Source organism: Neofelis nebulosa, chromosome 1 (assembly GCF_028018385.1).
Source record: "Neofelis nebulosa isolate mNeoNeb1 chromosome 1, mNeoNeb1.pri, whole genome shotgun sequence".
Lineage (NCBI taxonomy): Eukaryota > Metazoa > Chordata > Mammalia > Carnivora > Felidae > Neofelis > Neofelis nebulosa.
The window spans coordinates 160,542,831-160,684,586 of record NC_080782.1 but is presented as its reverse complement, the minus strand read 5'-3'; the positions used below and the strand labels follow the sequence as shown (position 1 = coordinate 160,684,586).

Here is a 141,756-nt window from a genome sequence, read left to right as displayed (position 1 = left end):
CTGGGGCAGTTCCCCTCCCCCCACCCCACCCCACCCCTGTCCCCAGCCTGGGGCACATGGTCACTTAGGCAGCACAGATACTGCTGGAGTTTGCATTTCAAGGTGAATGCCCCACGGGAGGGTCCACACCCCTACAAGGAAGAGTGAAAGTGATCAGCAGCTTAAAGGTTATCACCTAGAAGCATGCTGTTAGTTTTTGTTCTCAAAAATACTTACTGACTTTGTCAAGTGAGTCAAAAAGGACACTGAAGCATCTGGGGAGGATCAGGACAAATGACCTCAGGGACCATCTAGTCCCTGGCGTCCAAGATTCTCAGAGATTTAATAGAAAAAAAAGGAGAAATGTAATAAAAGAGCTGAAGAATGTTTGCGCCATCTTGGAAAGAAGAAAGATAGTGCTAAGCTCTTCTTGTCTCTGTCCCCTGGGACGCAGCTGCTTCTGGAGCCTGTGTGCCCCCGGGGTTTGTGGGCTGGGATTTGTGACTTTCAGGAGTCAGCCCCACCTAGAGCCTCACAGCAGTGAAGCCAGGGGTGGGGGGGTGGGGGGAGGGGGCTTTCTGAAGAGTCACATGTCTGGGGTCGTAGTGGGGTATATCCAGCGTCGTGATGGGTGTCCAGGCTTGCCCTGAGACCCCGCCCCCACCCCAGACTCTGCCTTCCCAAGGGCACCCCCTTGGCTGTGCATCCTGGACACAGGCCCATCATGTGTGTGTGTGTGTGTGTGTGTGCGCGCGCGCGCATCCTCAACACTGTCTTCCATCAGACCTCAGAGCCTGCATCCAAGGTCCCACCCCAGGACTACCAGAGGGCACGCGTTCCAAGAACGGTTACAGAATAAACGCAACTCAGGGACCAGACTGGGATGCAGGTGCATGTTTGAGATATTTAACCGTGGTTCTTGAGCACAGGCCATTCACAAAGGGCCAGCTGTGGGTCTCTGCTGCAGGGGTTAATTCTGAATCATGGGAATGTCCTGGGTCCCCGGGGGAGGGACGCCTGGTGGGGGGGGGGGGGGGCTTGAGGCAGCTGCTGTTTATCCAATGATATGCTAGCATTTCCAGCTGCTGCTCTGGAATATAAGGCCTGCCCTGGGGACCAGGACCTTCAGGACAGTAGATGAACTTGTGCTCAGAAGTCCAGGTGGAGACAGCGTCTGGAAACACAGCTGTGGGTGTGCCCTGAGGCTCACACCAGGCAAAACAATCAGATGATGAAAAGAACCTTGGGAATGTGAGGAGGACAGTCCCCGACTGTGCCTGGCTCTAGAAAGGTTTGGGGTCCGGTGTTAGGGAGGCTACATGTCTAAGCTGGTAAATGAGGAGAACAAAGAGTAGAAACAGGGTGAACCAGAGCAGGGGTGTCATGGCAGGGCGCTGGGCGGAGGGGCATCGGTTTGCTGAGGATGCTTCTGGGCGCTGGGGCACGGTGGAGAAGGGCCCAGAAACGTCCCCTCAGGGCCCAGCCCAAGAGGTGTTTTGCTTCTAGATGGGCTGTCCGGGGACAGAAGATGCAGCCCTGGGCACTGGAGGCCTGAGATGGGGAGAGCCTAGGAAACTGCCTGAGTCCAAAGTGTGCAACCTGTCCCAGTTGCCAGCTCAGGCGGTCAGGGTAGGTGGAGCTCTGTGCCCTTGGGCAGTTTCAGAACTGGCTCTCAGGGACAGCCAAGGGCAGAAGGGAACCTCAATGAAAGGGGCCGGGGGTTAGCAGAAAGGTGAGGAGCGTGGAAATTGACTTATAGGAGCAAGACCAGGCCTCAAGGTGGGCTGCCTGCTAAGGGATGGGGACAGCTACAACCTGGCTCGTGTCTCCGGCATTTGGGGGCTGGATGGGGGATGCAGACAGGGCCGTGGTCAGCCCTCTGCTTTGAGCCCTGCTGCCTGGTATCCTGACCTCCTGGGAGGGTGGTGTTGCTGTCCAGAGAGCCAGCTTTTCCAGTTTGACATGCAGCTGTTTGGGCTCGGGCTTCTCTGATGCTCCAACCGCCCGCTCGAGGCGTGAGGACGCAGGGTCCCTCGGATACTTCCAACAGGAAGAACTACCAAATCCCACTAAGGGTGCCCGAAAGAGAGACTCGACGTCGCCTCTGTGGGCTGTTGTGCCACCCTTTCCCGCTCCAGGGAGTCCCCCAGGCTGCACAGCTCCCTGGCCATGTGACCTGGGTCACAGCTGACCTGGCCGTGCCAGCTTGCATCTCGGAGCGTGAACAACAGCGGTCCCTCTGCTAGGGCTGCCGAAGGGGCCCAGTGTGTCTGGCACTGTGCTGGCCCCCCAGGGTGCTCTCAGTGCCTGGTGCCTGGGATTTGCTCTGGGGAACCTGGGCCTTTCTGGGGGCTTGTTGCCATTCATGTAACTCTCAGGGAGCCCTGGGCAGCCCGGGAGGAGCTGAGAGTCAGAAGCTGTGAGCCAGGCTGCTGGGCCAGGTGCATCTGCCCTGGGGGGGGGGGGGTGCACTCACCAACCAGGGCGGCCTCTCCTTATACTGCTGCAGCAGGCTCAGAGTGGGCCATGTGTTCATTCAGCAGACATTTATTAAGCGCTGACTGTTTATATTACCGATGCTGGGATAAGGCAGTGAACAGGGCACATAAGGTTCCTGTCCTTGGGGGCTGGCATTCCAGCTGGAGACGGTGAGACAGTCCTTGGTGCACAAATTAAGAAAGTCATTTCCAACAGCGCAGGCACCATGAGGAACGTGGGCCAGAATCCAGTGGAGGGTGGCTGGGTGCCCATCTTCTGAGGAGCGGCCTTGGAGCTGAGAGCTAGGTGGGAGGGCACATGGCAAGAGCATTGTAGGACGGACAGCAGGGCAAAGGTGTCCAGGAGGGCAAAGGGTGGGCGCTGCTGGGACTCGTGTGAGCACATGCCAGAAGACGGGGCTGTGGCACAGCCTGTCCTCTGAGCCTTGTGCAGTTTGCTGTGCTTGCCACTGGGTTCAGGGAGAGCCTCGGGGTGTGCCCCGAGGGGTCTCTGGAGGACTTGTTATGGGAAAGGAGAAGGAAGCAGGGAGGGATGGAGTCTGGAGAAGGGTCCAGACTCGGTGGAGCAGAGAGGGGGAAGGCCTTCAGATGTCTCCAGACCAGGGTATTTGGGAAGGAGGCCGGTGTGGGCCCATTGGCCTGGAGCAGGACTCCAGGCAGTGTCTGGGGGGCAGGGAAGGGGGCCCGCTCTAGGGCAGTAGCTACCAGCATCCCCAAACCCAGGGGGATGCTGTAGGGCTGTAAGGGAGACTGAGGCAGAAGTTAATTAGCCCAGTGGGAATCGATATCATGGGGCAGAGGCAGGGAGGTTGCAGTGTGGAGAGCTTATGGGCTCTAGGGGTCCCCAGTTAGCAATTTTGAGCCCAACAGCCCAGCTCCCCACAGCCTACCCCGGGAAGGGGTGGGACCGCTGCAGGGTGGGCTTAGTCCTGGACAGGCTGGGCTAAGAGATGGAAGGAGCCGGGGATGCAGGTGAGAGAGACAAGGCAGAAGCCAGCATGCGAAATCTAAATTCCTCATGAGGGGATGGCCTCAGGTTTGGGTCTCAGGCTTGAAGCAAGTGGAAGTGATCTAGCTTATCAGTCTGAGCAGAAACCAAACTCCAAATGCCAGGAAAGGAATTGGGGCCCATGAACATTAAAATTCCCAATGGCCTCAGGCGTTGATGGATCCAGGGGCGCAGAGGCCGGCCCTGCGTCGCTTTCCCGCTCTCAACTTCCATTTGCCTCTAGTTGGTTTCTTCCTCTGGAGCCTCTTTCTTTGTCAGTCTGAGAGCATCAGGCTTGCAGTGAGGAGAGGACACCTGTCAGTAGATGGAGCCCAAGTCCAGGGACCGAGTCTCTATTGTATGCGTTTGGCATTTGCTCAAAAGACATGGTAGTTTAGAGGCGCTGGGTGGCTCCGTCAGTTAAGCATCCAACTCTTAATCTTGGCTCAGGTCATGATCTCACGGTTTGTGGGATCCGGCCCCGTGTCAGGCTCTGTGCTGATCGTGTGAAGCCTGCTTGGGATTCTCTCTCTCCCTCCTTCTCTGCCCCTCCCCTGCTCATGTGCACGGTCACACTTACACACACCAGTCTCTCTAAACAAACAAACAAACAAACTTAAAATAAAAAAAAAAAGACATGGTAGTTTGGAGTTTGAACTTTGGAGCCAGACAGCAGGGATAAAGGTCCTGGCTTTGCTACTTTAGGGCTGTGTGACCTTGGGCAGGTCACTTAAACTTTCTGGGTCTCAGTTTCCTCATTTGTGAAATGAGGATAATAATAGCACGTTTACCTTAGAGTGTTTCTGTTATAAGGATGGAGAGAGACAGCAAATGAAAATTTCTTCAAACAGTACCTTGTCTCTGAACTAGTCCCGGTGATCAGGAAGGCAGGGATCTGATTACCTGGACTGGCATGGAAGGAGGGAGAACCACAGGATTCCAATTCCAGGCCCTACAAAACCTCTAAAAGGCAGATCTGCAGACCAAGAGTGGTTGACATACTCCAAGGCAAAAAGAATGGCTGAAAATAGGAGACAAAGTTCGGGTCAGGAAGCAGAAAGGATGTTTCTTTAGCATATAAATGTTTCTTGAGTACCTACTATGTGCCAGCCATCAGTCTGAGTCCCGAGGTTTAGCAGTAAACAAGATAGGAGCAGTCCCTGCTCTCCTGAAGCCACATTCTGATGGTGGGGGGGGAGGGGGGGGCAGGGTGGTGGATGGACAATGAACGAGATAACAAATAAAATATATTCATAATTTAAAAATATGTTTCATAATATGCTTCATATTAAAATCATTATTCAAGACACATTCAAGATCAATAAAACAAATTCATTCATCAGGCATTTACTGAGGGCTTTTGCTGGGGCTAGGTGCTGGGTATATGAGCTTCACGCCCCTCTCCCCCCTCCGTGGTCCTGCTGTTCCATTTGCTTCCGTCTGTCTCATGACACCACCCGTGACACAGGAGGAGTGATCTATCTACAGGTCTGTCTACCTGGCTGGACTGTAAACTCCCTGAGGGGCTTGATGCATCTCTGCTTAGTATAGTGCCTCACCCATGATAGATGCCCAGTATGGGTTTGTGCAATGGTTAAATGGGTGGGTGGATCAGTGGATGGACGGATGGATGGATGGATGGATGGTTGGGTGAGAGTATAAATGATGGTGGATGGATGGATAGATGGGTAGGTGGATGGGTGGGTAAAGGGTGGAAGTTATGGATAAATTAGTGCATGGGGTAGATGGATAGGTGGATATAGGGATAGTGGGTAGGAGGACAGATAGAAGGAAGGAAGGAAGGAAGGAAGGAAGGAAGGAAGGATAGATGGATGAAGGAACTTGTCCACCTACTCCATTTCCCAAACTCTTCCAACCTATATATTTAGACTTAAGGGACAGCAAGTCCAGAGCATCTTGGTATAAAAGATTTTTATAGTATCTGAATGTGCTTACCCCTTATCAGATGACTTCGGGGTATTTGGATTCTATTCTTGGCTGTTAGATGTCTCCTTTGGGGTTTGGGGTAGGGGGTGTGTTATAGGAAAGGCTGGATTCCAGCTAAAACTTAAATCCCCAGTGGAGTTTGGGCCTGTCAAAGGGTTCAAGTCCTTCCTGGGTGCCCAGGTCACTGTGCCATAGATAAGGAAACACCATTCGACCATGTGCAGAGTGGTGGGGCCAGCACTTCCTTGCTGGGATCAACCACGGTGGCTTAAAAAAAATTTTTTTTAATGTTTATTATTTTTGAGAGAGAGAGAGAGGGACAGAGAGAGAGCAATCAGGGAAGGGGCAGAGAGAGGGAGACACAGAATCGGAAGCAGAGAGCTCTCTCAGCACAGAGCCCGATGTGGGGCTCGAACTCACAGACCGCGAGATCATGACCTGAGCCGTAGTCGGCCGCCCAACCAACTGAGCCATCCAGACGCCCCAACCATGGTGGCTTTTTAGGTCACCTCTGCCACATCCTTGGATCATCAGGGAACTGGCAGGCCATTCTGCAGACACTCACTCTGCATGGAAATGCCTGAGACATTTCAGCCAGGCTGACAAGTGGGTCCTCTCAGGGTGCCGGACCCTCCAACCCAAACTAGGGATTCTTTTTTTCAAGTAAGGAAAGTAGGCAAGTCTTTAAAATGTAAAAGAGCCCAATTTTCCAGCTTTTCCCACCCCCAAATGACTTCTTTCCAGGTGTGGGGTATTTTAAGCAGTTGTAAACACCATTTTTGTCAGACTTTTCATTTCTGGTAATGATCGTATTTATTATACAAATTCTGTCACTGTTCCTTCCTTGATCACAATTCATGGTCTAAGAAAAGATCTTTTCCAAACTCAAGTTTTAGGATATTTTTAGAGCTTCCATTTAGAGGCAGGCACAGTGCTGGGCCCAATGGGGTCGAGATGGGCCTGGCCTCCTCATCATGGCCCTACCATTTCAGTGGGTGGCAGGTAATCTACAAGTAAACAGGACATCATTTCAGGTAGTGCTAAGTGTAATGAAGGAAAACAAGCCAGAGGCAGGAGTAAGAGTTATGGGCATTGAGAGGTTCTCTAGGACCCACTGGCTAGGAGTGGATTTCTTGATGAGATGATATTTGATCAAATCTGATGTGAAGAAAGAGAGCAGGACACATGGAAGTCTGGCAAAGGCCCTGGGCAAAGAATGTGCTTTGTGCATTCAAGGCCCTGCGCCAGGAACAGCCAACAGTAGCATTAGAAACCAGGAAAGGACTCCCCAGGGGGCAGGGGTGGGAAGACAGAAGGAAGGTTCAGGGAGAAAGAACATGATGCAGGAGGATGAAGGGATTATGTTCTCAACTGGAACCAGAGTCCAGAAAGAAGACACATAGGTGAGGGATGCCTGGGTGGCTCAGTTGGTTAAGTGTCCAACTCTTGGTTTCAGCTCAGGTCATGATCTCACACTTTGTGAGTTTGGGCCCCTGTCAAGCTCAGCACTGACAGCACGGAGCCTGCTTGGGATTATCTGTCTCCCTCTCTGTCTGTCTCGCCCCACTTGCTCTCTATCTCTCTCTCCAAAAAATTAAATAAATAAAATAAACTTTAAAAAAAAAAAAAAAGAAAATACATGGGCCAGCTGTACACAGGTGGATGTAAGAACTCTGTTGCAAGTGAAAGGCCAACTGAAACAGACTTAAACAAAAAAAGCTGGGGAGGGGAGTAGCTTAATGTACCAGTTCATGGAACTGAGAATTCAGGACAAGGTCTGGTTTCACTTATGGCTTGATCCAGGTTAGGGGCGCCTGGGTGGCTCAGTCGGTTAAGCGGCTGACTTCGGCTCAGGTCACGATCTCGCGGTCCGTGAGTTCGAGCCCCGCGTCGGGCTCTGGGCTGATGGCTCAGAGCCTGGAGCCTGCTTCCGATTCTGTGTCTCCCTCTCTCTCTGCCCCTCCCCCGTTCATGCTCTGTCTCTCTCTGTCTCAAAAATAAATAAAACGTTAAAAAAATTAAAAAAAAATAAAATAAAATAAAAATAAAAAAATAAATACGTACACCTTTGTGTAGGTCAGTTACACCTCAGTAGAGAGGTTAAAGAAAGAAGTCGACGGAGGGGACTCTGATTCGGTCCAGGTTGCTAAAAGCCTCAGGAACAGGGTCACTGGGGTACATTTCTAATCCACATTAAGTGAGCAAAGCTGGCATAGAACAGTACAAACTGTCTTTTGACTGTATAAAAAGATTAAAAAAAAAAAAAAGCCTGGAGATAAACCTGCAAAAATGTTATAGTCATTACCTCCAGGTGGTGGGATTGCAGATGATTTATACTTGTTTTTCTTTAGCTTTTCTGTATTTCTTCCACACGAGAAAACACAGTAGAGGTGATTTCAGAATCTGAATTTGTATCCAGTCGCAGTGATTAGCTGCAGACACCAGAATCCACTCTTTCTGGTTTGAGCAGAGTGGAATTTATTCCTGGGTGTTCGGATTGAGATTCCAGAACTACCAGGGGAATAAACTTTGATGCGCCATGGCCAGGGACAGCATAGCCCGGACAGTCAGCTAACCCTGCCTGAGACTGTTGCCACGGAAACACCACTGTCTGTGATGCTCAGGCCCAAACACTGGAGCCAGCTGCTGTGGGAGAACCAGACCTTTCTGTTGCCTGCCAGCCGGGGCGTCCCATCTGTCCAGCGCTCTGTGTTGCTCACTTCCACCTTGTATACCTTGGACAGGCATCTATCTAGAGCAGCTGAGACCACCCACAGAAACCTAGCTGCAAGGGTGTCTGGGAAATGTAGATTTCAGTTTTTTGCAGAGACCAACTACCACAGGGCATGGAAGGAGGGGCTTGGCACCCTTGTTTAATGACTCAGTCCGCAAGGTCCACCACAGAATCAAAACAAGAGTGACCAGAATGGTTCCTTACACCCTTGACTTTCTGAAAGGCACATGAAGGCTTAATCATCCACTGTGTTGTCATAAGGACAACGGGAGGCTTTCTCTCAGTCCAGAGAGCGCTGGCCACCAGCGTCCCTTGCCCTAGCCTCCTCAGTACACACTGGCCTGACTTCTAACTGCCAGCACCTCCTTGCTGCTGGAGACCCCTTGGCCACTTGGGCGGTAGGCCGAAGTGTGGAGACGGCGTTCCCGGGGCACTTCAGCCAGTACCCCAGCTGCCTTGCCTCTTGGCTGGGAGAGCTCTGCACACGGTTTCCTGGTGGCCCGGTTCCTGTTTTCCACAGTAGTGGGCTCCTGCACGGTGGGTGGCTTGATAGCCTTGATCCGCTGCCTTCCCTTCCTTTTCTCACTTCGCTTCCCCCCTCGCCTTCACCTCCCAAATAAACAACTTGTGCCACAATCCTTGTCTCCAGGCATGTCTGGGGCCACTCAGACTAACGCGTCCGTGGCCTATGCGTGCACACATGTGACGCCTCATGCTGGCTCCGGGTGTTGATTGAACACGTGTGAGGCTGCGTTTGTGACCTTGCATCTGTTCGTGCCAGTTTGGAAAGGCGCCCTATTCCTGGTTCTCACCCCCTTCGGCAGGGAACCAGTATGCTCCCCGCCGCCTGCCACCTCACCCACGCTGACGCCACGGCCAAGCGTGCACGTGTAGGTGTCACCCTCGCCAGAGTTCTGCCCAGCAGCTCTCTGCCCCTTCTTCCCACAGCATTTATTACTCCTTCTGCCCTAAGACCGTGCTGCTATGCCTTGAGGTTCAAACATGAGCATGACCATCCTCGGTTTAAACAGGGACCGCTGTGCGCCGCTCTTAGCGTGTGAGGTGGCAGCCAGCTCCGTTACGGGCTCACGTAACAAACATCCCCCCACCCCCTGCAGCCCGCTGGATGCCAGGCCCCACGCTGGGCTCTGGCACTTGGGGACACATCATCTACTACAGAATCACCCCTCCCTCCTTCCCTCCTGCGCTGCAGGTCTGCCCATGAGCGACCACCCAGCAGCCTAGCGGCAGGGAGCCCGCGTTCTCAAGTGACGCCTCAGGCAGGTGGCAAGAGAAGCGGCTTTATCAATCAGCTGCTGTGTGTCATACTCGAGCCTTGTCTCCTTACAGCACTCGTGGGGGTCGTTATCATCCCCGATCCACAGATGAGGAAACTGAGGCTCATAGAGGTTGAGTGACATTCTGAGGCCACTGGGCAGCAGTAAGTGGCAGTGCTGGGGCTGGGACCAGGAAGCTCTGACTAAGGGTCTGTTCTTGTTTCCCTGGCACGTCCTGGCTTCTCAGACACGGGACATCCCAGAATGATGGGCTCCTGGCGTTGCCGCGTCACTGTAACTCAGCCACTAACCAGCAGCCTCTACATTGTCTTAGCACTGGAGATGCCACAGTGAACCTAACAAAGCCCTTGTCTCCTTGGAGCACCCCCTTACTGAGGAATAGATACAGTAAACAAGTAAGATCACTTCAAATGGGGCGGAGTGAAGGCTACCCCGTGGGGTGATGCGAGGGAGATGCGTTGAGGAGCATTTTCTACTGCTGTGTAACAAACGACCCCAACACTTAGTGGTTTACAGAGGCGACTTTTTCTTGTCTTGGTGCGCGTGGGTCAGGAGCCCAGGAGCAGGGTAGCTGGGTGGTTCTGACTCACGGTCTCTGAGATCGCCAGCAAGGTGTCGGTTGGGGCTGCATCAGCCGGGGGGCTGGGAAATGTACCTGTAAGCTACCAACACACGGTTGGTGGCCGGGGCGTCAGGACCTTACCACATGGGTCTCTCCGGGGCTGCTCACAGGACAGTTCAGCTGGCTTCCCGCAGGGCGAGGTCAAGGTGGACATTAAGAGTGAGATGCGCACATGCACGTGTGCTCGTGGGCGTGCACACACAGGCTCTGCTTGCTTGCTTTTCTGCCACAGCTCTGAGGAAATGGAGAACAAAAACAAAACAAGAACCTTCTATAGCTGCTCCTAAGGATGGCGCCTCCTGTGGCTCCAGGCCCCCGGAGGACGGCTTTGGAGCGTCTTCCATCTAATGGAGGCCTCATCGGCTCCTTGCTGCGTCCCCCGGGGTGAGGAAGCATCACACGCTTCTGTTGGCCCTTCTGGTCATCCATCACCTGCCACAGTGGGGGGCAGTGTGGCCTGTGTTGGCTTGCGCTGATGCCACTTGGAATTGCCAGGCAGGAGTCCGTGGCCCTTCTAGAATGAGGGTTCAGGCAACTAGAACACACGTGGCTGGGGGACACCTGCTTTTCACCTTACTTGCTACCGGCCAGGGCGCAGGGGCGTCTGGGTGTGGCCAGAGGAACCCACCTGTGACAGTGGGCCCGGATGTTTGAGGAACAGAGTGGGGGCTCTGGCCCTCTTTTGAAAATAACTCGTCACCTTGCCGAACAGTCTGTTCCTGTTTTTCCATTTTAAAATTGCGGCTTCTATGTACGGAGGACATACGAAGTGTCCATGTACATATGTAGGGGTGTGTGTGTGTGTGTGTGTGTGTGTGTGTGCAGGTCACAGATTCACTATGGTACAGACACCTTCCCTCACCACCCAAGTCCACAAGGGGGGGGCCCCCAGCAGCCCGGCGACCACGTACTGTTCCCCCGACAGCAACGTCTCTCTGGGGGAGGACTGGTGGCCCGACTTTTGTGGCTTCATGGTTTAACTCCCAGGTGGGCCCCTCGCAGCTGAGGCACCGAGTTTTGGCTGCTTTGCTTCATTCAGGTGGATTGTGACATGTGCCTTCTCTGGCTGCCTCGGCCACTCCCCCCCTGCTGGGGGTGGCCAGGGTTTGTGTGTTCTCCTGGGGGCTTAGCATCCCTTGTTTGGTGTGGATGGCACACCCATTTTCCTGCCGAGACACAGGAGGCCTCTTGCAGCTCAGGGCTCAGGGAGCACATCACTCGGGCCAAATCGGTGCGGGATTATTTATTACCTCAGTACCCGGGGTTTGTTGTCTCACCACTTCGAAGAATGAAGAAGGAGACACAAAAGGAGCAGCAGGCCAGTTGATTAGAGTAGAGGATCAGAAAGGAAGGGCAGTAGCAAAGGTCTCTTTGCAGAGAGGGGGCGTTCAAAAGTGAATGCCCAAGGCCTCTAGGTGAGGGTCTCTGTTTTAAAAGGTTCCAGTCAGCCCTCTCTTCCCTTCCCCCTCGTTCCTTCTCAGGTCCCACCCTTATTGACTTGATCACTCTAGGTGCTGGGTTGTCCATTCCCGATCGTCTCGACCCCCTTGTGTGTGGGGTGGTCTGTGGCCGTATCGATCCCTTGTGGGTCATACGTTTAATGGCCTGCTACTTAGTTTTAGCCAGGTCTTTTGTCACATTCCTGAGGGGGACCTGACGGGGAGGAGGTTGGTGCGTGGTACATGCTTGAGGGGAACCACACACCTGAAGGGGTTCGCTATGGTCAGACCCTCCCAGCATTGTTCCCAAATGCGTGTTTTTCCCCACCCAGGGACCTCAGGTCCTAAACGTCCCCTCTCTGCCCACTGAATCCGGTCTTTTCCTACCACAAAGTCATGTGTTTCACTGGGGCCTGTACCTAGGAGCAGAACTTGTGGGTCCGAGGGTGTCCTGACCTTCCCGGGGGAACACCGTCCGTCCTATGAGGGAGCACTTCCGTGGGCCCCGTGAAGAGCCAGGGAGGCAGGGAGCAGTACTGAGGGAACCATGACTCAAAGACATCTGAGCAGTAGACTGGGCCCTGCTGTGCAGGACGGCAGTCTGCTTGAGAGGCCCGAGCAGGTAGGGAGGCCTGGCCGAGTTCCCAGAGGGTGGTGAGAGCCGCCCTCCCCGCCCCCCCACCCCCCGCCCCGCCCCCCGCCCTGAGGGACCCAGCTGCGGAAAGGGACCGGTAGTCGGGGTGCAGACTACGCAGAGCGCCGCAGGCAGGAGGAAGAGTGTGTGTGGAGGCTCGGAGGCCGCAGACGGTGATGACCCTGGCCGCCCTGACACGGCACCTTGGACGGCATGGCTTGCACAACAGACGTGGACTCCCTCACCGTTTCTGGAGGCCAGAAACCCCTGATGGAGGTCTGGCAGGGTTGGTTTCTATCGAGGCCTCTCCTCCTGGCTTGCAGCGGGCCTCCTTCTCAGGGCCCCACCCTCAGGACCCCACCGAACTTTCAGCTCCTGCCCACAGGCCCATCTCCAAGTAGGGCCGCACTGGGGGAGGGGCGGTAGGGCTTCGGCGTATGAATTTGGGGGACACAAACATTTGGTCCGCAGCAGGGGTGAGGGGGATATGAGGGGCCGGAACGTTCATGGGGCAAGAGGTGAGGCAGGGCTTGGGGTTTCCCCAAACCCTGCCCAAGCTGAGTGATTGGAAACAGTGGTCATCATGTGTGTTTGCGTGGGGTTTCCCGCTTTGGGCGGGGCCCGTGGGGACAGCCGCTCTGTGCTGTGTGTGTGACATCAGCTGAGGCTTTGCTTACCATGGCTGACAGCCGGAAGCTCAGCGGGGCTGAGGGCCGGGAGCCTTCCTCTTCCCCCGTGTGGTGGTGAGGGCTTCCTCTCGGCATCTTCTTTCTTCTATCTTTCTAACAGCAAGACAGCAGAAGTTGCCAGTCCTTTCAAAGGTTAGGCCTGAACCTGGCAAGGGGGTCATTTCTGCCATCACAGATGTCACAGAGTCCAGGTGCAGCCACTGACCACTCATGTCACAGACCTTGCCCTTTTTCTTTTTTTTAAATAAAAATGGTGTCTATTTAAGGGGTATAGTGTGTTGTATTGTAACATGATCTCTATAGGCAGGCTAGTTAACGTGTTTGTCTCCTCACATAATTGTCTTTGTTTCTTATGGTGCAAGCACCTGAAATCTGTTCTTAGCACATTCCAGTACACCATACGGCCTTGTTAACGACGGTCACCATGCTGGACATTGGACCTCCAGACTTCCTCATCCCACGTAAACGGCAACCTTGCACCCTCTGACCGACCTCTGGCCGTTTCCCCCGCCTCCCAGCCCCTGGTGAGCATATGGACCCTTCTTCCTTCAGCCATGCACTTGTAAACGCTGTAGAAATGCCGTGTTTGCCGTCACCTCCCAGGTCACGCATCCTCTTGCCTTTGAAGCACAGGCTGGCCAGGTCTCTCCTCAAGCCAGTGCAGCCCCAGAGAGTGAGGTCACGGGGCTGGGGCACACCAGAGCTGTGGAAGTTGGAGCTGGCCGTCCCAGATGCCACTGTCTGGGGCTGGTGTCTTGGCGGGCAGTGCACAGGAACCCCACGACTGGAGTTGTAGGGGCGTGTGTGGGTTTTCCTGGAGTGAGGTCCGTGGCTGGGACCAGATTCTCTGATGGGTATCTCCCCCAGAGAAGGGTGCCAAGGTCGTGACAATACATCTGATTTAAATCTGTCTCTGTGACATGGGTGTGAGAGGCAGTTGTTGGTCTGGCCCCTCCGAGGCCACCTCAGCGAAGCCATGGTTTATCATGGGCCCAACTCCCCACCTGCCACTTGCCAGGAGTCCAGTGACGCGGGCACCCACATTCACTTAACCCTCGTGTGTTGTTTGTTTCAGCTTCTTCTCGTGGAAAACTTCAAACGTGTACCAAAGTAGGCAAAGCAGCGTAAGACCCTCCCACCCCTCATATCCCACTTCAACAATGGTCAGCTCACAGCTAACCTTATCCCCCCTCCTTATCCCTGTCATATTGTATATTTTCCAAGTTTTTTAAACGTTTAGTCATTTGTGAGAGACAGGGAGACACAACGTGAGTGGGCGAGGGGCAGAGAGAGAGGGAGACTCAGAACCCGAAGCCAGCTCCAGGCTCCGAGCCGTCAGCACAGAGCCCGACGGGGGAGCTCGAACCCACGAACCCCAAGATCATGACCTGAGCTGATGTTGGACGCTTAGCTGGCTCGGACCCACCCAGGCGCCCCTATTCTTCCCCATTTTTTAAAATAAAACCGCGCTATTTCTGAACATGTTTGTGTCGTGAGCCTGTGGCAGCCTGGGTTTTCACACTTGTTTCCCCCCCTCCCCCCGCTGGTAGAGATTCTGGTACCCAGTTCCAAAACATACATGCCGGGGAGTGAGTTCCCACACCACCAGGCCGTTCTCAAGACACAGCCTCGTGTCCTACAGTTCCACCAGTTCTGATACCCTCTAACTGGAGATGGCCTCAGATGCCACAGGTGGAGGGCTCAGTCCTACAAGACTGCCCCCACCCACTGCACATGCCAGTCGCAAGCCTAACTTGTGAACCTGCGCTTCTGACTGACCGGCTGGAAATCAGAGGTTCCTGTGACTCCTCCCCACCGGCCCCCAACCCTTGAGGTCAATCAGTTTGTTAGAGTGGCTCACAGAACTCAGGAAAGCAGTTTACTCACCGGAGTACTGACTTACTCTCAAAGGATGTAACTCAGGAAGAGCCAAGTAGGAGAGATGCGTAGGGCACGGCATGGGGAAGGGACTCAGAGCTTCCACGCCCTCTGGACACGCCACGCTCTCTGAATCTCCGCTGTACCTAGGAGCAGAACTTGTGGGTCCGAGGGTGCCCTGACCTTCCCGGGGAAACACTGTCCGTCCCAACCGGAAGCAATCTGAACCCCGTCCTTTCGGGTTTTTTACGGAGGCTTCATTACCTAGACCCGACTGATCGAATCATTGGCTTTTGGTGATTGATTTCAGGGGGCGGGACCATGAGTTCTCATCCTTAGGTGCTCTCCGAGAGTCACCGCATTGACACGATCCCGGGTGTGGTGGAACATTTCCTGCCCCCGTCGTGGCTCTGAAGTGATTTCAGGGGCGGAGGATATGCAACCAAATATGATAACAGAAGATGTTCCCGTTGCTCTTTTTTGCTCAGAAAATCCCAAGGGTTCGGGGTGCTGTGTGCGCCAGGAACTGTGGACAAAGACCAAATGGATAGGAGGAATACATTTTGGAATCTGAATGGCCAAATCTGCCCTTTGTATTAATCACGATCTTGCACCTGGGTAACCAGGACCTGGATCGGGAACTAAACGTGAGCAGCACCTGCAAGCCCCCAGGGCCCCCTTCTGTCACTCGCCCAAGTGACCTCCATCCTGACTGGATGGGGTCTGGTTTGCTCTCTGGCTGCCGAGGTGTGGCAGGAGAGCACCTCGATGCTGGCCGCTCATGCGACCGTGTGCGGACACAGCCTCCGGGAGCCTTGGTCCCTCTTGGGCACAGCGAGGGCCATGCTGGGCCTGCCAGGTTGCTGTGAAAATCATCAATAGCCTGTGTCAGGGCCCGGCTCTGGGCTTGGCACCTAGTAAAGGCTGAGAAAGGGGCGTCTCTCATCATCATCATCATCGTTGACCTTTATTTCCGGTTTTGCACTGGCTGAGCCCGGAAGTGGCCAATGGCACTGGCCTGCGTTGTGTAGCTGCCGTGAGAGCTGGGGACAACGGGAGCCTTCCAGACAGCGGACAGTTGGTGTTTAAGATCCTGTAGGGCATCCTGGAGAAACTTTCCTGGGCTGGGCTGTCAATTAGCTTGAAAGACAACCGGGGTAAAATCTGTCATTGACACAGCGGACATAGGAAAGGGCACGGGGTGCTCTCCTAAGACCAGCGAGGGTGGCTCTGTGGGAGGAGCTGTCCCCTGGGCTTGAGTGCTCATGGGGCGATGCAGTTAGTCTGCACAGTTACTGAAAAAGGCAATTTGCAGAAGAAAAAAAAAAAGTACAAAAAAGACTTTGAGTTAAGTGTGTTTTTATTTCTGTAGCTCGCTGGCAATAAAATCCAATTGGGGACGTCCAGGGATTAGCTTCCCAAATGTGCTTGCTCACAGTCCTTTGCTCCTTCAGACTCAGGAAGCCCAGCTGTGGCTTTAAGCCCTTAGCTGCATGCATTTTAATCCCCAAGCCCCTTTCCTTTGGTTTACAGAGCGGCAAGACATCGCTGTCTTGTATTTGGCTGCCGGGTATTTCACAGTCTCCATTGAAAGTTCAAGTGTGTGCGATAGGATCTAATTGTCCAGTTTCTTGACATTCAGGCTTGTCTCCTTCGTAAAGTGGTGTAATTGATTTCTGGGTCCTTGAAAATAGAGCCGGCAGTGGGGAGAGATGCTGGAAATACCAAGTAGAGGATGCAGTGAGGCCAGCTACACCATCCCCACTCACTCTTTCCTTCCGTTGCTGCCTCACAGGGCCCAGGGCACAGAGTTCTGGAACCCCCCTCTGGGGTTGCTGCCCAACTTCTGGGAGGACGTGGCTTTCAGGGTGGGATTCCAGGTCAGAAGACCAGCAATGTGACACCTTGGGGGCTGGGCCTGGGGACAGTCTGCCGAGACTGCAGAAGGGATCCCAGGGGAGCTGGGGACCTCACATGTCCCCACAGCTCATGTGCTCCAGTGGATCTCCCATAGTGGAAGGTACTTGCATCCTAAGTTTGTGTTCTCTATCGTTGCAGGTCTGAAGGTGAGAGCTCCCGGAATGTCAGGTATGTGTGTCATCGGCCTCTGTTTGTGCGTCTGGGTCCTGGGAGCGGGTGGCTTCAATGAAACTTTGCGCTTTGGTGTCTCTGTGATGAGGTCGCACCAGGTCAGAGCCCTGCTCCCTTGCTGCTCCTGGCCCTGGCCCGCCACCTGGGGACCGTGGCCCTGCCGTCTGCTGGCTTGGTGTCCTGGAGAGAGAGCACCGGTTTACTGTGCGGGCTTACTCGGTTCTAGAGTGACCTTCGTGGGGGGTCACCTGGCTTGGTGGTAGTTCCATCCCCTCAAGGGCAGCGGCGGTGTCCTAGGCTGTGACATATCTACGACCAGAAGCTTCTCAGCTCAGGCAGTCCCTGGGGCCAGATGGGGCAAATCTCTGGGCTGTTTGGTGGAGGGGCGGGCTCCTAGCAGCCTTGAATGATGCGGTGTCTCCGTGGCCCGTGGAGAACACGATGCCTGCAGTTGAGACCCCTGCCTCTCCTCACCCCCACCAGTGGAGGGGAGGGGTTCGGCATGGAGTTGAGTCACAGCTGGGGCTCCTGACTGGATGAAGGGAGGGGCAGCTAGGAACCAGAATCCCAGGGTGCTAGTGCCTCAGCCCAGGGGGCTGGGGCCAGGCAGGTCTCAAGGTTTGAGTTGGGGGACCAGGACGGCCATGAGGGATGGGAGACAGCGGGCTGGTGATGAGGGTGGGAGAGAAGAGGAGGAGCATGGAAGCACTTTAAGGGCCACAGGGACGCCCAGCCCCACTGGCAGCAGATTTCAGATTTCTGAAATCGCTCCGTGACTGGGCACAACACAAATTGTGCATCCTGAGCCTGGAGCTGGGAGTTTCGGGCTTGGGTGGGGTCCTCTGGGCAGCCGACAGAGAGAGAAGTGCAGATGGGTGACAGGTAGGCTGCATCGTGGGGAGGCTCCAGGAATCAGCGTGGCGAGGCCCTAGTGTATACCCGCGCACTCGGCTTGGGCGCAACCCGGGACACGTGAGTGGTGGTCCCAAGCCAGGAAGGCAGAATAGGGGGCACTGGGAGGGCTGGGTCTATAGACCCTGAGTCCGGCAGGGTCCCAGCAGGAAGCAGAGGCACATGCGGGGTGAGGGGATGGAGGAGTGTCCTACAGGGGCTACGGATGGCGTGAGGGCCAGGTGGCCCCCCGGGCCTGAGAGGGGAGAGGAGATGCCCTGAGAGACGGAGAATGGCCCAGGCCAGGAGATGCGGGAGGAGGGGCAGCTGCGCATTCTGGAGCCATGGCCCCTCTGAATATGTGCAGCCGTGAAGGCAAAGTGAAGGTGCCCTCCATGGACTGATGGGGAAAGGCCCCAGGTGCGCCGTTTCCTGAGCAAGGCAAGGTGCGGGAGAGCATGTATCTCACGTTACATTTGGGGTAAGAAAAGTTGCATGGAAGAATGTGGTTTCTTGCTTATAACGTTTGCATGCATAAGCAATGGCAGGAGACCCGAACAGCTGTTCAAATGATCCCTTGGGAGGTAAGGAGCCGGGCAGGCAGAGATAAGAGTGGCCGTGAGCCTCCTCGTAGTGTGCACTAAGCTGTCGCTTGAGCTCGGAACCATGCAACATGTATTACCTGTCCAGAAAACTTGTTAAAAATGAAGATTTACCGGGGCGCCTGGGTGGCTCAGTCAGTTGAGCATCTGACTTCGGCTCAGGTCATGATCTTGCAGTTGTGAGTTTGATCCCCGCGTCCGGCTCTGTGCTGACGGCTCGGAGCCTGGAGCCTGCTTCGGGTTCTGTGTCCCTCTCTCGCTTGCCCCTCCCTCACTCATGTTCTTTCTCTCTCTCAAGATTAAATTAAAAAAAAAAAACATTTAAAAAAAAATGAAGAGCTATCTGAGGACAGGGAGGGTTGCTGAGGGGTAGTGAGCATCCCGTTCCTGGGGTATGCACAGACATTGGAAGGGGATTCATAGGGGGAATAGGAAAGAGAGGTGCCTTCAGCCCCAGGATCTGAGCCCTCCCTGCTCTGATACACTCCCCCAGAAGGTGTTCCTGGCTGATGACGGGGCGCCCTTCACCGAGATCTCCTGAGACCAGTGGGCTTTCACCTGTAAGTGCCGGGAGATGTGTGTAGGGTGGCTGTTTGGCCCTGCCCAACCCCACCCACCCCCTGCCTCAGGGGTCCCTGCTGTGGGCTGTCAGGAACCTGATTTTGCAGACCAGGTGAAGCAGGAGGGCAGTTCTCTGCTCTGAGGAAGGGTGGGAAAGACATTTCAGTGGTGGGGACAGGAACACCAAGGACCTGCTTGGTGAGAGAATAAGGAATGGCCTCGGAATGGGGCCCGGGGCTGGCGTGGGGGTGGGGACCGTGTGGAGACTGGAACCTGTGTCCCCAGCTGGAGCCAACTGGTTGTCAGCAGGACTCCTAGAGGTGAGGAGCCAGGCAGGGAAGAAAACTGATGTGAGTCCAGGCAGAGAAGGCTGCATCTGAGATTTTTCTGAGGCTCAAAAACCCAACCCCATAACGACTTCTACTCTGCTGTGCTGACTCTCGGGGACAGCCCCAGACACCTATAGGAGTCGTGGTAGAAGACCTTGCTGGGACTTTAGGATGCTGGGGTCAGGCGTTGACTGAGTCTCTATCCTGTGCCAGGCACGTGTTTTGCCCTCAGGGAACTGTCACGGTGGGGGTCAGACCTTGGTCACATGTCACACCCTCTGGTCAACACAGGTAGGCACAGGGGCACAGGCCAGGAAGCCCTCCGGACGGTTCAGATCTGACCCACTCTTCACGATTCAGGTCACTATCCCCAGACAGCTGCAAAATCTGTTTCCCAGGGAAGAAGGACCATGAGGTCCCTTCCTAAAGGGAGCCTGATCTTCTGCTGAGTGTTCCCCCAGGGGCCCGCCCACCAGAAGGACTGGTCTAAAAGTCAAGTCTGACTGTGACCCTCCCTGCTTTGCCCTCCATGGAGCCCCTTTGCCCAACACTCTCTAGCTGTGGTTCTCACTGAGGCCCCGTGAGCCGGCCGCCTCTCTCGTGTGCGGCCCAGTTTCCTGCTCCTGTCCCCCCGGGGCACCTTGCGCGGCTGCCCAGCAGTGCTTCCCTCTGGTTCCAGGTGCGTCCATGGGTTCCCTGCCTGTCTTCCAGCTTGTCTGTGGGACTAGTGCTGTTTCCTGTGCCCCCTGTGTTCAGCAGACCCACACCTCTGTGAGAACCTCAAGCCGTGGCCCCACTGAAGCTTTGAGGGGGGTCATGGCTGAAGTGCCCTGGCCCTGCTTGCCCTCTTTGGCTTCTTGTGCTTGCTTCTGATATCCATGTTCACTTTGATTTCTGTCCTAGTGACTTGAACACTTAGCCCCAGGCAGAGTAAGGAGCCTGCATGAAGCCCCGGGTTGTCTCCCGACACAGAGCACAGAGCACAGGGCAGGCCCCAACAGGCCGGGCCATAGTGGAATGAGTTCACCTTGGTCTCGCCGGGCACCCTGGGCACAATGCCTTGCCCACAGAACTGGCGCAAATTAATGTTTGCTTAATTGGATTCGGAACTCATAAATATTTTCAGGCTGTGAACTGGAAGGGAAAAATAAGTGGACCATCTGCCCTGCTCAGTGGAGACCCCTTCCTCTCCCCTGCTTCATCTCCCTTCCACAACAAACACCAAACACAGGGGGCAGAAGGGACCATGTCTGAACTCAGAAAAGGTGACATCTGGCTTTCATTATACTGGCCAAGGTCTGGATGGACACCAAGAGCGGATGATCTTTGCTAAATGTTAAGGAAATTAACCCTGAGAGACCCTCCTTACCCCACCCCTACCCTGGGGTCCCTGCTTGGTGAGGGTTTTTTTCTTTCCACTCAGAGGATGTGAGCTACAGCCTTTCTGGCAGTCTGAGCCTCCCCGAGCAGCAGGGAACGGGTTTTGCCGGGAGACGCCCGTTTGCGATGGCGCGCGCGCTACTTTTCCCCCGGGCGAGACAGGTGCAAAGTCACATGTATTCATTTTCCACAAACGAAACGACTCGGTTTTGACCATGTTGCAGACCTAGGACTTGGCTCCCTTGTTCCCGGGGGGTGTGTGTCTGGTTTTCACTCCATTCCCAAGGAGCCTGTGGAGTCTCCCAACTTTGAACCTTCTAATGATAATGATTTACTGGTTTCAGGGGGTTCGGGGTGGGGGTGGCGGGGGGAGGTGGGACAAGAAGAGTGATGCAGAGTTTGGAGTCTGAAGGAATGATTAGCTGCGTGGAGGGCCCGGGGCCAGTGCTGATGCTGTAGTTAAGGCACAAGGACTTTCCGCAGCACCAAAGCATCACCTTTTGCTTCTCATCAACCCCTTGAAACGAACTCAGTCATGTTCACTGATAGGAATCAGTACCAAGTAATGAGTGTCCGCCATGAGTCGGGGCCTCACCGCACCTGTACAACCAACCCCACCCGTTCAAGAGGGTTATGGTGCGCCCCAGTGTTTGAGCTCTGGGAGACTGGGGTAGAGAAATGCTGAACAGCTTCCCTAGATAACACGGCTTTCAAATGCAGATCTGAGACTTCCCACCCAAAGCCTTTCCAGTTCCTGTCCTTGGTGCCTGTGGAAGGTACAGATTTCCAGGCCCTGTCCTTGACCTGTCTGACTCGGTAGGGTCGGGGGAGGGGGTGGGGGCCGAGACTCTGAATTTTGCCCCCTTCCTGCGTGATTCCAGCAGGCAGCCTGGACACCCAGCCTCTGTCCAAGCAGGCCAGGGTCCAGTATTCGGCTGTGCCCAGCTCACCAGTGTGAGCTCAGAAACACTGAACCAAGCAGTTCCCATAGGTCCCCCCACCCCCCACCCCCCACCCCTGGCAAAAGAATCCTAAAACCCTGACTGGCATTTTCCAAAGGTCCCAGCAAGCTTCTCGGGACCCTGAGCAGCCAGCCAGTGAAACCTGAGGACTGCTTGTTTGGGGAGTGTGGGGGCTGCTTCTGGAGAAGGTGGGCTTGGTTACAAGGGTTGTCTTAATTGGCACGAGGACGTGGAAGGGAAAGCAATGAGTCGAAATTAATCCGTTTTCCTGTGAACATCTCCCACCACTCCGTGCCAAGGCGAGGCAGCCTTTGTAATTAACTGACTGGGCCTTTTCTCCCCCCAAACCCAAAATGGGAGCGTGGAATTTATTTTGTGTGTGAGGTGATATGAAAATTGCCAAGGTTGGCAGATGAGGCTGGGATGTTGGTGGAGCTGGGTAAACAGGGCTGAGCTGTCTGTCACCTCCAGGTCGGAATGGGGAGCTGGCTCCAAAGCAGGGACAGGGGCTGGGGCCACGGAGGTGCTGTGCCGAGGGCTGAGCAGGTGGCCTTGGGAGGAGAGCAGAAACTTCTTAGCACTGTGGATGGGAGTAGAGGCACTACAGTTCTGAAATCAAAGCCTTCTCCTCGTCCTACCCTGTGTCACCACGCACCAGACACTTAACTCTCCAAGCGTCAGAGTCCACGTGGGTTCAGCGGTCTTTACTGAGTGCCTGCCGTGTGTAGTGAACCCAAGTTCATCTGCCTGATGCGCATAAAGACCATCACTGAGACATGGAGTATAAAGCAAAGCAAGAGTTTATTCCAGAGGCAGGAGGGCGAGCCTCACATCCACCTCCCTAGAGGAGGAGAGTCAGGGGTACTTAGTGGCAAAGGAAAAAGGTCAGGGTACAAAGTTGCGGCTGCTAACCCTTTGGTTACCCTTTTCAGTCCCCAGGGTCTTTTGATCCGTCCTCATTCTTGTGGGTATTGGGACCACGAACCGGCCGCGGCCGTTACTTCCTGCTGAGGTGGGGTGAAGACTGGGGTTAGACAAGTGGAAACTTTGGGGTGGAAAGGAATGTTCTGCATTACCGGGATTTTTGTACTTTGGTCAATAGTTCCTGGACCATGTTGTGTCTAGGGTTTTAGGGGTACTAGAGAACAACAGGTAGCATGTTGTACTCATGGCTTGATTCCCTTGGACCAGTTACCCCGAGTCGGAGGTTCAGGTCCGGCAGAGGCTCACTGGTCTGAGCCGGGTCCCTTTCGACTTCCTCCCTGCTGACAGGGTGTAGGGAACCTGTGGATTCTTGTCATTCAAGTGTGAATCCACGGCTCAATTCCCTGTAGTTTCGGAGGAGTGAGGGGTCAACAGCACCTCACAGGGTCTGACCTGTCCAGTGAGGCTGGAGCTGGTCCTCTGGGCTCCTGCTCTTCAGGTCTTTACTGACATCTTTAGTGACACCTTTGGATGTCACTAAGGGATTCAGGCAGCGTGAAGACACATCTGAGAGGTACATCAGCCTGCCGGAAGCAAACTCAGGCACTGGATGTACCTGATAGTATCCAAATCGCTGGTGGCAGCCCCGCCAGCAACTCCTAGGTCACGAAAAGGACATAGAAAGTCTTCCATATAACATTCCACAGGGGCTTAAACCAAGCCCTCTTCTAGGGACCACTCTTTCCCAAAGCAGGGCAGATGGCACGGGTTGTTCCCAAGTGAAGTGGGTTTCTTGGCAGAGCTTTGCCAAAGTTCATTTTTTTCCCTTTTTCCACTCTCTCGGTGTCTCCAGGAAGCGTGTGATTTCCACTGAATGCCCAAGGCCTTGGACGCTGTGGTAGTCACTCCATTGTCACTCTGAATTATTAGCGGCAGTCCAAACCTAGAAATGATCTCGCTTAAAAGCATTTTGACAACTCCCAAGGCCTTCTCTGAACAGCAGGGAGGAACCTCAACCCCATTGATAAAGGTGTCTGCAGATACAAGCAAACCCCGAGAATTTCCCATTGTTCTTTGCATTCCGGGAAAGGCTGCCTGCCGGTCTTCCCCAGGTTTGGGGCCTCTCAGTTGTATACCCTTAAGAACTTGTGGGCACCCAGTCTTAGGATTGTTTTTAGCACAAGCGTTGCCTTTTGTAGCATTTCGCTGAAATCGGAGCCCGCAGTATACTTCTGGATCCACTGGAGAGTGGCATCTTTCCCATAAAGGGTGCTTCGAAGAATGTGGCTAATTATTTCTTTCATCAGATGCTCTAGGGTAAGGATTCATTCTATTTCCAGCCGGTGTCAATGCCAGCACGGTGTCCAAACCCCCACTCCTTACTTAACTCCTCTTTGGTCCTCCAAGGGACGTTGGGGTTGATATGTAGTTAAGTCTATCTTTGGCACTAAAGCTCTTCCAGAGGGTCTTGGAGTCTTCGACGGGCTGCCAGCATGGTTCCCTTGGGCAGTCGGTCCACTTTGTGGCATCTTCCGCAGCAGACGATAGCTGATGGGTCACCACTGCACCCAGCTCTTCCTTGTCTTTGACCCGTGAAACTGTCCCCATCCGTGAACACGTCCATGTCTGGGTGATCCGATGGCAGCTTGTCCAGTCGGGAAGGCTGCGATCAGCTTGTTCAGCTATCCGTGTGTCTCTGGTGATCTTTCTGAGTGGTCCTTAGATCACCGGGGCACTTTTCTGTCACGTGTACCTCGGGTGGTCTGGCTTCGGTTTGCGGGGCTTCAGGGAAAAGCAGTTTTCGTTCTCAGTGCTTCCAGTCAACACAGTGGGAGAAAACTGGAAACCTTAGTTTGGAGAGTCAGGGTCAGACATTCAAGGAAACCAGAAGAATTCAGGACCCAGCCCAGGTGTATAGACAACCAACAAACCCTCAAAGACGGTTCATCGGAACTATGATCTTACATTTTCACAGGTGTGTTACTGGAACAATCTCTCTCTCTGAAACCACCCTCATCTCCACCAAAGATCGCCAAATTAGGACACATTTGTTTGTAAAACTGTCCAGTTGGAGCTGGGCCTGTTTACACAAGCGCCATCACAACGGTGATTGGTCATATAGGTGTTTGGTTTTTTCAATCTGCTTCGCTGGAACTTTTCGTAAGGAATGTCAGATTGAACTTTGAACAGCCTTGTCAGGCTCAAGAAGCCACTGGCCACCAGCCTTTGCCTGCCATACCTATAGATGTGGGTGGCTCCCTGTCTTCTCGAGATCCCCCAAATACCCTGAGGTTCCTGCACCTGCCAGGAAGTGACAACCTTCCTTATTCACCTGGTAGGGCTGCTGGAAACTTTGTAAGCAAGGTACGAGGCAAGTTTTCCAAGGGGCTTCATTGGCTCGGCAAAGTCAACCTTAATTAGTTCCTTAAAGCTCTCTGATTGTAGCTGAGACTAGGCATATCTCCCTCAACTGTGACATTCCAGTCAAAGCCTTGGCAACATGACCAATGTTTCCAGTGGCGTCCTGTTGCAAGGAGAACGGATTTGTATCGAACTTCTGCAAATAAATTCACTGCCATGAAAATACGAGAATACTCCCTGAGAGTTTTGAATTCTGGTGGTACCAGGTAGGGAGAAAGGGATAAATGTTTCCTATCTGTTTATGAAGAAATTATTTACCAAATGTCTACCAAATGTCATAGGCAGATTAAATTTAGAAGAGCAAACATTAGAGGACCAGCAATGTTTACACAAGTGTCTGTTTGAAAGCAGTTTCCCCATTAGTTCTGGGAATTCTTACTAAGCTTAGCTTTATGATCCTGAAGGGATCAGAGAGCTGTATTTGTCAATGCAGTGCAGCTGGCAAGGAGATACTGTGACACACGATACTTCAGTAGTTCGTATTACAAGCGATGACGCTATACCAGGACATATCAAAACCTTAGGAATCTTATAAAATCTCTAGGACACTTAGAGCAATCACCCATACAACAAACCCTAAGAAGGTTCCTCATCGCTTATTTGATGATGCCTCCCATGTCCTTTGACACACCAGGGAATAAGCCTAATTCGTCAAAAAGACTTCCATTCACAAGCTGGGTTTTTGCAAGTTGGTGAAATACCAGAAGGTTTCAAAACACGTGCCTAAATAGGATTACAGATCGTTACAAAACGGGATACTTATTTAGCCAGGATGGCAAGAAGAGATTCTCAAGGTAAATGCAGACAGCAAGGTAAATGGAGCTGTGAGCAAACCTTAGCTCTCTTAACACTGAGCAGATTCAACTTTCTTAAGTAAGCAAAGACCTAACAAAGACAAGACATAGAAACTTTGTTTTTGTAGGCAGATTAAAGGTAAAGAAAAACCTCTGTTGATAATTTAGACCCATCATCTAAGAAGCCTCTGTCACATTAAAAGCGAGAAAACCCAAATTCCAGTCTTATACTGCTGTAATTTGGATATTAAAACTCATTCGTTGCAACAAGATGAATTTTTATTTTTATTTATTTATTTTTTTAATTTTTTTTCAACGTTTTTTTATTTATTTTTGGGACAGAGAGAGACAGAGCATGAACAGGGGAGGGGCAGAGAGAGAAGGAGACACAGAATCGGAAACAGGCTCCAGGCTCCGAGCCATCAGCCCAGAGCCCGACGCGGGGCTCGAACTCAGGGACCGCAAGATCGTGACCTGGCTGAAGTCGGATGCTTAACTGACTGCGCCACGCAGGCGCCCCAAGATGAATTTTTAAAAAGACATGCAGTCCCTTCTTTCTTCCTCCGTGTCACCTCCCACGTTGATACATACTTATTTGGACAAGGACATCCAGGGCACTGCATGGGTCTGAGTTCTTGTGACGGGTGTTGGGATGTGCTGACCAGAATCTCTGGCAGGAACCAAGGTCTCCCAGCCATAGCAATGCTGCCTACAGCCTTCGACGCTCAGACATCATCAGGGATTGCCGTGACTGTACACAGCGGCCTTGCCAAGGGCATTACCCGCTGCCCAGGTGGTCACATCCAAAGACGCTTACGAAGAGCCAGCCCCTTTCGCCTAAGGTTGGATGCTTCCGAAGGGCAGTCCAACTTTCGGGACTGCTCAGAGAGTCGGCTAAGGCTTCCGTTGAAGTGTCACTGCTCAGCTTCTGCCTGACATCGTTCTCTGCCTCCCCCTTCTCTTCCCCGGGGGTCGATCGCTGCCCTCATAAACTTGTTTCTTACATGCGAAGCTCCAGAATCTCGTTCCCAACCATGCATAGCATTTCTTTCGAAAGATTCCCTTCTTGCAAACCTTCTGCAATTTTCCCTTTCACATTCCTTCAGATTTTGTCCTACGTTTTCCCCTCTTTATTTTTTTTTAAATTTTGTTTGAGAGAGAGCACAAGCAGGGGAGGGGGGGAGAGAGAGAGACACAGAGAGACACTCAGAGAGAGAATCTCAAGCAGGCTCCACTTGGAGCCTGACACGGGGCTCAATCCCACAACTCTGGGATTATGACTTACGTAGAGGTCAGGAGTGGGATGCTCAACAGACTGAGCCACCCAGGTACCCCAAGTTTTCCCTCTTTGAATAACCAGTCTCACTTTCATTAAATACAGAATTTTTTCGCTTATTTTTTCAAGTAGGCTTAATTACATTTATTAAAATTATTTACATCTGTCTGTCTGTCCTTCGCTTGCCCATAAAGCTTCAGAAGCCATTGGACAGGGCTCTAACGTCTTTTTCTTTTCCATCACATTTTGTGACAGTCACAACGCCAACAGCTGGTTTGACTTACGGTAAACACAAGCAGAGTGAAACTATCATATTTAATGTTGGCAATTCTAAAGACTTATGTCCATTTGAACTGAAACGAACAACGTTACATTAGCTTTCATACCAAATATTATCCAAGATCACTTGAACTTGAAAGACACCTGGGGTTAGTTTCTATCTTTCTGAGTTTTAGAACGCCCAGTTCTTTGTTTTCTTTTAATTGTTTTAATGTTTATTTACTTTTGAGAGAGAGAGAGAGAGAGACAGAGCGTGAATGGGGGAGGATTAGAGAGAGAGGGAGACACAAATCTCAAGCAGGCTCCAGGCTCTGAGCCCTCAGCACAGAGCCCTATGTGGGGCACGAACCCACAGACCACAAGATCATGACCTGAGCTGAAGTCAGACGCTTAACCGACCGAGCCACCCAGGCGCCCCTAGAACACCCAGTTCTTACAAGCACTTGCCTTCAAACCAGCTAAGTAGAGCACTTTTACAAATTAATTTTCACAACCACCACCCGGAGGTAGAGAAACTATCTCACATTTACAACATACATAGACACACGTACCATTCCACAAACAGGGTGCAAGCAAAACCTTAAAGGCCCAGTTGCCTAATATCTCCCTTTTCCAAAACACAGCTAAGTGCAAGATGGTCTTACCATTTATGGATCCCTTCATTGGTCGTCTTTCTCAGGAGTCTGATGAATATTGTGGTGGAGCAGAGTTGCCAAAAACAAACGATGGCCTCGTTTGGGAGACTCCAGCCCATAGGGCTGGATGTGCAGATAGATTGTCCTTTCCCAGCGTCCAACGAGGACATGGCTTGTTGTATTCACAGATGCCCAAAGCAGTCAAAGCAGCTGACAGACCAGTTGAAGCCCAGGTTACCTCCGTGAATTTTCCCCTCCCCACCCCACCCCCTGCCCCGCTTCAGCTGTGTCCAGTCTGCGGTGTGGCCCATCCGTTGTGGACGGAGGCTCTCAGAAGAGGTCCATAGATGTTCAGCCTGATTCTGGAGACACTACTGGTCCTGGTCCTCTCTTTCCACAGACAAGAGAAAGGTCTCTTTTGTCGTTGAGAAAATAACTCATGTGGCTGGATATTTTAGAAAACTCCTCTGGTGACTGTCTGGAAGGTGGCCCAGAGATATTTAGGGTGCATCAAAGCAATGCCGGCCTGATAGAATTAGTTAGGAAGTGTTCTTTCTCCTGAAGTTTTTGGAAGAGTTTGAGAAGATTGGTGTCAATTCTTCCAATGTTTGGTAGAACTCACCAGTGAGGCTGTCAGATCCGGGGCTTTTTTTTGTCAGGTGGTCTTCGATTACAGCCTCAATCTCCTCCCTAGTTATGTACGAATCTCTTCCGATTTTCTCTTTCTTTGTGATTTAGTCTTGGTAGGTTTCCTAGGTCTAGAGATTTGTCCATTGTATCTGGATTCTCCAATGAGCTGGAATACACTTGTTGATAGCACTCTAACCCTTTCTACGTCTGTAAGGAGTAGAAAGACCCTCTGTTTCATGTATCTCTGCTCTAATCTTTATTATTTCCTTCCCTTTGCTACCTTTGGCTTTTTCTAGTTTCTTAAGTTGCACGTCTATGGTGTTGATTTAAGATCTGTCTTGATGTTTACTGTGAGCGTTTACAGCTATAAATTTCCCCCTCACCACTGCTTTGTTGTTTTCCAGGAGTTTTGACGCGTCGTGTTTCATTTCCCTTCACCTCTACGTATTTTCGCATTCCACTGTGATTTCTTCTTGGACACATTGGTTCTTTGAGAGTGTGTTTTCAGTTTTCACAGCTTTTTAAATTTTCCACTCTTCCTTCTGTTACCGATTTCTGACTTCATCTTCTTGTGGTTGGAAAAGATACTTTGTGTGATAGCTATCTTGTAAAATCTACTGAGACTTAACTCGTGACCTAATGCAAAGTCTGTCTCAGAGAAGGTCCCTCGTGCCGTTATTGTTGGGTGGGGTCCCATGCCCGTCTGTTAGATCTGGCTGGGCTATCGTGTTCTTCAAATCCTCTGTGTCCTTACTTACCTTCTGTCTGGTTGTTCTGTCCATTATCGACAGTGGGATATTGAAGGCTCCAATGATTATTATAGAACTATTTTTCCCTTCAGTTCTGTCGATAATGGCCTCTCATTATGTGTGTAAATGTTTATCATTTTTTCTTCTTGCTGTACTGAACCTCTTAATTCATATAAAATGTCCTTCTTTGTCTCTTGTAACATTTTCTGATTTAACGTCTGTTTTGTCTGGTATTATTACAGCCACTCCACCCTTTCTTTTGGTTACTATTTGCATGGATTATCTTTTTCCTTCCTTTCATGTTCAACTTTTTTGTGTCTTTGGATCTGAGTCCCTTGTAGGTAACACATAGTTGGATCCTATGTTTTTATCCATTTCACTAATCTGTTTAATCTGCTTACATTTAAAGTCATCACTGATAAGGAAGGAATTCCTTCTGTGGTTTGCTCTTTGTTTTCTATATGCCTTAATTGCTTTCGGTCTCAAATTTTCTGCATGACTATCTTCTTTTGCATTTAGTTGATTTTTTTTGTAGTGAAACATTTTAATTCCCTTCTCATTTCCTTTTGTGTATGTTCTGTGGCGTGTGTGTGTGTGTGTGTGTGTGTGGTTGTGTGTGGTTACCGTGGGATTGCTTTTAACATCGTAAAGTTACAACATTGTAATGTCAATTTATACCAGCTTAACCTCAATAACACATGAAAACTCAGCTACTTTACAGCCCTGACCCCACCTTCTTTCAGTTGTTAATGTCACAAAATTACATCTTTATGCATCTTGTGTCCAAAAGCATAGATGAATAATTAGGTTTTTAAATATATCAGTCTCTTAACATAGAGAACCAAAAGTAGAGCTACAGACCAAAGTCATAACAGTACTAGCGTTCATAATTGTCTGTCTGCTTACTTTTACCGGAGATTATTTCTTCAGAAGGCTTTGAGTTACTTGTTCAGTGCCCTTTCATCTCAACCTGAAGGACCCCCTTCACTGCAGGGCCGGTCTAGTCATCAGGGCAAGGCTTTCAGCTTTGGTTGATCTGGGAATGTCTTCATTTCTTCCTCATTTTTGAAGGACAGTTTTCCCAAATGTAGGATTCTTGGTTCACAGCTTTTTTCCTTCAATGCTTTCAACACATCAACCCATGCCTTCTAGCCTCCAAGGTTTCTGATGAGAAATCTCCTCACAACCTTATCAGTGAAAATATGATGAAAAGCAATGTTCCTCTGAGCTTTATAGATGTTAATAATGAGCCTTATCGTGTTTTACACAACACAACGTTTCCTTATACGTTGTAGCACCATTTTGAGACCAGGAACTGAGTGTTTTAAGTGTAGACATTACGAGGTCTATACAAGCCAAAATTACAGTTTTCTAAACTTGAAGTGAAAAGGCCACTGAACCATCTTATAGATTTTGATTTCTAACAAAGTAAATATCAATCTTGAAAAGCCCACACAAACAAACAAAAAGCCCATTGGGGGTCTTTTTTTTTTTTATTGAGTAAAGGGGTTTTGGGAGTAAAAAGTGAGGAAACCACTGTGGTCTCAGACATCCCCAGCCATGATTGCATAATTGGACCCTTTCTTGCTGTGCCCTCACAAAGCCCCATGGTGAAGTCATGGCAAGACCTGTCTATATAAGACCCTGGCTCGGCTGGGTGTTTGGTCTTTACAGCCCAGGAAGCTTTGGTGACCTGTCGGCCTTTGACCCTAGCTAGTTTGATTTCGACTTCTCTTTTTTTCATTTTGTTTATTGTTTTTTTATTTTCATTTTTCTTTTTTCTCTACTCCTTTTCTCTCCCAATTTTTTTTGCCTTTTTCTGTTTTTACTTTTTTCTTTTTTTTTCTCCTTTTTTAGTTTTTCTTTTTCTCAATTTTTCTTCGTTTCCTCCCTTCATTTTCTTTGTGTGTGTGTGTGTGTGTGTGAGTGTGTGTGTGCACATGTGTGTGTGCGCGTGTGTGTTTTTCATTTGTTTTTTTTTTGTGTTAGCGTTTTAGTACAGTTAGTATAGTTCATATTGTTAGTATAGTTCATATTGTTAGTATAGTTCATGTTGTTAGTATAGTTCATAAGCATAGTATTGTTAGTATTGTTAGTATTTTGTAGGTTGGTATTGTTGGTTAGCATAGTCCGTGTAATTAGCATTATTTAGCGTTAGTATAGTTAGTTGGTCACCATGCTTCAGGGGCGTAAGGCCATTACCACTGGTGAGGAGGACTTCTGTATTTACGAGATCCCCGAGATCACCAGTGAGGGCAGCGTCCCCCCCAGGAAGCAGTCTGATGTGACGTTCATCAAGAAAACCCAGAAGGACCCCGCTGGCCTCCAGGGACTTTGTCGTGAAGCCCAGAATATGAAGACCTCAAGTCACCCAAGTGTTGTCAAGTCACTTGAGGTGATCAACACCAAGGAAACGTTGGTTCTCCTTTCAGAATACGTAAGCAGAGACAACCTGCGTGACGATTTTACGCACCATGGCCAAGTGACGGAGGAGGTTCCAGACACATTCTGCCGGCTGTTATCGGTGGTGGAGTACTGCCACCAACAAGGTATGATAGGCGGGTATCTGAAGCTGGAGACACTGCTTTTTGGCAAGAAGCTGAAGGTAAAACGCACGGGGGTTGGACTGAGCATCCAGTTTGCTGGCTACAAACTCCACACTTTCTGGGACAGCCCCCCTTATTCTGCCCCGCGACTCTTCCTGCAGCAAAGGGAGGACACCCCTTCTGCAAATGCTTGGAACCTGGGGGTGGTTTGGTACTGCTTGGCCACCGGGTTGGAGCCGTTTGAGGGGCAAGTCTTCTGGGACGCGGAACGAAATATCGAAAACAGGGAGCACAGTGCTCTGGTTTTCATGTCCCTGGAGAGTGAAAACATGTGGTACACGTTGACAACTATCCAGCCCACGATCAGCACACCAACCACAGTCCGCTGCTGGAGCTCCCTCGCAACCTGTTCCAGCACAGGCCTGTCCTCAGAGCGGAGTAGTCTGACCTCCGAAGGGACCAGCATAGGGACCACGATTAGCGGGCCCAGATGCAACTTGCCAGCCACAAACTCCGACACCAGCAGTGAATACAGGCAGCCAGGGAGGATGTCCCTAGAGCCAAAAAATCAGGTTCTCAAACCTCTCAATAAATTAAAAAATGTATTTAAAAAAAATAACAAAATACAACCCCAAAAAAATGCCAATAAATGAGAGCCATGAGAGCCACGTGTCCGTGCCTTTATTTTATTTTGTTTTTTAACTTTAAAGGAACTTAAATGTTTGTTCTGAAAGAGAAGGGACAGTGCGAGTGGGGGAGGGACAGAGAGAGAATCCCAAGTCTACTCTGTGCTATAAGCTCGGAGCCCGAGACGTGCGGCTCCAGCTCACAAAACTGTGAGATGGCGACCTGAGCAAGACCAAGAGTGGGACGCTTGAGCCACTGAGGCCCACCCAGGAGCCCTGTCCCTGCGTTTTAAGTGCAGGGAACGATGCTGAGCTCCAGGAAGCCCGGGGACATGGCACAGGAGATTGGCCAGGGCGACGGGTGGGACCAGATCCAGAACAGCTTCACAGGCTGGAGGAGTGTCGGTGGGCTAGTGACCTGCTGGATGTGGAGTTGTAGGAAGCACAAGGTGGAGGTGGTGAAGTTTTGGAGTGATGGGGGGTTCGTGGGTCTGGAGCCGATGGCCAAGGAAGAATTCGTGAAGAAGTCTTTGGTGCAAAAAGGTGATTGTATTAAAGCACGGGGACAGGTCCATGGGCAGGGAGAGCTGCACTGGCGTCGTGACGGGTAGCTCATTATATACCCTCAGGTTGGGAGGGGGTTAGGGAGAGAGCCAGACTTACTCTAGGACTCAAGGTTCCAGGACCTTGAGGGGCTAGCTGTTGCCAGGAAAACGCCATTTCTTGCCGTTTAATGAAACCTCAGCCATGAGACCCTTTAGATGGATCTGGGCAGGCCATAAGCGTGGAGGATGATTGCCAGCATATATGTTGCGGGGGTTGAGATGAAGTAGATTTGCAGGGTCCTCGAGGTTGGGATCATGTGAAGCTAAGGTTCTCTTTTGCCCCCACCAAAATGTCATACTGTCAGGCAGCTGAGCTCCTAGAGGGAGGTCACTCTGCCTGATTCATGGACTTGTGAATGGGCTGCAGGCAGTAAGGGAATTTAAGTTTTCATTTGCCTTAGTTTCCCACATGACCACGGCAAGCATTTAAACCCCTTTCTTTTGTTCTTGGGGAGCCAGGAGTGTCCAAGGACTAACACACACATTCCACCTGGGAGGGACGGTGCCAGCCTGGATTTAGCCCTGAGCCTGCCTTATGCTCCCTCCTCATATCCCCCTGCCCCCTGAGCAGTTTTGACCCTGGAATCTTTAGGGTTGCTGCAGGCGGAAGGTCTCATCTTCTGTAGCTTCTTTCTGCTGAGCAAGGGCATAGAGTTGTCCCCACCTATCTCGGTCAATATGGGTCAGTCAGGGAACATAGAGGGGAGTTATAAAAGGCAGAGGCAGCTGAATCCACCGTGGGCAATGTGTATGAACCTCCTTGAGTAAAAAGGATCGTGTGTTGGCTTGAAGTGATTGCAGTGATGGAGTCTTGGTACCAGGCAGAGAGACATGGGAGAAAAAGCAGAACAGAATGAGAACCACTAGAAAGATCAGCCCAAGTGGAAGTCCTTTGGTAGCTGACGCACCTCCTCCAGTCCAGTTTAACCAATCATTACAGGAAAGGGATTGTTTAAAGTGCCAAGTTGGAGTACTCATGTCAGTGAGAAATCCAGAAATGTTTCTGTGGTCATCTGGAATGTACACACTGCATTTTGTTTTGATGAGAGTACAAGTTACACCTTGTGCAGCAGTTAGCACATAGGCCGTTCTATTTTGTAGAACTGTTTTCTGCATTCGAGTTATGTTCATATTTAACAGTATAATGGTATGTTGAGAGTCATTTAAGTCCTTAACTGTGTAACAGGTGATGTATGTACAGCCATCCTGTAGACTCTGTTTGGTTCAGTAAGCAATCAGCTAATTAATCAGAGGTACTCTTCTGGAACCGAGAAAAACAGGGGTGACTGGTTAGAGCAAATCACAAACTTAGTGTTTCCCAGTGCTGCCAGTGAGATGTTAGATGTCGGGCGGGAAGCATCCTCAGAGGAGAGTGGGAAGAGGCAGCAGGAATGAGGTTGGTCTTTCTGGTTTGTACCTCAAATATCTGTGGTGGTCCTTTTGAATGGCCCATTGTAAGAAGGACTTGTTAGTAGAACTTGGGGAAAGAGAATGAAAAAGAAAGAATGAAAAAGAAAGTTGCCATCATCATAAGAGGTGTGAACAAGTGTTCCACAGGTTCACAGGAAGAAGAAGGCACATTCGTGTGCTCATGGATTTCCTGCGAAAGGGGGTACAGGTTTCATTTAGATACGGGAGCCCGTGAAAAATGCCCCTGTAACTTGACTGCAGCCCTTTTATTTTGGAGTCAAATCCCCTGTTGTATTCGACTTTCCATCCTTTGAATAAACCAGGTCTTTTTGGGTTTCTATGGGGTAGGTTTCTAGTAACTGTCAGATCAGGTTTAGGAGGGACATGTTTGCATGCTTAGAGATTTATGAATTAACCCAGCCTCAAGTGAAGGATGAATAAACCACTAGCCTCTTTGTCTATTGATAGGTGAATCCATCCCATCTTCCAGTCATTTAAATCATATACCCATGGGGTTATTATTCCCGCAGAATAACAAGCAAGAAGATTGTCCATACCTGTGCTACTGTGACAAAGTTTACCTCGAGTTGTCTAGCTTAGGCAAACAACAAACTTTTAAAGACAATCATAACTAGGATTTACCATCCCTAACGATGCGTTCTTGAAACATAGTTTGTCTCTGTAAAAACCCTCATTTCCAGAGATGGCCAAATCGAGACTAATTCGCTCGTAGGACAAGTCCAGCTTTAACAACCTTGGCCCAATTGTTTCCATAAGTTCAGCAAGAATAGCGATGGATCATAAGGATCTTTTCAAGTCTGCTCTGCCAGAACCTTTTATCAGGAATCTCCAGACTGAACTTTTTGTAGCCTCTCCGGGCCAGAGGCCACAGTTACTTGCCACAGTTACTTGTGTCAGACAGGCCTGCAGTATCTGTGGAATTGGGCGAATTCCTCTTCACGAAGTCCCCGAGATATCCTGAGGTTCCTGCACCTGCCAGGAAGTGACATTCTTGACTCACCTGGGGAGGCTACTGGGAACTCTGGAAGCAAGGTATCGGGTCAACATTTCCAAGGGGCTGTATGGCTCCATGTTTCCCAAAGTCAACCTTGGTCCCTTGGAGCTACACGCTCACACCTCTGAGTCTGTGCATGGCTCTCAAATAGGACGTCCCAGTCAAAGCCTTGGTAAAAATAACCAGTATTTCCAATGGTGTCCCATTCCAAGGACTTAACGCAAATGAGTACGATTGTCACGAGAGAAAGGATACTCACTGGGAGTGTGTGAATGTCAGAGGGTTTAGGTAGAGAGAAAAGATAAACGCTTCCGCTCACAAAGGAATGCTTGATGACATTTCTGTAGATCATAGCTATCTTAAGAGGAAGTTTCCTTCACCAGAAAGAGCAAACATCGGAAAACCAGCAGTGTCTCTGACAAGAGTCCCAAAACTCTGATCTTCCTCAGTTCGTTCAGTCCCACGTTCCCAACTCTTGTTCAGTTTGATTGCGTCTTTTTCATTCTGAACTCTGGACATTCTTACCCGTTTTCATGTTCATCTTAAAGACATCAAATACCCGTGTTTGTCCACAGAGCCCTTTTTCCGAATTGAGAGGTCCTTAAGGATGCAGCTGACGAGGAAACTCAGTTATTTCTGCGACACATAACACTTCAATAATCGGACTATCAACTGACGACCTTATGCCAAAACACTGAAAACTTTAGGAATCGCGTGTAGAGTGGGGGTAGTTGCAACATTTACCCGTGAAGTACAGCCCAAGGTTTACCATCATTTGATAGAGCTTTTCTGAGTAACTTAACATACCAAATGAAAAGGCCTACCTGGTCAGAAAGGCTTCATTTACAATTGAAATCTTGGGAAAGTCTGCTAAAACCTTAGAAGGTTATGAAGCCTGTCCCAAATAGGATTGCAGGTCATTACAAACCTTACAACTTTATTTATTCAACCAAGGTTGAAGGTGGCAATGAGAGATCCTACAGGCAAACGTGTAGCATCATAGAGCTGTTAGCAAAGCCTAGCTCCTTTACCAAGGACACATTTTCACTTGAGGTCATCAGAGACCTGATCTTTAGAAAGCTTTGGTTCTCCTGGCAGACAACTGAGAAAATGAACCTTGTTTCCCAAGCAGACAAACCTTATGTTTAGGAATCAATGCTTGAGCACTTGGTCCTATTTGGAAAAAAAAAAACACCTAGATGTCCAATGAACTTCATCTCCTTTGTCATGCAGACTTGAAAGAAAACTTTAAAGTTTCAGGTTACTGAGGCGCCTGGGTGGCTCAGTGGGTTGAGCTTCGGACTTGGGCTCAGGGCATGACCTCCCGGTCCGTGAGTTCGAGCCTCATGTCAGGCTCTGCGCTGACAGCTCGGAGCCCGGAGCCTGCTTCGGACTCTGTGCCTCCCTCTCTCTCTAGCCCTCCCCCGTTTGCTCTCTTTCAAAAGTGCATAAATGTTAAAAAAAAACAAAAACAAAAAAACAGCAACAACGAAACCTTAAAGTTTCATGTTACCAAAGACTTTGAAAGCTATCTTAACCTGTGACAACTTTGAACCAGGCACAACTAACCATTATTTTAAGTCATCTTTGTGCTAACAAATTGCAACCGAGATAAAATGAGCTTCTCTGACGTTTGGTAAACCTTGGTAGAAAAAACATTTTCTATTTAATGCTGATAAGTCTAAAGACAGGTCCGCCAAACTTAGGTGAGTTTCAACACTGAATTGTTTCACCTGCGTCCACTTAAAAAAAGAAAATCCGTTTGTTCTCCCGGGATGCCAGTGGGGAGGGATCTGGGGCGGGTGGTCCCAGGGGTGCTCTGGGCTCCTTGACCTGGAGGGTAGGAGAAGGAGCCGGCGGGGCCCGAGGCACTGAGGATGGGATAGGAACCAGGTACTCAGGCCACACCCAAGGTGGTGCAGAAACAGGAGGAGGGGGAGGGGAAGGCAGAAGAGGTGAGGTGCCAGCAGAAGGCAGACAAGGACAATTTCCTGGTTCCAACCTCATCAGCTCTGTCAGAGGCACAGATGCCATGTTTTCTGTTCCCCCAAAGTGGAAATGGGCGATCTGGGTCAGGCCAGAGAAGAGGGGAAAACAAATGGAGTTTTAGCAGCTGCTCGGGAATATTCCTTCAAGTCCCCGTCCCAAGGAAGACTAAGCACACGTGGCTCTAATCATAGCTGTGAAGCCGGGAAATAAATGAGGGAGAAGCCCTCACATCTAGTAGGAGGAGGAACAGAGAGAAAGGGTCCGCGTCCCCTTTGTCAGGGATGGCCTGTGTTTCCTCCCTTAACCTGGGTTCTCTTAGGAGGAAGGAGGCCTGTTGAGACAATTATCATCCGGTATATCAGGAGGGAGTTTCCTGACCTGGTTCCTGAGCACGTTCCCCAAGGGGCCCCAGGGTCCGGGTAGCCATGAAGGCCTGGAGGTGGGTACCTCTGTCCGTTTACTAAGGCCACACAGTGTTATAGGATCAGTCCTTTCTGCATTTTGCAAGCCCAGTTGTTGCCAGTGGGTTACAAAGGCATCCCAAGGGAGAATCTTTGGAGACTGAGGAGAAGCCCCCATGCTCCTCCCAGAGAGAAAAGTCGAAAGAAAAGAGAGAGAGGCTCCGTTGCCGCTGACCGTGCCCCCGACTCCTGGGTGGCACCCCATGCACACGGTATGTCAGAGCTTCCTGGTGCCCCAGGCGTCCCTCGAATAAAATCTCCATGGCCACCAACTGGCCGGCTAAGGGCTCCTGAAGGAGGGATGCTAGCATCCCCCCACTTCCCCATTGCATTCTAGACTGCAGACGGGAGCCTGGCGAATGGACCGAAATACCTTACCCCGAAGGCCGTGCCTGAAAAGGGCCCTGATGGTCATGTCCTGATTCCCTGGTCTTTGAAGAGCGTTCCACAGAGGCCAGGCTCCAGGTTCTTGAAGAACCTGCTGTTTGTAACCCACGGAAAACACTAGAAAAGTTTCACAAGGGGGAATCAATTGCCCAGTTTTGTAATTTCAGTAGTAGTTAGTAGAGGACATTGACAGAAAGCAGCACAGGTGGAAATCCATCATGGTCCAAGTGACAGTCCCACCCATAGAGTCTTCACAAGCAACTCCCCTAGGGAACGGTCCCCAGTTGGGTTTTAATTCACTCAGGTACTGGTTCCTGCCGTCTCCCAGTGGAGCTGTTGCGGCCAGAGGTGGCTAGTCCAGAGTGGTGGAGGGGATCGCATTAGACCCCTGACGAGGAAACCTCACTTGGCAGTGTTAGGCTTCGTGGCTTAGGTGGCTGTCCCGTGCCCTACGCAGACAACGTTGTCTAAGGACAGGAGTGAAGACAGGACATCAAGTTTCTGGATCTCATTACCACCCCGGCCAGGGTCCCAACTTGCAGCCAAAGGGCAGGCGCTCTCCTCCCCACAGAGTGGCCGGGGCTAGAGGGTGGCAGCCTGCTCAATCGACAGGAGAGTGTTCCAGTAAGACCACACTCCCCGAAAAGCCCCTGAAATGAGAGTAAAGGAGGAAAAGAGAAAAGTAGAAGCTTGCAGGATGATTGCCAGCTTCTATCTTGGGGGACTTGAGAGAAAGGAAGCAGACTTCCTCGAAGGAAGGATCCTCGAGGATCCTCGAGGTTGGGATCATGTGAAGCTAAGGTTCTCTTTTGTCCCCCACCAAAATGTCATTCTCGGGGCAGCTGAGCTCCCCCAGGGAGGCTGCTCTGCCTGTTTCAAGGACTTGTCAATGGGCTGTAGGCAGTAAGGGGATTTATTTTCCACTGGCCTTACTTTCCACACATCACCATGGCAAGCCCATAAACCCCTTTCCTTTCTTCTTGGGTAGCCAGGACTGTCTGGGGTTATCAAACATATTCCAACCAGGGGGGCGGGAGGGGTGCAGTACCGGCCTGTATTTTGCCCTCAGCCTTCCTTATGCTCCCTCATCACAGGGCACACCATCATGGTAAGGCCCTCCCGTTTTGCCGACTCCCACAGCCACAGTCCTTCCCCAAACCAGGAGGTACAACAGGTCAGTGGCAGGACAAAAGACTGCCGGTGAGCCCGCTATACCTGCCGAACCCTTCAAAGAGAAACCGAGGCCCGAAGGGCACCAGGAGACAGAGCACAAGGAAAAAGTGCCAGGCAGTCTCCCAGCCAGCCTAGAGTCCAGGATCCCCAAAGGGAGCCCAGCCCCCTAGCGGAGCCCTGGAGCCTTCTCCTCCAGCTCCAGTTCAGCCCCGCCCCCCCCCCCCCCACTGGAGCTCGGGCACATCATCTGGCAGCAACACCCCCAGCACTAAGCTGAGCCCCAGAGGGAACCGACGGGACCCAGCCTCTGTCATGGGGAACAAGGTCCACCACCAGTAGTGAATACCGGGACCCATGGACAATGACCCCAGGATCCCGATTTGGTAACACGAGCCAAAAGGGACCGGTACGAAGGTTATTCAGATTCTTAGTAACAGCGTTTTGCTATGTGACACCTAAAAAAGGGAATAAAATCGTACCCCTTTGACCTTTATAAATATCATCAAATAACACCATTTGAAACCTACACTGAAGGAAGACAGGAAGCTGCACCGAAGGAAGCAGCTGAGCCACAGTCCATGTCTTTATTTTGTTCTTTCACTTTACCTGGGTTTTATTGTATTTGATTATTCTTTTTATCTGTTTATATTGGTTTAATCCATGCCCATTGTACTTTACAAAGTGAAAAGACAAGTACCTTTGTATACCATATACAGACACAGCGTCGCACAGTGGGGCCCAGGGGTGGGGCAGAGGAGACCACTTTCCCTGGGAACAGAAGTTCTAATGCCAGGAATGGATCTGGGTAGAAGGCTGGGCAGCCAGCCATGCCAGCCCCTGCTTAGGTCAATTCCCATTTCCTGGGTCTCCCCTCTCCCCCCAACTCCTAAAAAAGAGCCCCAGAGATAAGACCAAGGACGGGATCCTGTCCCATTGGGCGAGTGCCCACGTCAAGAGAAGAAATATACACCCCTGAACACATAGCACGTGGGAAGGGATACCGTTTCAAAAAACTTAAATGAATATTTACTTAGAGAGGGACAGTGCGAGTAGGGGAGGGACAGAGGGAGAATCCCAAGTCTACTCTGTGCTATCAGCTCAGAGCCCGACGCGGGGCTCCAGCTCACAAAACTGTGAGATGGCGACCTGAGCAAGACCAAGAGTGGGACGCTTGAGCCACTGAGGCCCACCCGGGAGCCCCGACCCTGCGTTTTAAGTGCAGGGAACGATGCTGAGCTCCAGGAAGCCCGGGGACATGGCACAGGAGATTGGTCAGGGCGATGGGTGGGACCAGATCCAGAACAGCTTCACAGGCTGGAGGAGTGTCGGTGGGATAGTGACCTGCTGGATGTGGAGTTGTAGGAAGCACAAGGTGGAGGGCCACACCATCATGGTGAGGCCCTTCCTTTTTGCTGACTCCATGAGCCACAGCCCTTCCCCAATCCAAGTTCCAGCCATCTGGGGCGTGGGGGGGGGGTCTTTTGGGAGGCGCCAGGACAAATACCGAGCAGGGAATGCAACTATATTCTAGTATTTGTGACCCTCAAATGAGAAAACCTTTGGAGGAAATTGATGAGCGTCCACCCAAGCAAGAGAGCAGAGTTCAAAGCCGTTATGAAGGACCGATGGGAAAATATAGGGCAGGAGGAAGGACTCAGTCCTTATGTGGAGCCAGGCCATGACACCGAGGACCCCCGGCTGCCTCAGGTAATGACAGAGCAGAAGGCAAAATGTCCAGGCAGTCTCCCACCAGCCTAGAGCCCAGCCCTCTCCCGGAGCCTCATTCCAGCCTTCTGCAGCTCCAGCATATTCTCAAAGCAGAGCCTTTTGACTTCTGTAGGAACCAGCATCATGAGAACCATTAGCCCGGCCAGGTGTGACCCATTCACCACAGACTCAGACACGCACGGCGAACGCTGGGAGCCAGGGAGCACATCCCTAGAGCCAGAAAACCGCTGTGTAGAAACTGCATACAGATTGAAAAAAAAGATTTTTCAAAACAGTAAAGTAAAATAAAACCCAAATGAGAGAGCCACGGCTCCATGCCTCCATTTTATTTTGTTTTGTTTTGTTTCATTTTCGAAGTTTAAAGCAACTTCAATAAATACCTGTTTTGAAGGAGAGGGACAGGACGAGTGCTGGAGGGGCAGAGAGAGAACCCAAGCAGCCTCTGTGCTATCAGCTCAGAGCCCGATGTGGGGCTCCAACTCACAAAACTGTGAGATCACGACCTGAGCAAAACCACGTGTGGGATGCCGAGGGACTGAGGCCCACCCAGGTTCCCCGTCCCTGCATTTTAAGTGCAGCGAAAGATGCTGAGCTCCAGGAAGCCCCGGGACAGGTGCAGGACACTGGCCAGGAATCGGACCCAAACCCACGCAGGTGTGTGTGATGCAACGTGCGTGCACCGTGTGGACACAGTGGCCTGGGCAAGCAGATACGGTCCCGTGGACAACGGGAATGTGCACACCCCTCAGAGTTCTCTGCAGTGGATTCCCATCAAGAGGGTATCTCGTGTCCGCGGCCTACAAGAGGAGAGGCCACCCTAGCTGCGGGTCTGTCCTTCTGTCCCCAGCTGGGTGAAGCTTTAGAGACTGGGCTGCTTTTCCTGAGGCATCTCTCTCCTCCCCTGCTCTTGTGTTTTTTGTGTGGGGAGGAGGGAGGCCGTTATTCCAAATCTTGTAATGAAGTTGATGCCGCAGAAAGGTGTATCACAGATACTCTGTTTGCATCCTCGCCGCACAGAATTGGGGCCGCGCATGTCCCGGTCGGAGGAGTGTGGAGTGATGCAGTCCTAGGGAATTCACCAGAACAACTAAATGGAAAAATCACCTAAGGGACTTGTCGTGGGAGTATTGCAGGGCAGAAATGCAGACCTTGGAGGCGCCTGGGTGGCTCAGTCGGTGAATGGCCGACTTCGGCTCAGGTCACGATCTTGCAGTTCCTGGGTCCGAGTTCCTCATCAGGCCCTGTGCTGACGGCTTGGAGCCCGGAGCCTGCTTCAGATCCTGTGTCTCCCTCTCTCTCTGCCCCTCCCCAGCTCTCACTCTGTCTCTGTCTCTCTCAAAAATAAAGAAATGTTATAACAAAATTTTTTTTTTACAGAAATGTAGAGATTGTGGGGCGCCTGGGTGGCTCAGTTGTTTAGGTGTCCCAATTTAGCTCAGGTCGTGACTTGCAGTTTGTGGGTTTGAGCCCCGCGTCGGGCTCTGTGCTGACAGCTCGGACCCTGGAGCCTGCTTCGGATTCTGTCTCTTCCCCCTCTCTCTGTCCCTCCCGTGCTCATGCTCTGTCTCTCTCTGTCTCTCAGAAATAAATAAACACTAAAAATTAAAAAAAAAAAAAAAAAAAAAGAAAGCAATGTAGAGATTGTATCCTACCTTCCTACACTAACATTGCCCCACATTTTCAGAAGGGCCAAGGGGAACATTTAGGTCCTGTGGCCTATGTTGCTTATGACCAAGAGTTCACAACAGGGTAACAAAGTCCTGAGAACCAGCCTGTGTGGGAGTGGAAATGGCGTGGGGTGGGCCCCCAAAGTAGCTTAGGGGTCCCAAACGTTGCAGCTGAGTCTCCACTGTAATGCAGGAGTCTAGCTTTTCCATGTCCCGCATGGGGAGGGATCCCCCCCGCCCCCCACCACAGGAACCTGGAGGGTTTTCACACCAAAGGAAGCTGTGCACATACAGGACAGAGGTGGGGGAGGCAGGCAAGGGTGGGCGTTTGGAGCAGCACCCCTTATTTCCAGGACCACGCCCACTAGTGCATTTTGCTCTGCATCCCCAGACTTGAATGTCCCCTAGCTCAGGGCCTGGGAAGCAGTCTGCTGGGAGCATGGGATGCTCCACCAATGAGACTTTCTCCTGTGAGCTCAGGGCCCCTGGCTGCCTCTGGTCTCCTTAGTCCAAGCGGGTTTTCGGGGACAGTCTTCATGTTCTAAAGAGTGGGGACCAACGTGACCACTTCCGCGACTCAAGACACCTTTGGCTGCAGGTGCACAGTGGGCTCTGGCTGGGGAGCTTCAGAGACAGTCATTGCGTCCCTCAGCGATTTGACACCCCTGGTGGGTTCTCACCTGCTTCCTGAATTATGAAATTACTTCATGCAGCTTGTGTGATGAACAGTCTCTCGTAAAACATGAACTCAGGGTAGAGAGTGGTCAGTGCCGAGAGAGGACATTAAAGGGGATGTGGCAGACGTGTCCATGTGGCTCCCGGTGGCATTATCCACTACTCGGAGTAACCAGACACCGGACTTTGAACTGCGCGTGTGGCCGCCCAAGACCCTAGGGTTCCCGGCATCGTCTGCGGCAGGGCCGGTTGAGTGACCAGACTCTCCCCACTGGATGGGACGGGAAGCGATTTGTCCTTCTGGGGTGTCTCCTAGCAGAGAACCAGGCCCTTTCTGCTTCTCTCCCTGTCCTGCTGCTGGGAACGCAAACTCCCACCCTGGCCCCAGGGCGGCTCCTCTGGGATGACAGGGCTTTGGGGAGAGGAGCTTCCTGGGGCAGCCCTGCCAGGCCAGCCCTGGACCGTCTGCCTGTAGACCGAGCCGGAGAGAGATGCAAACTCATGCGGGGCACCTCCGTGACAGCAGCTGAAGCTTGTCGTAACCAGGACAGCAGTCTTGGGGCAGACTTTTCCGTGTGCTTCCTTTGGGGCAGGCTGCTCCCAGAACCAAAGCCCTCCGAAATTCTCGGCCCTTCCTTCCGTGGGGTGAACAGCCAAGCTCGGCTCTAGCCCTCCCCTCTTCAGGGGCTTCCCTGGAAATACAAGAGGCTCCACGCTCCCAACGTAAGGAGTCCACCTCGTATCTTCAGGGACTTCATCCTCTTCCCTCCCACACGGTGCATTCCCACCCTCCGCCAGAGAGGTAGCTGGCTTTGAAATAGGCTGTGCTGACTCTCGCCCCGCTAATAGCTGCGGATTCTAATTAAATAACTCCGGGAACAGGCCATCTCGCGCACGGTGTGACTTGATTATTGCTCGAAAGATGAGTTTGGAGCTGACAAGTTCCCTGCGAAGCTGACAAGCCTAAAAGCTGAATTTGACGAACCGACCAAACAGCAAGCACGGTAGGAAGGTGGAGTCCAGGACTTGAGGACGACTGGGCCTGAGCTCTCAGTCTGGGGAGACAGATACCGAGGACTTCACAGGTGCCTGGTCTGCTCAGGGTCATTTCCTATATGCCCTCCGCTCTTACGGAACCTGCATCTTATGGGGGGGAAGGACTTCTAATAACATTAACTTTGCTGAAGATGTCATGACAACGTATACAGTCCATTTGTTTGTTACTCTTAATTGTCTGCAAAGGGTCTGGTAGTGCCACTTTAAAATAAAGTGTATCTAGAGAAAATCTGAGGTTCAGTAAGGCCTACAGATCAGGAGACGATGCCTTTGAGAAGAGTTTGTTACTCACGGTTCCCAGGAGGAAGGGGCACGCCACACCGTGCAGGGCCACGTGAAGAAACCCCAGGAGGAGGGACAATTGTGACAGGCGCCTTCCTTGTGGTTTCTGCAGGAGGCAACAAGCAAGGCAGGTGACACGCTTAGGATTGGCTAGTGTGGATAATTTCAGGACCCTGGGGCCTGGGTGGGGGCTGTCCCGAATGATCTGGTACCTGGCCCGGGGGTGATGACGCCAGGTAGACAGTGGCCCGGGGTCGGAGAGTCTGACAGCCTGAAAGGAGGTGGGGGGGTGTGGGCTCTGCGTTGGTCGTTTCTATTTGGCGAGTGGGCCCCTAGAAGGAGGATTCTTCCTGGGGGTGGGAGGGGGTGGTGACAAGCCAGAGAGGTCAAGTCAAAGTGACTCAGCACGCGACCTGTCAGGCAGACAGATGCACGCACACCGGCCTCATCTTACGTGTCACCTTCTCGGAGGAACCATCCCCGCCTACCCAACCCCCAGTCACAGCGTCCCCCACCCCTAGTCTCCCTTGCCATTACCAACTTCATCCCTTCGGGGCATTCAGGGCTCCACCCCTGCTCGAGCACCCAGGCACGGCTCCCCCATCTGGAGAAAGAGTCCTCATGCACAAGGGCACCAGGTCCTGTGCAATCTCTTCTCCCATGATTGTTCCCCCACGCCCCAGCCGTGGCTGGCCCCCAGCCTCCTCCAGCCCCACCCTGGCGCTTCTGAGCCTCCTGACTCCTGCCTTTCCTCTGACACGCATGCCCCTTCTAACACAGTGTGCTCACTGTCTGCCCTCCACAGTGTCTTTGCCTCAGGAGCAGGGCACAGAGGTATCTGGGGGTTGTTGTTTGTTTGTTTGTTTTGTCTCATTCATTGCTGTGTCTACACCTAGGTCGGTGCCAGGCACACGTAGGGGGTCAAAGGGTGAATAAACAGCCCTCAGCACTACCCAGGACATTCTGGTTTGTGGTCTACAGCATTCACTCACCTGGGGCACATTCACTGAGGCCCTCGCATGCCAGGCTGGTTCCAGACACCAGGGCACAGTGGCGGCTCAAGCCAGCAGGGGTCTCCATTCTCATGTAGCCAACGGTCTAGTGGGAGAGACGAAAAAAACAGAAGTGACGTGTACGCAAAGTCAGGTGGCGGCATATAGAGTGGAGAAAAATAAAATCAGGGAGGATGTTGGACGCAGTTCCTAAAGGTGTTTCGGGAGCAAGTGATGCACTGGGCAGAGTTCCAGGTTGCGAGAAGAGCAAGTGCAAAGGCCCTGAGGCTGCAGCGGGATGCCCGTGTCTTAATTATTAGTGTGGAATCTTAGCTTTGTCTCGAGTCTGTATTTTGTGCGTTCGGTACTCCTTGGTTTCACCTTTCTAGCTAATTAACCCGAGTCTGCGTTATCAATCTGTTGAACTCAGCCAACCCCAGGGGGCAGGTACAAGTACACGTGGGGATACTGAGACCACCCTGGGGGATGTTGCTAGGAATGATGAGCAGTGTCCCGGAGCAGAAGACAGAGCAGGGCTCCCATGCAGCCAGCTCAGGCTAGGTGTGGCAGCGAGAGGGCCATAAGGACAGGTGTGTGGCAGTTATCACACTACAGCTCTCCCACTCAGGGTGCCTTGCGTTTCCACCCGGGCCTGGGCTGGCTGCTCCTTCTTGCTCTCTGTTGGATGGGCACCCATTTGTTCATTCGTTCATTCATTCATTCACTTACTCATTCATCATGTATTCCCATTGCTTCCCTGTGGCCAGATGATGGCTCATCCTGGGAGACCCTCCTCCTCGAAGCCCTTCTTGATTCCCACCGCCTTCCACAGCCCCCTCTGGCCTCACCGAGACCCCTCCGGCACAGGGCTGTGATCACCCTGGTTCCTCTCCAGTCCGTGAGCTCTCTAAGGGCTCTGGGCCAGGTGCAGAAACGGGCTGAGAAAAATGTGACGATAGATAGAATACTGAATAGACACAGGCCACCTGTGGGTCAAGCCCACCTCCTCCCTCTCTCTAGGACCAGAAGGGCTCCATCATTAATAGGAGCCGAGGGACCTTCTCTTACTCCCGTGCTCATTTACACCATTAAGAGTCTGGATTTTTTTTTCCAATTTTAATTTATTTTAAACTTTGAGGACATGTCAGAATGGTACCTCTCGGTAATGAGAAACTAATTATCACTTCAAGGGCGGGAATCCATCTGTTGTGTCTGAGCCAAGACAGGACAGTGTGGAAGCTCAGGACGCTGAGGAGACGGCTAGGGGGCCGGGCCTCAGGGCAGGAGACAGATGGAGACGTGGAGACAGGGCTGCCAGGACGTGGGTGGAGCCGGGAGGAGGGGGGAATCTGGGGGCTTCCACACATGGGGGCGAGTGCGCCCAGCGTCACCTTCTGTCCCACCCCGCTGCTCCTGCCTTAGCATGCGAGCCCTGTCGCCCCCATTGCATCCCACCCCTGGGCCTTTGCACAAGCTGGGTCCTCAGCACCTAGCAAAGCCCCTCCCCCTTCAGGACTCTGCTCTTCCGACCCTGCCTGCCCACTGCCCACCCCCCGCCCTGACACACTCACCCCATCTATACTCAAATCACCTGATTGTAACTGCCTGATGACCAGTCTCCTGGGGACATGGTCTGCTTTTTGAGGGGCAGCTTTATAGACTGGCAGACTGAGGTTCTAACCCCTATTAGTGTGCATGACCTCGGGCAAGCCCCTTGTCTCCCTGCAAGTGGGCCTGGCCACAGCCACCTCACAGGATGCTGTGCTATACATGAGCACATGTGCCATACATGAGCTATACATGCCAGAACTGGAGCGCTGGGCCGGGCGTCTGCTGCTGTGTGCCCTCAGTGTTGACCTTGGGACCACAGACACCCTCTGGCTGGGGTCTGCAAATGACTGATGGAGGGCCGTATGAGGGACTGTTAGGGTGGATCTTGGGAAGTCAGAAGCCGTGGCATACCTTGGGGACACTTCCCAGAGCCCTTGTTCCCAACTCCTGGCCCACCTCCTCCCCTTCTCAGCTGCTTCTGCAGGGCCGGCCTTGAGGGCTACCTTCTCAGCCCATTGAGACCCCTGGCCAGGGACTGGGGCAGGCTGACATGGCTGTGGTTCATGCCCAGATGAGGAAGTGAAGCTCCATGAGGCAGCAGGGAGGACAGCAGACTCAGATGACTCCAGGGGCCGAGTCTGGAGAGGCAGGGGGAGCTTAGGGAGCAGTGGGGACTGTGGAGGGGGACAAGCTCTGTCCACAGGATGGCTCCAGCTCAGCCCCAGAAGAGAGAGGTCCGGAGGGAATGTCCCCCAAGCGTCTGGATCTTCTTTTTCTGTTTATATTTATTTTTTTGACTTTATATGCAAGTTAGTTAGCATATAGTGCAACAATATAGATTCCTTAATGCCCCTTACACATTTAGCCCATCCCCCCTCCCACAACCCCTCCAGTAACCCTCTGTTTGTTCTCCAGGTGTAAGAGTCTCTTATGTTTTGTCTCTCTTCCTGTATTTATATTATTTTTGCTTCCCTTCCCTCTGTTTTGTATCTGAAAGTCCTCATAGGAGTGAAGTTATAGGAATTTGTCTTTCTCTGACTGACTAACTTCACTTAGCATAATACCCTCTAGTTCCATCCACGTAGTTGCAAATGGCAAGATTTCATTCTTTTTGATTGCCGAGTAATACTCCATTGTATATATATACCACATCTTTATCCATTCATCCAGAGATGGACATTTGGGCTCTTTCCATACTTTGGCTATTGTCGGCAGTGCTGCTGTAAACATTGGCGTGCATGTGTCCCTTCAGAACAGCATACCTGTATCCCTTGGATAAATATCTAGTAGTGCAATGGCTGGGTCGTAGGGTAGTTCTATTTTTAATTTTTTGAGGAAACTCCATACTGTTTTCCAGAGTGGCTGCAGCAACTTGCATTGCCACCAACAATGCAAAAGAGATCCTCTTTCTCCGCATCCTCGCCAACATCTGTTGTTGCCTGAGTTGTTAAGGTTAGCCATTCTGACAGGTATATACAAGGTGTTCTCTCATTGTGGTTTTGATTTGTATTCCCCTGATGATGAGTGATGTTGAGCATTTTATCATGTTTCTGTTGGCCATCTGGATGTCTTCTTTGGAGAAGTGTCTATTCATGTCTTTTGCCCATTTCTTCACTGGATTGTTTGATTTTTGGGTGTTGAGTTGGATAAGTTCTTTATAGGTTTTGGATACTAACCCTTTATGTGATACGTAATGACGTATTTATATTTGCAAATATCTTCTCCGATTCTGTTGGTTGCCTTTAAGTCTTGCCGATTGTTTCCTTCGCTGTGCAGAATTTTCCTTTTGATGAGGCCCCAGTAGTTCATTTTTGCTTTTTGTTTCCTTGCCTCCGGAGACGTGCTGAGTACGAAGTTGCTGTGGCCAAGATCAAAGAGATTTTTGCCTGCTTGCTCCTGGAGGATTTTGATGGCTTCCTGTCTTAAGTTTAGGTCTTTCATCCATTTTGAGTTTAATTTTGTGTATGGTGTAAGAAAGTGGGCCAGGTTCATTTTTCTGCATGTCGCTGTCCAGTTTTCCCAGCACCAATTGCTGAAGGGACCGTCTTTATTCCATTGGGTATTCTTTCCTGCTTTGTCAAAGATTAGTTGGCCATACATTTGTGGCTCCATTTCTGGGTTCTCTATTGTGTTCCGTTGATCTGAGGGTCTGTTTTTGTGCCAGTACCATACTGTCTTGATGATTACAGCTTTGTAATAAAGTTTGAAGTCTGGGATTGTGATGCCTCCCGCTTTGGTTTTCTTTTTCAAGATTGCTTTGGCTCTTCGGGGTCTTTTGTGGTTCCATACAAATTTTAAGATTCTTTGTCCTAGCTCTAGGAAGAATGCTGGTGTTATTTTGATAGGGAATGCATTGACTATGTAGATTGCTTTGGATAGCATTGACATTTTAGCAATATTTGTTCTTCCTATCCAGGACTATGGAATATTTTTCCATTTCTTTGTGTCTTCTTCAAATTCTTTCATAAGCTTTCTATAGTTTTCAGTGTATAGATTTTTCACCTCTTTGGTTAGATTTATCCCTAGGTGTTTCATGGTTTTTGGTGCAGTTGTAAATGGGATCGATTCCTTGATTTCTCTTTCTGTTGCTTCATTGTTGGTGTATAGGAATGCAACTGATTTCTGTGCATTCATTTTATATCCTGTGACTTTGCTGAACTCATGGGTCAGTTCTAGCAGTTTTTTGTTGGAATCTTTTGGGTTTTCCATATGGAGTATCATGTCATCTGCAAGGAGTGAAAGTTTGACCTCCTCCTGGCTGATTTGGATACCTTTTATTTCTTTGTGTGGTCTGATTGCTGAGGCTAAGACTCTGAATACTATGTTGAATAAAAATGGTGAGAGTGGACATCCCTGCCCTGTTCCTGACCTTAGGGGGAAAGCTCTCAGTTTTTCCCCATTGAGGATGATATTAGCATTGTGTCTTTCATATATGGCTTTTATGATCTCAAGGTGATCCTTCTATCCCTACTCTCTTGATGGTTTTTATCAAGAAAGGATGCTGTCAAATGCTTTCTCTGCATCTATTGAGAGGATCATGTGGTTCTTGTCCTTTCTTTTATTGAGGTGATGAATCCTATCTATTGTTTGCAGATATTGAACCAGCCCTGCATCCCCGGTATAAATGCCACCTGGTCGTGGTGAATAATTTTTTTAATGTATTGTTGGGTCCTGTTGGCTAATACCTTGTTGAGGACTTTTGCATCCATGTTCAGCAGGGAAATTGGTCTATAGTTCTCCTTTTTAGTGGGGTCTCTATCTGGTTTTGGAATCCAGGTAATGCTGGCCTCATAGAAAGGAAGTTTTCCTTCCACTCCTCTATTTTTTTGGAACAGCTTCAAGAGAATAAGTGTTAACTCTTCCTTAAATGTTTGGTAGAATTCCTCTGGAAAGCCATCTGGCCCTGGACTCTTGTTTTGGGGGAGATTTTTGATTACTATTTAGATTTCTTTACTGGTTATGGGTCTGTTCAAATTTTCCATTTCTTCCTGTTTCAGATTTGGTATTTATATGTTTCTGGGAATTTGTCCGTTTCTTCGAGAGTGCCCATTTTATTGGTGTATAATTGTTCATAATAATCTCTTATTGTTTTTATTTCTGCTGTGTTGGTTGTGATCTCTCCTGTTTCATTCCTGATTTTATTTATTTGCGTCCTTTCCTTTTTCTTTTTGGTCAAACTGGCTAGTGGTTTATCAATTGTGTTAATGCTTTCAAAGAACCAGCTTCTGGTTTCATTGATCTGTTCTACTGGGTTTTTGTTTTGTTTTGTTTTGTTTTTTGGTTTCCATGGCATTGATTTCTGCTCTAATCTTTATTATTTCCTGTCTTCTGCTGGTGTTGGGTTTTCCTTGCTGTCCTTTTTCCAGCTCTTCAAGGTGTAAGGTTAGGTTGTGTATCTGATACCTTTCCTCCTTCTGTCAGAAGGCCTGGATTGCTATATCCTTCCCTCTTATGACCGCCTTTGCAGTGTCCCAGAGGTTTTGGGCTGTGGTGTTATTTTCATTGGCTTCCATGTACTTTTAAATTTCCTCTTCAGCTTCTTGGTTGGCCCATTCATTCTTTAGTAGGATGTTCTTTAGTCCCCAAGTATTTGTTATCTTTCCACATTTTTTTCTTGTGATTGATTTTGAGTTTCCCAGCATTGTGGTCTGAAACTATCCATGATATGATCTCGATCTTTTTGTGTTTGTTGAGGGTTTATTTGTGTTCCAGTACATGATCTCTTCTGGAGCAAATTCTGAGCGCACTGGAGAAGAATGTATATTCCGTTGCTTTAGGATTTAAATTTTTTTAACGTTTCTTTATTTTTGAGACAGAGAGAGGCAGAGCATGAATGGGGGAGGATTAGAGAGAGAGGGAGACACAGAATCTGAAGCAGGCTCCAGGCTCTGAGCTGTCAGCACAGAGCCCGACGTGGGGCTCGAACTCTCGGACCACGAGATCATGACCTGAGCCGAAGTCGGACGCATAACTGACTGAGCCACCCAGGCACCCCGTGTTGCTTTAAGATTTAATTTTCTGAAGATATCTGTTAAGTCCATCTGGTCCAGTGTGTCATTCAAAGCCATTGTTTACTTCTTGGTTTTCTGTTTAGATGATCTGTCCATTGTTGTAAGTGGGGTGTTGAAGTCCCCTACTATGATGGTATTATTATCAATGAGTTTCTTTCTGTTTGTGATTAATTGACTTATATATTTGGGTCCTCCTACATTTGGAGCATAAATCTTTACAACTGTTAGGTCTTCTTGGTGGATAGACCCTTCATTATGATATAATGCTCTTCTTCATCTCTTGTTACAGTCTTTATTTTAAAGTCTAGATGGTCTGATATACGTATGGCTACTCTGGCTTTCTTTTGTCAGCCATTAGCATGATAGATGGTACTCCATCCCCTTACTGTGAATCTGAAGATATCTTTAGTTCTAAAGTGGATCTCTTGTAAACAGCATATACATGGATCTTGTCTTCTTATCCATTCTGTTACCCTATGTCTTTTGGTTGGAGCATTTAGTCCATTGACATTTAGAGTGAGTACTGAAAGATATAAATTTATTGCCATTATGTTTCTTGTGGAGTTGGAGTTTCTGGTGGTGTTCTCTTGTCCTTTCTAGTCTTTGTTGCTTTTGGTCTCTCTCTCTCTCTCTTTTTTTTTTTTCCATCCTTTCCCCCCTCAAGAGAGTCCCCCTTAAACTTCCTTGCAGGACTGGTTTAGCAGTCACAAACTCCTTTAATTTTTGTTTGTCTAAGAAACTTTTAATCTTTCCTTCTATTTTGAATGGCAGCCTTGCTGGATAAAGAATTTGGGGCTGCATATTTTTCCAATTCAGCACATTGAATATATTCTGCCACTCCTTTCTGACCTGCCAAGTTTCTGGTGATAGGTCTGCTGAAAACCTGACCTGTCTTCCCTTGTAGGTTAAGGACTTGTTTCCCTTGCTGCTTTCATGATTCTTTCCTCGCCTGAGTATTTTGTGAATTTGACTATGAGATGCCTTGTTGATGGTCAGTTTTTGTTGAATCTAATGGGAGTCCTCTGTACCTCCTGGATTTTGATGTCTGTGTCTTTCTCCAGATTAGGACACTTTTCTTCTGTGATTTGCTCACTTAAACCTTCTACCCCTTTCTCTCTCTCTTCATCTCCTGAGACCCCTATGATTCTGATGTTGTTCCTTTTTAATGAGTCACTGATTTCTCTAATTCTTAAATCGTGCTCTTTTGCCTTGGTCTCCCTCTATTTTTCTGCTTCATTATTCTCCATAAGTTTGTCCTCTGTATCCCTGAATCACTTCTCTGCCTCATCCATCCTTGCCACCATGGCACCTTTCAAGATTGCAGCTCAGTATAGCATTTTTCATTTCATCCTGACTAGATTTAACTTCTGTTATCTGTGCAGAAAGGGGTTCTAATCTCTTTTCGACTCCAGGTAGTATTCTTATTATCGTGATTCTAAATTCTGATTCAGACATCTTGATTGGGTCTGTGTCGGTTAAAGTCCCTGGCTGTCGTTTCTTCCTGCTCTTTCTTTTGGGGTGAATAACTTCGTCTTGTCATTTTCAAGGAAGAAGAGGAATTAATCATGTAAAAAATATAAAATTAAAAATTAAACACACACACACACACAAATCAAATAAATGATGCTAGATCCTAGGTGTGTTTTGTTCTGTTTCTTGAAATGAGATTGATAGATTGGAGGGAAAAAAAGGGGGGGGGGAAACATTGGAAAATTTGAAAAAAATGAATATAGAATGAAAAAAATATAGAATAAAATAAAATGATGGAAGTAAAATAGAATTTGAAAACTTACAAAAAAGTAAAAAGTATAGTAGAAAGAAAAATTAAAGAAAAATATTTTTAATAAAAATTGAAAATAAAAAGAAATTTTTTCTCTTCCTGTAGTCAAGAAAAAGAAAAGAAACAAAAAAAAAAAGAAAATGGAATAGATGGACCAGCAAACAGCCTGAAATATGGTTGAAATTACATCCTTTTTCCCTAGAAGTCAAACTATGAAGCACTTTATAGTCCATAAACTAAGCAAGCAGAGACTTGTGGTGTTCCTGAAGAGCGAGGTTGGCCCAGTTGGGCGGGGCTTAGTGTAACGGCTCCATTCTCCACTAGATGGCGCTGCTTAGCTTACTGGGGTGGATTGTTGTGGCGCTTGTAGGTATGTATGCTCATGAGCGGGAGGGGTGAAAATGGCAACTCCCGGCTACCCAGTCTCTAGTATGGGAACTCTGCTCTCCCCAACCAGCAGTCGCACACCTGTCCTTTGTCTCCGGCTTCCATTCACTGCCTGCTTTTACACTGTCTGTGACCAAGCCGTCAGGTTGCCAGGCGGCACCTCCCTCCTGAGTTTTATCTCAGATGCAGCGGTGTTTCCCGACCCCTCACTTCTGAGGGTCTGTGGCTTTGACCCGCTGAGACTTTCCTCAGGAGAGTCTCACTGAGCAATGGCCAGGTGCCAACCGCACCCAGGAACGTTCACAGGACCGTGCTGCTGCTGATGCGCAGAGACTGCGACCGGGTGCCAGCCCGCCCCAGAAAAAGTTCACGCAATCATATAGCGGCAGCATTTCAGGGATTATGCAAAATCACGACACAATTCTGGCACCAGGCTTCACCCTTGACAACCTTGTTCCAGCACCGGCGAATATGGTTGTTCTCCAGGGTCTGATGGTACCTCTTTGCCTCTGTGGGGGCCGCACCGCCTCTACCAGATGTCCTCCCAGCAGGGGAACCGCCTCTCCCCTGTGGCTCGAAGACCCTCTGGACTTCACTCTCCTCCTGGGGATTTGCCCTTCCCACCAGAGCACTGCCAGGTATTGAGCTGCGGACTTCCAGGCTCTGTGTTCCACCTGTTTATAGCATCTTAATGGAATTTAAGCCCTCTCCTTTCTCCTTTCTCCCTTTTTAGTTCAGTCACTGTGGCTGTTTCCACTTTTTCACTTTCTCTCCAAATGCTTTTGGGGGGGGGAGTGCTTTTCCCGTACCTCACCCCCCCACCCGCGTCTCCATCCTCTCTCTACATGCAAAAACAGCTCCCTGCCCTCCGCGGCTTCTCTCTCCCCCAGTTCGCCTCTCCGTGTCGTGTACCTGCTGAGTTCTGTGGTTCAGGTTGTGCATGTTGTTGTGTTAATACTCAAATCAGTTTTCTAGGTGTGCAGGATGGTTTGGAGTTGATCTGGCTGTATTTCATGGATGCAAGATGCAAAAACAACTTGCACGCTCTCCCTCCCTGTTGGCTCCTCCCCAGCTAGACCTTCTCATGTCAGATCACACAGCCACCACTAAAATCGCCACACCTGGGTTTCCATCTGAACTCTCCCAATGTTGAATGTGAAAATTAATTCTTTCAAAGTCTGGATTTGGCCCCTGCGGCCTAGTTCCTGGCCCTTGGTTAAAGTCGCTTGACTAGAGATGGGCTGAGGGCGAGGAGCCCCGAGACAGGGTCCAGATTCAGGATATGCGCAGCCCCTGTGCCCCCACCTGGTGGCCTCCTTGTGGAAATGCAGGGGCACCCCTTCACCACCACCACCACCCCAAAATCAGCCTCCTGGGCAGGGTGCAGTGGCCTGCAGGCCGCTAGGTCTCCGCCTCACTCGCAGAGCCGCCTCACTGCCTGGAGCTGGCTTCGGATTCCGTGTCTCCCTCTCTCTCTGGCCCTTCCCTCGCTCACGCTCTGTCTCTCTCTCTCTCTCTCTCTCTCTCTCTCAAAACTAAATAAAAAAACGTTAATTAGAAAAATTTTTTTAAAAAGTAGTTGCTGATTTCAGCACCATGGGGACAGGAGGACTTGGCGACTCACCCGGAGACAGAGCCAGGATTCAAACCCAGCCTGGCACCCAGGAGACGTCCCTGTCCTTCCCCCCTTTTATGACTGCCTGGTTGTTGGGCAGGGATGGCTCCCGGGGCTGATAGCTGGTACCTCTCCGAGGGACACTGGCATGTGTCATGATGGCTCCTGGGGAAGTAGAGAGTGTGGGCCTGGGCATCAGGTCTGCATCAGACCCCAGCTCTGCCCCTACCTGCTGTGTGACCTGGAAACTGCCCTGACCTCTCTGTGCCCGGCTTTCCCAACCTGACTCGTAGGGTTGCTGTGCTTGGCACGCAGTCGGCTCTCCATCGAAGGACAGAAGCCAGTGCTTCCAAAGGGACCTTCTCTTATGAGCTGAAAGGTGACACACGTGGGCCATGTGTCACCCAGAGCTGCTCCTTGACAGGCGGGGCTAGCGTGACCCAACAGGTCCTCCTGCCCACACACCCCTCCCACCTGAGGCCTTTCCCTTGTCACTGACAGTGATGAAGAGCAGATCACAGTGCCCCAGGAAGTCTGAACTGAGTTTGTGTGACCTGGGCAAATCCCCCGTCTCCCACGACTGGGTTTCCTGGTAGTTTGAATAAGGGACAGAGCGCCACTCACTCGGGTCTTAGCTGCAAGGCCCCCAGGGGCACGATTTACTAATTGCCCCACTGCTTGGGGGCCGGGAGGTATGGATTCCAGGGCACATGAGCCTCTGCCCGGGGACTTTAGGGGACTCCAGGGGACTCATGCCCAGCCAGCCTCCTAGAACAGGGTTAGCGATCCAAGGCCAAGTGCAACTTGTTGGGAAAACAGCCCTGCCCACTGCTTAAAATGCGACTGTGACACATGGCGGGTCCCAGGTGCCTGAACCCCCATCACCCAGAAAGCAGAGCTGGAGAGTGCAGACTACCTATGGCTAAGGTTTGTTTTGCACCAGAACAGCAGAGCTGAGGAGTTGTGGCAGACACAAAGGCAGAGTAAAATGGTTTATGGAGAAAGCATTCCGACCCTGCCCTGGAAGACAGGGATCATGACAATAATGATAGCGTGTCTGGGAGCACACTCAGCCCCAACCAGCTTCCGAGCTAACCCGGTGTTACCTCGCTTAATCCCCCCCCACCCCACCCTAAGAGGGAGGTCTTTCAAGAGTCCCAGTTTACAGAGAAGAAAACTGAGGCTCGTTTTCCTTTTGATGACTAAGTGATGGAGCCAGCTTTGAATGCCAGTGTTCCTATTTCAAAGCCGTGTCTCGCCACCTGGTTTGGAGAAGGGGCGGGTCCAGGCGGCTGGGACACTCCATCTTTCACACATACAGCCCCCCTCTGGGGCCTGCCGTCCCGGAGGCAGCTGGACGAATCCACTTAATCGATTTCCTCTAAACCCACTCAATCCCTGGCGGCAGCTCTCCTGGCGGCCTGACACTTTGCTGGCTGAGGTTTTCTGGGTGAATCCTTGGTGCCCACCCACCCGCCCTGCTTGGTCAGACAGGCCCCTCCCAGCCTTATGATTCTAAACCCTCAGCTCAACGTTTTACAGAACTGCATGAAAAGAGGCCTGCTGGCCTGTGTGCGAGGGGGAGTTTATTGGGGTGGCCTCTTAACACTAAAGTCAATGCAGGAAGGGATCAAAATTGATGTGCATAATGGGACTCAACTTGAAGCCCAGAAGCTGTGGCCCCAGAAGAAATCAAAGCTGAGGCTGAGGGCTACAAGAGAGCAGGATTGGGGCTTGACTAGTGGGTTCTCAATGTGCCATTTAATTAAAAAAAAAAAATCAGCCCCCTGGATGATACCAGCTTGCCCTTTAAGGCCAGAATTGGCTGACCTGGCAACCCAGACACCTGTCCATCCCAGGATGTGATTTCCTGGAACAGAGGGCCTTCATTAGGGCTGCTGCCCTCTCAGACACGGGCTGGACTGTGAGGGCCTCCCCCGCGGTGCACCTGCCCACCTGGGCACCCCCGGACCGTGTGGTCCCTGCAAGAGCAGGGCATTCTTCACACTCGGCTCGGAGGGCCCCAGGGCATAACGGATGGATGACACGTTTATGGGGTCACATGTGTGCCCCTCTGCATGGGTGAGCATGGCACAGAGCAGAGCCCTCCTCCCTCCCCTCCCCATGTCCTCTCCCTTCCCATCCTCTGCACCCCCCTGGTGGAGCGCTGGAGTGAGCAGGAGTTCTGAGCCCCCCTTGGGTTTGTTTAGCCAATAAGCAAACTTCCTGAAGTCCTGAAGTCATACATAGCATGGTGGACGGGGAAAGGCAGAGGCTCTGGGGTCACACCCTACCCCACACCTCACAGCAAACCCCCACTCACTTCCAGCCTCTGCTGTCTTTTCTGGAGAGTGGGACACAGTCAGCCCCACCCTCGAGCTGGGGGCATCCTGTGTACATGACAACACTGGGCACAGAGTCATTTCAGGGCCCCTGGAGCCTCCGGCTGGAAGCCAGGCTGAGGGCAGGTAGGACCGGTGGGGGCCACAGGGTCGCGGATGTGACACAGTAGCTGTCTAAAGGACCAGGCTGAGGGTGTGTGTTCTAATATCCAGAAACAGGTAGCTGCCACTACCAAATGTATGAGTTAAGGTCATGTTTGCTCTCTCTTGTCAATTATAATCATCCGTTTGAATAGAGGCCACCAGAGTTTATTAGCGACATTATTGGCTGTCACAGAATGGCTCTACTCCGTTCCTAAAGTGCCCGTACAAAACTGCGATTTCCGCTCTGCTCCCGCACTCACTCTCATGCTCAGCGTCTCCTAGGAGCTCCCCATAGCCTAAGGCCTGCCCCACTCCAGGCCTAAACTGGAAAATGAGGGCCTGCCCACCTTTCCCACCTGTGCTGTGTTCCCACGGTAACGAACCAGCAGTAATCCCGAGCACCCAAACTGTCCCCACACCTCTGCACCTCTGTGCCATTCCTTCGGCTCTCCATTCCCTGTGCTTTGAGCCCTCGGCTCCCTTATCCACTTGTCCCTTAGAGCTGGATGGTGTCAGATGCTCACATAGTAGCCTTTGTCCAGCCCGCCCTGCCTTCTTCCTGTGGATGCTCCACTTGGAGGAATCAGGGTTGGTCCAAGCCAGTCACGGCAACCACTTTTCCTGCAGCTGGTGACTGGCTGGGGAAGGGGCTCGGGACCCAGTTCTGGCCAATGAGGTATTAGAGGAAGTCTTTGGGGGCTTCTGTGAGAGATTCTCCTTCCTGAGTAGAGGTGGGCAGGGTTCAAGAAGGTGCCCCCTTGCTTCCGACTTGAGTGCTAACTATGCAGATGTGATGGCCGGAGTGGAGGCAGCCACATGGCAACCGTGAACCAGTGACACCAATATTCTGTTAACAGTAGAACGGAGAGGCAGGTGGCACCTGGGTCACTGATGACATTGTGAGCCACCAGACCACCTCTGGACCTCCTATCTCTCACATCGTCATTAAACATTCAATGTTAGATGCCTTCAGAGTTTAAGCCACTCTTGGTAGGGTTTTCTGTCACTTCAGCCAAACACATCCAACTGATACAGCCTTCTAGTGTCGGTTAAAATTTCTCTGTTCTTAACTAGTTCCCCAGGAGACTTGGATCTCTGCCCCTGTCCCTGTACTCTACACCCATGAGCTACGGTGCTCTGTCTGTCTGGTTGGCCCATTCATGTTTGGTCTGTGAACACCTCTGGGACAAGCCTCTGCCTTTTCCTCTTTGGCCAACCTGAGCCTGCATGCAGTGGGCCTTCGGGTCACCCCAGGGACCTCACCACATCCTCTCCTCCCCCATCATGGCCAGAGCCTCAAGCCATCATGAAGCCTTCCAGTTCACTTTGGCCCAAGCACTGCTTCCGGACCCCGAGGGCTTCGACAGCCTCTTCAGTGTAAAGCGTGAGGTCTTTTTTTTTTTTTTAATTATTTTTTAACGTTTATTTATTTTTCAGACAGAGAGAGACACAGCATGAACGGGGGAGGGGCAGAGAGAGAGGGAAACACAGAATAGGAAGCAGGCTCCAGGCTCTGAGCCATCAGCCCAGAGCCCGACGCGGGGCTCGAACCCGCGGACCTCGAGATCGTGACCTGAGCCGAAGTCGGACGCTTAACCGACTGAGCCACCCAGGCGCCCCACGTGAGGTCTTTTCTAAATAGAGCTTTCCAGCTGTCAGCTCTTGCCTAGTGTGTCCCTTCAAGTGCTAAGCTGTTGATTTCTTGTCATCTTGGCCTCTCCTGTGGCAGGCACGGGAGGCCACCGTGCACAGAAAGGAGTGCACGAGTGAGACATGGAAAGTGCAGTGATGGATACATCCCATTCCAAACCGAGTGAGACTCTTGGCATGTTCTGGAAAAGACCTCGGGTGTGCAAGTCGGGCGTCAGGTTCCCCAAGGCTCCAAGGAAAGTGATGTCCCCAGGCATGGTGTTCGAGAGGTGAAGGCTCTTGGCCTCCCTTGTAGCAGCTCCCAATGCCGGCTGTGAATGGGGGACTGCCCTGTGGTCACATGAGCAGGACTCTGCCAAGGAAAGCAAGGGAAAGAGAGGGATTCTAGTCCTCGGGGAACTGGGAAGTTGTGTTAGTGCTGGGGAAAGAAGGTTCCTGCCTGCCTTCAGTGCACATTGCTTTTTTGAGTCTTGTAACAGGCACATGACAGTTACCAAGTCTCAGGCACCCACAGAATGCCAGGTGTGGGGCCGGGTGCCCTGACACATGGACAGGCCGTACCATGAGGCTTCTCAGGCTGCACACAGCAGAATCCGGGTGTGCAATCTGGGCTCCACACTTCCGAGCTATAGCCCTGTCACCTCCTTTCTCTGAGCCTCCGCCACGTCCTCTAAAATGGGGTCATCAGTTGCTACCTTAACAGGGTCGGTCCTATGAAGATTAATTTGGGTAATGTGACTGGCCCAGCCTATAGCAGGCCGCCAACAGATACGGTTTGAATCCATTTGGCTCTCCAGGTTATACTGTGGAGTTTTGCACTGTTATCTCAAAGTCCCCCTTGAACCTAGCCTAAATCCATACTGTCACAATTCCAGGATGTTCCATTTAGACAACTTCAAGGAGCAATTGGAGTTGTTGTTGTTGTTGTTGTTGTTATTGTTGTTGTTTTTTGATAGCCACTGAGTGACAGAAAAACCAAAGAGGCCTAAACAAGCAATCAAACGAGGCAGGAGAGAATGATTTATGTACCTAAGAAGGCTAAGGGCAGACAGTTTTAGGCAAGGCCGTACCTGGGTGCTTGATGACATCAGTAGCAATCATCTTTCCCGACCTCTTGGCCTTGCTTACTTTCCTCTGTGCTGGTGTCATTCTCAGCTGGGCTTTTCTGTTAGGAAAGCAAGATGGCCCCCAACAGTCACCTTCAGCCTCCCAACAGAAAAAGAACCCCTCATTCCCTATGATTCCAGCCCTAAGGTCTGGACCCACTGGGACCTGACTGGCACGTACCCAGTGCTGAGCCAATCACTGTGGCCAGGGAGGATGGCCAGATTGAGGTCGTGTGACCACCCTCCCTAAGGAAAAACTCCTGAGCCGTTCAACTTGATTTCCAGGGTGGGAGTGAACCTGAGAGAACAGAGGTTAGTGTCCAGTTGCTGCCCTCCTCTGTGCTTAATATCCTGGGTTGCAACTGCTCTTATCCTCTTCCCGCCACCCCACTGTCTTCGTGGCAGCACTTCTTCCCTTCCCCCACTGCTTTCTTCTGTACCATTTCACCCATACCAAAAAGGAACACGACTTCCTGTTTGAATTCAGGATCCAGGGCCCACGCCCAGCTTCAAGATTTGTTTTTTTGCGCCCCGGTATAATCGTTTATTCAGTCAACCAGTGTCCACTGAGTACCTACTATGTGCTCCCGTAAGTTTTCAGGGTCTAATTATTCTGGGTGTCTGGGGGCAAATCCCAGGAGCCTTCCAAGGAAATGAGTTTTGTCTGAGCAAGCATCTAGAGGCTAGCTTCCAGTCCCTCGGTGCCACCCACTGTGTGGCCCCGAGGGAAGTCTTTCCCCTCTCTGGACTTGTGCTTTCTTATCTGCAAAATGAGGCACTAGGAAAGTTGAAATCCTGGAGCCCTCTCAGCTCTGACATCCTGTGTGGCTGGGTCTTAGAACAAGCCTCTCCAGCTGAGTCAGCCAGTAAGCACCATGGACAGTGACCACAACACTCCCTCTGCTGCCACAGGGAGCATCTTGTTTGCTGTCCCCGTGGGTGCCCTGAACTGAGTCCACAACCATACAGTTCTGTGTCTGAACCTTCCTCTTCTTGGCTATTGAGAACACCCAGGGCAGAGGAGACCCCGCGGCTTTCTCTGTGCCTCTGTGGACCCCAAGGCTCTAAATTCCTGTAAGGTGGCCTAATGGTGCTGCTACAGAAATTCTCTTTTGAGGTGTTTGTGAATCCCAAGGCCTCCCACCACTGAAAGTCAAGTCTGGAACTCTGAAAAGAAAGCATAGGGAGGGAGGCCACATGGAAGAGACGAGAGGATTCTATAGAGGTTGCTATATGTCCATGGAGCCCATCCTTCCTCTGCCTCCCTGTCCCTCCCTTCTTCTTCTCTCACCCACTCCCCTTTCTCTGTTATAGCCGAAATTGGTCATAGCCCCGTGGGAGAAGAAAGATGCCTGATGTGTCAGTAGGGAGGCGAGGGATCCTTTTGAGGCATGCCCAGTGGGAGGACTTTCTTTTTCTTCCGCTTGGGTCTAGTTTCTCTTCACTCTTTGAACACTTGGAGACATGAATTAATTCCCCTGGTCATTGTGTCACTCATTTGTCAGCTCACTCGGCTGCTCACCACATCCATGTCTTCCCATCTTGATTTAGCTCAGCCTTTTTTTTTTTTTCAAGCAAGAAGGGAGATTTCTTAGGAGAACATAGAGAGCCCATGGACAAGTAGAGAATAGAGTAGCTGGTCCTGCCCAAAGATGGGAGCCAGCAACTGTTTAAGACATGAGAAGCCAAGCCTGCTGTACCTTTTTGCCATTCTGGGGTCACACATTCACTCACCTCTGCTCTTCTTTGTACATCACTAGACCCTTCCATCTTTTAAATCTCTTGGCTTCTCTCCATTTCCACTGCCATGACCCTAGTGTAAAGGACTTTTCTTTTTTTTTTATTGCCTGGGGAAACTGAGGCAGCCTCCTGAATTTTCTCCCGAATCCCACCCTTGCCCATTTCCAGTCTGTGTCTCTCACTACAGCCAGAGGGATTTTTAGAAATGAACAGTTTATTCAACAGATTTCACTGATCCTAGGAAAGACGTCAAAATCATAAGCACGGTGTGGAACTGGATTACCACTCCCCCATATTCGGTGCCCTGTATCGAAGTGCCCTGCTCGGTTGGAGGATTATACAGCACGGCCCATGTTATCCTCAGGCATGGCAGAGGGGCTGCTGAACAGTGAAAACAGATGTGAGCACACGCGTTAAGAACCAGTGAGTACTTTACCACTTTTCTTTTCCTTTTTCCATGACAATGGCAATATTCCACATAGAGACAGACTGCTCTGTCAACCTGAGTCCAGAGGGGAGAGGAGACGAAGGAGAGCCACATGTGCATATAGTCTGAGACATAAAGAAACTTTATTGTAGGCCACTGAGATTTAGAGAATTGTGTGTTATGCAGCATAACCCATCCTAACCTAGCTGATACGCATAATCCATAACTATTGCCCATCGCCCCATTGCTTTGCTGAGGCACCACTGGCCTTTCGGTCCTTACTCAAGTTGCTCCCTCCCTCCTTACAACATTTGTCTGTGACTCTTTCTCTCCTGGGAAAGTTCTTCACTCCCATTGTTGGGCAGTTGACAGTTACTCACCAATGAGGTCTTGGCTTCACTGTGAAATACTCAGGAAAGGATTGCCTGGTCTCTGTTCAGAATACCTAGAATTTACCTTCTTTGTCATTAGAGCTCTTTCACTACACTCTAAGTTTGAGGAAAACAGAGCCCAGGGATTTAGATCATGCTTCTTTGAGGCCCTACTCCACCCCCCACCAATGTGCCCGGGCCCATGCTGAGGGGCTGGAGGTAATGGGGGTACATCAGCCCTGCGCCCTGCTCCCACAACCTGCCCCGTGACGGGGGAGATAGGTGTGCAAGCAGCAGCATTTGAACCCATTATGATCGTTCTAGCAGGAAATTAGTGTAAAGAGGCCAGCGAGAAGGCAAGGAGACTGCCTGGAAGAGGGAGAGTCAGAGATGGCTTTGAGGAGGATTTGGAGGTGTCCAGGTGGGGGGAGCTTCCTGGGAGAGTGGGCGTTGGGGGGATCTGATGGAGGGATTGTAGGGCAAGAAGTGGTGCCCTGAGTTTCCAGGACTTGAAAGAGGATGAACCCAGGAGAAGTTGGAACCAGAAGTAAATATCTGGCGTCTGTGTGTATTCCTGGGAACACAAGTGAGCATTCCTGTTGGAGTGCCTTTGCAAGCTCATGGTGTTTGCTTCTTGGGGTCGAGGGATGGTGATAAAGATGACAGTGGGTTCCAAGCCCTTTCACACCATGGATATCAGTGACAGGCTCTGATCCGAGGGTGTGGTGGGCGTGTGTGGGCAGCTGTGTTCCCGGACACAGCAGCGGGAGAGACATCTTTGTCTCCACTCTGCTCATTGGACACGTCTGGATGCCTTAAATACCTGACTTTGTTTTCTAAGAAAACCCACCACGGTTCTTTCTAGTGAATCAAGGCTTCCTGTGTACACAGCCCAGTAGTCATTTAAAACGTGTATCAGGTGAACAAAATGAAAGAGAGACGAATCGCCGAAGCATCACGTCCCTGGGTATGATGTCTCTCCACATGATCTTGTTATTAAAAGAATCCGCAGGGACACGGATGAAACCAGATATCCATGATTAGGGGCTGTGGTCACTCAGCAGGCCCCTGCTCTGGGGAAATGAGGTGTTTCCTGGGGTTTGAGGGCCCTAATGGGACATGACAGAAAAGCTTCTTAGCCTCCCAGAAGGTTGGAGGGTGGGCAGTGATGCTGGAGAAGTCACCCCCCTCTGTGGCCCTTGAGTTTCTCGCTGTTGGAATAGGGAGGGAGGTACCATTCCCCGACTGCCAACCTCACTGGCTGTGCGGCTTAGGCAGTAGGTGGACAGTTCTCGGAGAAGCCCATTGATTCCAAGGAATTGTGGCTGTTTGATGGTATTATTTTCATGCGGGTTGTGAGGTGGACCCTGCTGGGCTCCCCATACTGGAGGGGACAGACACCCACAGAAACTGGACCAGACCCAGCACACAAGCTCTCCTCGGAAAAGCTGACCTCTGTGTGGTGGTTGTCTAGAGGAGGGACGTCAGCGCTCACTGGGGGGGTGGGGGTGGGAGGTAGATGGAATAGCACAAGCAAGGAGGAGTCTTGTGAGCTGGGACCATAAGGGGAGGAAGAGGGGACAGGCGGGGGCAGGGGGGGCAGGTATGGAGGGGAGCACAGGAGCAAAGGCCTGCAGGCCCAGGCAGGCCTAGGCGGTGGTGAAAGGAATGCCATCCTCCTGCCTCAGAGAGCTGGTTGAATCTGGCACAACGGGGCCGTTTCCACGGCTCTCTGGGCTCGAGGGTGATGCTGAGCTCCTGCCCGGCCCTCTGCCCGTCTTGCTGTTTTCAGGTCCAGCAGAGCTCACCCGCAGAGCATAGACATGAGCCTGCCCACCCGACGGATGGGAGCACGGGCTCTGGTCAGATGATGGGGGGGCAGGGCCCCCTCCCCGCCCCCCCCCCCCCCCCCCCGCGGCAGACCGGAGGTCACAGGCGTGGGCAGTGTAGAAGCTGAGGCTGCACACTTCCAGGGTCCGGCTAGGGTCAGTTCCAAAGCCAGCCGGCTCCTCCCTAGGGCCCCTGCCTCTCAGACTAGCTAGTGCCTGCTGGTGAGGCTTCAGAACCTTCCAGGCCACAGCTGGAGGGACTCTCTCCAGATCAGCACGTAGGTATCTCTTAGTGTGCCCTCTCAGACTGGCACCCCTGGCAGCCTGCAGGGCCCAGCTGCGGAGCCCAACGCTGCGTGTCTGTGCTCCATGTGAAACAGTGCTGCAATCCATGAGTAGTGTCCGCAGCGGGTGAGGAAGGGGAGACCTGGGTTATGCACGCCAGCCATTTGCCACTCCTGGTACACCCCCTTATTTTGCATATGGAGAAACTGAGGCCCAGAGGCAAGAATGCCCTCGTCCAATTGCCTGTCCTTTCACTTCCCGCTCTGGCCTCTCGACGGAACTCTTGGTACCCCCCGTGACACCACGTGAAAACAGTCAACTATGTGTGTGACAAGGAAATCATACTGGATGTGTCTGGACCCACACCATGTTTCTCTTCTTGCTTTTCTCCTTTGCCTCTGTTCTGTTTTAATACTTGGTGTGTTTCGTGCATTATGAAGGATGGTGGGACAATGAACATCCGTGGGCCCGCAGCTCAACTCCAGAACTAGAACATTCCCAGTCACTTCCATCTTCTCCTTGCCTGGAGGTCACCCCTCTCTGCAATTTGGTGTTTGTTTGTTTGCCATTCTCTTGCTCACAGGCTGACTGAATAAGCCTAAACATTAGATTGCTTCTTTGTTCTCAAGCTCTAAAAACTTGCTCTCTGTATGTGGATCTCTAAAATTTGCATTTTTGTACTCAACATTTCCCTGTCTCTACGCTTGAGCTGTGCTGCTGTGTAGCTAGAGTTTGCTGTCACCAGTGTGGAAAGAAATTGTGTGACTGTGCTACAATTTCTTTTTGCACTGCTCTGTCAATGAGTATCTGGGTCATTTCCTTTCTCCCCCTCCTCTTGCTAACAGTGCTGCGACGAACTCTTCTTGGGTGTGCCTTGTGTGACTCCTGGGAGTGGATTTGCAGGGTTCTAAGCTATGGGACTGGTCAACCTAACAAGAAAAGGCCAAAGTGGTTTTCAGTGTGGCCAGACCAGGTTTCACGCTCATCAACCGTGGGTGCCAGCTGATCTACATCCTCTCAGACCCTCGGTGCTGTCAGATGTCACATGTCTTCCTCACTGTGAGCCTGATGGATGTGAAATCTCTCACGGGGACCTTACCTTGCACTTCCCTGCATCCTCGTGACATCGGGCAGCTTTTCCCGTGTTCATCTGTGCACTCCGTTTCCTCCTCTACGACATGCCTGCTGTGGTCTTTTTGCTCACTGCCTCTCTTCTTCCTGTGGATTTGTAGGACTTCTTTATGTATTCTGGATACTGATCCTTTGCTAGTTGTACATATGCCAGAGGTCTTCTGCTTTTAGTGATTTGTCTTTTCACCCGTCATTTGGTGGAAGGAAATTTACACTTTACTGCAGTCAAACCTATCAATTATTTTTTTATGTTTACTGAGCTTTTAACACCTTGTTAAAGAAATTGTTCCCAACGCCAAGTTTGGAAAGGTATTCCCCCAGAATATCCCCCTCTTCAACTTCTCTCTTTCAAATATAGATTTTTAATGTGTCTGGAATTGGTTCCAATGTCCCAGCACCGTTTACTAACTGGGCGGCCTTTCTCCAGTCACATGTCAAGAAACCTTTTTAAAACTCCTAAGTATTGAGCTCTTCAGATCTCTGATCATTTGTAGCACACCTGCAGTCATTCATGCCTGCTGTCCGCGTGTTCTCCCCTCTCCCTCTTCTTACCATTGCGATCCCTGGTACGTGCAGGTGCCCCAGGAGGCCCTGTGTAGCCATCTATGGATTTTTTTTCTATGTTTCTTTCTTTATCGTTTTTTGAGAAGGAGAGAGAGAGTGGGGAAGGGGCAAGGACAGAGAAAATCCTAAGCAGGCTCCATGCTGTCGGCACAGAGCCCGATGTGGGGCTCGGTCCCCTGACTGTGAAATCGTGACCTGGGCTGACGGCAAGAGTCAGACGCTTAACCGACGGACCCAGGCGCCCCATCCATGGATGTTTTTGTGAGGATGAAGAAACAGGAGCACAGAGGAGGGTTGAGTTTGTAATGGCCACACAACGACCGTGTTGGGTGACCCCAACGTGGAGTCTGTCTCCGATTCTCTGAAGGCGGGTTCTGTGTTCCTTCCTCTTGGTGTCTGGCTGTGCACAGTAGGGCTGGTGGGTTGGGACCCAGGACCCTGGGGCTGTCGGTGGAGGGATCAGACATGACAGCCTGCCTTTCCATTTCCGTCTCATGGGCTCCCCTGAGCTGGTGTGAAAGCCATTTGGGCACATTGTTCCTGGGGGCCTGAAAACCTCCTGCCACCTCTGCTTCTCACTCCTGCCTCATCCCTCCTGCTGTCCTTTTGATGATGAAGCAGCTGAGCTTTAACTCCTGCCTCTCACTCCCCACCAGCTCCTTGCCCAGTAAGGGGAGGCAGAGCCCTGGGAGCAGTACCCCAGCACCCTCAAACCTGGAACAGAGTCGAATCCTTGCCGGGAAGGCTCCACCCTTGGTCTGAGTGATGCAGAGTCATGGCCTCTGATGATGTGGATGACAACTCACTTCTGCAGCATTTGTGATGTGCCAGGGCCCGGTCTGAGCATTCTGTGGGGTCCTCACCACCCTGTGAGGAGACACTGTTTTTACACTCATCTTATAGATGTGGAAGCTGAGGCTCAGAGCCCTTATGAGGCTTGCCTGGGGTCACTCAGCAGGTCAGTGATGGAGTGAGCTGCGATTTGATCCCAGGCGGTCTGGCTCCAGACTCCACGCTCTTTACCACGAGACTGCATGGTCCCTTTGGACCCCAACCAGGCCCTAGCTCTCCCTCCTGGTGACTGGTCCAGGACTCTGGGATGGGTCTGCCATGGGACCCCTCACGGAGTGCAGAAGAGCTTTGTCCCTGAACCTGCCTCCCACCCCCGAGGAAAAAAGAAACATCAGCCACGTTTGACTAGAGTCAGCTTTCGTTTACTGGAGTTTCCCTTGCCTGAGATCTGCTGTACCCAAAATCAATATTATTAGCATTAAAAAAGAGAAACAAGCCAACTAGGATGTAGCAACCCCGAATGCACTGTGGTTTCGGTGCCATCACAGCACACGAGAAAAATCTTCATCAGCTTCTCATGCATACTAGAGACAAGGGAGGGAAGAATGGCGGCGGTGCGGGGGCGGGGGGGGGGGGCCGTCTTCACGAGGCCTCCAGGAGTGCCTCCCTGGGGCTCATAGTGAGTTAAGCCAGCCAGGCCTGCTAGTGTGCCAGCTCGTCCTGCCAACCTGGCGTCAGCACCATTGCCCCGGGCTGGGCCGGGCAGTCTCCCTTGGGGAGAGAGCTTGAAGCTTTTGCAGTTTGTAGAGGTCTGTTGTATTTAGAAATCCGAGCATCCCAGAGTCATAAATTACCTTGAACTAGTTTGCTAACCCTTGTGACTCGGTACAGCGCCTTTTCAGAAGTGGCCAGTTATGTAACGGACAGAGTGAGGCATGGCCCGGTCCCCTCACTGAGGCAGTGTGTGCCAGGCCTGGCGTGGGTGGTAGCCACCCAGGACCATGGGGACAATGCAGGGAGGTGCCGCAGGTCTGTGCACGGCATTTCTGTGGAAATGCACTCCCAGAAGGGAGAAGGGTCTGTGAGTCCACGAAGTGGGCTTCTCACTCCCAGCACGTGGTCGTGAGATCTGTACCACATGGAAGAGGCAGAGCGCACCGTGTAGTTGAGCATCTCCTGTTACATCCCTGCTAGAGGATCAGCTCCTGCTTGCACCTTTCCGGGGATGGGGGCTCATCACTGCCTGAGACATTTCACACTGGCAGGAAGTTAGCTTCCCGCAAATTCCAGCTCCATCATCTGGGTACATGTTCGGAATCCATGCTTGCAACAGCCTGGACAGAGTGGGAGGCCGTTGCAAGGCTGCTGGCCAGCTAGGACGGCTCCCCCAGCCTTTCCTCCATTGCCACAGCCCTCTGGTCACAACAGGTGCTAAAGGGCCCATCTGGTTAGACATTCTGCGTGTTACCCCTGCACTGCAAGTTCATTGGCCACGGCAATGTTGACATCAAGAGAAACGTGTCATTTTCTTATCTCTCAAAAGAGCTCCAACGCCCTCCCCGTTTTTGTATTCAGAGAGCAGAGGGGTGACCCACACTTTCTGGGGTCATGGGGAGGAGATTCAGGTGTGAAGGGAGCATCTGCTTGTAATGTGGGATCCAGTTCCAGGATCCCCTGGCGTTCCCTGAAATTTGCTGGAGAAACAAAACCCATTTGATGTTCAAACCCAGGCTTCCAACAGAATGGGACAGCTGAAACACCCCAAAAATGGACAAACCACATGAAGCAGGTTTTGAAGGCCGCAGCCTTTCTGGCAGTCTGAGCCTCCCCGAGCAGCAGGGAACGGGTTTTGCCGGGAGACGCCCGTTTGCGATGGCGCGCGCGCTACTTTTCCCCCGGGCGAGACAGGTGCAAAGTCAGATGTATTCATTTTCCACAAATGAAACGACTCGGTTTTGACCATGTTGCAGACCTAGGACTTGGCTCCCTTGTTCCCGGGGTGTGTGTCTGGTTTTCACTCCATTCCGAAGGAGCCTGTGGAGGCTCCCAACTTTGAACCTTCTAATGATAATGATTTACTGGTTTCAGGGGGTTCGGGGTGGGGGTGGCGGGGGGAGGTGGGACAAGAAGAGTGATGCAGAGTTTGGAGTCTGAAGGAATGATTAGCTGCGTGGAGGGCCCGGGGCCAGTGCTGATGCCGTAGTTAAGGCACAAGGACTTTCCGCAGCACCAAAGCATCACTTTTGCTTCTCATCAACCCCTTGAAACGAACTCAGTCATGTTCACTGATAGGAATCAGTACCACGTAATGAGTGTCCGCCATGGGTCAGGGCCTCACCGCACCTGTACAACCAACCCCACCCGTTCAAGAGGGTTATGGTGCGCCCCAGTGTTTGAGCTCTGGGAGACTGGGGTAGAGAAATGCTGAACAGCTTCCCTAGATAACACGGCTTTCAAATGCAGATCTGAGACTTCCCACCCAAAGCCTTTCCAGTTCCTGTCCTTGGTGCCTGTGGAAGGTACAGATTTCCAGGCCCTGTCCTTGACCTGTCTGACTCGGTAGGGTCGGGGGGCGGGGCCCGAGACTCTGAATTTTGCCCCCTTCCCGCGTGATTCCAGCAGGCAACCTGGACACCCAGCCTCTGTCCAAGCAAGCCAGCGTCCAGTATTCGGCTGTGCCCAGCTCACCAGTGTGAGCTCAGAAACACTGAACCAAGCAGTTCCTGTAGGTCCCCCCACACCCCACCCCTGGCAGAAGAATCCTAAAACCCTGACTGGCATTTTCCAAAGGTCCCAGCAAGCTTCTCGGGACCCTGAGCAGCCAGCCAGTGAAACCTGAGGACTGCTTGTTTGGGGAGTGTGGGGGCTGCTTCTGAAGAAGGTGGGCTTGATTACAAGTGTTGTCTTAATTGGCACGAGGACGTGGAAGGGAAAGCAATGAGTCGAAATTAATCCGTTTTCCTGTGAACATCTCCCACCACTCCGTGCCAAGGCGAGGCAGCCTTTGTAATTAACTGACTGGGCCTTTTCTCCCCCCAAACCCAAAATGGGAGCGTGCAATTTATTTTGTGTGCGAGGTGGTATGAAAATTGCCAAGGTTGGCAGATGAGGCTGGGATGTTGGTGGAGCTGGGTAAACAGGGCTGAGCTGTCTGTCACCTCCAGGTCGGAATGGGGAGCTGGCTCCAAAGCAGGGACAGGGGCGGGGGCCACGGAGGTGCTGTGCCGAGGGCTGAGCAGGTGGCCTTGGGAGGAGAACAGAAACTTCTTAGCACTGTGGATGGGAGTAGAGGCACTACAGTTCTGAAATCAAAGCCTTCTCCTCGTCCTACCCTGTGTCACCACGGACCAGACACTTAACTCTCCAAGCGTCAGAGTCCACGTGGGTTCAGCGGTCTTTACTGAGTGCCTGCCGTGTGTAGTGAACCCAAGTTCATCTGCCTGATGTGCATAAAGACCATCACTGAGACATGGAGTATGAAGCAAAGCAAGAGTTTATTCCAGAGGCAGGAGGGCGAGCCTCACATCCACCTCCCTAGAGGAGGAGAGTCAGGGGTACTTAGTGGCAAAGGAAAAAGGTCAGGGTACAAAGTTGCGGCTGCTAACCCTTTGGTTACCCTTTTCAGTCCCCAGGGTCTTTTGATCCGTCCTCATTCTTGTGGGTATTGGGACCACGACCCGGCCGCGGCCGTTACTTCCTGCTGAGGTGGGGTGAAGACTGGGGTTAGACAAGTGGAAACTTTGGGGTGGAAAGGAATGTTCTGCATTACCGGGATTTTTGTACTTTGGTCAATAGTTCCTGGACCATGTTGTGTCTAGGGTTTTAGGGGTACTAGAGAACAACAGGTAGTATGTTGTACTCATGGCTTGATTCCCTTGGACCAGTTACCCCGAGTCGGAGGTTCAGGTCCGGCAGAGGCTCACTGGTCTGAGCTGGGTCCCTTTCGACCTCCTCCCTGCTGACAGGGTGTAGGGAACCTGTGGATTCTTGTCATTCAAGTGTGAATCCACGGCTCAATTCCCTGTAGTTTAGGAGGAGTGGGGGGTCAACAGCACCTCGCAGGGTCTGACCTGTCCAGTGAGGCTGGAGCTGGTCCTCTGGGCTCCCGCTCTTCAGGTCTTTACTGACATCTTTAGTGACACCTTTGGATGTCACTAAGGGATTCAGGCAGCGTGAAGACACATCTGAGAGGTACATCAGCCTGCCGGAAGCAAACTCAGGCACTGGATGTACCTGATAGTATCCAAATCGCTGGTGGCAGCCCCGCCAGCAACTCCTAGGTCACGAAAAGGACATAGAAAGTCTTCCATATAACATTCCACAGGGGCTTAAACCAAGCCCTCTTCTAGGGACCACTCTTTCCCAAAGCAGGGCAGATGGCACGGGTTGTTCCCAAGTGAAGTGGGTTTCTTGGCAGAGCTTTGCCAAAGTTCATTTTTTTCCCTTTTTCCACTCTCTCGGTGTCTCCAGGAAGCGTGTGATTTCCACTGAATGCCCAAGGCCTTGGACGCTGTGGTAGTCACTCCATTGTCACTCTGAATTATTAGCGGCAGTCCAAACCTAGAAATGGTCTCGCTTAAAAGCATTTTGACAAGTCCCGAGGCCTTCTCTGAACAGCAGGGAGGAACCTCAAACCCGTTGATAAAGGTGTCTGCAGATACAAGCAAACCCCGAGAATTTCCCGTTGTTCTTTGCATTCCGGGAAAGGCTGCCTGCCGGTCTTCCCCAGGTTTGGGGCCTCTCAGTTGTATACCCTTAAGAACTTGTGGGCACCCAGTCTTAGGATTGTTTTTAGCACAAGCATTGCCTTTTGTAGCATTTCGCTGAAATCGGAGCCCGCAGTATACTTCTGGATCCACTGGAGAGTGGCATCTTTCCCATAAAGGGTGCTTCGAAGAATGTGGCTAATTATTTCTTTCATCAGATGCTCTAGGGTAAGGATTCATTCTATTTCCAGCTGGTGTCAATGCCAGCACGGTGTCCAAACCCCCACTCCTTACTTAACTCCTCTTTGGTCCTCCAAGGGACGTTGGGGTTGATATGTAGTTAAGTCTATCTTTGGCACTAAAGCTCTTCCAGAGGGTCTTGGAGTCTTCGACGGGCTGCCAGCATGGTTCCCTTGGGCAGTCGGTCCACTTTGTGGCGCCTTCCGCAGCGGACGATAGCTGATGGGTCACCACTGCACCCAGCTCTTCCTTGTCTTTGACCCGTGAAACTGTCCCCATCCGTGAACACGTCCACGTCTGGATGATCTGATGGCAGCTTGTCCAGTCGGGAAGGCTGCGATCAGCTTGTTCAGCTATCCGTGTGTCTCTGGTGATCTTTCTGAGTGGCCCTTAGATCACCGGGGCACTTTTCTGTCACGTGTACCTCGGGTGGTCTGGCTTCGGTTTGCGGGGCTTCAGGGAAAAGCAGTTTTCGTTCTCAGTGCTTCCAGTCAACACAGTGGGAGAAAACTGGAAACCTTAGTTTGGAGAGTCAGGGTCAGACATTCAAGGAAACCAGAAGAATTCAGGACCCAGCCCAGGTGTATAGACAACCAACGAACTCTCAAAGACGGTTCATCGGAACTATGATCTTACATTTTCACAGGTGTGTTACTGGAACAATCTCTCTCTCTGAAACCACCCTCATCTCCACCAAAGATCGCCAAATTAGGACACATTTGTTTGTAAAACTGTCCAGTTGGAGCTGGGCCTGTTTACACAAGCGCCATCACAACGGTGATTGGTCATATAGGTGTTTGGTTTTTTCAATCTGCTTCGCTGGAACTTTTCGTAAGGAATGTCAGATTGAACTTTGAACAGCCTTGTCAGGCTCAAGAAGCCAAGCCAAATACTGGCCACCAGCCTTTGCCTGCCATACCTATAGATGTGGGTGGCTCCCTCTCTTCTCGAGATCCCCCAAATACCCTGAGGTTCCTGCACCTGCCAGGAAGTGACAACCTTCCTTATTCACCTGGTAAGGCTGCTGGAAACTTTGTAAGCAACGTACGAGGCAAGTTTTCCAAGGGGCTTCATTGGCTCGGCAAAGTCAACCTTAATTAGTTCCTTAAAGCTCTCTGATTGTAGCTGAGTCTAGGCATATCTCCCTCAACTATGACATTCCAGTCAAAGCCTTGGAAACATGACCAATGTTTCCAGTGGCATCCTGTTGCAAGGAGAACGGATTCGTATCGAACTTCTGCAAATAAATACACTGCCGTGAAAATACGAGAATACTCCCTGAGAGTTTTGAATTCTGGTGGTACCAGGTAGGGAGAAAGGGATAAATGTTTCCTATCTGTTTATGAGGAACTTATTTACCAAACGTCTACCAAATGTCATAGGCAGACTTAAATTTAGAAGAGCAAACATTAGAGGACCAGCAATGTTTACACAAGTGTCTGTTTGAAAGCAGTTTCCCCATTAGTTCTGGGAATTCTTACTAAGCTTAGCTTTATGATCCTGAAGGGATCAGAGAGCTGTATTTGTCAATGCAGTGCAGCTGGCAAGGAGATTCTGTGACACACGATACTTCAGTAGTTCGTATTACAAGCGATGACGCTATACCAGGACATATCAAAACCTTAGGAATCTTATAAAATCTCTAGGACACTTAGAGCAATCACCCATACAACAAAGCCTAAGAAGGTTCCTCATCGCTTATTTGATGATGCCTCCCATGTCATTTGACACACCAGGGAATCAGCCTAATTCGTCAAAAAGACTTCCATTCACAAGCTGGGTTTTTGGAAGTTGGGGAAATACCAGAAGGTTTCAAAACACGTGCCTAAATAGGATTACAGATCGTTACAAAACGGGATACTTATTTAGCCAGGATGGCAAGAAGAGATTCTCAAGGTAAATGCAGACAGCAAGGTAAATGGAGCTGTGAGCAAACTTTAGCTCTCTTAACACTGAGCAGATTCAACTTCCTTAAGTAAGCAAAGACCTAACAAAGACAAGACATAGAAACTTTGTTTTTCTAGGCAGATTAAAGGTAAAGAAAAACCTCTGTTGATAATTTTGACCCATCATCTAAGAAGCCTCTGTCACATTAACAGCGAGAAAACCCAAATTCCAGTCTTATACCGCAGTACTTTGGATACTAAAACTCATTCGTTGCAACAAGATGAATTTTTAAAAAGATATGCAGTCCCTTCTTCTCTTCCTCCGTGTCACCTCCCACGTTGATACATACTTATTTGGACAAGGACATCCAGGGCACTGCATGGGTCTGAGTTCTTGTGACGGGTGTTGGGATGTGCTGACCAGAATCTCTGGCAGGAACCAAGGTCTCCCAGCCATAGCAATGCTGCCTACAGCCTTCGACGCTCAGACATCATCAGGGATCACTGTGACTGTACACAGCGGCCTTGCCAAGGGCATTGCCCGCTGCCCAGGTGGTCACGTCCAAAGACGCTAACGAAGAGCCAGCCCCTTTCTCCTAAGTTTGGATGCTTCCGAAGGGCAGTCCAACTTTCGAGACTGCTCAGAGAGTCGGCTAAGGCTTCCGTTGAAGTGTCACTGCTCAACTTCTGCCTGACATCGTTCTCTGCCTCCCCCTTCTCTTCCCCAGGGGTCGATCGCTGCCCTCATAAACTTGTTTCTTACATGCAAAACTCCAGAATCTCGGTCCCGACCATGCACAGCATTTCTTTCGAAAGATTCCCTTCTCGCAAACCTTCTGCAATTTTCCCTTTCGCATTCCTTCAGATTTTGTCCTACGTTTTCCCCTCTTTATTTTTTTTTAAATTTTGTTTGAGAGAGAGAGAGCACAAGCGGGGGAGGGGGGGAGAGAGAGACACAGAGAGACACTCAGAGAGAGAATCTCAAGCAGGCTCCACTTGGAGCCTGACACGGGGCTCAATCCCACAACTCTGGGATTATGACTTACGCAGAGGTCAGGAGTGGGATGCTCAACAGACTGAGCCACCCAGGTACCCCAAGTTTTCCCTCTTTGAATAACCAGTCTCACTTTCATTAAATACAGAATTTTTTCCCTTATTTTTTCAAGTAGCATTAATTACATTTATTAAAATTATTTACATCTGTCTGTCTGTCCTTCGCTTGCCCATAAGGCTTCAGAAGCCATTGGACAGGGCTCTAACGTCTTTTTCTTTTCCATCACATTTTGTGACAGTCACAACGCCAACAGCTGGTCTGACTTACAATAAACACAAGCAGAGTGAAACTATCATATTTAATGTTGGCAATTCTAAAGACTTCTGTCAATTTGAACTAAACGAACAACGTTACATTAGCTTTCATACCAAATATTATCCAAGATCACTTGAACTTGAAAGACACCTGGGGTTAGTTTCTATCTTTCTGAGTTTTAGAACGCCCAGTTCTTTGTTTTCTTTTAATTGTTTTAATGTTTATTTACTTTTGAGAGAGAGAGAGAGAGAGAGAGACAGAGAGAGACAGAGCGTGAATGGGGGAGGATTAGAGAGAGAGGGAGACACAGAATCTCAAGCAGGCTCCAGGCTCTGAGCCCTCAGCACAGAGCCCTACGTGGGGCACGAACCCACAGACCACAAGATCATGACCTGAGCTGAAGTCAGACGCTTAACCGACCGAGCCACCCAGGCGCCCCTAGAACACCCAGTTCTTACAAGCACTTGCCTTCAAACCAGCTAAGTAGAGCACTTTTACAAATTAATTTCACAACCACCACCCGGAGGTAGAGAAACTATCTCACATTTACATAGACACACGTACCATTCCACAAACAGGGTGCAAGCAAAACCTTAAAGGCCCAGTTGCCTAATATCTCCCTTTTCCAAAACACAGCTAAGTGCAAGATGGTCTTACCATTTATGGATCCCTTCATCGGTCGTCTTTCTCAGGAGTCTGATGAATATTGTGGTGGAGCAGAGTTGCCAAAAACAAACGATGGCCTCGTTTGGGAGACTCCAGCCCATAGGGCTGGATGTGCAGATAGATTGTCCTTTCCCAGCGTCCAACGAGGACATGGCTTGTTGTATTCACAGATGCCCAAAGCAGTCAAAGCAGCTGACAGACCAGTTGAAGCCCAGGTTACCTCCGTGAATTTTCCCCTCCCCACCCCACCCCCTGCCCCGCTTCAGCTGTGTCCAGTCTGCGGTGTGGCCCATCCGTTGTGGACGGAGGCTCTCAGAAGAGGTCCATAGATGTTCAGCCTGATTCTGGAGACACTACTGGTCCTGGTCCTCTCTTTCCACAGACAAGAGAAAGGTCTCTTTTGTCGCTGAGAAAATAACTCATGTGGCTGGATATTTTAGAAAACTCCTCTGGTGACTGTCTGGAAGGTGGCCCAGAGATATTTAGGGTGCATCAAAGCAATGCCAGCCTGATAGAATTAGTTAGGAAGTGTTCTTTCTCCTGAAGTTTTTGGAAGAGTTTGAGAAGATTGGTGTCAATTCTTCCAATGTTTGGTAGAACTCACCAGTGAGGCTGTCAGATCCGGGGCTTTTTTTTGTCAGGTGGTCTTTGATTACGGCCTCAATCTCCTCCCTAGTTATGTACGAATCTCTTCCGATTTTCTCTTTCTTTGTGATTTAGTCTTGGTAGGTTTTCTAGGTCTAGAGATTTGTCCATTGTATCTGGATTCTCCAATAAGCTGGAATACACTTGTTGATAGCACTCTAACCCTTTCTACGTCTGTAAGGAGTAGAAAGACCCTCTGTTTCATGTATCTCTGCTCTAATCTTTATTATTTCCTTCCCTTTGCTACCTTTGGCTTTTTCTAGTTTCTTAAGTTGCACGTCTATGGTGTTGATTTAAGATCTGTCTTGATGTTTACTGTGAGCGTTTACAGCTATAAATTTCCCCCTCACCACTGCTTTGTTGTTTTCCAGGAGTTTTGACGCGTCGTGTTTCATTTCCCTTCACCTCTACGTATTTTCGCATTCCACTGTGATTTCTTCTTGGACACATTGGTTCTTTGAGAGTGTGTTTTCAGTTTTCACAGCTTTTTAAATTTTCCACTCTTCCTTCTGTTACCGATTTCTGACTTCATCTTCTTGTGGTTGGAAAAGATACTTTGTGTGATAGCTATCTTGTAAAATCTACTGAGACTTAACTCGTGACCTAATGCAAAGTCTGTCTCAGAGAAGGTCCCTCGTGCCGTTATTGTTGGGTGGGGTCCCATGCCCGTCTGTTAGATCTGGCTGGGCTATCGTGTTCTTCAAATCCTCTGTGTCCTTACTTACCTTCTGTCTGGTTGTTCTGTCCATTATCGACAGTGGGATATTGAAGGCTCCAATGATTATTATAGAACTATTTTTCCCTTCAGTTCTGTCGATAATGGCCTCTCATTATGTGTGTAAATGTTTATCATTTTTTCTTCTTGCTGTACTGAACCTCTTAATTCATATAAAATGTCCTTCTTTGTCTCTTGTAACATTTTCTGATTTAACGTCTGTTTTGTCTGGTATTATTACAGCCACTCCACCCTTTCTTTTGGTTACTATTTGCATGGATTATCTTTTTCCTTCCTTTCATGTTCAACTTTTTTGTGTCTTTGGATCTGAGTCCCTTGTAGGTAACACATAGTTGGATCCTATGTTTTTATCCATTTCACTAATCTGTTTAATCTGCTTACATTTAAAGTCATCACTGATAAGGAAGGAATTCCTTCTGTGGTTTGCTCTTTGTTTTCTATATGCCTTAATTGCTTTCGGTCTCAAATTTTCTGCATGACTATCTTCTTTTGCATTTAGTTGATTTTTTTTGTAGTGAAACATTTTAATTCCCTTCTCATTTCCTTTTGTGTATGTTCTGTGACGTGTGTGTGTGTGTGTGTGTGTGTGTGTGTGGTTGTGTGTGGTTACCGTGGGATTGCTTTTAACATCCTAAAGTTACAACATTGTAATGTCAATTTATACCAGCTTAACCTCAATAACACATGAAAACTCAGCTACTTTACAGCCCTGACCCCACCTTCTTTCAGTTGTTAATGTCACAAATTTACATCTTTATGCATCTTGTGTCCAAAAGCATAGATGAATAATTAGGTTTTTAAATATATCAGTCTCTTAACATAGAGAACCAAAAGTAGAGCTACAGACCAAAGTCATAACAGTACTAGCGTTCATAATTGTCTGTCTGCTTACTTTTACCGGAGATTATTTCTTCAGAAGGCTTCGAGTTACTTGTTCAGTGCTCTTTCATTTCAACCTGAAGGACCCCCTTCACTGCAGGGCCGGTCTAGTCATCAGGGCAAGGCTTTCAGCTTTGGTTGATCTGGGAATGTTTTCATTTCTTCCTCATTTTTGAAGGACAGTTTTCCCAAATGTAGGATTCTTGGTTGACACCTTTTTGCCTTCAATGCTTTCAACACATCAACCCATGCCTTCTAGCCTCCAAGGTTTCTGATGAGAAATCTCCTCACAACCTTATCAGTGAAAATATGATGAAAAGCAACGTTCCTCTGAGCTTTATAGATGTTAATAATGAGCCTTATCGTGTTTTACACAACACAACGTTTCCTTATACGTTGTAGCACCATTTTGAGACCAGGAACTGAGTATTTTAAGTGTAGACATTACGAGGTCTATACAAGCCAAAATTACAGTTTTCTAAACTTGAAGTGAAAAGGCCACTGAACCATCTTATAGATTTTGATTTCTAACAAAGTAAATATCAATCTTGAAAAGCCCACACAAACAAACAAAAAGCCCATTGGGGGTCTTTTTTTTTTTTTATTGAGTAAAGGGGTTTTAGGAGTAAAAAGTGAGGAAACCACTGTGGTCTCAGACATCCCCAGCCATGATTGCATAATTGGCCCATTTCTTGCTGTGCCCTCACAAAGCCCCATGGTGAAGTCATGGCAAGACCTGTCTATATAAGACCCTGGCTCGGCTGGGTGTTTGGTCTTTACAGCCCAGGAAGCCTTGGTGACCTGTCGGCCTTTGACCCTAGCTAGTTTGATTTCAATTCTCTTTTTTTCATTTTGTTTATTTGTTTATTTTCATTTTTCTTTTTTCTCTACTCCTTTGCTCTCCCAACTTTTTTTTGCCTTTTTCTGTTTTTACTTTTTTCTTTTTTTTCTCCTTTTTTAGTTTTTCTTTTTCTCAACTTTTCTTCGTTTCCTCCCTTCATTTTCTTTGTGTGTGTGTGTGTGTGTGTGTGCGCGTGTGTGTTTTTCATTTGTTTTTTTTTTTGTGTGTTAGCGTTTTAGTACAGTTAGTATAGTTCATATTGTTAGTTTAGTTCATATCGTTAGTATAGTTCACGTTGTTAGTATAGTTCATAAGCATAGTATTGTTAGTATTGGCAAATTTTGTAGGTTGTTATTGTTGGTTAGCATAGTCCGTGTAATTAGCATTATTTAGCGTTAGTATAGTTAGTAGGTCACCATGCTTCAGGGGCGTAAGGCCATTACCGCTGGTGAGGAGGACTTCTGTATTTACGATATCCCCGAGATCACCAGTGAGGGCAGCGTCCCCCCCAGGAAGCAGTCTGATGTGACGTTCATCAAGAAAACCCAGAAGGACCCCGCTGGCCTCCAGGGACTTTGTCGTGAAGCCCAGAATATGAAGACCTCAAGTCACCCAAGTGTTGTCAAGTCACTTGAGGTGATCAACACCAAGGAAACGTTGGTTCTCCTTTCAGAATACGTAAGCAGAGACAACCTGCGTGACGATTTTACGCACCATGGCCAAGTGACGGAGGAGGTTCCAGACACATTCTGCCGGCTGTTATCGGTGGTGGAGTATTGCCACCAACAAGGTATGATAGGCGGGTATCTGAAGCTGGAGACACTGCTTTTTGGCAAGAAGCTGAAGGTAAAATGCACGGGGGTTGGACTGAGCATCCAGTTTGCTGGCTACAAACTCCACACTTTCTGGGACAGCCCCCCTTATTCTGCCCCGCGACTCTTCCTGCAGCAAAGGGAGGACACCCCTTCTGCAAGCGCTTGGAACCTGGGGGTGGTTTGGTACTGCTTGGCCACCGGGTTGGAGCCGTTTGAGGGGGAAGTCTTCTGGGACGCGGAACGAAATATCGAAAACAGGGAGCACAGTGCTCTGGTTTTCATGTCCCTGGAGAGTGAAAACATGTGGTACACGTTGACAACTATCCAGCCCACGATCAACACACCAACCACAGTCCGCTGCTGGAGCTCCCTCGCAACCTGTTCCAGCACAGGCCTGTCCTCAGAGCGGAGTAGTCTGACCTCCGAAGGGACCAGCATAGGGACCACGATTAGCGGGCCCAGATTCAACTCGCCAGCCACAAACTCCGACACCAGCAGTGAATACAGGCAGCCAGGGAGGATGTCCCTAGAGCCAAAAAATCAGGTTCTCAAACCTCTCAATAAATTAAAAAATGTATTTAAAAAAAATAACAAAATACAACCCTAAAAAAATGTAAATAAATGAGAGCCATGAGAGCCACGTGTCCGTGCCTTTATTTTATTTTGTTTTTTAACTTTAAAGGAACTTAAATGTTTGTTTTGAAAAAGAAGGGACAGTGTGAGTGGGGGAGGGACAGAGAGAGAATCCCAAGTCTACTCTGTGCTGTCAGCTCGGAGCCCGACGCGGGGCTCCAGCTCACAAAATTGTGGGATGGCGACCTGAGCAAGACCAAGAGTGGGACGCTTGAGCCACTGAGGCCCACCCAGGAGCCCCGTCCCTGCGTTTTAAGTGCAGGGAACGATGCTGAGCTCCAGGAAGCCCGGGGACATGGCACAGGAGATTGGCCAGGGTGACGGGTGGGACCAGATCCAGAACAGCTTCACAGGCTGGAGGAGTGTCGGTGGGCTAGTGACCTGCTGGATGTGGAGTTGTAGGAAGCACAAGGTGGAGGTGGTGAAGTTTTGGAGTGATGGGGGGTTCGTGGGTCTGGAGCCAATGGCCAAGGAAGAATTCGTGAAGAAGTCTTTGGTGCAAAAAGGTGATTTTATTAAAGCACGGGGACAGGTCCATGGGCAGGGAGAGCTGCACTGGCGTCGTGACGGGTAGCTCATTATATACCCTCAGGTTGGGAGGGGGTTAGGGAGAGAGCCAGACTTACTCTAGGACTCAAGGTTCCAGGACCTTGAGGGGCTAGCTGTTGCCAGGAAAACGCCATTTCTTGCCGTTTAATGAAACCTCAGCCATGAGGATGGATCTGGGCAGGCCATAAGCGTGGAGGATGATTGCCAGCATATATGTTGCGGGGGTTAGGATGAAGTAGATTTGTCTTTATTTGTCATAATGGCGTGTGGGCAGCGGGGGCCCCGGGGGTGGGTCACAATGGGGTATGGGCAGCAGGAGTCCAGGGGATGGGTCACAATGGTGTGTGGGCAGCAGGAGCCCCTGGGGTGGGTCACAATGGGGTGTGGGCAGCGGGAGTCCAGGGGATGGGTCACAATGGTGTGTGGGCCATGGGAGCCCCGGGTCCCCTTCCAGGGACTGCCCACCTGGTGGGGAAGGAATGAGCTGGGTGCAAACACTCTGGATATCACCCTCTCTTTCCTGTGCACCCACTGGGGACCAGACCTCAGCCGGTGGATGTCCCAGCTCTCCCTACCCCACCCTCCCCCCTGCTGTCCCCCTCCTCCCTTCTGTCCTGGCTCCGGACTCACCTGCTCTCACTGGCCACAGGTGCAGGGTCCATCATGGCCCCCTTCCTTTCATGTCTCACTTTGGCCACCTCCAGAAGCTGACTTGGATGACCACGCATAGCAGGCTCTTTTTGCCCAGATGTTGGGCCAACAGTAATCCACTTATCTCACTGGAAAGTCTTAAGACACTACATAAAACCAAATCATGGCTCTGTGCCCTCTGTATACATGACAGAGAACCCCAATATAACAGACTGGTGAGGAAGGAGGTGGGGTGAGATCAGAGAGGTCCCTAGTAATGGCCCCCGAGTTGTAACTACTGAGAGGCTTGTCACCTCTGGGTGCCCCAGGAGATTCACTCCTCTCTCCCCTTCATCCCCGACCAGAAACACTCCAGATTTGTGCCAGCAGACTGGTTGACTGTACTGTGTTTTAAAGGACAAGGAGTGCATAATTCACTCATTTATTCACTCAACAAACACGTTTACATGATGGTATATATGGTGGAGGTTCCATGGGGCACAGGACCCAGTTCCTGCCCTTCAGAGCTGAGGCCACCGAGAATAGGTAAGGGAGCGTGGAGTGCAGTTCCAGAGTCAGGTTCAGATCGCAGCTCTACCACTGACTCGCCGTGTGACCTTGGGGAAGTCACTTAACCTCTCGGGGCCTCAGTCTTCCCACCTATAAAATGCATACGCTAGTGATGCCCGCCTCGAGGACAGCTGTGAAATTGAAATAAGGTCATTTAGAGAAGCTCTGGGAACACTGCCCAGGGCAAAGTGCGGCAAGTATTTACTGCTCATTTGGCGGCCATTACTGAGCACCTACTATGTGCCAGGCACCAGGGATGCAGCAGTAGGCCCCGGAGGGGTAGACAGGTGAGCAGTGCAGAATACCCAGGAGACCCCAGGTGTGGGAAAGCAGAGGCTCCTGGGGATCACACTCCCTCCACCTTTCCTTGCCCTGAACCTACAGCTGCTGGCCCCTCCTGCTCACCTGCCAGCCAGACCCCATTGTCCTGCGGCATCTGGGGAGCGCTTTGCCAATTGCCTGCCTCAAAGGTGCACTTGTCCTAGCTCTTGCCAGCTGGGGGACCTCAGGACACTGCCTTGGCCTCTCATCACCTGCTTTCTTTCTGTGAGGGAGGACCCAGCCCCTTCCACAGGGGTTCAGCGAGGAGCAGGGGACAGAGTGGATGGCATCCATCCAGCAGGGTCAGCTCCTGCGGTGACCGGGAAGCAGCTGGTCAGCTTTAAACACACCTGCAGCTCCCCTGTGGCTCGCGGAGCCTCGTGGTCTGTGGTCTGCAGAGGCGGCCCAGGGCGGGTGATGTATCTGTGCCCCAGGTGTGGTGGAGGGGGGTTAATTAAAAAGGTGGCTGGGAGATGAATTTCTGGAAACACAAATTGGAAACCAGTGGAAGCTATCGATCTGCCTAATGGGAAGCTGATGGTTTCTGAGCGTGCAGACAGCTCCGGCACAGGCAGGTGGCAGGAATCGATGTGGCCCCTTCCCTGAGCTGATCGGTCCCAGGTGCACTGGGAACATGGGTCGGGGAAGGGCCGAGGAGGTGCCCACAGCCTCCCGGTGGGGCCCTGGGGTACTGATTCTGGCTCAGAGCTGGGGAGCCCGCTGCGTTTCTGCTTGGGGTCCTCATCAGAGGAGCTCCTATCCTGCCTCAGTTTCCTCATCTGGAAACTCCTGACCCCTGGTATTATTGTCAGGTTAAGTGGGTTGTGACAAATCCCGTCCTCAGTGCTGGGTACACGGGAGTAAACACCCTGGCCCAGGTCTCAGCCCTCCTGGAGCTCACACTCTAGTGGGTGCCACACACAATGAGCAGATACAGTTTCAGGGAGAACTGCCTGTGCAAAGGCCTTGAGGGGGGAGGACCCGGTGGCCTGCAGTTGGCAACAGTAGCCTGGGATGTGAATAGACATCACCGTGGCAATCCACAAATACCCCCCAGATTTCAGATCCCCACACCCCCAGGGGACTGCGGCACCATTGCGGAGAGCCAGTGATGTGGATCTGCTCGTTTCCTTTTCACGGAGTCCCTGCGGCATACACGTAATTTTATGCCCGTTACACAGATAAACAAAGTAAAGCTCAGAGACACTTGGCCAGGGCTGAAGGCCACACAGCTAGGAAACCGAGCCTCCAGTGCAGTGCTTTGCCACAGCTCATGGAGCGGGCGTGGCTGTATTCCTTTGGTGTCCCCGCACTATCACAGCAGGGCTGGGCCCAGGGCCTGGCTCAGCAGCCCCGGCCCATCTTGGGCTGCGATGGTCTAGAATGTAGGCAGGTGACTGTTCACACTGCCCCTGGTGAGTGGATGCCATTGAGGCGTGGGCAGACTTTATCAAGCTCCGGCTGGTGCCTGGTCTCCTGTCTCACCACACCCCTTCCTTCCCTCCCTAGACCAGAGTCAATTTGAAAGCACTTACTCGTGAAATGCTCTCTCAGGATTTGGGTGGGGAAGATGGCCAGTGTTAGTCTGCTTATTGATCGCTGGACTTTATAAGGGTTTACCTCTGAAACAATGAAACTGAAAGATGGCCTCTAAATTTTTATCTCCAGCCTATATCTCCACCGCCTCCCCCCCAATTCCAGGCTTTTTAGCACCAGTGGCCCTTCAGGCATCACACTGCCCATCCACCCAAGGGCTTCCTGGGTCTCCGTTTCCTTTCTACTGTCTCAGCAGGGGGAGCTTTTATAAGCACAAACCACATCATGTTGCTGGTTTGGAACACCCGATGCTTTGCACTTTGCCCAAAATCTAGATTCCCCATCACACCTGCCCTGCCTCCCCCTCTACCTCCCCTGAAGGGGCACTCCCCTTCAGACACTCCGTTCCCCTTGCAGCTCTTCAAGTACACAGGGTGTTCTCTGGCCTCAGGGACTTTGCACTGGCCACTCCCTGTCTGAACCACTAGTATCCCAGGTCTTTGCACGACTGGTGCCTTGTCACTATCCAGGTCTCAGCTCACAGGTCACCTCCTTGGGAAACACTCCCGGACCATCCCCAGACACCTTCACGGCGCGTAGTGCCCTCTCCAAGTATTGAGTGTGCACCTGTGCACAAGCTTCCCGTCTATCCCTACCCCCATGGTAGCAGGAACTGTCTTTCCTACTTACCACCCAATCCCCAGGGCCTAGGCCAGGGTTTGGTAAACATTTGTACAATTAATCAATGAACAGAGTGTGAGGCTTTGCAAAAATTCAGCCGGAGACACAACCTGACTTGGCCCGGAATCCTGGGCTTTGCTGGATTTACCCTCACTTGGTGGCATTGTGCTGGGTCTGCCCGCCACCCCCTCCACCAGTCCCAAACCACTGACCTGAGGATAGGTAACCCTGTGGTGTCCTCAGCCCCTGGCTCTGTCCCAGCTCGGAGGGCGGGCCTCAAGGGGATGTCCTGGAGGCCGGTCTGCACTGAAAGTCCAAGCCCTCTGTGTGTGTTGAGGGGAAATGCCTCCCCCTGGGCTGCCAACCCCAGCAGAGGAAACCACCCCAACACCCAAGGGGTTAGGACTTGAGGATGAAGTTTCACCAGGCAGATGAGGAGAGAGGGAAGAGTGTCCTGGGCAGAGGGAACAGTGTGTGCAAAGGCCTAGATGTAGGAAGAGCCTTGTATAAAGACAGAAGAGGAAAGAGCCAGCCAAACCTCATTTTGGAAGGAGGACTATGGTCTTCATCTGCCTCATTGGATCTCCCCCACCACTCTATGCTAAGGAGGAGTCGGTGGAGCTTCACTCAAGGTCATGGGGAAGTCTTCTCCCATGGCCCCTTGTACCAGCCTCCTCCCTGCCCTCCCTGTTCCTGCCCTTGCCACCCTGCTAACTGTTCTCAGCACAAAGCCAGAGGGGCCCTCCCAAGGCTCCCACCTTAGAGTAAAGGCCAAGGCCATCCAAAGCCTGCACCAGCCAGTCCTCTGACCACCCCTCCTCAACTGTCCCCATCACTCCCTCTGCACCAGCACAGCGGCCTCCTCGCTGATCCTGGAACACACCAGGCACACTCCTACCTCACTCAGGGCCTTTGCACGTGCTGAGCCCTCTGCCCAGAACCACCTCCTTCCTTGCTGGTTCTGCTTGTATAGGGAGACAAGGTGAATTGGGCACGAACAGGGAGCACTTTGAGGTTGAGGGGGCTTTCCTGGTATCTAAAGCTGCCCCAAGGGAGACCTTTTGGGGAACACTGATGGCTATTTTCCTAAAACGTAGGGCCAAGAAGCCCTCCCAGAGCTGGAGCCCCAGGGTGATCTGGGAGAAGTCCCATTTACCTTGGCCTGCTTCATTCCTGTAAATACTGACTGTGGCTTCCCAAAAGATCGAGCTCTGCCAGTGATGTGACTTAAGCGGGGCCTCTAAGGGCTACGGATGCCTGGGCCAGCACTCAGGCACAGAATGGCCACTACCCGTAAGCCCCGCCTGGTGCCGCCTCCGCTCTTTCTGAACAGAGGACGGTAGTGACCTCCGTGACCACCCGAGGGACCTGAGCCTGAGAAGTCTTTGTCCCACTGGCTCTGAGAGGATGCAAGTCTTAGTGGTTTTAAAATGTCGGATTCTCATGAAATGCCATCCAGCACACCTGAAGCGGCTTCCCCTCCCACCCCACCGAGTACTTGTCAGCACCCCCAGGCCGGAGTCTGACACGCCCACGTGCCCAACTCCGGCATCAACTTCCCCAGGTGGCAGACACAGGCAGCCTAGTCCAGCTGCACCCATTCCTGGACCTGAAACTCCACTCAGGTCTCTGCTCAAGTGTCGCCTCCTAACCCCCCTCCCCATCTTATCCCAGTTCCTTCTCCTTCAGCGCACTGTTGGCTACCTGACATGTGACATAGTCATTGTGCAACAGCTTCCTCGGTAGGTAATTTACATATAGAAAGCCCACCCGCTTAAAGCATGCAAGGCCACGGTTTTAGTATATTCAGAGTTGTGCAACCATCACCACTGTCTAATTTTGTGATGTTTGCATCACCCATAAACCTATACCCATTAATAGTCATTCCCCGTTATTACCCCCGTCTTCCAAGCCCCTGGCAACCACTTACCCATTTCCTGTCTCTGTGGACTCGCCTGTCCTGAATATTCCTATAAACGGGACCATGCGCTCTGTGGTCTTTTGTGACCGACTTCGTTCATGGAGCAAAGTGTTATTTCTAATCATCCATTTCCCCCTACCTCAGGGCCTTTGCACTGCTGCTCCCTTTGCCGTGAATGTTCTTCCTCAGATACCTCTGCGGCTCCTTCCTTCACTCCGCTCCTCAGCAAGGGCTTCCCCAACCCCTATTTAAATGGGTAATTCTCGTCCTCTTCCTGGCCCTTCCAACCTTACCAGCTTTGCTTTCCTTCAGAGATCTTAGCTTCCCCCCACTCCCTGACATCGCTGCACTTCCCTATGATTCTGTTACCAGCCTCCCCAAAAGTCAGGGACCTTGTCTCGCTCACTGCTCAGTGCCCCCAAAAATGGCTGCATGTAATAGCTGCTCTGTGTTGGTTGAATGAAGAAATTCCAGGGTCTTCTGGGATCCTTTTAACCTTACTCAGAGCCAGCCTAGGGTCTGGTGAGGCCAAGGGCCACCTGGGGGCAGGCACGCATCAGGAGCGCTATCACCCTGGGATGCTCAGTTTTGGCCTCTAGATGCCGCCACAGTGCTCAGGGTTCCAGGGGCCGAGCTCAGCAAGGGCCTTAAGTGTCCGGGGCCTTCGGTGCCCACGAAGGGCAGCTGGGCATCTCGCACAGTGCCATGGAGCTGGCCATGAGGACAAGGTCTGCAAGCAGGGCTCAGGCCTCAGCCTTCCCCGGTGACAAATGGCTGATAATTAATGTTGGACCCGCACGTTATTAATCGATTTAAAGTCGAGTGCGCAGCCAGAAGCGATTCCGAGGAAAAAAATGTTCAGCCCCACATCCTCCTCATTCTTACTCATCAATCACCAATTTTGCAGGCAGCTTATTAAAATGTAGAGAAAAGCGTGGCTGGAGAAATAAAAAGCCCTTAAAGGCCCAGAGATGGTTTATCAGGGTTTTGCAGATGCGGAGGCAAAGGGTGGGGAGAGGGGTGTCAGGAATGGCAGAGCTGAGGGGCCAGGCTCCATTTCACAGAGGGAGGGGCTGAGGTCAGATCCTCAAAGGTGAAGGGCGATGGTGTGAAATCCAGAAGGGTTCATGCCAGCCCAGGAGCATGGCCAGAGGCTCGAGCCCCCAGCCCAGGAGGGGGGTGAAAGGGGGGGGCCGAGCTTGCATAACATGCCAGCAGACAGAACGAAGATCCCATGTGGAGGACTTAGTGACCGAGGACAGCGGATCTAGGTCCAAATGCAGGGCAGGGGAAGACCGTTGCTTTGGAGTTAGGCAGATCTGGATTCAAATCCCAGCTCTTCTCCCGACCAGTGGTATTAGCGGGTAAGTTGCTTTCTGTCTTGGAGCCTCAACTTCCTCCTGAGCCAGGAGAAAACCAGACCACTCTCAAAGGTTTGCAACATGGAAGGAGGCCACGTATACGAAGGCCTGGGAGACTTTAGGCAGAGGATAGATGCTCAGTAAATGAGAACTATCTCTGAAGGCCCAGAACCGGTCACAGACCACAGCTGGTGTTTCTTCCGTGTCTCCAGAGGGCATGAGGATGTATTTTGAGTCTAGAGCCAAGCAGGTTTGCCCTCTGCTAGGACAGTCTTTCCAAGTACCAGAAGCCTGCTATGCTTTTGCTTGTCCTGTTTCTTGTCTGGGAGTGTGCTTTCTTGTCTCCTTCCCCTAGGGAACTCTTACGCATCCTTCAAAACCTAGCTCATACGGCACCTCCTCTGTGCTGCCTTCCCAGTACTGTCAGTTGCTTGACTTCTGTGTTCCAAACGTACTGGATTCTTGCTAGATTGTGAATCCCTTGTGGGAAGGGCCTTGCTTTGTGCCGCCTCAGGCGGTGACATAATACCTTTAATTGGATGAATAACTAAAGGGATGAGCAAATAAATGAATGGCCATTTACCCCTTCCCTGATGTCACTTAGAGGCCTGTCCCTCGCCATCCTTTGCCTCCATGACTGTGAACTTCTCAAGAGCCAGAGCCCGGTCTAGGGGTCTTGCCTTTGTCTGTCTCCCACTGGCCAGGTCCGTTCTTGATACATACTAGCTACTCAAAAGATGTCAGAATGACCGAGAGGGAAAAGAGGAGACGGGAAAGCTGAGCCCATGCTTAGTAAGCACCTACTAAGAGTCAAGGGTGGTGCTGAGCATTTTCACCTGTATGATCCTTTTTTTAGCGTCATGCCAAGCTCATGGCGCAGATGTGGGTACTGGGGCAGAAGGACCCAGATATGTGCAGGAGCCAGAATTTAAACCACAGTCTGAATGGCCCTTGAGAGCTGTTGCCATTTCATGATGATGCCTTCCAAAGGCGTTCATGCATGCATGAGTGACTTAATGAGTACACAGATAAATGAATGAATTACAGAGTTCTCAGGAGAAGCCTGCTGCCTCCTTCCTCTCTCACGCCAGTCCCTCTGCCTCCTGCCCAGGCCTTTCTCTGGTACAGCTGGGTCAGCGCTTTTATTTGGGGTTGTAGAATGAGACCTGGCCCGCCCCATGCCTTTGCAGGACTCCTACCTCCCTGCAGATTTTCCTGTGCGCCGCCCCACTCCTACACCCTACCTTTCCTTGCTCTGCAGCTGCTGGCCCTTCCTGCTCCCCTGCCAATCAGACCCCCATTGTCCTGCCACATCTGGACTGCTCTGCAAATTGCCAGCCCCGAAAGGCTCACTCAGCATTCTCTGCAAGAAGACGTGCAGGCTTCATTCACAAACACGCGTTCCTAAAAGGCTGGTGATTGTGTCCTCAGCATCCCCATTGGGGCCTACCTGGAGACTTGGAGTGGCAGATAAAGCCCCAGATGGCTGGGGAGGGAGGGGTGACGGAGCAGGAAGGGAGCTTGGCCTCTGGGAAGTGCAGGGCATGCATTACAATATCCTTTGTTCCATCAGCTGCCAAAGCCTGTGTTCCTGCCTCTCGAGAGATAGTGTCTTCCTAATGGGGCTGCAAGGATGTCGGCGGCGGGAAGGCTGTTAACACCCCGAGGGCTGGACCTGCCCCGGGGTTCTGGTTCAAGAAGCCTGGGGTGGACATTTGATGCTTTGGTTAGGGGAACCATGAGGAGGCTTCAGGAAGGGCGAGACCCTGCCCAGCTGGGCTCGCCTCTGGGGAAGGCAGTGACCATCTGGACCGGGTCACACGCAGCCCAGGGGACCCCACGGACAGGGATGGTGGCAGTCTCTGGCTCATTCGCCTGTGCAGTAAGCCTAGAGCAAGGTGAGGAAGAGGGAGGGTGCTCAGAGAGCAAGATCTGACTGGTGCCAGCTCACTGATGACCATGGTCACTACCATGGTGAAACAGCAGCAGTGGCCCCTCTGAACCCCAACTGTGCGCCAAGTACAGAACACCTACCTCGCTTAGGGTCTGATTTGACATCAGTGAAGTCTTTGTTCGTGAATAATCTGAATGTGCTCCTCTGCTTTCCGGGGACGTAATGATCGAACTGAACTCCCACCCTCCCTGAATTTCCAGTAGAAGCCCAGAGAGGGCATGCACTCTACCCCAGGTCACACAGCTTAGCAGGTGTAGGACTGACTGAGAGAAGGCCCTCGCGAACATGTGGTTGCTGGAATCAGTTGGCCTGGGTTTGGCTCGTGGGCCCCTCTGCTCAGCCGTGTGGGGAGAGACAGTCCCCGAGCTTCACTGTCCTCAGTTTCTACTTCTGTTCTATGGGCCTGAGGAGACGAAAGAGGCTGCTGTGACCACTCACGCTCAACCCCCCCATCAGTGGACGTGGCTGCTTCTCTGCCACCACCTCCTTATGGCAAACCTGAGAGACGAGGAGCCTGAGGGTCAGGGTGAGGCAGTCCCCAGGGTCACACAGTGCAGTCCCCTCCCTGAGACATCGCTCCTCCTCTGGAAGCTGCTTTGAGAGGCTCGTGGCCTCCTGGGAGACCGTGTGCGGGCTGTGCTCACCCTGAACCTGGTGTCAGAGCCGGGGTGAGGATCTTCCTGAGCACAGGCAGGGCAGGGCCAGGCCTATAAGCTCCTCACAAGGCTGTGGGAGGCAGGACTCAAAATGCCTTGGATTAAAATACATAAGAAAAACGGACAGTGGAAATTGATAAATGCGAAATTAGTGTCCTCAAGGCAGGATATGGCAGCTGACCAGGCACAGCCCGGCCCACCTCCCCGGGCTCTCAGGGCAGACTGCCGAGGGACACCGTGTGACTTAGCACCTGGGTGGGTCACTGAGAAGTGACAGTATCTGAGTGGGACCTTCAAGTCTGACTTAGTGCATGGGTGAGACCACTGAGGGGTGACTTTGGACCTGGGTGGGGCTAAAACAATCCCACGCACGGAGATGTTGCCAAAAGGATCCAATCTAGAAACAAGATGTAGGGACTGGCGTGGGTGTGGAGGTGGCGAGTGGTCTCATGGGCAGGCCTGGGAGGGAGCCAGGTCTGTTGAGCCTCTCTGGACCTCCTTGAGTCCCAGAGGTTTGGGGTTTTGCCAGCAACTCTTTCCAGGACTGTGTGGCAGCCACATGCTGCCCTCTGCTGGGACATCGTAGTATTACACCCCATGACATTGGGCTTGGGGCAACACCAGGACTTCCCTGAGAACTTCATGGGGACATCCCTGGGATCCAGAGTCCTCAGGGCTGGCAGAGGCTCCCAAGGCCTTCTTCTACCCCTGACAGACCCTTGCTTTCTTAGTCACGGAGACGGGGAGCTCACCCCTTTTTGCAGTCAGCTTCAACCCTGCACAGCGCGGATCAGCTTGGCCACAGAAGGCGTTGCAGTTGGCTCCCTCCTGGTGTCATCTCTGCTCTCTGGGTTTCAGGAGTGCCTGTAGAGCCTGGGAGTGCTGAGCTGCCCTCCACCAGGCTGCCCTGCTCCAGACCAGGCTGTCCGGTTCCTCCAGGCCCTGCCCACCCTAGCCCTACACAAGCTGCCTTATGCCTGTTCATCTTCCATGGGGGAGCTCCAGACCAAAGAGCCCTGGCAGGAGCTCCGAACAGCTGAGCACTGCCCCCTCCCCTGGAGGGTAAGGCTTTCTCAGGAAAATCCCTGCAGATCTCTCAGACGTGCCTGTGTCTTTGTTTCTATGCCAGAGATGCTCAGTGTCCCTGGATCCAAAGGGAGGCTGACAATGGGCCAGGAGTTGAGGAATGGCTGGATATGGACAAAGGGATGAGGGGCCGGCTCAGAGAGGCCAGCCAGGGTGAGGCCGCAGCACAGCCGGGAGCTGGGACTTCTCTGGAGCATCATGGGCAGGTCCCACAGGGGGCTCTCAGGACCTTCCTCGCCCAAGTTCCTGCTCCTGCAGGAGCCACAAAGGAGGGTATTCTCAGGGAGGCCAAGGAGAAAGAGGAGGGGAGGGGGAAGTTGGCAGGCTTGGTGGTGAAGGAAGAGGACCGATCACTTGAGTAAAAAGCCCAGCGACTTTATCCGTCATCATGTAAGCAGACTCGTTCATTTGCTCGTTCCTCAAATATGTTTTGAGTACAAGCACACCTTACCTTATTGCGCTTTGCAGATACTGCATTTTTATTTATTTATTTTTTTTACCAATCGAAGGTTCGTGGTGACCCTGCTTTAAGCAAGTCGCTCGGCGCCCTTTCTTCTGCAGCATTTGCTCGCTTCACGTCCCTGTGTCACATCTTGGTAATTCTCGCAGTATTTCAAATTTTTTCATTGTTAATCTATTTGTTCTGGTGATCCGTGAAGAGATTGTTGAATGTTGCTGCTGTAACTGATTTGAGGTGCCGTGAACCGCGTCCATAAAAGATGGGGAATTTAATCGAAAGATGTGCGTGTTCTGACGGCTCCAGCGACCAGCCCCTCCCCTTCCCCCCTTCCTCTCCTCGGGCCTCCCTGTTCCCCGAGACACAATAATATTGAAATCAGGCCAGTGAAGAGGCCTACAGTGGCCTCTACGCGTTCGAGTGAAATGAGGACTCCCACGGCTCTCACTTTACGTGAAAAGGTAGAAGTGATTCCGCCTAGTGAGGCAAGCATGTCAAAAACCGAGAAAGGCCCCAAGCCAGGCCTTGTGCAACAAATAGCCAAGGAACGTGGCTGTGATGCGAATGCGAAGGAAAAGTTCTGGAAGGAAATTCAAAGTGCTCCGCCAGTGAACACAAAAACGGTAAGAAAGTCACGCAGCCTGAACGCAGAGATGGAGAAGGTTTTCGTGGTCTGGATAAGAGATCGAACCAGCCGCAACATTCTCTTAAGCCAAAGTCTAATCCAGAGCGAGGCCCTGACTCTCTTCAATTCTGTGAAGGCTGAGAGAGGTGGGAAAGCCGCAGAAGAAACGTCTGAAGCTAGCGGAGATTGGTTCGTGAGGTTTAAGGAGAGAAGCTGTCTCCCCAACGTACGAGGACAAGGTGAAGCAGCAAGTGCTGATGTAGAAGCCGCAGCGAGTTTTCCAGAAGGTCAGGCTGAGACGCGAATGAAGGTGGGTTCACGAACCAGATTTCCAGTGTAGATGAAACAGCCTTCTGTTGGGAGAAGATGCCGTCTCGGATTTTCGTAACGAGAGAAGCAAAGTCAACGCCTGGCTTCAAAGCGTCAAAGGACAGGCTGCCTCTCTGGTGAGGGGCTAATGCAGCTGGTGACTTTAAGTCGAAGCCAGTGCTCACTTACCATGCAGAAAACCCCGGGGCCCTTGACAGTTACGCTTTATCTACCCTGCCAATGCTCTCTACGTGCAACAACCAGGCCTGAATGACAGCACATCCGTGTACAACGTGGATTGCCGAATATTTTAAGCCCACAAAAAGATTCCTTTTATATATTTTTAAATATGTTTGTAATGTTTATTGATTTTTGAGAGAAAATGTGGTAGAACGTGAGCAGGGAAGGGCAGAGAGAGAGAGGGAGAACCAGAATCCGAAGCAGGCTCCAGGCTCTGAGCGGTCAGCACAGATCCCGACGTGGGGCTCGAACCCACAAACCGTGAGATTATGACCTGAGCTGAAGTTGGATGCCCAACTGACCGAGCCACCCAGGCGCCCCTATACATATATATATATATATGTTAATTAATTTATTTATTGGGGTGCCTGGGTGACTCAGCCACCCAGGCGCCCCTACGTGTGTGTGTGTGTGTGTATATATATGTTAATTAATTAATTTATTTATTGTTATATGTTATTTATTTATTAATTTATTTTATTTTTTATTAATTTATTTTATTAATGTATTATTGTTTTATTTATTGTTATATATATTGTTATGTATATTATATATATTATATATAATATATATATTAATATATGTAAATTTATTTATTGTTATATATTGTTAACATATATATATAATATATATATGTTTATTTATTTATTGGGGTGCCTGGGTGACTCAGCCACCCAGGCGCCCCTACATATGTGTGTGTGTGTGTGTATATATATATATATATGTTAATTAATTTATTGGGGTGCCTAGGTGACTCAGTCGGTTGGGCATCCAACTTCAGCTCAGGTCATGATCTCACGGTTTGTTGGGTTCGAGCCCCATGTCGGGCTCTGTGGTGACAGCTCAGAGCCTGGAGCCTGCTTCGGATTCTCTGTCTCCCTCTCTCTCTGCCCCTCCCCCACTTGTTCACGCTCTCTCTCTCTCTCTCTCTCCCTCTCTCAAAAATAAATAAACATTTACAAATTTTTTAAATTAATTTATTTACTGTGAGAGAGAGACAGCACAGCACAAGTTGGGGAGGGGCAGAGAGAGAGGAAGAGAGAGAATCCCAAGTAGTCTCTGCTCTGTCAGTGCAGAGCCTGACGTGGGGCTCGATCTCACGAACCGCGAGATTGTGACCTGAGCCAAAATCAAGAGTTGGGACACTCAACCAACTCAGCCACCCAGGCGCCCCTCAACTTTCAAGTCTTATTGTTTCAGAAATACATTTCCTAAGGCTATAGCTGCCATAGGTCCTGATTCCTTTGATGGCGCTGGGCAAAGTAAATGGAAAACCTTCTGGAAAGGATTCGCCATTCTAGGTGCCATTAAGAACATTCGTGATTCGTGGGAAGGGGCAAAAATATCAACCTTCACAGGAATTTGGAAGAAGCTGAGTCCAACCCTCACAGAGGACTTTAAGGGTTCGGGACTTGAGGGGAGGATGTCACTGCAGCTGTGGCGGGAAGAGCAAGAGAACCAGAATTAGAAGTGGAGCCTGAAGATGGGACTGAATTATCGGAATCTCATGATCAATCTTGAACAGATGAGAAGTTGCTTCCGACTGATGAGCCAAGAAAGTGGTTTCCTGAGATGGAATGAACTCGTGGTGGAGATGCCGTGAAGATTGTTGAAATGACAGCCGAGGGTTTACAATATTACATAAACTTAATTGATAAAGCAGCGGCCGGGTTTGCAAGGATTGATTTCAATTTTGAACGCAGTTCTCCTGTGGGTGAAATGCTCTTGAACAGCATTGCAGGCTACAGAGAAATGGCTTGTGAAAGGAAGCGTCAATCAATGCATTATTGTCTACTTTTTTTAAAATTTCTTCTTAATGTTTTATTTATTTTTGAGAGAGAGACAGACAGAGTGTGAGCAGGGGAGGGGCAGAGAGAGGGAGACACAGAATCCGAAGCAGGCTCCAGGCTCTGAGCTGTCAGCACAGAGCCCGATGAGGGGCTCAAACTCACGGACCGCGAGATCATGACCTGAGCCGAAGTTGGATGCTTAACCGACTGAGCCACCCAGGCACCCCCAAAGTATTTTTTTTTTTATATATATATATATTTTTTTTAACGTTTATTTATTTTTGAGACAGAGAGAGACACAGCATGAACGGGGGAGGGGCAGAGAGAGAGGGAGACACAGAATCGGAAGCAGGCTCCAGGCTCTGAGCCATCAGCCCAGAGCCTGACGCGGGGCTCGAACTCGCAGACCGCGAGATCGTGACCTGAGCTGAAGTCGGACGCTTAACCGACTGAGCCACCCAGGCGCCCCACCCCCAAAGTATTTTTAAGTTAAGGTATGTATATTGCTTTTTTGGACACAAGACAATCGCACCCTCGATAGACAACAGTGTGACTGATCTTTGAACTACACGTGTTCAAACTGTGTGGGTCCACGTATGTGTGGAGTTTTTACAGTACTATAAATGTATTTTCCCTTCGTTATCATTTTCTTAGTAAAGTTTTTTTCTATAACTTGCTTTAGTTTAGTTCCCTTCTTTATCATTTTCTTAATAAAGTTTTTTTTCTATAGCTTGCTTACAGCTAGAGCTGTAAGAATACAGTGCATAATAGATACAACACACAACGTATGGGTTAACCGACCGTTTATGTTACCGGTAAGGCTCTGGTCCACGGGAGGCTATTAGCAGTTAAGTTTAGGGGGAGTCAAAATGTAGGCGCAGATTTCGAACTGCATGGGGGTCAGAGCCCCTAACGCCCACATTGTTCGAGAGTCAACCGTGGCGTGTAAACGTAACTTTTAGATGCACTGTTATACGCACAAACCAAAATATTCGTTTGATTTTATTGCGACACCGGCTTTATCGTCATGGCCTGGAGCCAAACTCACACTGCCTGTGAGGCGTGCCTACTATGTGCCAGGCGCGGTCCTGAGGCTTGAGTCTATACCAGTGAGTAAAACAAGCAGAATCCCCTCCCCTTTACGGAGTCTATACCTGAATGAGGGAGACAGTCAGCAAACAAATGGGATGCTCTCAGAAAGTGGTAAGTGCTCCGAAGATAGTGGCTTGAGGGTGACGGGGTGGATGACGTCAGGGGACAGGTGGGCAGGAAAAGCCCCTGTGAGAAGACACCTACATGCTGAGAAGAACGGGCCGGGTGAGAATCCAGGGCAATGTACTAGGTACACGGTCGATCCTTGAACAGCTTGAGGGCCAGGGCTCCCTGTGTCGTCAGAAATCCACATGTAACTCTTGACTCCCCAAACACTTAACTACTAATCACCGCCTGTTGACCAGAAGCCTTACTGGTAGCATACACAGGCAGTTGACACATCTTGTGTGTTACACGCACTTTATGCTGTATTCTCGCAATAAAGTAAGCTGGAGAAGAGAAAATGTTAAGTACGAAGAACAAACTGGTGGTGGCCAGAGGGGAGGAGGTGGGGGGTGTGAAATAGGACATTAAGAGGTACAGACTTCCGGTTATAGAATAAGTCACAGGGATGAAAAGTGTGACACTGGGGATACGGTTCGAGTCTTGAATTAACGTTGTCTGGCAACAGATGGTCACTACATTTATCACGGCGAGCATCGTGTAATGCAAGAAGTGTCAAATCACTGTGTTGCACACCTGAAACAGAACATTGCACCTCAACTATACTTCAATAATAATGTTTTTTAAAAAATTAATGTTTCTTTACTTTTGAGAGAGAAAGAGCGTGAACAGGGAAGGGGCAGAGAGAGAGGGAGACACAGAATCCGAAGCAGGCTCCAGGCTCCGAGCTGTCGGCACAGAGCCCGACGCGGGGCTCAAACCCACGAATCGTGAGATCGTGGCCTGAGTCGAAGTCGGACGTTTAACCAACTCAGCACCCCAACAGTAAGTTTATTTTAAAAAAGAAACCCCATATCCGCTAGCCGTCTCCCTCACCCCGCTCTCCCCTCAGCCCCCGGCAACCACCGATCTACCCTCGATCTCTATGGATTGGCCTCTTCTGGACATCTCACGTAAACGGCATCTTACAATCTGTGGCCTTCTGTGACCGGCTTCTTTTCGCTGAACGTCACGTTTTCAAGGCTCGTCCGCCTTGTAACATGTGTCAGCCCCTCACTCCTTTGTGCGGCAAAGTCACGTGCCGTTGGATGTATGTGACACAGTTTGTTGATGCACTCGTCAGTCGGTGGACATTTGGGTCTTTCCCACTTTGGGGCGATTCTGGGTAACGTTGCTGCGAGCATCCGTGCACAGCTTTCTCCGTGCACACGTCTCCGCTTCTTGTGCGCACTAGGGGTGGAGTCACGGGTCCGGTGACAGCTCCATGTTTCATACTTTGAGGAACTGCCAGACCGCCTGCCACAGTGGCTGCACCGTGCACGTTCCCACCAGCAGTGCGCGAGGGTTCCTGCTTCTCCACCTCCTCGTCAACACTTGTCGCCATCCAGTTTTCGTCTGAGTGTCCTGGTGGGTGTGAACTAGTTTCTCATCGTGGCTTAGATTTGCGTTTTTCTAACGAGGGCCGAAGCCGAGCACCTTTTCGTGCGCCTCTTGGCCGTTCGGACCTCTCTTTGGAGAAATGTCCGTTCAGAGTCTTTGCCCCGTATTTGCTTGTTTGTGAAAACAAAGCGACTTCCTGCACAGGAAGCCTGCAGAAAACTTAATGCCTTGATGAATAGGAGCCACAGAGCTGAGAAGGGAGGAGGAGAGGTGGGGACCAGACTTTTCAGTATAAACCTTTCATATTTTGTGGTTTTGAATCCTGCAAATACACCATGCAAGTGCAGTGTTAGAGAGCAAATGTGGGGGCGCCTGGGTGGCTCAGTCGGTCCAGTGGCTGACTCTCAGTTTCAGCTCAGGTCATGATCTCCTGGTTCGTGAGTTCGAGCCCCGCATCGGGCTCTGAGTTCACAGTGCTAAGCCTGCTTCAGATCCTCTGTGTCCCTCTCTCTGCCCCTCCCCCGCTCGTGCTCGCTCGCTCTGTCTCAAAAACAAATGTTAAAAAAAAAAAACATTTTAACAACAACAAAAAAAAAAGAATAAGAAAAGAGCTAACGTGAGCAAACTGCACCAACTCATCCAGACCAGCCCTCAGCAGTCCCTGGAAGTGATAGCTGAAGCTTGATTCCAGAAACGCAGTTGGCTCCTGGCTGGTGTGGGTGACCGCGGCCCCCCACCCCGTCCCCGCCAGAGGTCCTCGTCTGGGTCATTCACTCAGCCAGGAGGGAACTCCCTTGATGCAGATCATTGGCCTGCCACACCCCCTCTGTTAAATCTTATATAAAAACCACCTGGGAGGAAGGCAGTAGGTGTCAGGCCCAGGAGGTAGAAACCTGGGCTGTGAGAAGGGGAAGGACAGTATCATCCACGTGCTGCCCTTGCAGCCTGGCTTCTTGGTCAAGGCAGCCAGGGGGATGGTGGGTATAGTCCCAGCCCTTCTGCCCCGGGGGTCATCAACCAAGCAAGCGTAGCAGGGGGAGGGGGGGAGGTGAACCTCGTGGGCCCAGGGTTCCAGATCCGAGCTCTCCATTGAGACTCTCCTGGTCTCTGGGTGTGAGGTTCTGCCCTGTATCGCCAAATGCCCAGCAGGTGCCCAGGAGATGCGTGTTGAGCAAAGGTGCCCCTTGCAGTGGTATGGGGAGGGGGTGTGGGCCAGAGGAGGACCTGTGGTCTGGGCCAGGACCTACCCTGCGAGAGGCCTGTGGCGTCCTCACCCTCCACGCCTCATGGGCATGACCTGCAGAGAGAGCTCACAGCCAGCAGGGGAGGCAGATGCCGACACAGAGCGGGACAATGTGAGGGACAATGTGGGGGATGTGCCTGAATGGTGGGACCACCATGGAGCTGTGCCGTGAGCTCAAATTTCATCCCCTCGCTCATTCAGTGTTTTGTTGAGCATCTACTGTGTCGCGACCACTGGGAATATAGCAGTCAACAAAACAGATAGAAACCTTATCTGCGTGGAGTTGACACAGTAATGGGAGGAGGGGACAGGCCAGACACTAGAATCCATAACTAAAAATACATGAATTTTGTTAAGGTGTACAATTAAGTGGTTTAAATTTTTTTTTAATGTTTATTCATTTTTGAGAGAGAGACAGAGAGAGAAGGAGTGTGAGCAGAGGAAAGGCAGAGCGAGAGGGAGACAGAGAATCCAAAGTAGGCTCCAGGCTCTGAGCTGACAGCACAGAGCCCGACATGGAGCTCGAACTCACGAACAGTGAGATCAGACCTGAGCTGAAGTCGGACGCTCAACCGACTGAGCCACCCAGGCGCCCCTCAACGGTTTATACCATAATCACTGAGTTGCATGACCGTCGCCACAATCAATTTTAGAACATCCTCATCACCCCAAACAGAAACCCTGTACCCATGAACTCACTCCTCACCCTCCCCGGGCCCCAAGCTCCTGGCAGTCACTGACCTACTCTGTCCCTATGGATTTACTCATTCTAGACCTTTCATATAAGTAGAAGCACACAATCCGTGGTCTTCTGTGGCTTCTTTCACTAAGCACAATGTTTTCAAGGTTCATCCACATTGTAACATGTCAGCCCTTCCTTTTTTATGGCCACATAATATTCCATCGCATGGACAGGCCGTTTCTTTCTCCATTCACCTGTTGATGGATGTTTGAGTTGTTTCCACTTTGGGGCTAGGGAGAGTTTTGATGATGATACGCGTTAAGGAGAAAAGGCAAGGATGGGGTCTGGCAGTGTGGACTGAGGAGGGCATACGGCAGGGCCTCACTGAGGATGGGGCCCTGAGCAAAGGCCCAAAGGAGACAAAGATACAAGCAGATAGTTGGGAGAGGAGTGTCCGGGCCAAGGCAGGGCTGATGTTCAGCAGGTACGTACCTTTGTTAAAATATTAAAATACTTTCATGCCAGTGAGTTGAAGACCATGCCTGAGCCCCTAGAACGTCCCCATGCTGCTGCTGTGCTGTCCAGCCCCACTAGTGGCCCCCTCACACATCCCCAGGACTTGCAACAAAGGAGTTAGTACTTAGCAGAGCAGGAGGTGTTTCTGAGTGCTCAGGGTCAGTGCCCTTGTTTTAATATTCCCCTGGGCCAAGTCCACAGCACATGCAAAAGCCCTGGGGCAGGAGAGGGCTGGGCAGGCTGGAGGGAAGAAGAGACCCTACGCTTGGGGCAGAGTGAATGAGGGGGAGAGGGGTGGGAGACAGGTCAGGGGGATCACTCAGTGCCTTGTGGGTCATTGCAAGGACTTCGGCTTTTCCTCTGAATGGGCCGGGAGCCCTGGAGGGTGCTGAGCAGAGCAGTCAACGTGCCTTGCTTACTTTTAGCCCAAAAATACAATCTGGCTGCTTCTGTAGATAGGCTATTGAGAGCCAACCCGGGGAACAGGGAGGCTTACGGTCATCCGGAGCTCAGAGGGAGGCCGGGACCAGGGTGGGATATGGAGGTGCGGAGTAGCGAGAGCAGGTGTGTGGGGTGGGGGGTACAAGAAGGAGAGAGGAAATGACAGGGTAAGGTTGCCTTGCCGAGAAAACGAGATCGCAAGAGGAGCAGGGTTTGGGGAGAGATGGGATGTACCTCGCCGGACATGTTGAGCTTACCGTGTCCTAGGAGTCCTTCCTGGACCTTGGGTCTGGAATCAACAGAGAGGTAGAGGTTGGAAGTGTAAACATGGGTGTGGCCAGCGTCTGGGTGGTTTACAAAGCCAGGAGTCTGGATGAGACTACCAGGGGGTGAGTGCAGACATAAGAGGCCAGGGACACGGAGACAAGGAGGAGCCGGGTGAGGAGATGAGGAAGGAGAGGGGAACAGAAAAGACATAGTCTCATTTACTGCTGTATCCCAGCACCTAGTAGGTGCTGGCACATAGTAGGTGCTCTTGGAATGAACATATGCATGGGTGGCCAGCTCCTTTGGACCCTTCAGCCTCCCTGTTGGTGGGACTCTGGTGGGAAACAAAGTTTCCCTTTTAAATGCATTCAAGGGGCGGCTGGGTGGCTTAGTTAGTCAAGCATCCGACTCTTGATCTCAGCTCAGGTCTTGATCTCCAGGGTGGTGAGTTCAAGCCCCATGCTGGGCTCCATGCTGGGTGTGGAGCCTACTTAAAAAACAAACAAACAGGGGTGCCTGGGTGGCTCGGTCGGTTAAGCGTCCGACTTCGGCTCAGGTCATGATCTCACGGTGCGTGAGTTCGAGCCCTGCGTTGGGCTCTGTGCTGACCGCTCAGAGCCTGGAGCCTGCTTCAGACTCTGTGTCTCCCTCTCTCTCTGCCCCTCCCCCGTTCATGCTCTGTCTCTCTCTGTCTCAAAAATAAATAAACGTTAAAAAAATTTAAGACAAACAAACAAAAACATCCAAGTTAAAAAAAAAAATCAGCTTAAAGTGAGCCATTACGTGGATACTGGTGCAAAGGGCACAGTGTTCATGGTGGCAGAGGGTTGAGATTGGCTCATGGACTCCTTCCCAGAGAGGTAGGTGTTATCACCCCACTTTACAGATGAGGAACTGGAGACTGAGGGAGGTAAAGGGCTTGCCTCCAGGCCTCCCGCGTGCCCTTGAGGCTCGTTCTGCACCAAGAGCCTTTTCTCCCATGAGCGGTGAATTTGGGAGCAACTTTCCACATGCAAATATTCCATCCGGTCTATTAACTAAAATCGCAGCAAATAAACTATAATCATAAGACCTATTATTGGTGCGGATGCACAAGTAATTGCCCTGTGCAGATTTAGACTGTGGGAAGAACGTTCGTCTGGGCTGGGATTTTTACCAAACCCACAGAGGTTGTGACATGTGGAAATAATGAGAAGCTACGGGGTGGTACCCATGTTCCCTCGGATCCGGTGGGGATGAGCCAGGTAGTGTGGCTTGAGATCATCCATTTATGTTTTCAGCTGGTGAGCATTTATTAGGCACCTACTGTATGCCGGGCCACATCAGTGCACTGGGAGATGCTGTGATGACCAAGACAGGTGGTGACTCTGTTCCTGGGGACCCAACATTCTCTTGATGGCAGACAGATGTTGAAAAAGAAGAAGAAGAAAAAAACCAACTAAACAGATTGATTTAAAATACTCTGGACGAAATAAAATGGGCCCAGGGCAGGGGGTGAGGAACATTTCACCAAGGGTCCTCAGGAAATGCCTTCCAAAGAGGTAATCTCTGAGCTGAGACCTAGAGAGTGAGCCGTGCAGAGATCTGGGGGGGGGGGGGTGTTCTGACAAGGGGAATATCATGTGCAAAGGCTCTGAGGCAGGAACAGGTTGGCATGGAACAGAGCGGGCGAAGGGATGAATGAGACTGGCAGAGCCGTGATGCCAAGCCAGGCATGTGGATTCCATTCTGAGTGCCATGGGAAGCTAGAGAAGGACAGATGTGATTTGTGTTTGTGCGAGATGATGTGCCACAGTCTGAGTTGGCAGTAACCCCGACTAGGGTAGAGAAAGATCCTGACCCTCCCAGAAGAGATCCCCTCTGGTTCTCACTCCTGGGGGGGTCTCTGCGCATCTAGCCTCCTCCAGACCCCTCTCCCGAGGCTGAACCAGCATGGAGACAGAGACAGACCTCTCAAGGCCGAGGACTACTATTTTGCATGCCCTCCCTGAGCCCAGGCTTCCCCTAGTGTGTGCTGTGGCAGGCACATCTCCTGTAACCCTTCTTGTGTCTGTTCCCAGTGGGGGTCTGCTTTTCCCATTTTCCAGGGTAGGAACTGAGGCACAGAGACGGGCAGTCGCTTGCCCAAGGTCACACAGCAGGTAAGCGGTTGGTGGAGACCTGAACTGAGGAACTGAGGCCTGAGAACAGAGTCTGTGTCTGCTGTGCCCCCAGCCTGCCCCAGCCCAGTCTGCCCTGGGAACAGCCCTCATCAGACCAGACAGACTATGTCTCTCTGGGTGGGGTGACTCCAGACCCCAGCCCTCCCACAAGGGCCCCACTGGCAGCCCAGCTCACCGGCCAGATCAGCCCCAGCCAGCCCAGAGAAGAATCACCTTCCAAATCCCCTCTATGGTAAGGACAAGCGGGTGACAGACAGGAAAACTCAGGCCCAGAGCCACCTGGAGACATGGGGAGAGGAGACCGCAGGGCCCGGGCTCCCAGGGTCAGCCTTGTCGGTGGTCCTGTCCTCAGGCCCCGCCTGGCCTCCGGGTCTGGGGCCCGACAGAAAAAACTAGAACAGCTGCTCCCACCTTCTGGAGCCCAGTGGAGCCTCACTCTAGGCCCAGGCTCCCACACGCCCTTCAGCCCAGGAACGAGTTTCATAGGGAGGCTCCAGACGTGGCCTCGGGGCTTCATGTCCAGCCTCAGTCCCCATCGGTAACACAGGGTCTGCCTCCCAGGCTTCCAGGGTACCGTCCACAACACCGCTTTGAAAACTATATCAGGGACTCTGAAGGTGGCACTTTTGTGCACGTCGGACGCTCGGTTCAGCGGGACCCACTCAGGATGCGGCCAGCGCCCAGCCAGTTACACATTGTGCCCAAAGGGTCGCCTTCACAGCATCCTCATTTTGTGACCTCTGAGGATGCTGGTCATCTTTGTGCAACACCTGTCTGGCGCACCCCCTCTTCCTGGCGCGCTGCCTACGTCCACCCGTCTGGTACCCACGTAGGCCTGTGTGAGGGGCTGGGATGAACCTTTGGAGGGAAAACCGGACTGGAAGGAGCTAGAAGGCACCCAGCACCGAGGCAGGGCAGGGAGCTGGATTCAAACGTACATGTGACTCCGAACCTATGTGCTGGCCCCTGCAGAAAACGGTATTTTCCCTTATTATATTTAAGCATGTTGTAGAAATTGTGAAAAACAAAACGAAAAGGGAAATAAAGTTGGCCCGTACTTCCAACACTCAGAGGTGGCAACTATTAATGGTGACATGTTGGCATGTGTCCTTCCAGTCATTTTTCTTTTTCTTTAAAAAAATTTTTTTAATGTTTACTTTTGAGAGACACAGACAGAGCGTGAACGGTAGAGTGGCAGAGGGAGGGAGACAGAATCCGAAGCAAGCTCCAGGCTCCCGGCTGTCAGCGCAGAGCCTGATGTGGGGCTTGAACCCACAAACTGTGAGGGATCATGACCTGAGCCGAAGTCAGACGCTTAATGGACTGAGCCACCCAGGCGCCCCTGGGCATTTTTCTAGCTGCGTGTTACGCTCACATTACAGGGCTCATACTACATATATACTTTGAGAGCCTACTTTTTTTTTTTAATTTCTTTTTTAGCATTTATTTATTTTTTGAGAGACAGAGAGAGACAGAACATGAGCAGGAGACCGGCAGAGAAAGAGGGAGACACAGAATCCGAAGCAGGTTCCAGGCTCTGAGTGGTCAGCACAGAGCCCCACACGAACTGTGTGCCCAGCCCCCAGCTCACAGGGCCATGAGCATTTCCTGACCACAGAGCAGCACTAATTCTCTATTCGCTTGTATCTTCATCCATAGAATGCTGACTACTCCCAATGTTGGACATTTACCTCAATATTTGTTTGGAGTTTTGGTTTGCTCATTGTTCTCATAAATAATGCTGCGATGAACATCTTTGAACATGAAGCTTGGTGCTCATTTGGAATTCCTTTTTGCTATGAAATGCCATTCTTATGTTATCTCAGGTCCTCGGGGAGGCAGGAGCAGGTCCTAACTCACTGTGGCAGCACAGGGCAGATGGCGGATCCCCAGGAAGGACCTGCAGGGGAGGGGCTGCGGAACGCAGCTTGCAGCTGTGGGCAGGGAGCTCGCCAGGCCTCTTCCCACTGCTCCAGCGGCTCCTTCTCCCTCTCCTTTGCTGGCCTTTGCTTCTGCCCATAAATATCCACATGCCCAGGGCTCTGCCCGGCCTTCCCTCCTCAACCCACTCTCTCCCTCCTGGAGCCGGGCCTCCAGCCAGATTCTTATAGCCCCCTGGATGCTTCTCCTGAGCATCCCCGAGGCTCCGTACCCCAGCACATCCAAAAGGGGCCGGGTCGTCTCTCCTTACACCCTGTACCTCTTCTTGGGTCCCCAGGTAGGTAAATGGCACTACCATCCATCCAATGCCCAAGCTAGGAACCTGGGTGTTGACTTTGACCCTGCGTCGCCGTCACACCTCACCCATACGTCTCCCCAACACATTCTTCTCTCCCATCCCACCCCTTGCTGTATACAGGGCAGAGAGAAGTACCGACTGTCCACCACAGGCCTCCAGACCTGCTCCACTTCCCTTTCTCCAGAGGCACTGTCCCCCTGCCTCTAACCTCTCCCCCTTGAACCCATACCCCGCAAAGGGATTTATTTAGTTTCATGTCCCTCCTCAGCATCCTTCCGAAGAAGCCCAAGCCCTTCAGTTAGTTGACACTCGCTGTTGTGCTTCTCACCTCCACGCCTTTACACATGCTGTTCCATATGGATGTAATGCCTTTCCATGCACTGTCTGCCTGACAAGCTGCTAGTCATCCTTTTAGACTCAGCTTCAACATCCTGGAAATGGAAACTTCCATTTTTCCTTCCTATATCTTTTTTCTCAAAGAACTTGCCCCTCCTTCCCTCATACCATACAGTTTTCTGTGTACCCTTCTATTGAAACAATCACTCAATATTAAAATATTCATTCAGAATTATAACTATTAGAAGGTACATGGATTAGGACTTTTGGTTGCAGGTGACAGAGTGCCCACTTCAAACTGGCCTAAATGAAATGAGATTCTCACATATCCCCAAAGCTTCAGGCATGGCTAGATCCAGAAGTTCCAGTCCTGACCCTGGACCTGTCCCTCTTCTGCTGTGAGTCTAGCTTCCCCCTGCATTGGCTTCCTCCTCAAGGGGCCCGACGGAAAGTGCTGGCTCATCCCTTTCAGATTTAAGTTTGAATTCAAGTTCGGAGCTTCTCTCGCGCGACAGTGTCAGTGAAGTCTGGGCCTGCCTCTCCTGGGCCCAGCTTGAGTGCCATGCCTGTTGTTGGGAGCAGAGTCAGGCCCACCTGAGCCCCAGACACTGAGAAGGATGCAGGGGTGATTGCCAGGAGGGGAGGCAGCTGGGCAGGGAGAGGTGTTGGCTGTCAAGGCCTCAAGACGTGTTCCCTTCCTCAGGGCAGGACACATGGCTTTTTATCTCACCTTGTACCCCCCACTGCCTAGACTGGGCCAGGCCCAAAGCAAGAAGCAGTCGGCATTCTATGGATGAAGATACAAGCGAATAGAGAATGAGTGCTGCTCTGTGGTCAGGAAATGCTCATGGCCCTGTGAGCTGGGGGCTGGGCACACTTGCTGGTCCCCAGCCACACACACAGCCCAGCATGACTTCGCAGATTCCCATGAAGACCCAGGAGGAGACCACCCAGGAGACCAGCCTGTGGCAATGACATAAGGTGGCCATAGAGGACTGCTGTCCCCTTCATATGGGCCTGAGGCCTTTCCACTCTGTTTCCAAGGAGCGATGCCAATCACCAAAAATAGACACTGACACACACACACACACACACACAGGTGGATACACACACAGGCACACAGAACCCCGCAGCTGAGGCAAGCGAGACGGATTCCTGGAGAGGAAAGTGAGTCGCCACCCCCACAGTGACCACGGATAGCCCTGTGACCTTCCCCAACACTGCCACATGTATCCCTGGTCGTTTCTGACCAAGCTTACGAGCAGGGCCATCCCCGCTGCCCGCCCCGACGTCTGCCCTGTGCCCACCCTGCCTGGTGTCCCCAGCATCAGCCCGGGGTTTTCCAGCCAGGGACATTCAGACCCCTGAGGCCAAGGGAGAGCTTCAGGCGAGCAATTTTTCTTTTATAGCCCTATTTATCTGAGTATTTATTTGTGGTGTAACTAGCCCATCAAATACACGATTTACCACAGTGACAGGAAGTTTCGCTTTTAAATAAAAACTATTTTTAGATTTAAGAAAACTATTAGTCAAATTCGTCAGGAGGGTGAGAAACGGGAGGTGCTGTGAGGTTGGTTTGGGGTACACCGCAGGCTCTCATCTCAGCTGGGGTGGTGGGGAGGTGTCACCCCCATCTTCTAGCTCCAGTTCCCTGCGAATTTCAGTTCTGTGAACTTTCCAGCATCCCGGCCAGCTCGAGAACAATAACCAGCCTGGCTGACACTTCTGGGACAAGGAGGCAGAACCAGGCCTTGGTCTAAGGGCTTTGCCCGCAGTAACTCGTTTAGACCTTGCCTGGAGGCAGAAGGAGATGCCCTGTGAGCCTCAGTGCATAGATGCAGAGGCTGACCTTGGGTCACCCGCCCAGAGTCACATGGCTGGTGGCAGAGGTGGCTCCCAGCCTGGACTACCAGGCTACGTTGCCTGCTGAGCAGGTGCAGGTTCTTGGGTGGGGGAGAGTGGAGAGGCAGTATGTTAGGAGAGGGAGGGAGCCTACACCCCAAGGCACACTCAGACCCATCAGCTCTGGCTTAGTGTCTGTGGCTGGTTCATCCTACACGGGCCTCAGGACGCCTGCACTTGACCAGTGGTGCCTCTCGTTCACAGCCACGCCAGCCCTCCATCACGCTGGGGGGCTCTCGGAGGCTCACGAGTGGAGGCTCAGAAAGTCAGGAGCTGTTCCCAGCACCCTCTGCTCCTACTAGTTCTCGCCCTCCAGGTGAGCGGGACACAGAGGCTCAGCCCCTGCAGAAGCGGACACACGGAGCAGCACCCCTCTCCCGCACCCCCTTTCCTGCACCAGCACGGCCCAGATGGAGCAGGAGCTTCTGCAGGCAGCGTCCTCCTGGCCACAGCCCCCTCGCTTCTCATGGGCCTCAGCCAGCTCCGGAGACCAAGGCTGTCCTTGGCAAGCCTGGCACAGCAGTGGGAGGGCAGAGACTGATGCCAGCCCTGTGGGCTTCCAAATCTCCATCGGTCGGGGCTCCAAATGGCCCTGAGAAGCAGCAGCCATTGCATTCCAGCGGCATGTCAGGGACCCCCTCCTGCAGCCGTCCAGGGGCCAGGGTCTTGTCTTCTCCCCAAGTACAGGGGACAGGGCACCTTGGTATTTTGGTGCAGTGCAGAGAGGGTGTCTGCCAAGCTTCCAAGAGTCCACACACGTTTCCAGAGATATTTGCCGTAGCTGCCTCCTCCCTTCCTCCGCTGCCTGCATGTGAGGAGCAGGGGTGGGAAGGGGGCGGGGGTGGGGGGAGGCGGTTTCAGAACCAAATGAGGCCTGGCCCCTCTCAGCAACAAGAGCCCAGCCCACGGCTGTGATCAGAAAAGCCTAGGATTTGGCCACTCAGCAAAGAAGAGTCTGGTTTAGAGATTCCATCAGTCGGTGCCCCGAGTGGAATGTTGACTGGGGAAAGAGGATCGCAGAAAGCGACGTGCAGTGTGATTCTGTTTGTGGGAAGTTTAAAAACATGTGCAAGCATCCCTGCCCTTTGTGGGCACCTGTCTGAGTAGGAACGCTGTATAGGCATGATTCACTCTGCAGTGAACTCACTGTGTAAATGTGAGGAGGGAAGGGCTGGGGAGGAGGCAGAAGAGAGGCAGCGACGCGGCTTCCATCAGCTTCGTGATGGTCTGATTCTTGTAGGAGGCCCTGCGGACAACAGAGTTTACTGTCTCTCTCTCTCTCTCTCTCTTTTTTCAGTATTTTACTTTTGAGAGAGAGAGAGGTAGAGCACGAGCGGGGGAGGGGCAGAGAGAGAGGGAGACACAGAATCCAAAGCAGGCTCCAGGCTCTGAGCCGTCAGCACAGAGCCCGATGAGGTCTCGAACTCATGAACCGTGAGATCATGACCTGAGCTGAAGTCAGACGCTTAACCGACTGAGCCACCCAGGTGCCCCACTGTATCTCTCTTTATGACTTTTGGTGTATTTAAAGTTTTAAAACTTTCATAACTTAATATGATGCCATTTTTTAAGGTCCATCCATGTAATTCTTCATATTTTCTATAGGCATATAAATGTAGCTAGCTAGAGACTTCGCTAAGTTCTGGAAGCATGTGCTCCAAACAGAAGACAGCAGTTACCTCTATGGAGGTGGGCAAAGGGAATGAGATGTAGGGGTGCGGTGAAGGGGACTTCATTGTGTTGAAAGAGAAGAGATTTTCAGATTATTTGTGCAATTAAGGTTCTGTTTCTATCCAATGTGAAGCTTACGCTAAAAGGGAAAAAAAAAATCCAGGATTTGAAGGATTTGTGATTCTGAGCTTTGAAGAGTCAGAATGTTGACAGTTCTGTGTTTCCACGGCTAGAACGGTTGGTGGCTTGAGGACAAGGACTGGAGCTCCACCCTGCCCCCGTGGAAGAGGTTCAATCCCTGGGACTCCCGGGCTGCCAGCCTGAAAGGTGCTGTGGCCTGGGGATCTGTGGACTGTGTTCCAGCCCTTTCTGTTCTGCCTCTTTCCAAATGCCGTTGTGCCTCCTTTCGTGCTGGGAACAGATGGGGGCACATGGGCAGCAGGGTGCAGGAGCCAGACATTCCCTGCGTGAATCTGCCTGTCAGCCTGCAGGTTGGAATTTTCCAGGCCAGGAGGGGAGTCCTGGGTGTGGAACATTTCCCCACCTGCTCTTTGTCAGCCACTTTCTCATTCTAGTCTGGGTTGCTTGCAGGGGGCCACAGACAGGTACAAGGTGTGGGTGTGTGTTGGGGGGGCGGGTTGTGTGTGCAGGCATTTCCAGAGGGGCCTTGAGAGTGAGTGGCGGCTGCAGCTGTCCCAACGTCAATTCCCTGTCCAGAAGCGGACACACGGAGCAGCACCCCTCTCCCGCACCCCCTTTCCTGTTTCCTGTAAACACAGCCCAGGTGCCTACGCTCTTGGCGTTTGCTTCCGAATGCCATGTTTTTGCCATGTGCCCTATTTTGAAATAACGGCGTAACATACAAGAAACAGACATGCAAGTTTGTTTATAAGGAGAAAATGCCAAACAGCAGTTAATATGCAGAGGGGTGTCCTGGCCCCCCGGGGAGGCTCCCTGGGGCACTGGGGCAGGAGAGGAAACCCAGGAAAAGGATGCTGGTGCCGGCACTGCAATCAGGGTCTGCCTGGGCTCTGAGCCTCAGTTTCCTCTTCTGGAAGATGGGGGTGATAAAATAATCCCCATGTGGAGGAGGCTGTGCGGGGAGTTGCTAGGGCCCAGGCTTGGGAGTCACAGAGAGGTGGCTTCGAGTCTGCTCTGCTGCTGTGTAGAGGTGAGACCTCTCTGCGTAGGAGGGGAAATCAACCTACTTTGTACAGTGCCTCTACGAATTCACTAAACATCAGATCAGATCTGAAGCAAAATGATCCTCCTGAAGCCCTCGTGGTTGTAGCTGCTGCTATGTTTGTATTCTTATTAAAGTCTTGTCCGAAAATAAAAAACAAAAGAACTTGTCCAACTCCAGGAGAGACGGGGGGGGGGGGGGAATCTGTAACATGTTAAGTCCACAGAAATACCAATTATGTCCACGACTGCATTATTCTCAGGGAGGGAAGCCCCCGGTGTAGGAAGCTTGGTCATTCAAAGATTTGTTATAGGAGGGTGAATCAGGAAGCATCGTGCTGTTCTGATGCCATTTACCAGTCACTCAGATGCTCCGCTCTACCCTGGCCCCATAAGGGACATGGAGCCAGAGGAACTGGGTCCCAGTCCCACTTCTGCCACTCAGTGCTGTGCAACTTCAGGCACATCACTCACCCTCTCTGCGCTCCATTTTGTCCACTGTCCAAAGGAAGGAACAAAACTTAAGGATGCAGGATCCCTCCTTCCCGTAACTTCAGTGAGTCTGAGAATCCAGAGAGAATAGGAAAAAGGGAATGGCCCTCACAGCTGCCCAGGGTGGGTGGGCTTTTCACAGCCATTGTCTCATGTGATCTTCCCAAAGAGGAAGATTTGCAGGTGCTTAAGAGCCAGGACTCCAGAGCCAGACTCCCCTGCCATACCACTCACCAGCTCTGTGGCTCTGGGCCAGCTGCTAAACCTCTGGCTTAGTTTTCTCCCCGGAGAATACGATGATAATCTTATACCTCATTGACGTCGTAAAGATTATAATGGAAATAAGAATTATAGGTGTGTACATATATGAGATAGATTTTGGATTCCTGATTTACAGACGAGCAAACAGACTCTGATCAGTGAAGCATCAGACAAGAAGACAGAGATGTGCGCGTGAAAGAGAAAATCTGGAGGGGAGAGGGTGGATGTAGGCCTTCTCACCCTCACATCCCTGTGGCTCACCACTTGCAGCCACTCTGGCCTCCTCAGTGTTGCTCAAACACACTCCGCTCCTTCCTGCCTCAGGGCCTTGACACTAGCTTTTGCCTCTGCCTGGAATGCTCCTTCCGGGGATCTTCCATTATTCAGCCCACACGTGCCCTCTTAGAGAGGCCTTCCCTGAGCACCCCATCTGATGTAGATGGCTTCCTCCTTCTTTCCTGCTGTCCCCCTCCCTTCTACCTCTTCGGCTTTACTTTTTGTCCTCCTCCTTACCATGTAAAATTATACATGTGACTGCATGTTGATTTCCTGTTTCCCTCTTAAGAGGTGAACACCATGAGAGCATCGCCTTATTCATCACTGAGCTGCCAGTCCAGAAACAGTAAATGAGTGAGTGAGTGGTGAAGGAACGAATGGGCTCCACAGCTACAGCAGAAATTCTCCCTAGCTCCAGGACATGGCCAGCACACATCATAACAGCTATGCATCTGTGCAGCTACTGTGTGTGACAAGCCCTCCTGGACCCCTGTGACGTAGCCATTATGATCCCATTTCACGACAGCATCAGTCGAGGCTCCCAAAAGGGAAGCGGCTTGTCCACAGCCTCGAGGCCCTTAGGGGTCAAAGCCACCTTGGAACCGGTGGGCCTGACTCCAGGGCGCCAGCCTGGTGCGCTCCATGGCTTGCACGACTCCGTGCCAAAGGCAGAAAAGCCACCCTGGAAAGCAGCGTCATCGCAGGCTCTGGACAGCGTCGTGCATTTTAGCAAGGAGATTTCCAGGTTTCCAGAGCCAGCCAGGAAGGGGCCCTGGCAGGCTGTGGCACCCTCGCGCTGCGCTGGCGCTCTCCGTCGGGCGGGTGGCTTTGCCGCGAGGGCGCCGCCAGGTGGCCGCGCCTGATGCTGCAGTTGTCATGGCGACAAGCGCCTCGCGATTGGTCCAGCGAGGCCACACTACGTTGCTCCTTGGCGCCTAGAAGCGGTGGGGGGGCGGGGGGAGGCTCGCGAGCGCCCGCCCCTCCTCCGGATGCTGCCAGAGCAAAGCGGGCGCAGATTCCCCCCAGCACCCCCCTCCTCCCCGCGCTCAGCCACCCAGGATGTGCGGGAGGGAAAAAACCCGAGGTGGTCCCAGGTACCAGCGAGGCCGACGCCCCCGCCCAACCTGGCGACCATGGTGACTGGACCGCTTGGCAGGCTCTTGGGCATGGTGTGAGCCCTGCTGTGCCGGGGGCCCCTCGGAGCCTGCTGCTGTCACCCCCCACCCCCTGCTCCCGCCCCAGCGGAGGAGCCCGCCGCCCCCAGGGAATGTGACTCGCCCCTCTGTTTAATTTTATTCCCTTCCACTTCTCAGCTGAGCATCCTGCTCCTCCTCTAACCACGCGGAACCTTCCCAGCTGGAGAGAGAGAGGGAAGGGGAAAATTGCCCCCAGACAGGATGGCTTGCAGAAGACGCTACTTGTGAGTATATGTGGCAGGTTTATACCTGAAACTCAGGCCTGAAGCCAGAGGGGCCCCAGCTGAGCTTGGAGCCAGAGTGGGGGCTTGGTGGGGGGAGGTAGGTTGCTGTGCAGGTGTCTCGCAGAGGGAGCTGGCCTCCGGGCAGAGGTTGTCAGCGTTTGTTCCCTGCAGTGGTGGTATTTGTTGGTGGTGACGACGAGGAAAAGGCTGTAAGTCAGCAGGTCTCCATTGGGCTGTGAAATTCCCTATCGCTGAGTGCACGTAACCCCCCCCAAATCCATATCCAGGGTTTTCAAAGCCACCACTACCATTTTGGCTTTTGGTATCGCCCTCAGCATGACTATTTGGAAGAAGCCTCTCCTGCCCAGTTCATCCGTGACTGGCAGTTCTTCCGTGCCTGATGAAAGGCTGGCAGGCAGGTCGGGGTGGGGACAGGATGCCGTGTCCTCCACGGACAGGTGAAGGTCCGGCCTGCCATCGAGAGCAGGGGCGTTGGTGTCCTTCTGGGCCACGCAGGTGTTCTGTGGGCTAGCGGCAGACCACTTGTCTGCTGGGCCTACAGCCAGTGGCAAAAGCTGTTAAACTCGGCACGGGGTGGTGACATCACAGGTCCGGGTATTTATGGAAACCAAAGTCCGTGCCTCATTAAGCTAGGCTTCCCGGGGGGGCATCGGATTAGAACGCCAGCTTGCCTCACGGCTCTCGGGGCTCTGCACCGTGCTGTTCTGGGGCGAGGAACCTTCGGTCTCTGGCCTTGCAAGATCCTTCCTCTAGGGCTCAGAGCTGTAGGGTGGGACACAGCTCCACATCTCCACCTGCCCTAGGCAATTTGCCCCACACCTCAGCTTTCGGGGCTGTTCAGTGACCTCAGACCTTGTAGGGTTAGAGAACAGAGTTGGAGCCTCTTGGGCTGGGCTCCATCCCCAGGACTAGAAAGGAGAAGCCTGGAGCTTCATTTAGGGGGACATCTTGGGGGCCACTCCAAGGCCTCACGACCCTATACCGTGTCAAGGACCTGTGGAGCTCCCAGTTAAGCAGCAACCCCACCCCTCCGTAGAGGGACAGCTCTCTCGCTAATGGAGCGTGAAGGAAAATAAACATACTTCTTGCCATGCGCCAGCAGGCCCCAACAGGAGCCCTGGGTGGTGGTGAAGGTGGCCTGTGTCTACGGTTTGCTGTGATGTTCATTTGCTTTTTTAGTGGAAAAGCCCACAGGTTGCGGTGCTGATGTGAACAGGACACCCCAGTGTTCTCTCTCACTCGCTGTGACAAGGCCCTAGCTGTATTTTTGGAAACAAATAGTAAATCCTTCCCCACCGTTGCTGCATCCGCCACCATTGCTGGGAAGAGGGCCCTCCCCGGGCAGCCGTCTTCTTCCTGCCACACCTTTGCCCGGGCCCAGGAGCTGCCCAAGCCTATCTGCTCACAGTCTTGCCAGGGACACAGTTGCCATCCAGTACTTGCCCCAATACCAGTACAGACTGGTTCGGTCCGCCAGGAGCCCTGGAACCTGCACTTTAAGCTCCTGGCAGTTTCGTCTCCTAGACGAAGCCTGCCCTGCCCTGCCTGGCTTTCCTGGGGCTGAGCCGGTGCAGAGGGAGGGCCTGTTGGGGGGCTCTGTGCCCCCTGCCTCTCATTGGTGTGGGTCCCTTTATGCTCCTCCGGCTCTCAGGCTCCTACAGCCTGGTACCGTGACATCCAGCACCCAGGTGCTGCCACAAACCTATGGCTACCAGAGGTGGCAGAGAGGCTGGGGAGGGGGCGACTGGAGATGAGCCATTGCCCCATTGTTTTTAGGGAAAGACTTGGGACCCAGAGCAGGCCTGCTTGACAAGGCTGCACAGCAGACACAGAGCCCTGTGTGTTTGTTCCCCACTTCACCGTGGCCCAGAACCAGGGTTCTCCTAGCACCTGCTGCTCGACCTTTGTTCCCAGAGCTTTTGATGCGGTAGAGGGGACGGGGGACGGGGGACGGGGAACGGCGTGTCTCTAGCTGTTTAACTTTCAGGGCAGCTGGAAACCCAAGCACGGTAGCTTCTGGCCGACATACCGTCGTACCATTTAGCTTCAGAGCCCTTTCCGCCCAGTTGCCCTGTTGGTTCTCACCAACTGTTCTAGAATGGGGGTGTTGTTGATCTCATCTTACAGAAGAGGAAACTGAGGCTCAGGGAGGGTAGGAGCGTGGCCGAGGTCACGTGGCTGTTTCCTTGACAGTGGGGTCCCTCCCCTGGTATGTCACGTGCCAGACTTGACCGACTCGCCCCGGGGTCCCCGTGCGTGGCAGGATCAGGGTGTCCCGTGGCTTAGAGGAGCTCGTCCAGGTGGCCATCCTCTGGGTCCCCTGGAGCAGACCCTAAGAGAGTGTTATGACATTTGGGCTCTGTCCGACGGTGGGTACCCGCCGGGGGTGGGGCTCAGTCACTTACAGCGGTGGCAGAGTGAACAAGATAAAGGACGGCAATACGACACGAGCGGGAGATTTATTAATGCAATGGGGGGAAATCGCGAGGCCTCCAGAATCAGCTCCTTAATCAAATTTGCTAACAACTGAGATCATTATCATACTGACGGCTTAATTAATGGTGTCTTAATTAAGGTGAGCCCCTTTCAGACTGTAACTACAGGGTAACCGCTGTCTTACGGGCACGTCACATCCTGCTGCTTGAACACGGAAAGCTGGGGCTACAGGGAGTTCGCACTGAGTGTGAAATTCACAGCTTCTGGGGGGTTGGGGGCTGAAGTGGGGCGCCTCCTGCTCATTCGCTCATTCACTCTGGCTGGAACTTCCGTGACCCCTCACCTGACATTCCTCTATTCCTTCTCTGCCCAGCGCTGTCTCCATCTGCCCGCTGCCGTTGGTTGATTGGTTCACCTGCTAGAACGTACCAGGGCAGAGAGGTTGACAGTGTGTTAACTGTTGCTACCCTAGCATCTAGAAAAGCACAGGCATATAATAACTGCTCAGTAAATCTCTGTTGAATGAATGAATTATGGCTCTGCAGCGGGCACTGCCCTAAGCAGTGGGGCACATTGCTGAGTAATAGATAGTTTCTGCCTTCTGGGAGCCTGAAGGCCGGTGGGCGAGACAGACATGAACAGACACTCTCAATACACAGTGCCAAGGGATGGGACAGGAAGATGACCCGGCGATGGGGAGGGTCACTGCGTCCTACAGCAGGCATGTAGTGTGAATGGGAATTTTCCAGGTGGTCAAGGAGGGAAGAGCACTCCAGGTACACAAATGTTAGGCCACAATCGCAAGAGTTTTGCAGGCATAAGCTCGTTTGACCTTCACAGTGACCCTGGGAGGTGGGGCTCTTATTATCCCTATTGTGCTGACAATGCCACTGAGTTATCAAATGACTTGTCCCAGGTGGCACCCGGTGAGGGGGTAGCACAGGGCTTGAGGCTGCACAGCCAGCCCCTAAAGCCCAGCTCCGGTGCTGTGCGTATACTAAAGGCTTTTACTGAAAGCAGCTACGTCTGGTCCGAGCCCCAGGCGTGAGGGAAAAGACAGAGACGACACTGAAAATGTGGGCAGGACCCAAGGCAGAAATCACCTGGAGTGCCAGGAGTAGACTCTCTCTGCAGGTAGTGGCCGGGAGGGAGCCATGGAGGGTCCTGATCAGGGGTGGTGGCCATGGTTCCATGGCTGGACTGTGGGGAAGTTGGAGGGGAGGCCAGACAGGGCTCTCATTTGTCCTTTTCCCATGCCCGTAGCAGGGCACATGTGTCCCCAGAGACTAGTGACGTCCTAGGGCCTCAGACCTCCACACCCCATTTGGACAGCCAGGAAAACTGCCGGTGAGGCAGAGGCTGGCTAAGCAGGGGTGAAGCTTGCTCCCTGCAGGTCTGCTAATAGCAGGGGCTGGGAGCCAGGATGCTCCTGAGAATGCCCCTGGATCACGGTCTAACCCCGGTTCTGTTGTGGTCAACAGGGGCCCAGGAGGCATTGTTGTTGGGTGCCGACTGAGCACCCACCGGGCTCATCTGAGGCTGCCACTTTCCCTTGCGTGTCTCACCCCACCTGCACTCCGGCTCCTGTTGTCTCTGTGTCACCTCACCCCTGCCCCTAGGTCTCTGAGGCCCTCCCAGGGTCTTCTAGAACAAGAGAAGGACATTCCACTCCAGCTCTGGCCCTGCCTGGCTCTGTGATCCTGGGCAGGCCTCTCGCCCTCTCTGGGCCTGTGTTGTCACCCGGAAGCAGAGCGGCAGGGTCAGCTCTTGCCGGGTGCCGGACCGCACGGGTGGCTGGGAGGAGAGGGACCGGTGGCTCCAAGAAGGGGAAGCTGCATTCAGACATCCTGAATCTTTCGCACACAGCTGAGTCTGCCTGTCATACGTGGTCACCGTGGGGTCATCGTCCATGCGCCAATTCATTCATCCGACCCGGTCTGTGTGCCAGCCCTGGTGGGGTGCTCGCAGCAAACAGCTGCGGTTCGGAGGGGCGGTGAACAAGTCCACAGGGGCCCAAGCCCTGGAGAGACGGAGGGAAGAAAAGAGGGCGGGTGCCGCGGAGCAGTGGGGTGGCCCTGCTCGCACACTCCCGTCTCTGGCTCCAGGGCCCCTACTGCCTCCTGCTTCTCCTGTCCTGCGCTGACCCCGCTGCACCCCACTCCTGCCCAGGCTCTTAGGAGACAGAGTTCACGCCTCCACATTTTGGCCCCTGCTGGTTCCTCTTCCAGGGATACCCTTTCCGCCCCTCACCTCAGGCCCCAACCTCCAGCTCGTGCCTCTTTCTGGACTCCCCAGGCAAATGGGTCCCCTCGCTGGGCTCCTGGATCCCCGGGCCTCCCCTGTGACACACTACAGGGCCCTCTGTTGTCACCGACTACCCGCTTCCCTGTCTCCCCCACCAGACTCGGGGCGTCCCTTGCAGGCAGGGCCCCACTTTGTTTCTCGGTAGCCCTGCAGGCCCTGGCCTGGCAAGGCACCGACAGCCTTCTTCTTAAAGTTGTGGTAAAATACACACGTAGCATAAAATTTACCATTTTAACCATTTGTAAGGGTGCAGCTCAGTGGCATGAGATACAGTCACAGTGCTGGGGAACCAGGGGGCTCAGTTGGCTGAGCACCGTCCTCTTGATTTCGGCTCGGGTCATGACCCCAGGGTCATGAGGTCAGGCCCTCAGTGCTTGGGATTCACTCTCTCCCTCTGCCCCTCCCCCCCAAATTAAAAAATATATATATTAAAAAAATACATATATATATATACACATATATACTCACACTGTTGTGCAGCCGTCCCCACCATCCACCTCCAGAACCTTTTCATCTTCCCAAACTGAAACTCTGTCCCCATTAAACACTAACTCCCCGTTCCCCTCCCCCAGCTTCCGCCACCACTTACGTTTTGTCTGCTCTAGAGGCCTCATATAAATGGGATCATAGGTGGGGTATTTGTCCTTTCGTGACTGGCTGATTTCACTCAGCATTACGTCCTCAAGGTTCCTCCATGTTGTAGCGTCTCTCACAACGTCCTTCCTTTCTGGGGGTGAATAATATCCCATTGTGTGGATAGACCGCATCTTCTTTATGAGTTCACCCATCAGTGGACACTTGATGCATCCACGTTTAGCTCTTGTGAATAACACTGCCATGAGCATGTGTGTACCAACATCTCTTCCAGACCCTGCCTTTGATCCTTTTGGTTACATACCCAGAGGTGGACATGCTGCATCATCTGGTAATTCTGTACTTAGTTTTTAAAAATTGTTTAGTTATTTATTTTGAGAGTCGGGGGGGGGGAGGGCAGAGAGACGATCCCAAGCAGGCTCTCCACTCAGCGTGGAGCCCGACGCAGGGCTCGATCCCACAAACTGCCAGATCACGACCTGAGCCCATATCATGACCTGAGCTTAACTGACTGAGCCACCCGGGCGCCCCTATATTTGATTAATAAAAAAATTTTTTAGTGTTTATTTTTGAGAGATAGACAGACAGACACAGTGTGTGAATGAGGGAGGGGCAGAGAGAGAGAGGGAGACACAGAATCCGAAGCAGGCTCCAGGCTCCGAGCTGTCAGCACAGAGCCCGACGCGGGGCTCGATCCCACGAACTGCGAGATCGTGACCTGAGCCAAAGTCGGACGCCCAACCGACTGAGCCCCCCAGGTGCCTGTATATTTAATTCTTTGAGGAACCAGCGTATTGTATTCCACAGCAGCTGCACCATTTTACGTTCCTTCCAGCAATGCACACGTGTTTCAATTTCTCCGCATCCTCAACAGTACTTGCTATTTTGTGTTTGGGGCTTTTCATAACAGCCATCCTCATGGTGTGATGTGGTCTCGTTGTGGTTCTGATCTACCCTTTCTTTGATAAAGGCTGAGCGATGCAGGCCTCGCACTTTCTGTTGGACCACTTAGCTCCGGGGACCCCTGGCGTTGACTCAGGAGGGGTGGGACTGGCTGGGCACCTGCCAGTGCCTCCACTGCCTTCCCTGGGGTCTCTGTCCCGGGACAGAGGGGACATTCGGGGGGCTCTGCGCCCTCCATCCAGAACCCAGTCCTTAGGACATAAGCATTCCAGGGGGATGGGCTCTCTGGGGGTGCCTGGCACACAGTAGGTGCTCAAACAAATTTAATCACACAAGTAATACCTGCTTCGATCTGGTTTTTTTGGTGATCATTTATTCATATAATTGAGAGATAATTCATCCACATGGAACAAAACTGTCTGTACACAAGAGCACCTGGGTGGCCCAGTTGGTTGATCGTCTGACCTTGGCTCAGATCATGATCTCACGGTTTGTGAGTTCGAGCCCCGCGTCGGGCTCTGTGCTGACAGCTCAGAGCCTGGGCCTGCTTCGGATTCTGTGTCTCCCTCTCTCTCTCTCTGCCCCTCCCCGGCTTGCACTCAACAGAGTCCCTCTCTCTCTCTCTCTCTCTCTGTCTCAGAAATAAATAAACATTTTTTAGAAATGTCTGTACACAGTACAAAATCAATTCCTCCCTCCTTGTCCCTCTACTTAGAGGGACACTGCTGTGTCTGCTTCCTTCAGGTCCTTCAGGGAAGTTCTGTGTATTTGCATATATGCTTTATTATTGAGATGCCCCGGCTGCCAAGCCAGTTGCATAAAGCAGTTTCGTTTCCAATCACTGCTTTGAAGTTCCGGATTTGAGCCAATTAAAAGCTCAGTTTGGAGGACATGGTGACCAACGGGCCCTTAAAGGAAGCAGCAGTCTCCTGATGGGAAGCCCTGACCCACCAGGCCTCAAGGGAGTCAGTTCATCATAGCTTCACCATTGTCACCTTGGCTGACTCTGTTCAGATCAGCCTTATTGGGCACATTTATTAGCACCTGTCCAGCACCGGGCCTGGGCTGGATCCTGGGGGACCACAGCCCCTGCCCCTGGGGAGACAGATACAGGTGGAACTGTCCGTGTGGGGACAGAGAGTGAGTTGTGGGGACTTTCAGCAGGGCTGCACTGCCTCCTTGGGGCCATTGGAGATGTTAGCAGGCATTATGGGGGCCTCAAGGAAAGGTGTGTGGCTAGCAGTTGTCAGAGGTCTAGCTCCGTGCACCGTGTGGGGCAGGCCTGCACAGCCAAGAACCTGCGAATGTCTAACCCCGGATTCACGGGATTGAAAATCCGTACGTAATTAACTGAGCCTGGGACCTCACTCCATTCGACATCCGAGCTACAAAATGCATTTCATATGATTTTAATATACATTGAGTTTCCCAGGAACACACTGCTCTTCTCACAGTCGAGGGCAGATCAGACTTTGGTATGTTCAGAGTTTTGCCAAGGGCTGTCACCATTCAAAGGATCCCGTCACGGAGGGCAGCATCCCCTGTGGCACCGACTGGCCGGCAAGCCCCTGCATCCGTCTGGGTTGGAGCGACTGTCGCCTAGAGAGGCAGGCAGCTGACTTCCTCATTTGCCCTGTGGGACAGCCAGACCCACCGCTATCACACCTGATGCCTGTCACTTCCTTGTGGGTCACTTTGCTCCCTTTCTGTGTTGTTACAGTGAGGGCATTCTGTTGACTTTTGTTTTAAAATATGCATGTAGATAGATCCGTTATTTGTGAGCTCTGTTTCAGAACAGAGAAGGGGGTCGCAGAAGGTTTGGGTTGTAAAAGAGAGGGGTGGACGAGGGCTCCTTGCAATGGAACGGTTGCGTGTTTTGACTGGGAGGGTGGGTATGTGAACCTGCACGTGCGATGGGAGGACATGGAACCAAACGCACACGTGCACACATGGGCACACGCACACATGCAGACGCATGCACATGAGTAGGAGTAAAACGGGAAATCTAGGATGATGGACGGTACAACGTCAGTATCCTGGTGGTGATATCGTCCTCTACACATAGGATTTCTCTCTGTTACTTTCAGCAACTACCAGTGAATCTACAGGGGTCTCAAAATAACAGGTTTAACTTTTTAAAAGGGCTGAGGACCGGTGCTGGGTCTGATGGGCTACTACGAGACAGGAAGACCAGCAACCCCCTGTCTTGGTCCTTCCAGGAGAAGCCTGTGTGGTCACTGACCTCTGTCGCCCTCCCCTCCCTGACAGGTGAGACCCCTTGACCTCTCCCCAGCCAGGGGCACGGGGACCTGCTTCCTTCCCTATCCCAGAAAGACAACATAGGCCCCTTTTGCTGCCAGCCGGTGCCTGGTCAGCCCTGGCAAGAAGGTTGAGAGTCTGGAGCTCTCCCTAGAGACCCTCACCCCAAAGCACCCCACCCTCTCAAAGCCTGGGCCCAGCCCCACCTAGAAGCTCCCCCAAGTGGGCCTGTCTGCTCCCCTGTGCCTGCAGACCGTCCACTCCCTCCCGCTCAGCCTCTGCCCAGTGCCACCTGTGTGGGTGATAATACAGCCACCTCATTCTCCCTCTGTCCCCTCTGTCCCTCTGTGCCCATTCTCAGGGAGACACAAATCAAACCTTCGTTCAAATGCCATTTGAAAGCAAAAACGTAACCCGGCCAACTAAAACAAAAAGGTTAAGGGGATCGAGTGTTTTTGATGAGCCTGTCATGCTGCAAATTGACTATTCAGTGAATGGGATTTTGGCAAATTGACTTGTCACGGGTTGAGGGAGAGCCAGGACAAGGCCGGTGAGGCTGGGGACGGCGGGGCTGAAGCCAGACCGAGTGTGGTGTGGGCTCAGGGCCCGATCCACCTGGGATCTCGGGGGCTGGGCGCCCTGGACAGACCCCAGATGGAGGACTCTGGCCTCCCGCTCTCGTCCACCTGACCTTCTGGGGATGAGCTGGGGACACGAGACCTGGGCTAGAGATGCCCCGAGTCTCCCAGTCTCCAGTCACGCCTGACCTTGTTGGACACGGGTGCATTGGCCTGTCCTCAGAGTGACAAATCATCCAATTGTGACAGGGTCCCACTGGAGCAGCCTCGAAGCTTAGTGGGCAGCCCATCTGAGTGTGGTTAATTGCAAGATGTTTTGTTGGCTTCGGCGGTTCCATTCCTCGTCAAGACGGTCCCGGCAACTGTTTGGAATGGTTAATAAGGGAAGTGATACATTTTTAATCACCACAGCCCTCACTGAAAATCACAGCCTGTGTCTCGCCACACTTGCTGGGCCCTGCGATAACACAGAGAGCCTTCCTCACATTTGCTCTCATTATCGAACAAGAGAGAAACGCCCGGCTTCACTCCGTTGTCACCCAGATGGCTGCAGGCACCTTCCAAGTCCCTCGATCCCCCATCCTGGGTCGGCTTCAGTCCCCGACAATCTCCAGGGCTGCTGGGTGATCAGGCTGCCTCAGAGGAGCTCCCTGAGACTGGGGCGGGGGGTGGGGGGACAGCGGAGCTGGGAGGGGGCACCGTGTTGGCATTCTCGAGGGCTTTTCCAATATCACCCCCTGCCACAGGGCCCAGCCACCCTCCAAGAAGTTGCTCAGATGGAGCCCCGTATCTGCCACCCGGTGGCAGTGGGGCTTGGGACAGATGGCTTAACCTCTCTGAAGCTCAGTTTCCTTTTCTGTCAAGTGGGGCCAATAATTCCAGCTTTGCAGGGTAGCCATCGGGATTCCGTGAGGTAATAAAGCACATGGTGGATCTGTGACCCAAAATACTGTTCTCGTCCCCTGCCTTCCCTGGATTCTCACCACGCAGAGAGAAGCTTTGGGACACACTGGGGCTTAAGGAACATGGACATCTGGGAAGGGAAGGAAGCCAGGCCGGGGCTGGGGAGCGGACTTAACCCAGGAGCCCTTGGGTGGCAAAGGACAGAAACTCGAGTCAGAAGAGATTTGAATGGTTACTATCCGGGCACAGCCCAGGGGTCTGCTTCAGTGTGGCTGGTTCCAGGGGCTCTAATACTCTGCTCCCCTGTTTGTCTGCCCCTGGGGTCATGTTCTCCTGTGGGAGCTCTGGCCTCCCATCTCACTGGTCAGCCCTGGGGCTCATGGCCACTCCCGAAACCACCTCCATGGCCCAGGGAAGGCTGTATGCCAGTCAGCTTGCTTCTGTCACTTGGCTGCCTCTGGATCTGGGCAGGTGGGGTCAGCCCCACCTGACCATGTAGGGGGAGGATTCACTTGTGTGTGTGTTTGTGGGGGCGGGGCAGTAAACCGAGGCTACAGACAGCCCACTGAATATATTTGGAAGCAGAGGGCAACATAGGCCAAGCTGGCCGCCTCAGCTGGGTAGTGGGCATATGAACACATCTGCCAAAGCCACAGGTACGCACAAGGATGCCTCCTTCACCCAGGCGGCCAGCCTCTGGCCCCAGCACAGAGCCTGGACTCACTGACCCTGAGTGCCAGGGGCTCTACGGATGGGAGGACAGGGTTTACCCCTGGGTGTATCTACATAAATCCTCAGGACCGCCCCCTACCCCCATGCTCGATGCCCGGGACCAGCTGACCTCCCACCCCAGGCTGCCGCACCTCCATCCTTCTTAGCCAAGCTGGGACCTATAAACAAGAAATCATTTTTCTTACCATTTCATCTTTGCTCTTTTTCCCAGTAGTATGTATTTAAAGAAAAAAAAAAAAACACACACTTTTTTTAAGCTGCCTGGGGCACCGTATATTTCAAAAAAAAAAAAAAAATTGTGTTTCAGATCGACCTCACATCCTTTTTAACCAGCATCTCAGGGTGGGGGAAATCCTGTCTCGCCTTGTCTCCCTGGAGGGGAGCAGCCTGGGGGGGGGAGGTAGAGTCAGGGCTGTGGGGCAGGCCTGCCCCGCATCTGTAAGTGGGCCATTCCCGGGCCCCTGAGGCCAGAGTGAGGACTCACAGAGATGACTTCAGGTGGCACAAAAGGGTTCTCAGGGGAGAGCAATTTCTCAGCAAGGGTGAGGCCCTCAGATGGCCTGGGCTTCTGCAGCCGGAATGTACAGGGCCCGAGATTTGTCCATGGCGTTTCCCAGGTTAGAGAGCGCTCACTAGGAGGTACCTATGAGGCTCAGAGCCACCAGAGAGACAGAGCAGGGTCTGGAGGCTCTTCCTTAGAAGAAGAGCTCGAGACTCCAGGAGGCATGTAGCTAGCCTCAAGGGCCCTGTGGGCTGAAGGGGATTCAGGCCTGGGTAGTCCGGGTCCGGGTCCGGGTCCGGGTCCTGCACTCAGCTGATGTGTTCCCTGGACCAATTGTGGGTTCCGCCTCCTGTTCTCAGGGCTGCTGCTTCCTCCTGGAGCCTAGGGGTGAGGATCTGCCAACCCCAGAGCTCCACGGGCAGGGTGGGTGCTGCACGGGCCAGACACGCAGGGCGTCCTCCCCTCCAGCAGCCTTCCCCAGGCACGCTGTGCATATGGCTTTGCCTCTGTAGACACGCGCTTAGCCTGTCATCAGGCCTCAGATAGGTATCCCTACCAGGCAGCCCCAGACAGGGACATGAGCCCTGACAGGACAGAACTCTCCCCCAGGGTCACCTAGCCCATCAGTGGAAAGCCAGGGTGTGGACTCTGCCTTGGGGACAGCAGGGTTGCTCACCCCCTCTCCTAGGGCCACATTTGTCTCACTGACATTGCACCCATATCGGGTCATAGGAAATCTGGGCCAGGCCCTCAGGAGCCTTCCAGCCTCCCCCTACTTGCTCCCTCCAGCCATACCCCCCTCCTTTTTGTGCTCTGCAACTATCTCGGTACTGACTGAGGGACCAGAGACCTAGGAGGTGGCACTTGAGCCAGGCCTTAGTGACAGGCCAGAGCCTGACGCAGAACAGCTCTCGGTGTTTGTCAGGTGAGAGAAGGATGTCCCACGTTGTCTCCTTCAGCCTGAAGTTTGTTGTCTGTCTCTCTTTCTTTCACCCAGAAAGCGCTGTCCAGAGGGTGCTCCCATGCCAGGCCTGGGTTGGGTGGGGCAGGCATTATGGGAAGTGCCAGAGGTGGTCCGAGGGGGAGGCCAAGGCAGCTCATGGAGTGGAGTGTCCAATGAGGGTCAGCCCGAGGCCGGGGGGGGGGGGGGGATGGGGGCGGGGAGGGAGAGGAAGGCATCAAAGGGGTCACAGACTATAGTACTCAGGGGTCTGCCTTGGGGGTCTGGGTGGGTGGCAGTGCTATCACAAAAATGGGCCCCCCCCCATATGGGAATTGCTGGTACAGAGAGGGGAGCTGGGGGAGGGCCTAGCTGGGTGTTCTGTAGGTTGGAGTCTGGGGAGGTCAGGGGCTGGGTCGGACCGCCACTCTCACCCTGCAGTGGGGACACTGCCTCCATCCACCCACTCGGCTGAGCCACAGACGGACTCTGCCTGCAGCTGCTGCAGCCACCAGCCCACCCCGTGGGCCAAGGACACCCAAGGCCTTCTGCCTGGGCCGTAGCCATCTGCCCAGAGAGTGCTCTGTGTCCCAAGCAGAGACCAGCCGTGTGGGGGACAGAGCTGTGATGGCATCTTGCCACCCCTGAAATAGAAGCCCCCACACACTGAGCTGCTTTCCTCTCCAGCCCCTCCGTCCCATGAACCCAGGGTGTAGGTTAGGGCTCCCCTTTTATCCAGACACCACCCCCCCATCCCCCACTAAGGCTTCGGGGCCCTCTACCGCCCTTGAGAAGCTTGGGGCACCTGGGTGACTCAGCCATTAAGTATCTGACTCTTGATCTCAGCTCAGGTCTTGATCTCAGGGTCGTGAGTTCAAGCCCCGAACTGGGCTCCATGCTGGGCTGGAGTGGTGGTATTGGGGGGCTCAGTGGGCCTCCTTCTCCAAGCCAGGCTTCGTTCCTGCAGCAGATGCCTGGCCTGGCCCCGTGCGCCACATGAGGGACCCTCACCTTGAACGTGCACAGCTGGCTCCCGCCTCAGGCCTTTCCCTTGCTTATCCATTACACGGAGCCCCGCCCTTCAGAGCCAGCGGTCACTTCTTCTTGGGGGCTTTTCTTGGCTAGTGTCTCTCCTGTCTCGTGCAGCTGCTCCTACTTTCTGTACTGGTCCAAGCGGCCTTGTCTGTGCACATATCCTTATCTACTTTTCTGGTGTGCCCCCTCCGTCCACACGGACAGTGATGGGTCTGTCTTATTCACTCCGTATCGTCCTGTGCTCGGAATAATGCCCCTGATCACATCCAGGAGCCTCTGTTTTCTCATCTGTGAAGTGGAGATAAGGACATCCCACATCGCAGGCTGGCTGTGAGGGTGATGTGAGTCAGTCCTAAGCTCTTAGAGAGCCTGGCCCAAAGTGGGGACTGCATGATTACTAAGTGGGATGAATGAATCACTGTCCCCAAATGGCCTGACGCACCCCCCCCCCACACACAGAGTGAAGAACCACTTCTTTAGACAAACACCCTCATGGTGCAGGCAGGGAAACTGAGGCCCAGAGAGGGACTAGATGCCCTCGGGTCTCACCCAGGGCCCCTGCCTGGCCACCCTGATCTCTCTCCCCACACCTCTGCCCAGGGGGCGTTGCAAAGAGACACATCCCACCACCAGCAGGGAGTTATCCAGACTCAGGCTGAGCTCCTGGGCAGAACTGCCTGGCAGGACGGAAGGGCACAGAGGCCAGCCTGGAGATAATTGTCTCACTGTGCTGCTGGGCAGTGGGGCCTCAGGCTGGCAGGCAGGGCTGTCTGGGGCCCAGAGCCAGGACAGGAAGGCAGAGGGTGGGCGGGCAGGAGCCCTCTGTGGCCTTTTCAGAGGGAGGCCCCAGGTGGGGTTTGGGGGACTGGGCAGGACAGCCCGGGCATGAGCCAGCATGGCAACGCTTCACATCCGTCTGTTTACAAGGCACCTCCAGTCTGTAAGCTCCCAGGAGCCTCATTAACGGCCTCTGAGGCGGGAAGATCAGCCCCGTTTCATAGATGAGGAAGCAGAGACTGGGGCAGGATCATTTCGCTTGTGAGACCAGAACTGGGAACCCCAGTCGGTGGGCAAAAAGCCTCACGTCTGAGGGATAAGGGCACCTTCTCTGTGTCTCTGCTTCCACGCCCCCAGAGAGGGACCCTGCTTACTGACTCTGGAGGCCAGTGGTGAGGGGCGAGCCCCAGACCTGGCCCTGGCTGTTAGCTACTTTCTCCCCGACAGCCGGTGGAGGGGTCAGAAACACAGACCTGGTGCACCGTTGCTCACACAGCCTCTGCGGCATGTCTCACAGCTGATTCCTGTGGACCTGGCGTCGAGTAAGGGCATTCTGCGTGGGGCAGAGTGCCACCCAGCACCTTCTCCCTTGCGCTCATCTCTGCCCCAACAGAGAAACTTCTGGAGCCCCGAGATGGCCAAACACTCACCACCACTGCCACCAGGAGTGTGTTGACCCAACCTCTTGGGTCAACATCTGTGTGTACCCAGAGACATCAAAACACTCCCACCCTGTGACCCAGAAATTCCAAGAATGGGTCCTAGAGGAACATCCCAACCTGTTCACAGAGGCCGCATTGATGGGACGGTCCCGCAGCTTTGTTTACCAGGAGAGGAGAGATGGACCTAAGCCCAGCGCCCACCTGGGGCGATGAGGAACCCACAGGGGTTCCAGGCAGCTTCCAAAGGGGTGACGTGGAGGGATGTTTGAAGACCTAAAAACATGCTTGAGACAAGTGTGGGGTGAGGGGGTGGATGTATTTTATAGAACAGAATATACTTCTGTGTAACCAAAAAACATATATACGCCCAGTCACAGGCACACATTTAGAGAAAGGCCCAGCCAGAAAGTACCCTCAAATAGTTACACTGGTTAGTCCCTAGAGAGCTGGGACGGCGGATGATTTTATTTCCTTGTTGTGCTCTGCTGTTATTTCTACAGTTGGTGCAGTGGGAATTTATTGCTTATTTAATGAGAGGGAGGGGGCCCTGTAACTGGGAGGGGTACGGCCTTCCCCACCCCTTTGGAGACTGACGTAAACTCCACAAATAGGTCCATTCCGGGGCCTGCGACTGTCTGGAGCTGGCTTGCCTCAAGTTCCCTCCTGGGTCATGCCCTCGCCTTAGACATGGACTTAGCCACTCACTGCTCTGTAGGAGACAGTAATACCTGTAGAGGCTCCCGTGGGAGGGAGGGGTCCCCTCCTATGCCACGTGGCCTCCAGAGCCTCCTTCTCCCCTCTGTCTCTGCTCTCTGTTTTCTCCCCATTCCTTCTCAGGAACAGACAAACTTCCCCCTCTGGCCTGAGACACAGTAACTCCAAGCCACCTGTAGCAGCCTGGACCCCACCACAGAACTCTGCAGGTAGCCCTTCCAGAAAGCGCAGGCTGCCCAGAATTCTTACAGCAGCGACCATGTTCTTTTTAAAACTGACAGAACTTCCCAAGTTCGGAAGCTCCTAGGGGATTAGCTGGTCACACATCAAACCCATCCGGGGAGCTTTGAAAAATGAAGGTGCACGCGAACAGACATTTCACCAAAGAAGATACGCGGCTGGCAGGTAAACACACGTAACAATAATGGTCGACAACATGGGCCATCAGTGAGATGCACCCCAAAACCACAGTGAGCTCTCGCCCCGTAGCTATTAGAGTGGCTGATGTAAAAAAAAAAAAAAAAAAAAATAGTAGCAGCATGAGACGCTGGCAGGGATGCGGAGAAACCGGACCGCTGCTGCCTCGCTGTTGGGAATGTAAGATGGTCCAGCTGCTCCGGAAGACAGTTTGGCAGTTTCCTTTCAGAGTAAATGCACGCTTCTCGTATGACCTAGCTATCGCACTCTTGGGCATTCATTCCAGAGAAATGAAGACTTATGGTCACACAACATCCTGTATCAGAATGGTCATCGTGGTTCTATTCAGAACAGCCCCCAAACTGGAAGGTGCCCAGATGCCCTTCGGGGGGCGAATGGATATTAAACTGGTGCACCTGTGCCGTGGAGCACGTATTCCGCAGCCGTCAAGAGGAAGGAAGTAATGATGAACTTCCAGGGACACTGAGTGAAACTCTACAATTTCATTTGTATAGCATTCCTGAAAGGGCAAAATGGTGGAGCCGGGGGACAGATTGGTGGCCTGGAGGGACTGCGGAGGACAGGTGGGCGTGGCTATGGGGGGTAGCACCGGGAGCCTGGTGATGGAACAGTTGTGTGATTGATCACGGCGGGGGACTACCGCAAGCGACCCGGGTGTAAAATTACAGGGAGACCCACATGCACGCACACGCATGTCCTCGTCTGGTGAGTCAGAATAACCTCGGCGGACTTACCTATGTCAATTTGCTGGTCTGGATGGTGTCTGCAGTTGCACAAGGGGTTATGGCTGGAGGAGGCTGGGGATGGGGGTTCACGGGACCTCCCAGGACGTTGTATTTTACAGCTTCCTGTGAAGCTATGGTTTTTTCAAAGGAAAGAATTAGAACAAAGCAAAGGTGCAGAAAGGCTCCCCCGGAGGCTATATGACTTAATGGTCCGTCTTCCGGCCCAGGCATCCGTACATCAGTGTTTGTCAGAGGCTCCATTCCTGCTGTACAGCCAGGAATAGACACACTGACCACTTACTCATTCAGCAGAGGGAAACTGAGGCCAGAGAGGGGAAGGGGTTTTCCCAGGGCCACAGAGCTGCTGCAGGGTGACTAAAGGGGATGGCATCCAGCTGCAAGCGGCCCAAGGTTTCTCCTGCTACCCCGGGGCTGGGACCGAACCAGGCAGTTTGTTTTCATGTAAATTTTTATTAAAATACAGTGTACAGCTTATTGCATTGTCACAAACAACACACTCACGTAATCAGCACCAAGGCCCCAAAACCAAGACGACCCAGGCCCCCTCTAGAGCCCCACTCATGATCAAGCCCCCTGGGGCCCCCCTGGGGGCCCCCCTGGGGCCCTGCCAGTCTTGGCCCATCCCCCAGGGGGAGCCCTCCCCTGACTTCTTACAGCACACTGAGTAGTTTTTCCTGTTCCTGAACTTTGTGTTAATAGTTGGGTGCTGTTTAGAAGCTGTGCCAGGGGAGACTGGAGCATCCAGTTTATTCTGAAGGAAAAGGAAGTGGCCTCCCCAGGAGCCCCATAAAGGAGGGCTGGGGGTGGGGGATTCAGAGGAAGGACTGTCCCGGGGCGGTCTTCCTTGTCCAGGGTGGCCGGAAAGGGCTATTTATGCCCTGAGCTAGAACTGGAGACCAGAAGAGGAGCTGGAGCCCTGCCTGGCTGACTGAGAGCCCTGTGTCCATGAGCCTGGTCCAGGGTCCCCCAAAGATCCTGGGGCCCCTGAGCAGGGGGAGGTACAGCAGCACCAGTCCTCATGTAGGACTGGTGGCATTGAAGAAACCACCTCTCAGTTTCCCTGCATATAAAATGAGGATTTTATATATGTGAATAACACAAATATCTACTGATGTAGAATCAATGTCAATGTAACACATTAATATTTCACTTCTATACTGTTGGTGTTAGGCATTAATATATTCTATATCGTATGTTACATAAGATACATTGAGTAATAGGCAAATCTTTTGAATCCTATCTATACTAATGATAGCTGGCATTTATGGAATGCTGATTCTGTATCTGGCATTGTCTTAAGTGCTTTAGATGTATAAACCAATAGGGTGGCTGGGTGGCCCGGTCAGTTAAGCATCCAGATTCGGCTCAGGTCATGATCTCGCGGTTCATAGGTTCAAGCCCTGCATCGGGCTCTGTGCTGACCACCTCATCTCGCATCATCCGTGTGAGGTAGAGCTCTTATTATCACCAGAGGAGGAGGTCGAGGCTTCGAGTTTCTGTCGCCCCCAAGGTTGGACTGGGGTGTGAGCTCAGGTGGTCAGTTCCAAAGCCAGGTATGCTCAGCCAGGCGGTCTCTCGTGTTCTCCCTCAACCTGGGCCTGTTCTGCGCGGGCCCGAACCTTTCCTGTTGACCGCTGGGCTGAGCAGCAGACAGTGGTGACTGGAACGGGCCTCCATCTGTGACTCCAAAGCTGCATGGACCCAGCAGGGTGCATGGCAGAGGCTGGTTCTCCTCTTAGAGCCAGTCCTCACTGGGCTCGTGGAGGGTCAGTGAGACAGCAGGAAGGAGACCGCCAAGGGGCTCAGGCCACCGAGGGGACCCCAGGGATAGGCAGAGAGGGTGGGGAGGAGTGGAGAGCCCAAGCAGAGCTCACCACCGGCCACAGGGTTTAGGGTTGGGCCACGGCAGGCCAGGTCAGCCCTGCATGGCTATTAGGGCCCCTCAGTCCTGTGGGGGCAGGTGGTGCTCAACAGACAGTCCCCGTCTTCACATGCATACTTCAGTGACAGTACTATCTGCTTGGAAAATCTCATGCACCCTTCAACATCTTGGACCCGTGTGTCACAACATAGCAGAGTGTCACTGTACATCCCTCCTGGGCTCCGGCGAAGACTGAATGAGTTGATCTCCATAAAGTGTTAACAGCCACGCCTCCCTCGTAGCACATAGGAACTGCTCAACATATACTCATGGTCATTGGGGGAGTGGGAGAGAGAAGGAAGGGAGGGAAGGAGGGAGAGGGGAAAGGAGGAAGGAAGGGAGACGGTAGTCTGCGTGGGGGGTCAGGGTGGGCAAAGAAGGCTGCACCAAGGAGTTGACATTTGAGCACAGTTTTGCAGGGTGAATAGGAGTTTGCTGCGGGATAAAGAGGCAGGGGATGGAGTGGTGTTCCGGGTATAGAGTGCCTCTGAGCTGCACTGGTAGCATTTGTAAATTCCTTGTGCCTCATGAGGTTTATCAAGGGTTAGATGAGAAACGCACCTGGCACTAGGGGGCTCTCGTACTGGTATCTCCTCACCTGACTGGAGAGGCCAGTCACTGGGCGACAGGCGTTGAGGGCTGGGTCCCCTTGTCTGGACTAGGGGCTTCCCAAAGGCAGGAATCGCTCGCCTCTGCCAGTGAGGGTCCTGGTGCGGCAGGGAGGTGAGGCCTGCCTCGCCAGCCCTGCCCTCTCTCCCTCCCAGAAAAGCCATCGCTCACTGGGGCAGGCACAGGACAGCAAACAGTCTGGGACAGTGACGGGGTGGCATCCTGACACCGTCCTTTACGTCCCCTTTTCTCGTTGGGCTCTGGCAAGGCGCTGTTGACACAGGCACAGTGCACGGCCCTGGGAGGGCTCTGGCTCCAGGGGGGAGGGAAGCTTGTCCATGGCCTCTTCAGCCGGGGCTGGAGAAGGAGGGGGCGCCTGGGGCAGGGCTTGGTTCTGGGGAAGCTAATCTGCTGAATACGGGACCCAGAAAACCAGCGATGCTTTCGTTGGACCGGAAGTGGGGATGTGGAAGGGGCGGGGGGTCAGCCTCCAGCAGGGAGAGTTTCCATCAAGGCTGTGGTAAGGACAAGTAGGTAAACCGAGGCCGAAGCTCAGACGACCTGTGGTAAGCACCCAGCATTGGCTCAGAATGGCAAAGCCCAAGCGCCAAGCACAGGCCCACGGGAAGCAGGGGCCCTGGGCTTCTGAGACACTGGGTGGGGGAGAGGTGTGCAGGGGACCCCCAGTGGGGAGAGGTGGTGTCCCATGAGGAAAGGCAGCCTGGCGTGGGAAGAGAGGTGGAGTCCAGGGACAGTGCCTCCACGGCTGTGTCGGCTGTCATAGCAGCCGCTGGCCGGAAAAGGCAGGGACAGGGAAGGGGGAGCCAGGCCACCGAGTAGTGACAGGCACACCCAAGACCCCAAAGGCCTCAGACACTGGCCATGCCACCGTGCGTAGCAAACAGAAGCTCCTGTTTCTTTCTCCACAGTCATTTCACATCCATTATTTCCCCCTGTGAGTGACTTACTGTTGTTACTTACCATCCTTTTACAAATGTGGAAACTGAGGCACAGAGGGGTGAAGGGACTTGTACCAAATCCATGGTGAGTCAAGGGTGGAACGGGCCCTGACCTCAGGTTGGGCTGTCTCTGGGGCCAGATCCAACCCTGGACATCAAGTCTCTTTGCCGGGCCTCTGGGCTCTGGGCATGGAGATCGTACGCCTGGCCTGTGGTCTGCAAGGACTCGGCCGGGAGGCCTCTTTGGGGACAGAACACAGTGGTCCCAGGCCGGACAGACCTGAGTCCCAATCCCAGCCCAGCCTCTCAGAGCTGTTAGACTCTGCGTTTGGTGCTAACCCCTCTGAGCCTCAGTTTCCTCACCCACAATGGGGGCTAAGAGGCTGCCTCACAGGTTGCTGTGGGACCTCGGGCAGGGCCCCCTCCTCTCATCTGACTGCACCCACCTGCCCTTAGTGGAGCTAAAAATGTCCAGGGCACACAAGGCCCTGCCTTTGGGGAGGGACACCTGAAAGGCAGTGAACAAGCACACAGATAAATGGCTTACCCCTTTTCACATAGGGCTCTGAAAGAAATAAAACTGAGTGATGAATGGAGAGCATAAGCGGCTGGGGCCGGTATAGACACCAAGGAAAGGCCTCTCTGGCAAGTGAGTGATGGGGACTGAGCATCCTAAGTAAAGGGAACAAGGGCAAAGGCCGTGGGGCAGGAGCATGTTGCAGGAACAAGCAAGGCAGCAGGTTGGTTGGAGGTGTGTCCACGTGGGCAAGGAGTGTATTGTGGCCTTGGGCAGTGTTCACAGCAGGACCTGGGTTCAAATCTGGCTCTGCTCGCCGGCTGAGAATCCTGAACAAGCGACTTCTGTAAAATGGGGTAGGATGAGAGGAGGGTGCAGACGCAGGGGCCAGCTCCTGCGTGGCAAGGGTTTGTCAGTGGCGGGGGTGGGGGGGCCCATGAGCAGAGCTGCACACTAGCAGGCCAAGGCCCCAGTTGGGTCTCTGACTACAAAGAGCCTCGGCCTGGGAGACTCCCTGGGGGACCTCGGGCCTTGGCTTCCCCAGCGAACAGAGAGCAGCTGGACTTGATGCTGCTAAAGATGCTTTGTAACTGAGCTCTCTGAGCGGGGGTGTGGGAGAGAGACAGAGGGCGAGAAAGCACATGGTTTCTTGCATGTGGGCGCCAAACCCTTCCCGGGGCTGCTCACCCACCCCAGGACCTGTCCTGGGACCACCCAGTGTGGCCTGAGCCGGCACGGCCCCCGGGAGCACTTGTTGTGTGTCGGGGTCACCGGTAACCCTGTCTCACTTCTGTCACCCTCAGGAGTTCCCTGGAGACCAGAAGCAGCCTGTCCACTGACCGCTACGGGTACCGTCGCTCCCTCCACTCTGGGCCCACTGTTCCCATCGGCACCGCGGGTGGGCCCCAGGAGGCATCAAGAGAAATTAGTCCCCCCATTGGGCCCTCAAACTCCCCCAGGGACCAGCAGTACTGCTGACACATCCCCTGAGGACTAGTCCAGCTAGGAATGGTCCCTCAGGGGCTCGGCTAAGGGTTCCTCTGAGAATCAAGGCTGGTGGTCCCTCTGAGGGCCAGCCCACAGCCGCCCGTTCCCATGACGCCCAGGCTGCAGCCCAGGGGCCAAGCCGACGCTTCCAGTTGGTTTTCCGATCGCGGTTCGTGGAAGCCGGGGTGTCTGAGGACCTCTGCCTTCACATGGCTTTTGGATCTTGTCGTTTCTACGAGATGTCTTCAGAAGGAGGCATTGTCTAACGTTACAAGAAGGGGCCAGAGACTGAGGCACACAGGAAGGTCCCCTGGATCGGAGGTCAGCCGATCTCTGCTCACAGGCTGGGGCCACAAAAGACCAGGAAGGGGCAGCTAGCTGGCCCCAGCACGGTGTTGGCATGGGGAGCCACGTCCAGTGTAGCAGCGTGAGTCGGGGAGGGGCGGACTGGGCCACGCCGACTGGAAATAGGCGCATCCCTCTCCGTGGGTGGGAGATGCGCCACTGCCAGGAAAGGGCATATGCCCGGTGAGGAGCCACAGGGCTGGATGTGGCCGGACGTGCCCAGCCGGGGAGGGTGAGGCAGAGGGCCCGGCGGAGCTGAGTCGCACCAAGGGGCCCGAACGGCCGAAAGCAGGCCCAGCGGTCGTGAGCCCCCTGCACTGGCGACACGACAGGGCCTGGGCCCCCTGTGCAGGGGGCGGGTCTAGTAGTTTGGCCACCAGCTCTGAGACCCTAAAGCTGCCTGAGGCTGTGAGAAGGGCAGAGGGGTGCTTTCCTGAGCCAGCGTGGGGCTGGCGGCTGCCGGCACACTCCGATAACCCTGTAGGGGGGCGCTCCACGGCCACAGCCACACGTGACGCTAACAGGCGTGCGCGGGTGCCGCGAAAGCTGACGGTGTCCTTCTTCCTCACGAGCACTCGGAACGGGTTGGTGTTAGCCCGTTTCACACAAGTCGCTGGTTCAGGATTCTCAGCTGGCCAGCAGAGCCGGACTTGAACCCAGATCCTGCTGTGAATGCTGCCCAAGGCCACAATACACTCCTTGCCCCCGTGGACACACCTCATACCCTCAGCTCTTGGCACAGCGCTTTGCACAGTCTCACACGCACCGCGTGCAGAGCATCGGCACCCTCCGTTCCTCACATGGGCAGACCCTCACTCCATCCCTCCTGTGCGTGGGCTCACCCCCCCGACCCCTGGCCACGCTCTGCTTTCGTAGGCTCACAGCTGGACGACCCTGCCTGGCCGGCCCGGGGTGCTGGGCGGGTGTATGGGTGTCTGTGGCAGAACGGGCTGATCCCAGGGTGAGAGGCTCACGAAACTCCTGTAAACCAGCTGAGCCACCGGCTTCTCTGAAAGCCACCAACATGTCAGATGGCGGTGTGGCTCCACCCGCTTTGCCTACCCCCGACAGCCAGCTAGTCAGCACTCTGCTAGGGGCCGGGCCGGAAAAGGCTCTGGAACGAAGGGGGGCAGGGGGTGAGGCTTTTGTCCCAGAGTGTCTGGGGGTTGGGTGGGGACTGTCACGTGTCCCCCTGCCCCCTCAGGTTTACCCCAGACCCAGCTCTCGCCAGGCCTGGCAGGCGGCCGTGGTCAGGGAACGGCCATAGTAATCGCCCCCCTGAGGCTGGCCGCACTTGACCCAGTGCCTTCAAGTCCTAGAGGACCAAGCTAGGGGTCAGAGCAGACAGCAGGACCACCCTCAGCTCTGCCCTTTCCCCTCCTCCCCCCCAGCCCTTATTTCAGGTGTCAGGTGCTTGCTACACCACGGTCAACAGTGCTGCCTTTGCTAGGCTACTGTGTCAGGCAGGAGCTCAGGCAGCAAAGGAACAAAGGAATCAGGTTTTAATATACTATGTTGGGTGGCAAATGAAAAGGAAATGAAATCAGGGTGAAGGGGATAGAGAGCGATCAGAGGGTGGCCAGGGAAGGTCTGTGAGGAAGTGCCGTTTAACCAGAGACCAGAAGGAACGTGGGGGTGAGTCCCATGACTGGAGGAAGAGCATCCAGGCAGTGGAGATGGCCAGTGCAAAGGTCCTGAGGTGGACCATACTTGGCCCATTTGAGGAACAGAAAAGAGGCAGGCGCTAAACAGGATCTGCCCCCATCCCTGTGATCCTGCAGTCCCACGCGTCCTGACTTCTGACCCTCACAGCAGCCTTGGGACACAGGCAGAGCCAGGCTCGATGTTCGCATTTCACAGATGAGGAAAACTTGAGATGCAGAGACCAGAGGGATATTGGTGCCAGATCTAGGCCTGGGACCCAGGGCCCTCACCTACCCTTACCACCACGTGGCCTCTGTGCCCTTTTCGTGCAGCAGGATCACCAGCTCTGCTGTGGGAGCCTCTGGGAAACCTGGCCCTCAGGCCCCAGTGGAGGGGAGGAGGTGCCATTCGAGGTCCTGGAGGCCCCATTCATGGCTTGGGAATTCAGAAACAAAGGTCCCAGCCAGTAATTGCCTCCTTTCAAAGGCACAACGGGCTTCCTCTGCCACAGGTGTGAGAGAGAAGCTGATGTCCTTGTCCAGGGGAGAGGGGCAGGGCAGCACTCCACGGGGCCTGTGCTACCTTGGCAAACAGGCCAACAGGCTCATCACCCTTGGCAGATGGCCACTGTCACCCTCCGTCCCCATCTACGCCGCAGTTCCCAGCCCGGTTATCCAGTGGCTCGTCTCTCCCCAGCCCCAGAACAGTGTGGGGCTTCCTGAGTCCAGCTTGGACCCATCCTGTTGATGCTGGGAGTGCCCTTTCCCTCACTGGGCCTCCCTCTCCTTGTTTATACAAGAGGAGGCTTGGACTGAGCCATTTGAAATGCCCTTCTAGTTCTGACTGTCCACGATGGGACATTTCTGAGAGAGCTACTCTCCGAAGCAGGGGAGGGATCATTCTCTGGCGTGGGGGCTCTCCTGAGGGGGCTGTGAGGTAAAGTCCCCCCCACACCCTGGCCTGCCCACTGGAGGGCCTTCCCAGGTCGGCCCAGGGTCCTTGCCACTGCCCAAGAACGGCGGCGGCCTGTGCTGTGGGTCACTTTGCAACTTGGCGTGATTGTCCCCTCCTCTCCATCCGGCCCTGAAACCGGTAGGCTTTCTGCAGGGAAGTGGTCACCCCAGAGTGTTCTGTGGCCAAATGCTGCTTTCGTTGTTTCTTGCTGTGGGGTCCTCCCTGGAGTGGACTTGATCCAGGGCAGGGGTGACCCCACGGGAGGGCAGCCTGGCCCTACCAGGGTACATTCCCTCCAGCCTAATGGGTGGCTCATCTGATTAACAGGCATGACTACCTGGATACCAAGCAGGAATTTGAGAACTGTTTGGGGAGGCTGAATGGGGGATCCCTTTTCTGGAGGTCAGGAGACCAGAGTTCAAGTCCCTTCCCTTGCTGTGTGACTTGGGGCAGGCTGCTTTCCCTTGCTGAGCCCCGGTTCCCCCATCTTTAGGTATTTGGAACTGATAACAGCGGCATTTGGGGACTGCTCCCTGAAATGATGCAGGCTGCCAACACCATGCGTTCAAATGTTAACAAACCTGACAGTATGGTCTGCACGTGTGTTCTGTCCGCTCGCACCCCTTGGCCGAGAAACGCCGGTGCCTAGGCCAGCAGGAGGGGCACCGTGGAGCCTCCCCGTGGTCGCCTTGAAAGATCTGGGAGGAGGGAATCAGAATACCAGCTATTCTGAGGGAATTAGTTTTTCCTGATTTCACACTCTGTGAATTCCATGGGCATTAGCATGCGAGCAGTTCTGGGAAAGTGTGGGAGCTTTTCTTTTCTCTTCCAGGGGCTTTCTGCAAAAGGGGCGGTCACTGAGGGTCTCACGGCTGCCTCAGAAAGGAAGTCCCTGCTCTTGGGCGGGTGCCAGCAACAGAGGCCTGTCCTGCATCTGATTAGCACGGCCACATCTGAGCGGAAGGCCACACCAGGTGGGATGTGCACGTTGTGCAGGTGGATGAGTCTTCACCCCCCACTTTGGGGAGTTTGTTGTTAGAGCCTTGGGGCACCTGGCGTATTCTGGCTGTTGGTTATTGACTGGTGAGGGCGGGGCACTTTACCTGATGGTTAAACCCTCACCCCTTCTGCAAAAGAGGCATTAAGCCCCCGCTTTGAGCAGGTGAGCCGAGGGAGAATGAAGGGCAGGTAGCCAAGTCAGCGGGGCCACAGTATTTGGAACTAAGGTCTCTCTTGTCCCAAGATGATCTCTCCGGAGTGCTCACGGCTTGAGGCCTTGCAGCACACCGGGGTCCTGGAGTGAGAGGATCAGAGGAAGCTGGGGGAGTGGGCTGGGCCCCCGAGCAGGACCGCTGTGCCCCCTGGAGAGCCACCCAGCTGTGAAGAAGGCTGCCTGCATCCATGGAGCCCACAGCCGTGTGTCTCTCCTCAGGAAGTAAAGTCTGGGGCACGAGTCTGACGGGTCCGGCGCGGGCCATTTCCTGCCCCTCGCTGTGCTGAGGCCAGGGGGAGTATCTGTAGGAAGGAGCCTCCAGGGACCCCTTGGCCCCCACCCCCACCAGCACTACACTCTGCGTGAGAGAGGCCAGGCCCTGGGCTATAGGGGAGAGCTGTTAGGATGGAGTCGTGGGGTGCGAAATGGCCCGTGTTCCCCGTGAGCGTGGCCTCCCCGTTCAGGCACTGCTGGACCAGAGTGAGGCATGGTGACGTATACACCAGAGGCTCAGTGTCACCAAATTGTCAGGGGCCTGGAGAAGCTGGGCTTCAGCGGGATAGTCAGGGAAGGTTTGAGGATCCGGGAGCCAGAGCTGAACCTAGCTCGAGTTCAGAGAGACTGCGATGAGGCCGCCTGCCTCCATCCACCTGTCCTCGCCAGGTGCATCTAGAGGGCGCTGGAAGCAGGCTTCAGGACTCCAGTCTTTCACGCTTGAGGTCTCCTGGCAGCCTTGTGTCTTAGCAAGATCCCTCTGGTGGCCGGAGGGCGGGGGAGAAAATACTGGCTCTCCCCAACAACCACTTTTGTCTCGGCAATTGCTGGACTTTGCACGTGAGATTATCCAGACTGAGTGATTGTCTGCACCTCAGCCCTGTCTTGGCAGCCATTGGATGGATGGGTCAGCCTGCCTGGGGAAGGGCATGCCAACATGAGGGGCCCCAGATGCCCAGGCAACTCACAGGAGGAAAGAGCTGGGCCCCGAAGCTTATAAGCCGGGTCCCTTCTCCAGTCAGGGCCTGTTATGGGGTCAGTTGTGCCCCCCACCCCGAGTTTATATGTTGACGTCCTAACCCCAGTAACTCAGAATGGGACTGCATTGGAGATACAGTCTTTAAAAGGGCCATTAAGTTAAAATGAAATCATTAAGATGGCCCTCATCCAATATTACTTGTGTCCTTTTAAGAAGATATTAGGGGGGCGCCTGGGTGGCGCAGTCGGTTAAGCGTCTGACTTCAGCCACGTCACGATCTCGCGGTCCGTGAGTTCGAGCCCCGCGTCGGGCTCTGGGCTGATGGCTCGGAGCCTGGAGCCTGTTTCCGATTCTGTGTCTCCCTCTCTCTCTGCCCCTCCCCCGTTCATGCTCTGTCTCTCTCTGTCCCAAAAATAAATAAAAAATGTTGAAAAAAAAATTAAAAAAAAAAAAAGAAGATATTAGGGCAGGGGTGCCTGGCTGGCTCATTTGGAGGAGGGTGCAACTCTTAATCTCAGGGTAGTGAGTTTGTGCCCCATGTGTAGAGATTACTTAAATAAACAAAACTTAAAAAAAAAAAAAAGAAGGGGTGCCTGGGTGACTCGGTTGGTTGAGCATCCGACTTCAGCTCCAGTCATGATTTCGCAGTTCATGGGTTCGAGCCCCCATCGGGTTCTGTGCTGACAGCTCAGAGCCTGGAGCCTGCTTGGGATTCTGTGTCTCCCTCTCTCTCTGCCCCTCCCCTGCTCATACTCGCTCTCTCTCTCTCTCTCTCTTTCTCAAAAATAAACATTAAAAAGAAATAGATTAGGGCACAGACATACACAGAGGGAAGACCATGTCTGATGATTAACTTTGTGTGTCACCTTGACAGGGTGAGGGGTGTCCACATCTTTGGCTAAACATCCTTCTGAATGTATCTGTGACAGTGTTTCTGGATGAGATGAACATTTGAATCAATAGACTGAGCAAAGCAGATTGCCCTCCCCAGCGTGGATGGGCCTCGTCCAATCAGTTGAAGGCCTGAGTAGAGCACAAACTCCCCCTGCCTGCCTGCCCTTAAGCCCTGGCTCTAGACTCCCGCCAACACCTCGGCTCTTCCTGGGTCCCGAGCCTCCCAGCATTTGGACTGAAATTTGCCATCAGCGTTCTGGGTCTCCAGCTTGGCAGCTGCCGACCTCGGGATTTACCGGCCTTCCTAATCATTTACGATAAATAAATGTGTGCGTGTATGTGTGCGTGTACAGAGACACATACATCCCGTTGGTTCTCTTCCTCTGGATGACCCTGAATGAT

The 141,756-nt window shown here is 52.3% G+C and overlaps 1 protein-coding gene and 1 long non-coding RNA gene across 5 annotated transcripts; both read left to right on the top strand.

Annotated features, from left to right (window-relative positions):
- The first annotated feature begins 30,222 nt into the window (after window positions 1–30,222).
- Window positions 30,223–81,415, top strand: LOC131505189 (serine/threonine-protein kinase MARK2-like). Of its 3 annotated transcripts, none has more exons than XM_058718507.1 (2): window positions 30,223–31,285; window positions 80,291–81,415. In XM_058718507.1, exon 2 carries the CDS (start codon window positions 80,393–80,395, stop codon window positions 81,395–81,397), a length of 1,005 nt encoding a protein of 334 aa, XP_058574490.1. In that variant the 5' UTR covers window positions 30,223–31,285; window positions 80,291–80,392; the 3' UTR covers window positions 81,398–81,415. The 3 variants fall into 3 exon arrangements, with proteins under 3 accessions (XP_058574490.1, XP_058574568.1, XP_058574651.1); XM_058718585.1 differs by having other exon boundaries at window positions 30,224–31,267; XM_058718668.1 differs by lacking the exon at window positions 30,223–31,285 and adding an exon at window positions 80,220–80,236.
- On the top strand, window positions 62,584–129,741 carry LOC131506729 (uncharacterized). Of its 2 annotated transcripts, none has more exons than XR_009259120.1 (3): window positions 62,584–63,091; window positions 122,195–122,320; window positions 129,278–129,741. It is a non-coding gene; the product is annotated as an uncharacterized LOC131506729 (long non-coding RNA). The 2 variants fall into 2 exon arrangements; XR_009259136.1 differs by lacking the exon at window positions 62,584–63,091 and adding an exon at window positions 113,644–113,794 and having other exon boundaries at window positions 129,278–129,738.
- Window positions 129,742–141,756: the final 12,015 nt, after the last annotated feature.

Excerpts from the sequence above, each read along its gene's own strand:
- LOC131505189 (XM_058718507.1), top strand. The coding sequence starts at position 80,393 with ATGCTTCAGGGGCGTAAGGCCATTACCGCTGGTGAGGAGGACTTCTGT.